General features: G+C 40.9%; 6 protein-coding genes across 10 annotated transcripts; 3 read left to right on the forward strand and 3 right to left on the reverse strand.

Moving 5' to 3' along the window:
• The first annotated feature begins 2,378 nt into the window (after positions 1–2,378).
• On the forward strand, positions 2,379–4,711 carry il17c (interleukin 17c). The gene is made up of 3 exons (XM_054620803.1): positions 2,379–2,457; positions 2,544–2,773; positions 4,443–4,711. The coding sequence occupies exons 1-3, from the start codon at positions 2,443–2,445 to the stop codon at positions 4,690–4,692; spliced, it is 495 nt and encodes a 164-aa protein (XP_054476778.1). The 5' UTR covers positions 2,379–2,442; the 3' UTR covers positions 4,693–4,711.
• A 2,426-nt stretch (positions 4,712–7,137) lies between these two features.
• On the reverse strand, positions 7,138–17,767 carry LOC129108794 (U3 small nucleolar RNA-associated protein 4 homolog). 2 transcript variants are annotated; one of them, XM_054620712.1, is made up of 17 exons: positions 17,687–17,767; positions 17,330–17,493; positions 16,489–16,677; positions 16,277–16,361; positions 15,776–15,865; positions 15,388–15,599; positions 15,110–15,281; positions 13,935–14,026; positions 13,189–13,285; positions 13,002–13,066; positions 11,065–11,181; positions 10,637–10,793; positions 9,376–9,482; positions 9,194–9,289; positions 8,847–9,032; positions 8,635–8,745; positions 7,138–7,403 (listed from the first exon to the last, which is right to left on the reverse strand). In XM_054620712.1, exons 2-17 carry the CDS (start codon positions 17,486–17,488, stop codon positions 7,287–7,289), a joined length of 2,052 nt encoding a protein of 683 aa, XP_054476687.1. In that variant the 5' UTR covers positions 17,489–17,493; positions 17,687–17,767; the 3' UTR covers positions 7,138–7,286. The 2 variants fall into 2 exon arrangements, with proteins under 2 accessions (XP_054476687.1, XP_054476686.1); XM_054620711.1 differs by having other exon boundaries at positions 17,675–17,759.
• Positions 17,768–17,840: 73 nt separating this feature from the next.
• chtf8 (CTF8, chromosome transmission fidelity factor 8 homolog (S. cerevisiae)) lies at positions 17,841–21,432 on the forward strand. The gene is made up of 3 exons (XM_054620713.1): positions 17,841–17,962; positions 19,182–19,305; positions 20,774–21,432. The coding sequence occupies exons 1-3, from the start codon at positions 17,841–17,843 to the stop codon at positions 21,053–21,055; spliced, it is 528 nt and encodes a 175-aa protein (XP_054476688.1). The 3' UTR covers positions 21,056–21,432.
• A 7,879-nt stretch (positions 21,433–29,311) lies between these two features.
• On the reverse strand, positions 29,312–34,428 carry has3 (hyaluronan synthase 3). The gene is made up of 4 exons (XM_054620739.1): positions 34,335–34,428; positions 33,633–34,183; positions 30,421–30,522; positions 29,312–30,241 (listed from the first exon to the last, which is right to left on the reverse strand). Exons 1-4 carry the CDS (start codon positions 34,426–34,428, stop codon positions 29,312–29,314), a joined length of 1,677 nt encoding a protein of 558 aa, XP_054476714.1.
• A 20,722-nt stretch (positions 34,429–55,150) lies between these two features.
• tango6 (transport and golgi organization 6 homolog (Drosophila)) lies at positions 55,151–86,787 on the reverse strand. 4 transcript variants are annotated; one of them, XM_054620620.1, is made up of 19 exons: positions 86,598–86,787; positions 83,641–83,753; positions 83,101–83,490; positions 82,853–82,975; positions 82,123–82,282; positions 81,935–82,041; positions 81,029–81,191; positions 80,254–80,321; positions 79,548–79,660; positions 75,964–76,140; positions 75,596–75,722; positions 75,069–75,272; positions 73,152–73,295; positions 68,907–69,443; positions 67,150–67,207; positions 66,843–67,001; positions 63,343–63,494; positions 58,191–58,304; positions 55,151–55,522 (listed from the first exon to the last, which is right to left on the reverse strand). In XM_054620620.1, exons 1-19 carry the CDS (start codon positions 86,656–86,658, stop codon positions 55,346–55,348), a joined length of 3,147 nt encoding a protein of 1,048 aa, XP_054476595.1. In that variant the 5' UTR covers positions 86,659–86,787; the 3' UTR covers positions 55,151–55,345. The 4 variants fall into 4 exon arrangements, with proteins under 4 accessions (XP_054476595.1, XP_054476594.1, XP_054476593.1 ...); XM_054620619.1 differs by having other exon boundaries at positions 83,101–83,493; XM_054620618.1 differs by having other exon boundaries at positions 83,101–83,750.
• Positions 86,788–92,379: 5,592 nt separating this feature from the next.
• Positions 92,380–113,808, forward strand: LOC129108788 (C-Jun-amino-terminal kinase-interacting protein 1-like). Its single transcript, XM_054620704.1, is given in 13 exon segments — positions 92,380–92,451; positions 99,442–99,517; positions 100,682–101,242; positions 101,766–101,819; positions 101,822–102,334; positions 103,532–103,789; positions 107,573–107,650; positions 107,729–107,893; positions 107,982–108,085; positions 109,862–109,972; positions 110,952–111,022; positions 111,154–111,252; positions 112,740–113,808. Coding segments are annotated over 13 exon segments (2,235 nt in total). The 3' UTR covers positions 112,813–113,808.
• The last annotated feature ends 1,092 nt before the right edge of the window (positions 113,809–114,900 follow it).

A 114,900-nucleotide genomic window follows, 5' to 3' on the forward strand; every position in this document is an offset into this window, starting at 1 on the left:
GTAAACGTCAGGTGGTGCAACCAGATAAAACATTAATTTAGAACAATAAATAATAATTTTAAGTGAACAAATAGTTGATAACAATGATGTTAATAACTATTGCATTGCATATATTCATTTGTATATTTGTATCATTATTTTTAGCATTTTAAATGTAAAATCTATTGGCCAATTATTAAAAATACAAAACACATCCACAAAACACATATGTGTTAGGCACTGTAGACACTCTAAGGGATACTTGCCAAAAAAAGTGAAAAATGAATGGTAGGAAATGATATATATTTTAACAAATATTCGGTTGCGCCACCTGACATTTTTTAGCCAGTGAAGTTCAAAAATACTGTTAAAAATTGAATTGAACCACTTTGAAAAGTACTTTAGCAAATGAGACTTGTTTAACAACTATGCCCCACACATGAAAATATGCACTACTTCCAATTTGAAAATGATCTTTTTAGAAGCCTTATTCGTCATTGACCCCTTAATAAAAAAATACTGATGAGTGCAATTTTAATTCCTATGTTAGTTAATATTAAATTAATGAATTAATGAATTAATTAATTAATTAATTAATTAATTAATGAATTAATTAATTAATTAATAATATTATTTGTCTGTTTTTTAAACATTGTTGCACATGTATTGCTATGCATCCAAACGGTAAATTATACTAAATCCTTTTTCATATGTTTATTGTTTCATCAAGTGGTTGTGAGAGAGAGAGGGTATTAATCCTGTGTGGTTGGAGTCATCGTCACTTGGTACTGAGACTGTGGAGGCATATCATTTTATCACAGCAGAATTTATACAAAGACAATCACAGAGGCTTTTTCTCGTGTCTCAGTGACGTTGAGATAAAACCACAATGGTTTGCTAATAATAGCTGTCACCTTATCTCCTTCAAAGGAGACTTGGCAGTGTTACTGGGCCAGCCATACAAACTTCTCCTGGAAATTCTCTTGGCACAGGAACCAAGGGAGATAACAACAAAAAAACTGAAAAAAACAAATCCTGCTATTTTTGGATCTCATAGGTCCATTGGATTTATAATCCTGTATTCAAACATGTTATACTACCTCATCACAACTGCTGGAGGGGTTTTCTCTGCATGGGATTTTGTGTCAATGGCTCATTTTCTCCTAAGTAAAAACTGTATTGTATTTCTCAATGTTCTGAAATAAATAAACAAACAATTTAATTAAGTGTTTATTTTCATTTCTTAGTGTTCTGAAATAAATTAATAAAGTTTAGATTGTTTATTTATGAATATTCTGTGTAAATGAATAAATCTTTAGGTTCTCTGAAACAAACAATAGATCAGTTTTAAATGATTTCATCTATTGTTAAGTTCTTAAGTTTAAGAGCGTTCTGAGAGTTTTGAATAAATAAATGAATACATTTATGTGTTCTTAAACAAGTATATGCAAAGAAATACATTCAGTTTAATGTGCATTTTTTCTTAAATAATACATTTATGTTTCAATTACTTTTTCTTATAAATATATCCTGAAATAAACGGGTAAATAGATGAATAAAGAAATGAATAAAATAATACCGAAATAATTATATTAACCTACTCACACAGGTGTATTGAACGCTATATGATACATACAAGTGTTATAAAGTCTATCAATGTGACCTATGCTATCATACACATACACGTAGTGGCAGCTGTGCGCAGTGGTAGAGCAGGGTCGTCCTTCAATCAAAGGACCGGCGGTTCGATCCTCTAGTTAGATGGTCCTGATGGACAGGTGGCATCTTGCATGGTAGCTCCAGTCATCAGTGTATGAATGGGTGAATGATGATACAACAACCGTGCGCAAAATAAAGGCACATGTACATAAATAAATAAGGTAATAAAGTATTAAAAATAATTTCCTTACTCAGCAATGTTTGTAAATGCATTATGTATAGATCATTTATCTATACAGCACAATATCATACAATACGTAGGCACTTACACAGGGCGCTCTTAAATTAGAGTGCGAGCCTTCTTCATCTTCAGTTACAGTCTCCGGTTTCAGCACACTGTTATTGTTTGGCAGCATATCCCCAGTGTGATGTCAGACTCTCTGCACTCAAGTGTTTGTGCTTGTGCTTGTGTGAGGTGTGTTTGTGCTTGTGTTTGTGCTTGTGCGTGTGTGTGAGGTGTGTTTGTGCTTGTGCGTGTGTGAGGTGTGTTTGTGCGTGCTTGTGGAGAAATTCCTTAATCCATCTCTATGACAGCAGCACGCGAGTAGCTCTCACATCGACCTACTGCGCTACTTTCACTTAGGAAAGAGGAAGTCCAGGAAATAAAAAGCGTTTCCATTTCCTCATGCTGCCGGTGTTTCCCAGGTGCACTCAATAAATAGCGGTGAGGATGGCTGCAGGTCAAAGCAAAGCAAAGCAGATCAGCTCGTTAACAGCCAGCCATAAGACAGAGAGACAGAGAGGATGGACATGAAGCAGGTGAGTGAGACACAGACACCCGGGACAGCTGCTGCTACTGGCCGCTCTCTACCAGCTGTCTGTCTGACCCTCTGCCCCCTCCACAGATTCTCATCCTTGGACTTTGTCTCGTGCCCGTGTGGACGTGCAACATGAACCGGTGCTTCAATGAGAGCGAGCTGATCGGGGCGGTGAACAGGACGCTGAAGAGATGCTACCCGCAGCCCGAGGAGCCCCAACACGCGGGGAAGCACGACTCAGACCCCTCCTGCCCCGTGGCGTTTTTCCCGCAGTATGGCGGCATCCACGAGAGGTCTCTGTCCCCCTGGAGATACGTGTGAGTACCATCCCGACGCGGGACCCGCATATGTATTTCATTTAGAACGTTTTTACAAACAGCACATGGGTGAGATCAGCGCGTTTAAGGGCTGAACCTCCCGATGGAGACAAAGAAAGGATGGAGACCATTTGAGGGAAATGTGTCTCAATACAGAGACTATGATCCTGAAAACAGGCCTACTTTGTGATTGATTTGCTGCTCTGATGAGCTCCCAGTTAGACTGAAACTCTCAATGAGCTCATAAGATAGAAATTCCTACTGTGAATATATATCAGGATGAGTCACAGTTCAAGATTGGCTCGGGGAAGTTGTGAGAGCGAGATCCTAAAGTTTTTAAAGATACCAAAAACATGTCAGGTTAAAATATGGAGAAAACCTCTAAATGTGATGAATAGGTGCAGCCATTAAACTCAGACATTCCAAATAGGAAGTCTGCGAAAAAAGATAAGTAACTCTTAAGGGGGAATTACAATAACAATATATTTGTGCATCCCTTTGACCTCCAGAGAAGGGAAAGTCCCCCTCTATAGGCTATCCAATAGCGCAACTTTGCTGACACATGTTCCTTATGAATGACGTGAATGTACAATCTGTAATCCGTTGCACCGGTGATTGGAGATTTTTATGTTTTCCCCTGTACTTATGAGTTTCCACAGCTTTCTAAGTCCCCCTCCTAGCTTTGTCTCTCATCTTTAGGAGATCACTGAGCAGTCGAAGATTTTTCTTCTTCAACTTTCTGATCAATGGCCGGTTTAATCTGTTTGGGGTCCTGTATGTAGTCTGTCCCCTCCAAGTCTCATCAAGGGCAGAGCACACAGCACAGGGAAGTTTTTTTATATTCCTTGCAACCTAGAAACCAACCAATATGCCAAAGTGTTACCTGACCCCGGGTCTGCTGGTCTGTTACTCTGTGGTCATTTCATTAAACAACTTTATTGATGAATATGAACCCAAACTAAAATAATAAAGTATTAAGAAGTAGATTTTAACACTGGGATTCTGTACAGGACTGCAGTGGTGGGAAGTCCGCCTGCTACTTGCATCTAAACTGGGTGTTTCCATTTTATGCTACTTTAAACACCTACTCCACTACATTTCATAAAATATCATATTGTACATTTACATTTCTGCACTACAATACATTAGTTTTTCAACAGTTAGAGTAAAATGTTGAATAAAACATCTGATTAGTTTATAAAATACAATACAGTGTTAAATATGAATCCAGTGACTGGTTGGGGCCCCTGGTCACATTTTCATTTGCCCAAAGGACAAAGTGAAAACAGTGACTGGGAAACAACTCTGGGGCCCCTAATGGTCGGGGTCCTGGGGCAATTGGTACCTCAGCCGTGATGTGGTTCAATCTGGACTGAGGCCATGAAAAGGAGATGTGCCCCCCAAATGACAGCCTTAGTCACTTGCTATAATCTGAATATTTCCATAAATTATTTGGATTTAATGTGCAGGTTTATGTATTTTGCAATATTCAAATTGCAGTTGTGAAAACTGCAACAAATTACATTTATATTTATTATATATTTTGGTGTGGAAAAATAAATATTTTAACATTGAAATCAGTTGCATTTTTAGGAAAGCATTACTTATTGGATGTCACTCCTCGCTGTCTTTTGATAAGCTGCTCACTGAGTCATCTCGTTCCTTCCAGACTTGTAACAATGGAGGATCACTTTCCTTCCACCTATGCTAAGGCTGAGTGCCTGTGTTCAGGTTGCATCCTGATTCAGGCCAACAAATCCCCAGTGGAGAGCCACGACTACAACTCGTACGCCGTAATGCAGAACAGGGTGTTTCTCAAGAGGGAGCTCTGCAATGACAAGACAAAATACCGTCTGACGCCGGTGACTGTGAAAGTAGCAGTGGGCTGCACCTGCCTCAGAGCCAAGACCTCCAACTAGAAGACCAGACCAGCTGTCACAGGGGCACACTACAGTTCACGTTGTGTTTGTTTTAAAATGCACTAAGTCCTCTGGAAGCGCTCAGATAGGGACGTCAGGTCTGAAGGTGTGATTAGCGAGCAGACAGCGGTCAGCGGAGGGAACTTTGGTCAGCATGCTCTCTGATGGAAGTTTGACCAAGACAAGACACCCCTGGGATAACTTATATGAGGCTTCAAAAGTCAAATCACATCAGCCTTTTTTATAGGCCTATTTATTGTCATAATTGATGACATCATAATTTATACATTTATAATGTTTTTTGTAGTATGTGTTAACAGCTAATGTAAACTGGGTATTGACTATGTACTTCCTTTCATATTGATGGCCTTGTCATCGGAGAAAATAACTATTGTATAGTTTTGTAAAATAATAATTTAATCACTTATACTATTTGAATAATTATCTATTTATTAGGTCTGTTTTGCATGTGACATGTTTGAGCATTTATGCTCATGAGTGGATGAAGAAAACTTTGTATTTATTTATGATGAATATCTTCTAGGTTTTTGTCCCAGTGGGACATAAAAAGTCTGATGAAGACGAAATGTTCCGCTTCTTTGAAGCAAAATAAAGGAAAAAGGATTTTAAAGAAAACCAAATTCTTCTCTTCTCTATTTCCAATGCTGATATGCTGATGCGAGGCTGGATTACCAACCGGATAAAGGTCCAAAAGTCCCAGATGTCAGTGGGTTTCGGTAATTTCCGATTAGGGAAGAATGACTTTCCCTGGGGGGTGACACAAGAGTCGGGTATTTCAACAAATTTATTCAGGCTTTGTAGTTGTAGTTTTTAACTGTATTGGGTGTGGTCTAAAAAGATAGAAAAACTAAGAATTTTAGTGAAGTTGTAGTTTATTTGAAACTACTGAAGAAGGAAACTACAAAAATGACATGGGTAAAATAATACATTCCAAGACTTTTTTCTATTGTGATCCTTGATGAACAGTAAAGCTAAAGCATAAAATATTACAGCAATTATAGAAGTACCATTTGCCTCAAAAGCTTTATTAAAAACCTGAAACATAAAACAAATAGCACGTTGTGGTGCAGTTCTGTAGTGGCTGTAGATGTGGCTAAATATTGATTTGTTGTCTTGTTCAATATTCCATTCAGTTACTAATCTGCCTTTTTCCCAGTAGACATGACTACATAAGAAAAGTACAACAATATAAAGTGTGATGGCTGAAATGTTTCAGGGTGTTGGTATTGTTCATTATGGCTCACTGTCACACTAACATGGCTTACAGGGACACGTGACGAGTCAGAATTAAACAGATCGGCAGGTAGCCAAGGATTATTGCTGTATAATGTTTCTAGCACCAGGCTCTTCCTCAGACTTCTGAAAAATATAGAGCATTGCGGTCCTAAATACCCATAATGCATATCCAAACATGTGACATACCACACCTACAAATAGTCAATCATAAAATATAAGTAAGGAAATACATAGTATAACAAATACTTGCACCAATAGTATATCCAGGCTGCATATATAAAAATTTAAGAAATGTATTGTTCATAAAGATGATAATGCTATATAAAGGAACATGCCAGTTAAAATGTATCCTCCCTTAACAGTGTTCTTCATAAAGGACTCCAGCTGAAAAGCTGTCACACTAAATGTCTAAATATACGTGATAGGGAAAGGATTAAGTATTTACACAGGTATATCAATCTAAGATACATATGTACAAAAATATACAATATATATAACAGAGGTTTAATAAAAAAGCAATAACAATATAAACAAAGCAGAGATATGACATAACAGTAATAAACAAAACAAAAACATACTTAACTAGCATCACAGGTTATAGCAGATTTGAATCAAAATGAAGAAGTGAGTTTTGAGTGCAGTTTTTAAAGTGGCGAGTGACGGGGAATGTCTGAGGTGCTGGGGGATGTGAAGGGCTTTGAATGTAATGAGGAGAATCCCTATGTGATGTTGTCTCTGGTGCGGGAGTAGGCATGGATGAGTGTTTCGGCGACTGAGGAGGAGAGGGAGGGGCTTAGACGGGTGATGTTTTTGGGATGAAAGATATATCAAATATTGATTTCTGAACTCTTCCTAAGTTAAAACATTAGTATTGTGTTGTTTAAAAATGAATATGAACTTGTGTTTTCTTTGCATTATTCGAGATCTGAAAACACTGCATCTTTTTTATTATTTTGACCAGGTGTCATTTTCTGCAAATAAATGCTCTAAATAACAATATTTTTATTTGAAATTTGGGAGAAATGTTGTCAGTAGTAATTCATTTTACTCAAACACATACCAATAAATAGTAAAACCAGAGAAACTGATCATTTTGATGTGGTCTCTTAATTTTTTCCAGAGCTGTATATATCTATATATATATGTATGAAGAAATAAATAAATCAACAAATCCAAACTGTACAACAATAACTGTAAATTGTTCTATTTATTACTTTATCAAAGTATTTTTTACAAAGTGGTGACACATGAACACTTTCATTGAAAATGATTTTAGATGTGGGCGTTGCAGTGAGTAACGATCCATGAACATCTGGGCTGAGACACCTTTTCTTCCTTTATGTAGCAAACTTCTTCTGCCGGACAGGTGCAGGCAGCTGAGACATGATGTCCAGCAGGGGGCGCTCCACTACAACCAGAGAATGGTCTTCCAGTAAGCTCACACACATGAGGTGCTGCAGGACAGATCATTAGGAGAACAAAACACATCAGATAAATATTGATTATTTGAAAGCAGACCTTACCGAGTGTCGTTAACACTGGCCTAATGATGGTAGTTTAAAGGTTATGGTTTTAGGTTGAAGGCAAATGTCTTCACAGCGATATAAAGTAGATATTAGAGAGGGAATTATGACCTGTTCTTTCTAGCACTGGCTCTAAACAGCTTATAGTACATATTTAAAACTACTAACGCCATAAAAAAAACATAAAAAGAAAAGCAGCAAAAAAGAAAACAATAATTTATTTCCTATTCATTTGAATTATGTGTTTTTATGCAAACAGCTATAGATGACATGAAGTATAAAGAAAACATTTGGAGTTTTTGACTGTCAACACTGACTGTGCAGTTGAAATTATTCTTCAGGATGGCGATGATTGGACATTTGTTTTTTTATATATATATAGTTTTTTTAATACACAGGTGTCGGATAGGTACTATGATAACATGTACAGGTATCGGAATCTGGATGGAATAAAATGGCAATGCAACATCTCTACCAAAAAAAAATTTTTAGATCACAGAAAAATCTACACAAAAACGTAATAAATGAATGGTGTGGTGCAGATGAATTTTCTTGTGATATGTTATTCCTCGATTCTCGCATGATCTTGTTTTTTGCGAGGATCTAGCTTCACCTCTATGAAAGCTACTTCGATCATTTATTTTACAAAATTGGTGCCCACAAGCAATATTGGAAAAAGAAATTGAGGCTCAAATGCTATACAGATTGAACTATTAACATTATCTCTTGTCAGCTCCTCTGTGCTCTGTGTAAACAGCCTGCAGTTCGTTCGCAGTTTCACAACGTTTTTGTGACGCAACGGTTTGTCTCAGCCAAGTCAATCATGCCTATCCCTATTGACGGGAGCTGAATCTAATGTTTTTTTTACTAGATGTGGTCATTGCAGATGGATTAACATTGACATTTGAAATGAGACATGTAGAACAAAATGATTTTGTTTGTAGACATGATGTGTTTAAGGTCTGCCAGAAAGTTGAAAATCTGACAATAAATTCTGTTTTCACCACTTCTTGCTATGACAAACGGAGACATTTTTTAAAGGGTTTCAGAGGGTTAAACACGCTCCCACCAACACAGTCCTTTGAGCAGCATCTGTCAGAATCCCTGCTCAGAATTGTGCAGCAGTTAAAGTAGAGCTCCACTGTGCTCTGGGTAACCGTACCTGGAAATTCTTGCATATCTTGAAGGCGTGGCTGTGTCTGATCCTCTCTGGCTCAGGAAGACTCCTCAGTTTCATCTGATTGTAGAGCAAGTTCTTTGCTTCAGGTAGGGGCTGTATGTGGAGACACAACAACAGGCTCATAAAGCAACAGTCATCACTACTTGTGTATGGACGTGGCAGACAGGTGTCAGTTCAAACAAGCGCTCACATACCAGACTCTGGTCGATGATACAGAACATGAACATGTCGTGCAGAATTATGTGAGCTGGATTTTTAGGATTGAAAGCGACGTGGGTGATGGGGGTGTCCCTCTCCAGCCACAGAGCGTGCAGTCCTTGTTTCTGCAGCTTCCGACTCCACTCTGTGTACTCCTTCTGCACCAGAGAGTACTCAAATATCTGCAACACACACACACACACACACAGCAGGACACAGGCATTGTAAGGAGACCTGAAGCTATCTCAATATTAGCTTTAAGAAACTTTTCTGTGTGGTCCTCTTATAATGTGGTGAGCAGAGCACATGGTTTATAAGATAACGGAGTCTGAAGCAGTGTTACCTGCTGGTCAGCATGCACCACAACAAGGTTGCTGGTTGTTGGGTGGACGGCTATGGCAGTGGGACACGAGCCATACACTGGAACCGTACAATGATGCTGCAAACATAAAGGGACATTGGTAGTTTACCGTTGTTGCTTTAGCAAAAATGTTTATATTTTACCTAGATAGAGTTAAAACTCACCTTTAGCTTGTCAATGTTGTAGACATGGATCTCGCAGTCCGTGTTTGCTGTAGCGAGCCATTTGCCATCCTCACTGGGGAACAGCAGGTGGACCGGCTGTCTGGAGCCTGGAGGTCACACACACACACACACACACACACACACACACACACACACACACACACACACACACACACACAACACTTTAGAAAACAGAAAGCTGCAGGGTGCTAGGTTAAGTGGTGTGATTGTGTGTGGTGCAACTTTTCACTTTGCGTCAACGATTATAGTGTAGTATACGGCACTACGTTTTCAAAAAGTTTGTTTTATTTAACTTGACATCTGGGGCAACATTTAACATCTCGTAAAAATGCAACAAACACATTTATCTTGAATAGTGGATATGTGTATGAATGTAGATGACAACACTGAATGGCCTTTAAGAAACCTTAAAGTATTCATGTTTGACTTTGTCCGACTAGATTCTACGGGGATGTTATTGTAAATGAAGCACACTAATTAAGGTACAGTGATTGCATTAAAAGAACATTTTATTTCTTCCATTATGATTTTAAGAGCAACTTACCAGCCCGTTCTAGCTTTAACACGCTCTCTTCACCAATTCATAACTACAATTACAGAATGACTATTGTATGTCTCCGACAACCAGTCATGTTAGTTTACATCCATGTATCTCCAAAGGCTCATCACTTCATCATTTTATCCTATTAGACATTTGTATGAAATTGTTTTAATAAGCTTATGAAGTCAGTGGGTGGGCAATATGACCTAAATTGATACAGTATTTTTGTTTGGAGATGAGAAAGGAAGAGCAGGTGCTGTCCACTGTACCAGGATAGGGTTAGCATTATACTGTTCAACACTAACAACATGTCACCTGGTTCAATTCAAACTGTTTTTACATTTAGACATATTTATGTTCTTTGGTTTATACAGTGGAACCTATAGGCTTACTTTACACACAAAAACATTGCATAATTATTGTGTAATAAAAGTATGTTTGTATACATTATTGAAAACATACCTTTTTCTTACGTATATGTACAGTTAAAGACATACTTCTATAATTCAAATCCAAAATAATGCAAACACAAAGATGAAATAAAGAAGGTGTTAATAATTTTAGTAAATCATTTTGAATAGACTGTGGCAGGAATAAATTCTGGTACATGACTGTAAAGTGACCCTCGTTTTTACAATCATTGTCACTTTTTTGACTCTGTCGAATATGATTAACATTAGTGATTGGATTCAGACTCACTTGACTTGGGTTTCAGCGTATGAAGGTATTTGCACTCTGGCTGGTTGAGGGCAACGACGATGACTGAAGAATTGCTGGAGGAAGCGAAGAGTTTGGAGGAGTCAGTGGAGAAGCAGAGCTGGTGGGCCGAGCGAAGGTCCTTAGGTAGTTTGGACACCTAGAGGGAGGAAGAGGAGGGAGACGAGAAGAGTGAGCTTCATCGTGGTCATGTACACAGTCTATTACAGTGTAACACGGAAATCCTCAAACACAAATACAATGTCTCTACATTTAGCTCAAGCTCTAAACAGACTTGGAGTGAGCCAGTTAGTGAGGTTTAGTGTGGGTTTACTTAACATCCCATATACAGATCACTACGTTGATGTGTGAACAAGGACTGATCCAGACAGTAGTATACAGAGCAGCACAGTCAGTGTTGAGGAGCCCACCTTGGCGATGCTGATGTTGTTGTTCTGTAATCTGTAAAGACGGAAACTGGAGACAGTAGAGTATGCCAGCCAGCCTCCACATGGAGACAAAGCACTGCAGCAGATGTGATCCTCCCCCTGCAGAAATCAGCACACAGTCAGCTTTCCGTTTCAATATCCTCAAAACTCAAAGATGAAATAAAACAGGCACAGAACAACCAAAGGCAGTGAGGTCAACTGACATGGATGGACCTCCTGGGGTGGTCTATGTCCACTTTTAAAGACTAGAAAAGAGGTTTGTTGTTGTTGTGGGGAAATGATGGAAAAAAAGCTCATCACACAAAGTCAATAGTGTGAGAAAGTAGATTGATTGTCTCGTCTGTAGCCCTACATTTTGGTCAGATTCATACAGGAAAAGTTTGCATCAATTAGCTTTCACAAATTCATTTTACTTGTTTTCATTATCAAGTTGTAGCATCTGGAGCAAACGTTTTGGATATTAGTGCATACCAAATACACAATGTTGACTAAAAGCATAAATTACCACAAACTTATCAATAATGGCCTCTAAAGCCCCTTGAGTATGTAGGCATGGCTTTTTTATGACAACATACTGTGGTGTTGCTGGAATGACTCACATTAATTGAGTTAAAGTGCTTCCATTAAAAGAAAAAAGAAAAAATCCCAAAGGTAGTATGGTTAAGATATGGTTAAAGCTGAGTGATAAGAGAAAGATGAAAAAAAAAGCCTAAGCTGTAAAGGTTAAAGAAAGATTAGGTGAATGAAAATAAAAAAACTACATGGTTATAGTTTGTTTAAAGCGGGCAGCACAACAAGTGGACAACACAATATTGACACGTTGTCGCCTTGACAAATGAGTTGACAAGTATTTGCCCATTTACACAGCTCACACAGTAATATTAGCAATTGTGTGCTAAAGAGAATATTACAATAATCACCGTTTTGGTCTACACCAACTTCAAAGAAAAGTATCTGTCCCTCTAGCTGCTCAATGCTCCACTATGCTCACCACTACGTACTTCATTACATAATAGACAGTACAGAGATGACAGGAAATGAAGATGGTAACAGCGTGCTACAGCTAGTCGCTAACTTTACTATGGGTTTAGTCAAGATTTTTCTCAGAAAATGTGGTTTATGCAAGCAGTGTTTGCAGACTGGAAAACCAAAACAGCTACTGTAACTGGCATAATTATGTAGCTATATATAGATATACAGCTGTACTGTATATCTATATTAGCCAGCCGGCTCATAAAAAAACAGCTATTTGTTTACATGGATGTTTTAGCCAGTATCAGGTGCTATCCATGTACTATTAGCTACTGTGCTAACTGTAAAGTGATAGTGTGCTTATGCTGCGATTGTGGCATGGCTGTTTAGCCAAATCTCACATTATGAAAGCAGTATGGCACTGCGGATGGCAGCCACTGCGGAACACTCTATGGTGCCTACTTCTTTCTGTTTATTTTGTCATTTTTCAGCTCCCTTTCCGATTACATTCACCAGGGAGAGTGTTTTGCAGAGACTAGTTGTAGGAGCAGCAGCTCTCAACTAGATTTTCAGGATAAGCAGACGGGGGGAGTGCACCAGAGTACTGGGCTGTATAACTGCACTCCCCTCTATACATCTGGAATATGTATGCTCTCTGGCCAACATGATTGATGAACTGATGATTCTCAACAAAGCAGCAGTATAAAAACAGAGTCAATTTCGATTTGTCCACATACTTAGCAAATAAAGCTGATCATGTATCAATTAATAAATAAAAAGATTTGTCTGTATCGAAACATGCAAAAGCCCCTCATAATATAAAAAAAAAAAAAAAAAAAAGCGATGTGAGATTGTTTCACCTGTCTAACACAGACGGTTTCAGAGGAAGTTAAGCTTCCACTGAGCCATACAGATGTCATGTTTTTGAATGGAATACAAAGACACACCTTCCTCTTCAGCTGGATCAGTTTCTCTGGTTTTCTCTTCACAGGAAGGCTGTCGCCAGGCTTTCCTGTTATCAAACACAATAAAATACATTTCATACACTTTAACAACTGTTCAAAGCTGTTGTGCCTTTTCATTAGATCTCCTTTAGTTTGTTTGCCACTTCTCGCATTCTAATGTTTTACTCACCATGCTCGTCGCTCTCCCCTAGTCTCCACAGCTCTAAATGATCTGGGAACTGGAAGAGCAGCAGTCCTGCTTTCTTTGCGCAACAAACCAGGCTTCTCTACATGGGAGACAGAGATAAGCATGTCACCATGGGAACAGTCATGATATACATTTTTTTATATATTTTCCCCTTCCTTTCAATCTGCACTCAATACTCCATAATGACAAAGCCAACATAGGATTCATTTTTTTACAAATACATTATAAAAATAATATCCCAGTGACATAAGTGTTCAGAGCACCTTTGGCAGTGATTACAACCTTGAGTCTTCTTGGTACAGCTAGGTATTGTTTAAGAAAATACAGAGCCAGTATAAATACCTGTACAAATACCAGTACCCTGGAAGTGATACAGACATCAATAGAGTACTTCATAAGATACCCATCCTATGAAAAGAAGCTGTGTGTCCTGCCGGAGAGTTATGGACACACCACTGCAAAGCTCTCACACAGCAGTTACTGCTGATAGCGTGTCCGCAATTGTTTGCACGGCCAGAGTGACGTCACACCCGGCCCTTCACGGAGGTCTCTGCATACATGCACTTTTGGATCTTTTCATTCATTCAATATGCACTGGCTATTTTCAACTATCTTCTTCTACTTTATCCACATGTACCCCCTTGTTTAAATGTCAATATTGAATTGATCAAAAAAAAAAAAAAAAAAATCTGAGAGGTGAATTTTTTTGCTACTAAATATGTACTCACATGTGGGAAAGCCATTTTGCGCATCGCTGACTCCTGGGTGTTCTTTTCCACCTTGTCCAACAGGGGACGCACTACCAGCTGGGTGTCCATACCTGACAGGATTACAATCATCAACATCTTCTTGTCATATGATATGTTCACATTTAAAATGTAATAAAACATTTTTTGGAATGTATGTCATTGTGCAGTAAATGTTTCTGTGTTTAGGACATAACTAAAAACAAACATGGTGTCTGATTTAATACCAATAATAAGGATATGCACATATCTGATTAGTTATGTGTTGTACATGACATCAGAGGGCATTATTGTGTCTCATTGATGGCTTTGGCTATGCTTTAGCATTAAAATAATGTTGGATAAAAGATGAATGCCATCAATAACTGTTTTAGAGTCTGAATAGTTTAAACCAGAGTAATGCCAGGTTCAGACTACACAATATCAGCTGACCAAAAAAAGGGCATTATTTATGGGTATCAAGGAGGACAACGGCAGACGCAACATCTGGGACGCCTCACTGCTATGGACGTCACTGTTTGTTTAAGTTCTTGTTCCCAGAAGCCATACTCTAGCACCTACTTTCTGATGACATCACACGGGTTGTGATGGACTGCAAGCTTTGATTGGTCTGGGACCAACGTGTGGTCTGTAAACTCTCTTGGCCGAGTCAAGATAAGAATTCATTGCTATTATTACCTAATCTGACGCAGTGACCATAATAGAAGACAAAATTATTGTGTAGTCGAAACCAGAGCTGAGAGTGTGCAGCCATGCTCGGTGAGACGGATCTAAATACAAAAGACTCAGGCTAGTATAGCAATATGTTCACAATGACAATGCATATGTGTTCATGGTGGTAGCATTCTAATGTTGGCTAACTGGCTGAGACTGATGGGAATATAATTTCTTCCCTCAAAATACCTTTCCATTTTGAATTTTTTTTCCAGTGCATAAAAGCATAAGTGAAACTAGATCATTAATGAATGACAAAGGTGCTTGCATATGGGCTCTACATCTTTTGGATAGCAGTTTTTCTTCGGGGCTTCTGTAACGCATCAAGCCTCTGTGGCAGGTGACCCCACACCTATGAGAGACAGTGTATGTGTGTATATGCATGTATGTATGCATCTAAACATAAATATAAATCATAGACCAACAGCAGTTTTTACACTGACCTCCAGACACCACAGCAGTTTCGGTATGGGCGAGAGCCCTCACATCATGCGAGTGGTTTTTAAAGGTCCTGGTTCGAACCCAATCCTTATCCTGCTGGTCCACAGTAGCGGAGATGAACTGAAACTGGACGACGGTGCCCTCTGACGTCCCGGCTACCAGACTGCTCTCATCCTTTTAAAACATAAGAAGGTTTAACATCACTGTTTCTCTGAGGATGTGCACCTTATCCTGCCCTCAGATAAGAAGTTGTGCCCTAATTTTTGGTGACAAACTTTACCTGTGAAACAGACAGAGACAGAACATCCCACTTGGTGACCAGGTGACTTCTGACCAGCGTTCCTGTGAGTCCATCCCAGACCTGGATCTTTCCTGCAGAGTCACCGCTAACAATGGTGTGGTCAGACAGGAAGGCAATGCTCCAAACCACCACCTCTCTGCTCTTGGATGCTCCAACACCTCTCTCCACCAGCAGCCTGTGTGTGGCGTGGCCTGTAGTCCACAAAAGCAAACAAAATTAATAAAAATTCACAATCTTATCACTGGGGGATATTTTAGGAATACATGGAGTTTAGAGTTAACATTTACAAATATCATCTTCTAATGTTCCATTTTTAACTGATGGTGGGCTCTGTGCTATTGTTCAGGATCGGGTTGTATCGACTTACCCGTCTCAGCATCAAAGATTCTGATCATGTCCATCATGCCGGCAGCAATCAGTGTACCAGAGGGATGCCAGGAGAGAGATATAATGCGACCTTGAAGATCACATAAAACATAATTAAACTGTGAATGTCACTAAGGGGGCTTTCACACCTGTAATTGATTGAAAAAATATAACACACTGTTGCATTATAGTTCTGGTCTGTTTTCATTTCTCCTTGGAGGAAAACAAAAATGAATTATCATCGCTACACAAAGGTAAAACCACACCAGTGGTCCATACTGGCTGTCATACACTGAGCATGAACAAATCTGTTTTCTTGTTTCTAGATAAAAAAAAATGGGCTTTCCACATTTTGGACACTGGTCACATACAGGAGCTAAAATAATAAGAGTAATTATCTGGACATAGGCGTGTATTTATAAAGGTATGAATGAAGATGTATCAATGAACACAACTGCCAGCTGATAATAAGAAATACTTCTGAATCAGCTCGTTGTCTTACCTTTTTGCCTGTCAAGGTTTCTTTGAAACTGAATCCTCTCCTCAAGTATTTCAAACATCTTCACCGTCCCATCCTCACAACCGACCTGACAAGGAAAACATCCATTCAATGAATTATCAAAAGCTGAAGGCTCGTCACCTAGATTCCAAACATTAGCCTGGGCGGAATAATTTGAGCATCAGGCGTGGACTATCCACAAGTTCTTCACTGACCGCTAAGAGTGTTCCCTGGCCGTTGCCGCTGATGGCCCAGATCGGTCCTCCGTAGGCCTCCACCGTGTACCTGGGCCTGAGGTTCTCCAGATCATACTCAGTGATCTCTCCATTCAAACCAGCACTGAACAGACGTCGGCCCACCCAGCACAGAGCCTCGGCAGCCCTGCCGTCCTGTCCTGGGATGACCTGAAACATAATAAAAAAAATAAAAATAAAAACAAAACAGGTCTGGAGGTTATCCTCTACACAGATTTGCTTTCTAGCCTCACACCCAGCTCTTGAAGGGAGGCAGTGATGTGCAAAACTCCATTGACCAATTAAGCAGTCTGGTGGTTTGTTTTGAACTTCTACAAAGCGCATGGAAAGGAGAATGAGTCTTGAGATTTGAGCACTGAGGAGCACTCTCTGCTCTACTGGTAGAGCAGGGTCGTCTGCTATCAGAGGACCAGTGTTTCGATCCCAGCTTCTGTACTCTTTGCATGGTAGCCAGTGAATGGGTGAATGACGACATGTAGTGTCTGATGACACTCCCGGCCATCAGTCTATGAATGCTAGTGAATGGTATGTCATTCAACATACATGACATACTACAGTGGTTAATCAATTTATGTTTGAATGTTAACTATTCTTTAAAACTTGCCTTACAAAAAGCTGTCATCAACCCACACAATGTAGACACCGAGCACATGGAGCTTCTTTCATTCAGTCTGCTTCAAAGTGCTGTTTGGTTGTTAATACAGATGGCCGAATGAAGCCGATGACTTTAGATTTTTTTTTTTCATACACACGTGGATCATGTGGGAAGGCTGTGTGGGGTATTTCTGAGTAGTTCCCTTACCTTTTCCTGGAAGTAGTTGTCAGCGAAGTTGAAGATCTCCAGAGCTCCGTCGGCCCGGGCCAGAGCGAGCCGCTCAGTGCGGCTGTTAAACGCCATGGCTCGGATAGCGGTGGGCATGTAGTCGAAGAACCGAACCCGGTGCACCTTGAACTCACCCATTTTAACTAGTAAGAAAAACACAAACAGGAGGCGGATTGAAGCTGGGCAGGCGACGGCAAAGCACGAGCTTAAAACCCGCTGTCCGTTAGCTAAATGTAAAACCTCACAGGTCAGACACACCGAGAGACAACTATCGGTTCTTTTGACTCCTACAGTATTTACAGCCCTCATAAAATAAAAGCTTACCCGATGTTTTACCTCCACGGTCACTAAGCTGTCTTTGCTTTTAACTCCACGCTGGAAAACATCAGCGGCCACGTTGAGAACCTTTGAACCGGTAACGAATCACCCAAACAGGAAACACGTCATCTCACTGCGCGGGAAATACTGCCGGAGTATAAACACAGCCTGCATGGTTAGAGATATCAGAACTGCTGTTTTGGGATCCGTTAGTGTTCTTGTACTATTTCATCTTGTTAATGTTACACGACAGTCTTCGCTATCTGTCAGGACGATGGTTCAGATAGTCATAAGGTAATGTATTTGTATTTCTGCCGATTTATAGGCGACTTCAAGTTTATAATGTCTGGAGGACGTCCGCAGTAGTTTTGTAAGTAGTTTTGTAAGGGTACAGTGAATAAGATAATCCTAAATATATCACAAGGGGTCATGTTTGTCCAGCAACATCTCTGTCCCCATGAATTACTTCCTCATAATTTCTTTCAAATGTGTTGAATATCTATAACAAATGGCTTAAAATATAAATGTAAAGGTATTATTAATCACATTAACACAGAACAATGACATGAATAGTACTTAAAAAATGTATGTATGTATGTACAGTACCAGTCAAAAGTTTGGACACACCTTCTCATTGAATGGTTTTTCTTTATTTTTTTTTTATTTTTTTCTACATTGTAGATTAATATTGAAGACATCCAAACTATGAAGGAACACATATGGAATTATGTGGTAAACAAACAAATGCTTAACAAACCAGAATATGTATTCTTCAAAGTAGTTGAATGAGAAGGTGTGTCCAAAACTTTTGACTGGTACTGTATGTATATAGAAGTAGACTGTGTCTCCAATTCCATTGAGACCATTTTCAGAAAGTGACATCATTTTTTGAAAAGAAACTTAAAGGAATAAAATAGGATTGGCACAAACTTTTACTCATGTCTTTTTCATGTTTCATGATCTCCATCTATTTGTCACACTGTAAATTATAAAGAAAGTTGGTTAATAATTTAAAAACATTTTATACAGTTATAAAAGTTATACTTATGTGTAGAAGGTGAGCTATCTACATCTGGGTCACTCACTGAGCTTCAAATTTCCCACCTTGTTAGGCCTATAGACCAATATAACCCAGGCCACTGTTAAGGATTATTATTTGAGTGCCTGAGGTTGGCAATATGTTTTCTTGACTGTTAAACATGTCACTATTGTTATATAATATTCTTATATAATGCATAACAAGAATGACCCATAGACAAAACACTGAACTGAAAAGTAGCTAATGGGCGTACTGTACTGTCTAGTGTCAGCAACATTGTCAGAATACTATTTGGTAGCTCATGTATGAGGGCAGTTTCCTGTGACACTCTTCGTTTAGGGCTCAGGTGGTAAGGAACCAGCTGTCAGACCCCTCTCCTACAGTTCAGACATTGTATTACTATGGAGTTTTAAAATTAAGTCTTTCCAGGTATCCTCAGTTGATGTTAGTGTGCATCACTCTCTGCTCTTGCAGGGGCAGTGTGGATGGCAGCAGTCCTCCAGAATGGCTGCTGGTAGAGCTGCAGGGAGAAATGGTTTCCAGGCACAACTCTGGTCTGGCAGGAAATATAATGGGAGACCTGCTCTACACCAAAGAGGTAAACTAAAGACTGAAACGCACACTGTCGCTCTTCAAATACAAACTGAGTTTTAGAAACACTCATTGGCCCCGAACAAAACTAGCTAATCTGGAGTCGACAGTAAGGGTAACCTAACCAGCCTTTTGAGAAATTGGCAACCAATTCTTTGCTTATGATTGCCACCAGTGGCAACCACTTTTTAACATGTAAAAATATGCAAAGCAATATGGGCACCCCAAAATTGTTAGTTACACTAAGATGAGATCATGATATCATATTACTGTATATCCATGTCAATTAATTAACACTATCATAGAAGAGAAAGAACATCAGTAAATCCTAACATTAGAGAAGCTGGAAGCATAGAATTGTTGGCATTTTGCTAGAAAATGACTTACGATAATAAACAATGCAATTAATTGAGTTTTTCTTTCGTTTTTAGTAATTTAGTATTGAATCACAAACAGCTAAATAAAACCGTGCTAACAGTGTGAAGCTGGGAGGATATATATATATATATATAAAAGTAACTTCTTATCCTGTTAATTTGGAAACTACAAAGTATTGAGATGTTTTTTCTGGACCTGTACGTTGGTCCATTTCTCCTCTACTCTCCCTGCTGTTGCTCGTGTTACACAGTCGACCATGTGCTCCAATGAATCTCCCCATCTTTTTATATTTTCTGTATATGGCACTTCATGTTGTGTAATTTAGTTGTAACTGGAACAGAAAACAATTACTCAATTGATTTTTCAAACAAAAATGCCTAACACTTTGGTTCCAGTTACAGAGTTGTGACAATTTACTGCAGTTCTCTTTCTAACGTGATGGCAAAATGGAAATATTTAGGTCTTGGACTAATGATCGGACAAAACAAGCTATTTGAAAACATCACCTTAGCCTCTAGAACACTTTTTTATGGATTTTTTTTTTTACTGTTTTCTACCACTTCATTAATCATACTTATGGACAATGAAAATAATCATTGGTTTTAGCCCTACTTGTGGCGGCCTTTCTTTGATTGCGAACTCTTGTCCTCAAGGCTCAAATGTATGTATGTATGTATGTATGTATGTATGTATGTATGTATGTATGTATGTATGTATGTATGTATGTATGTATGTATGTATGTATGTATGTATGTATGTGTATTTGTTACTGCACAGGTAAGTGCCATGAGGCATTTGTTGTGCAATTGGTCAATACAAAACCTCTTCTTGATCATAACTGCCAAACTTCTTTTAAAGAATAGTTTTCATTTGATATCATTGATATGAATGAGAGTTCAAACCCTTGCTTTGCAGCCATTAAAATTCCATGACCCTTCGTATCAAGACACCTTTGTAGGATAAATATCCTTCTAGTGTTACTTTAGCTCTAAATGCTGCAGAAGTTTTAAAAAGTCCTGAATGACTTCATGTCTCAGCCCATGCTTTCCCTGTCGGTCCTCATCTCACTTGGCTGTGTGTCTTTCTCCCTCCACCAGGGGACACCGGTGCTTATTGTAGGACATCATATTCTCTATGGCAAGCAGCTGAAACTGGAGAAACCCCTCGCTGTCCTCACCAAGCATTCCAGCCATTTGCAGGATAGCCAGGGCAGCCATGGCAACAACAATAGCAGCGAGGATGTCACACAGGTCCCTATGGAAACGAACCAGCGAGGACCCGCCTCCACCTCTTACACCGTGTCTGCCCTCATCAAACGGAAGCTGATCTTTAAGACACGCCCCAAACCCATCATCACTAACGTACCCAAGAAGGTGTAACGTGACCGCGTTTCTTCATCGGGTCAGACGGACTGATCCATCTCACCTGCTGGACTTTACCGGAAGTGTATTCAGCTAGTGTAATCTCTGATATGATGCAGTGTGAGACTTTGTCGTGCAGTTTGTTTATACAGCACCTTGTCTTGATGACTACTGCCAAACTTTAGCCTGAACATATTCTCACAGAGACTTTAATGAGGCTATGAATGAATGTTGTAATGTTTTCCTGACATCTGTAGAAAACGTTTAAAGCCCCATGAGGGACTAAATGCTGTTTTCAGAGGATCTTGCAAACTAACGATGACATTGTGGATGACATTGTGACTGAATAGTTTTCTGCAAAAACAAAAGAAAAAATTAAAGAATATTTAAGATCAGCAGCTTCAATCAAAAAGTATCCAAACAAGGGCCACACACATGCAACATTTCCACCAGATAGCAACGTTATCATTTTATTGTGACTGATTCAGACATCTCCGCTGCGATGCATATATATAACCACTGGTCATTGTTTCCACATAAACTCTTTGCAAATATCTGCAATGTAACTGTGACCAAGAGATGTATTTTAACTACTGGTACCATTTACTATTTCCCAGAAGGCATGGGTCATAATTGAAGGTATTTCATTTTCAGTTAGAAATAATCAAGTGGTGGCAGGTAGTAGACAAGTGCATCCCAAGTAAGGGAAATATTAACACATAATACACTGAATGTTCAGCAGTATTTAGAGCTTTAGCGTATTCCACAATTCACCGTGTTTTACTGTGCTGCGTTGGTGGCAATGATCCTATAAGCTGGAGCAAGGACCAACAATAAGTAGACATGATGTTTAAGTTTCACATACTGGATTCAGCATGAATGCATTGAGAGACAAATCTATGCAACTGGTGTTAGACTTCAAATGAATCATAGGCTGAAGTTTATAGGAAAGGTAGCAGGTGCTGTTTGGAGTCAGGAAACAAGTATCAAAAGGTTTGACAAATCAATTCAACGTTGGTCCATATTTTCTGGAGTTGTAGCAGCAATATTGTCTCAGATTGAATCCTCAGCTGCAGCTTATGTAACCTAATCTTCTATTGCAAAACATGATATTGACAGTTCACTATAATCTTAAGATTAAGTCAAGAAATCTTACCCCAGTAAGACTTGAATGCTAGATCTCCACATTTGTACAGTATTTCAGTGTTGCACTTAATAAAGTTGGGGGACAAAACCAAACAAATGAACTAAGCTAAAAAAACATTGGATTCCTCACTTCCCTTGATGAAATGGAGCTTGTGTATTTTCAAACTCCACAGCTCCAGTTTGTAACGCAGGAGAATATGAATTTTTAATCTTCAAGCCCAAGCTTGAAGGATATTCCATTAACCCTGATGACATCACAAGGCGTTATTTACTCAACAATTTAGCAATAGATAGAAAAGTGCAAAAAAGTGACATGGATGGATCCATGTTCACCCTCGGAAAGTAAAGACTATTGAACTGGTTCGGTCAACCACCAAGTGAGTTCCTCCTACAAACAGACTACAGGGATCTGCTCACAACAGTTTCCTTTGCTTTGTATGCTGCAGCGTGGTGAATAGATGAACAAATAGTAAAAGTAAGCTGAAGTGTGGACCACCCATCCACTGACTCTTACGGAGAATTGGACCAATACTGACTATCTTCTAATATCTGACTATTAATAGGATCCTATAATAATCTCAGTGCGGTCCATCACAATCTTCATTCACACTGAATGAATGTCAACTTTTTGCAATAAAGAATTGAATTGAAATGGAATAGTTGCTACTTGCTATTTCAGAGTCAGGCCCAAAACATCAGGACACAGCTTTGGCCATATGGTCACAATGTAAACAGTGAAGCAGGGCTTAGAGTAGCACAGCACACATTAATTACATTAAGAATTAAAATTGGTAGTGTAGGTATGTGTGTGTGTGTTTGTTTGAAGAAGGCAGTTCATAAAGTGAAATGCTATCCTGTTAGTACGTGGTGACTGAAGGGACAAATTTATTCAGCTTTTGAATGCTTTTTAAAGTTATACCAAGAACCATGATGTCCAAGCTCAGTCATTTCAATCAGTGACTGATATTACTCACATAACTTTAGTTTAACAGCTCTTCATCTGTATTCACTCTCCATACTGGTTTAGAATTAAATAATCGTAGCTTTCTATAAAGAAGACCTCATTCAGATCAAATAAGACCACGTTCATGAATGTGGGCATTATATGTGTTGATAACTTAGTGATACATAGTGATATATGTTCTTATATGTTATTATATGGTGATATGTGGTGATTCATGGTGATATTTGGTGATTCGTGATACGTGGTGATTCGTAGTGATACGTGGTGATTCGTAGTGATATGTGTTGATTATGGGTGGTGATTTGTAGATATGCAGGGATTTGTGGTGATTTGTAGTGATATGTGGGGATTCGTGTTGATTTGTGGGGTTTGGTAGTGATATACGATGATTCGTGGTGATAAGTGGTGATTCGTAGTGATAAGTGGATGATACGTGGTGATTCGTAGATATATGTGGTGATTCGTGGTTATACATGGTGATTCATATTGATACGTGGTGATTTGTGGTGATTCGTAGTGATACGCAGGGATTTGTGATGATACGTGGTGATTTATGCTGATACGTGGTGATTTGTGGAGGATACTTAGTGATACGTGGACGATGCGTGGGGATTTGTGGTAATAAATGGTTCTATTGGCAAATAAGACTCAAGTCCATTTAGAAGTCTCTGGAAGTGCACTTCATTACATACAGTCATATGATATATATGACTATAGGTATGCCATTATTCTGTAGATTTTTGGCAATTTTTTTAAGGTCTGGCAAATAACACCCTCAGAGTGGCAGCATTACAGTAATGCTTTGCTTACAAGAAAAAGTACAACAAACAGAAGCAGGTAACATGACATCAAGCTATATTTGAAAAAATAAGTTACTGTGGTCCTTTATTGCATCTTCTCTATTTTTCAACACCAACATTTCAATCTCATCCAGGCGTAAAAATACATTTTCTGGCGTCTTCACTCAGGTTTTTTAACAGTAAATGAACATCAAAACAGATGAATGGAAATGAAGACTTTATCCTGAGGATGGCACTAAATGAACAAAAAAAAATCATCAGGAGACCATGAATATTTACCGATATCTACAGCAAGTTTCATGAAAATCCAGCCACTAGTTTTCAATATGTAGTACCTTGTGATGGACCAACAGTGGAAACTTTGGCTGGATGGCGGAGCTCAATAAACTTACAGGAGCTCTGCATGTGTAATCATCCTCTGGGGACCAATATTCTCACAGCAAACCTCATAAAAAGCCAGTCAGTAGTTTCTGAGATTGTTTTATGTAGAACTAAAAGTAAGAGACTCACAATGATGTTAACAGAGTTAAAGTTGTTGGGTTAACTTGTGCGTGTGGTGGCCAGGTGGTTGAGACACATACCATATCATTGATGGATGTCTTTCTCCCTGTTAAAGTTTTTTTTTTAGGGGAGTTTTTCCTGTGCCGATGTGAGGGTTCCGGTACAGAGGATGTCGCATGTGTACAGATTGTAAAGCCCTCTGAGACAAATTTGTAATTTGTGATTTTGGGCTATACAAAATAAACTGAATTGAATTTAATTGAAAATTGAATTTCCTATGCTCTCCCTGCATTTCATGTAGGTGAAAGTACTATTTTGCGCTTGAAAAGTGTTGTCCTACTGTAATTTTTCTTTAGATTTATACAAACTGAATTTATTCCCTAGAAGTTGCCCTCCACTGCATCCTTGTGTATAAAAAAAAACTGCATTACATGTCTGCTAAAATCAACTATTTATTGTCCAGTATCCATTTTCTGAGAGTCTCACTGTTACATCAAACACATGGCAAAGGAATTTATGTACTCACTTCAGGCTGAGGCTGATCTTTCTAACTTCTCAGCATCAGAGGCCGATTCAAAGCCAAATGAACTGCTCAAATTTGAGCAACTGCTGGTACATCCCAATTATGGTTTTACATCCAATGACACAAGAGAAATTATAACAAAAGGCGATTGATTATTGAGTATCTTGTCTTAGTATCAATGTTGCAACACTGATACTCTAATCTGAATAGTTTCTGAGAAATATATTTCTCCACCTTTAAAGTGAGCACACAATACAGTGAACCAAATAGCATGGGGAAATGTCAATGCATTCATTTAAATCACGCGGCATTCTCAATTTGGTATAAATGGGAGGACTGTGTCCAAAATAGGAAGCATTTTTAATGGCTTTGGAAAATTCCAGTATCTTGTAATGCCCAGAGATGGAAGCAGCAAAGGTCAAGAAACAAGACCTCTTGCATAGCTGGTTGACCGTCAAAAAAGAAAAATCAAGCTTAAACACAAAATCATGTCCATGTCTTTGAACATTAAAGTTTATACGTATACAGCCCACCCAAAATAAATCAAATTAACATAATTTAAATGGCACAAAGAGGAAATGTCAAAGCAAAAAGACATCTGTCTGTGCACAGATATGCTGAGGGTGCTTACATCTAACAAATGGACCAGTTGTTAAGTTTTAAAACAAACGTCTGAAACTAAATTTGTCTGATTTAAAAATATAAAAGAAAAAAAAACAGTGTGAAAGCAACGCTCTCACGTCAGTCACTTCAGAAGAAATTTCTTTGGTGTTCAGTCTTTACACTGTTGATGGAATGAAAAAAAAAGGCTTCATCTAGTGTAAAAGGACAGATAGGTCCAAAGTTAAGAGAGTAGTGTCCTGTAGTAAAACTAAACTGTTACATAATTTGGCACCTTTACAGTGTATAAAAGTGACCTCATACAAAATCTCTAAATCACTGAATGAAACTACGACCAACTGCTGGCTTAAACTGAGAATTGGACCACAATGTACATCATTAATATACAAGTTTGATACTGGACCAAAACAACAAACACCAAAACAAAAAAAACATGTTCAGAAACATCAGATTGTCTGCTCTTGAAAATTATAGCTGCTCCACAAAATACAGCTGCAGATGATTGTGCTGTTCATGGCTGATGAACATGTACAGTACACGAGGGCTGGTCTCAGAGCTGACCAATAACCACAAACTGTCTCATTCGCTGCCCTGAAAACATACACACCATTACATCTATCTGCATGTAGTGTGTGTGGCCCATATGCACAATGAAATTGTTTTAAGTCACTGTAATCATTCCGCACTGGCTGTGTAGCAATACCTTTCTAACGTGAATGGGGGGATTTAGCATCCCTTAACTACTGCTCACAAAGTGGAAACACAAAGAGGGATCTAATAGTGGAAACGAGCCTGAATCTGCTGAAGCCTCTTTTTCGTTGTTGGGCAGGAATCAGCAGAAATAATGGCGGTCTTGGGGCGTCAGAGACCTCTTGATTGACACTTGAGAATGCCTACAAGCTTCAAAAGCAAAATTGTGGGGGTCACTGGAAAAATGTATTATTTGCAATTTTCTTTAAAAAAGCATCTGATAGTAGAGCAGGCGGGAGTTCCTTAAATATACTAGCTAGCCAACTAGACAGCTCAAGAGATGGACTAGTCCTCCTCTTTGGAGCTCCCATCTGCTCTCCCCACGGCGAAGCAATCTGTAGGGGTCTGCTGATGGTCCCATTGGTTAGTGTTCACTTTCTCATTTAACGCTCATAGTCCGGTAGAGTGAGTGACTGTACATGTGTATTTTTTACAGCCTTTATGAAAAAGGTTTTCTAACAGAAAAGGGGTCTATAGCCTAGTTGATTGCCTTGGCTTGTATGAAATCTTGTAGCTTGCATATTTATTCTCTAAGATTTCAGCATTAAACTGGACTAGGTAAGGGGGGACCCCCAAACTGCCATCAGATATTTTGTACACTGGCAGGAACGCTTTACTTAGTAACCATAGACTGTATAAAATATGGACGTAGTAGGTAGCTGCTTGTCAGTAACGTGTTTCAGTAACAAGTAGCATAAGGGATTACAATTTGAAATTCTTTGACATTTGAGAGTCAGCTTGTTTTTTATCTGTTTGTTGGAGTGTTAATATGAGTTTGGATTTCTGTGTGATCTGTGCAAGTGGCAACCTCAGGTGCTGAGAAATGAAGCAAACCAAGATCTGCAGTTCCTCAAGTGGACACTATAAACTGGTTTCAAAAAGTGAGTCAATCCCATAGACTTCCATGTTAAAATGCCCAAATTTGCAGCAGAAATAAACATGTTTACAGCCTGGTTTTTCATTTGCAGTGCCCTCTTAGCTTGCTCTCAGCAGGTAGGTTCACAGAACACATAAAGTTGGAGGGTTTGAGAACCGCACTGTTGAGGTTGGGAAGTTGTCTAACTTTCTTTAACATAAGATGAAAGGTTGGGTATTAAGGATTTGGAGGTGTTAATTGGCATGTTTGACGATGCTGGGTCAAGTAACTAAAGTAATTTAATATTTAAAAAGATAATACTTCACAGCCACGGAATGATTACAGCAACCAACAACTCTTTGAAATACGCCTATATGGCATGTAAGTATTGTACCAAGATAGACTTGTAGAAATCTTAACCTATGCTTTATGGTGTTTTGAGACAGAACACAAACCACATTTTCACGTAAATTTCCCTACTTAAAACTTTAAAAACAGTCAATGTTTATTATTCACAGATAAAGAGATGGTTTGGGTGTTTTGAAATGAGGTTGTATGAGGTACTTATCCATAGTCAATGTATCAGGCCATCTTACTGTAGATGGCTGTTGGCTCACCCCCAGCTTGGAGAAACGGACAGGAGTACGGACTTGAGAGCAATAATATACTGCTGTGGACAGGGGCAGCAGAAAAATGCATTTTAGCCACCTAAAGGAAAGGCCAACCATAAAAAAACTCTATATCTGTTCAAGTGTGTTATGTATTGAGAACATTTTACCACTTTATTTTGCCATCAGACAGCCCTGTCTGACGGGAAACTGAACTGAGAGTTAAACTTACCTATGCTCCCTTCAAAGCCACAGGCCTCCATTGACAAAAACAGTATAGATAAGTTTCACCTTCAGTTTATTTCCATGTTGGTAAAAATTCTACTTATAGCCTACACTTAAACTGATGTTTATTTTTTTGGAGTTACTTCTTTAAGCTGGCTGAAGTCTGTTATGCTGCTGCCCCCGTCCACAGCAGTACATTACTTACTGCTCCCGTGGTGGTACTCCTGTCTGCTTTTCCAAACTAGGAGCATGCCAACCGCCGTCCACTGTAGATAATATACTGACTATGGATTAGTACCTCATACAACCCCACATTAAAACATCTGAGCTATCCCTTTAATGTACAATCTCTACAAAAGTTAGCTGTAGCTGGCTTGGAACTCTTCATGCACAAACATTGAGTGTGTGGGGTGGCTGAGTGTGTGTTTGTGTCTTTCTTTTTTCTCCTTGGTACTTTCTCGTCTTGGTACTTTTATATAGCGCGGAGTTAAACACAAATTATTACTCTCAAGTTGAAACATTTTTAACTGTCTTATATTCAATTAGCTCCGCCTAGAGCAAATTTGCATCTTCCATGCCCAGTCAGTTCTTTTAACTGACTCTGGGAATTGCACCATTTCTAAAATTTGCTTTGCGTTCTGTCTGAACACATTTAAGACACACTCTTATGTCAAAATGCATCCAAGGGTTCCTTTTTCTTTTCTGATACAGAGGTGCTTTGACTTGAGAGAATTACCTTGCTTTTTCATCTACTTTTATTATAGAAGTTCAGGTCTGTCGCATTTGACCCCATCTCATCTTTATCAAAATGAGGGACACAAAAAACTGACCAACCAAAAAGTAAGAGCTATGTCTCTTAGTCTCATTTTGTCCCTTTTCCTACTTTATATTCATTAAAAGCACTGCACTGCACCCATTTGTCAGGGTTTACAGCTAACCTGTAACCATACACTACCTAATGTTCCTTTGAGCATGTAATTTCTAAGTGTGTGAACACCAGATCAGGTTGTTTGGTTTGGTTTTTCATTGTGAAGCACCGTTGAGCATGATTAGATGGGAGAGCTCTGTGGATCCACTCATCACTTAGTCTCCCCAAACTGGATTAGATTCCTGTTGCTCAGATTGCAGATTCACACATTTTAGCACCAATGATGAAGATGTGAGTGTGTCCGTGATTCACAGCTCATCACCTTAGCAGTTCACAGGTTCAGAGACATTGCTAGAGTCACATTGCAATTCAACTCAGTGTGAATGTCCTACCAGTCTCCCTGGTAGCAGGTTTATGCCTCCGCATATGGCAGGTGATACTGCTCTTCTCTCTTGTTACACCGTTTAGCTACGATTGCCAGGTAGAGCACCAGCAGAATGACCCAGTAGCAGGCGTACAGTATTGTCCCTGCTATCAACAAGGCTTTCTCTGTCTCACTAAATGGCTCCTGTGTTTCACAGTAGATTGTATACGCCACGCCCCCAAGCAGCACCATAGCCCACACTGTGACAGGGACAGCCCCAATGAAGTTTACCACAATCTTCCTGCGGCCTGAAGTGCCCCATCCAGCCTTGTTGATGGTGAGCAGGGCAAATATTTTGGCAGGGAGCAAGCTGGACATGTAGAGCAAAGAGTACAGTGACATGAAGATCATCACCAGGCTGCCACGCAGGAAACAGGCGTAGGTGGCCTTCACCATCCCAACCAGTTGGACCGTTAATAAGAAGAGCAGGATGTTCCATAACCTTCCACGGTAGAAGAGATGTATGACGGTGGCAACCAAGAAGAAAGGGAAGAAGCCGGTGACTACAGACTCATAGGTCATCCAGAGGCTGTGCTTGTGGAACCATAGGGCATTATACAGCCACTCACGGAAATAAGACTTGCTCCATCGAGTCTGCTGGTTGAGCCAACGGAGATACTGGGTCGGTGTCTCAGTTTGGCACTGTGATCGCGCTGTGAATTTTGTCTTGTAGCCGAAGCTGAGCACCCGATTGGTGAGGTGGCGATCATCACCGAAGCTGCACTTGGAGCCTAGGAAGGTCTGGTGGTACCATGGCTCCAGGAAGCGCTGGAGCAAAGAGTTCCTATACATCCCCAGCGGGCCGCTGATACACTGGACGCACCCAAAGTAGGACTGGCAGGCCCGCTCGATGTTGAAGGCCATCCAGTAGCGCACGCTGCTGAGGAAGGAGATCCAGGAGTCGTACTTGTTAAGGATCTGGAGGACAGGAAAGTGCAGAGAAGATAAAGTCAACAAAGGAAGAAAAGGAAAATGTACTTTTATGACATGTAGTAGTGAGCCTTCAATCACTTGCCTCAGTGGCCCAAGAGTTTTTAAGTTGACTTTCTAACTAATTATCTATAGTCTTGGGTCTTCATTATTGCATTGTATTTTACCTGCACGTCTCCACCGACCCCTCCCACCATTGGATCTTCCTCAAGGATCTTCAGCATTTCTATGGTACATGCTGGGTCTAGAACTGTGTCCGAGTCACACACCTGAAAAAGGACACAACAAGCACAGACGTTACAATGTTGCTGAGGGTCACAGACTCAAAAGTATACATCCATTGGTCAAGTTAAGGCTGCAGCTGTTGCAGAACACTGAGTGAAATCCATTGGAGAAATGAGAAGCTGCTGACAGATCCCAGCTCGTTCATTCTAACTACACTGTACTGGGTCAGCTGTGGACATGACCTTCGACCACAGCAAGGGCAGAGAAGGCATGCAACAGCTGGCTATGAAAAATGTGTTTGTTGTTCAACATAGATCAATTGGTATAGATTGGAAAAGTAAATAAGTCAAAGGAGCAATACACGAGATTCAGAGCACTAGTATAGCAACTATTTGCTATGCAAAGATCCACCCTTTATCTGTAACCGCTTATCCGGTCAAAGTAGCCAAAGCAGGGCCTAGCTGGTCACGCATCTTTAAGTGCATGTGTGTGCACGTGAGGATGCCCCACTTGCTAGCCCACGGCGTTTCTCTTCACTGCTCTCATATAGAGGTTACAGCTCATAAGGCTAGCACTACCAACTGGTCTTCGCAGAACTGTGCGTCCACCCTTCCAGTTGCCCCTCAGGTAAACACTGTTAGCTCTCTCAGCAGGTTTGTTGTAGTTTGTAATGTTGGCACTGCTAGCACTGTCAGGCGTTGCCATGTTGAGAGCCGTTGAGAGGGAATCGAAAGGCTCCCAGTCTTGTTTCTTGAACCACCAAGTCCAATGTTGATTTTCAGTTGACTTGGGTGGCTATTGTGTGTTCAATGGGTTTTAGGTGAGACACAAAAGGTTAAAATGTAGTCCTGAGATTTTCATTGCCTGTTTGTTTTAAATTAAGGATTATAATTAGCCTTAAATGTGGTTCTCAATATAATATCCATAGCAATATAGAAGCAAACTACTATTTGCAATTTAAAAATATATTGGTTACCTGAGCAGAGAATGAAGTCACTCTTCCTTTGCATGTGTTGTAATCTGAGCTTCTATTTGCTTTGTTTACATAACCAGGCTAGCTGCGAATGCATGTTAGTGCATAGTTAGTTGCATGTCTATTGCCCTTGTTTGCACTATTCATGCTGCTTACGTAGCCAATATGAGAGTCATGTAGAGGCAATCCCTGTGCTTATGACTTTCTGTGGAGACTCAACACATATTCAAGGTAAGGGACCCATAAATGCACAATTACCCTGTGGTACTTTATAGTTCAGTTTAAGCACTAGTCTAACTAGTCTAGTCTAAGTCTCTAGAATGGTGCTGGTATTTCTACTAAATTAAAAGTCAGACTTAAATACTGTTAGCATGCAAACAATGTTCAGTTTTATCTATTTCTTTCAGATTAATGTTGACATCTGTATGAGCCAGCACAGAAGCCGGAAAGATATCCGAAGCACCAGCAATGCAGCTAACTTAAATCATATCTGTTTGGAGTGTGCAGATGAATATAAATTGTCCTCCATTGATGGCTTTGTAATGTGATTATTGTTGGCCGATGCTACACACACTCAGCCATCCCTCTGTTCACTGTTGAATTGGTTGTCAATTTTGGGCCTGCTGCCAAAATCAGTGTCTAACTTAATATAAGAAAACTTTCTGGAGGCTAAAAATACTCTAAGGTCAATGCAGTAGCTACACAGCGCAATTGAAAAGGATAGACTCATTTTACAGCAGTTACAAACTACACAGCAACATAACATAAACACCAGTGACATTACAAGATGACAAGCTTTTATTCGGAATCCACGATGGGCCAATATATTGACCATGTTGGTTTAATCTGTTCAAAACATTGTGCAGAGAAATGTGTTGATTTCTTCTTTCTGCACTCATTACAGGTCTTGCGGTTGGATAAAGTTTAAGAGCGGGTGTTCTGTCATTCTTTCAGGTATTCTTATTATTTTGTCACCATTTTGGAATCATGAAGCCTTTGAATATAAAAAACAACACATTAAATGGGATGAGAAATGTAGACGGCAGCTTCCCATTCAATAACTGTTGCCAATGCGGCATCTATGTGTATTATATTTATGGTTTTCCCAGCAGAAGACGGAGGGTCCATCATCTAACAGTAGCTTATTTTAACCATGAATTACATTTATAGGCAATTGTATAGAATATATAGTGTTCAAATGTATGTGGTCTAATCAGGGGGTGAAGAGTTAATCTGTCTATTAGAAAAGCTAGTTTACTACTTTGAAATTACACTCAATTTCACCATGAACCCGGATGCCCCAGTTCTCAACTATCACTAAAACACGGCATTAATTTGTGCATCGGTGTGGAGCCAGCTCCATGCGCAAATGCAAGCGTAAACTTGAACACACATTTGTGAATACCCACAATGACATACAAATTGTTGCACACATTTGTAAATCTTATTTTTCATTTGTAGATCATGTATTATACATTTGTGACCATTTTGAGATCAATTTCAATCCATACTCTCTGCCTCGGATAAACTCTCGTCTATGAAACATCACACTAGGAATGACATGAATACCAATACTGTGGTACCAGGTTGATGTAAAAATTCTGAAACCCTACTGGCTCAGGACCTGTCGTCCAGGAAATGATAGAATATGTGTTTGGGACACAGTAAACTCACTATGGACGCATCTAGACGATGCACCCTATTTTTTCTCAGCTCCATTGTCAACAACAAAGGACAAGAGCTAGCTAACAGTAATGGTCATCTATATTGCTTTGTATTGCATTCAAACTCCATTCAGTTAAAATGAGTATTAGGCAAAGTAGAATTCTAAAGTTGCCATGATGTGTTTTAATGTAATCTATATGCAAAAAATTTGAATACATACATTTGTTTAAATTCAAATAGAAGTGAGTGTATTTTGAAGCAAAAGCAATTAACTGTTTTACTCTAGTTTTTTGGTTTCAAATTTTTTGAAAAATGAAATATCACTGGTATTATTTCTACTTCACACCTCCACTTTGTAACACAGTCTTTCCGTTAAAAATAGGAAGTCTCAAGCCAGAGCTGAGTAAACCTGGTTATCGTCAGTGTTATTTTCTCAGACTTTACAAATTAAAATTATTTGTTATTATGTGGTCCCAATCAAACATGCATACTATTTTCTGTGTCTGTGGACCTTACCTGCACATAATCCACACTGTCCCCCAGTGCTTTAAAGGCAGTGTACATCACCTCTCTTTTCCCTCCCCACTCCTGCATGATACAGGAGTAGCGGCACCCTTTGACCAGCCGAGCCACTCGTGCTGCCTCCTCCATGTGCACCGTGCTCCCCCCTCCACCTCCGACTCCTCCCCGTCCACTCCCATCACTGTGGTAGTTTCCCTTCCACACCATACTGCCAGCCTGGTCAACCCCGCCCATCACCTCCTGGAAAATGTCAATCATGTAGCGGTCCTCGGGCCGGTTCCCATCCACCACCAGCACCACCTTTAGGCCAGGGAAGGAGATTCGGCGGACACTGCGCAGGCACTTCCTCAGGTAGTCTGGGTCCTCCTGGTAGGCGGCAATGCAGAGAGCCACGGAGCGTCGGAGGTGCTGTGGCCGGGAGGGGCTCCTCATCCGCCGATGCTCCAGGAAGGCGAAAAGGCTCTGGAGGAAGAGATGGAGGGAAAGGAAGGCACCATAGAGGCCAAAGGAGAGGTGGTGCTGCTCAGTGTGGATGAACTGGTAGCCTTTATAAGTAAGAAACACAGTGGAGACGAAGTTAAAAAAACAGACCAAAAAAAACCATCACTTGTTATCATCATCATCAGGACCATCACTTGTTTTGATTCTCATGAACATGTTTATCTATGTGTATATCATTGAAATGCACAAGTTAACCTGTCACATAGGCCAGCAGGATGGTGAAGAGGACCACCGCAGCAAAAAGGGTGGTGACCACAATGTTCAGCGCATTCCTGCAGCGGGAGGGCATCTGGAGGTGGAGGAGATTGTGGGGTAGTGGGGACCCCAACAGATGTCAAGGTGAGGATCAGAAAGTAACACATGTTCATGAAAAGGTTGAGGGATTTGTGGAGTGAAGATGAAGAAGTAGGAGAGCAGAAATGAGAAGGCGGGCATATTTTATGTATAGAAAGGATGAAAGTGTACGGAGAGGGAGAAGACATGGTAGGCAGGGAAAGAAAAAAATAAAACTGCAAGTGGGTAAATTGTGTTTGAATTAGCTTTCACAAGAAGAATTTATAGCAATGTCATTTAGTATTGCACATTTGAACATTTGCTACATAAATGCATGTATGGACACACACACAAGGAGCTTGAGCATGTTATTCAGTACCTGAAAGGGTGACTATCAACACAAGTCTGAGTACAACTCAGGTAAGACAGAGAATGGGGCCTCTGGACTCCAGAGACCATGTAACCCCTCATTAGTTGACCTATGTTCCATTTCCTGTTTTTTCTGTAAAACCTTTAATCGGCCCCCATCAGCTACAAGACACCAGCATCAGCCATTGACATCATGATGACATGACAATTTTGAAATGTATGTGGGTGTGTGTGGTCTAAAGTGGGTATTAATAGAGAATTAAACATACTAACTGAAAGAATCTCTCATCCAGTAATTTGTACAAGGCTAATCATTGAACTTAAAAAGGCTCTCTAGCCACAGCTGATATTAGCATGCGTAAACACCCAATTAACAAACAGGCAATGGAGACGAGAGTAACACAACACAAATTATATCTTTCACATCAACATAACCCCATTACAGTCTACTGAACAGTACACTTACTTATTACCAATTTACACACACAACAGGTAAGGTTCACTTGGTTAAAGTCCTTCCACAGTGACGGACTGAGGAGAGTGTCTGCCACATGGCATGAGGATTGCCGGCAGTTCAATCAGCTTGGCTACTGGACGTGTATAAATCCTACTGTCCACCTGTACTACACCTGATCGGACACAGCAATCTGTACTGTGAATGGTTCTGACCACCTGTCCTATGGACCACAGGGCTCTGGGGAGTCTCTGACCACTACCACTGCACCCTCTTCCAAGTCTCTGCAGTCCCACTGCCACTTCTGCCTTGTCTGCAGTGAGGGTAAATAGTGACTGAGGAAGAAGGTCCAGATTTGATTGGCCAAGACCTGACTCACAGCCAGATAGCCAACTATTACATAGAGTGCAGCCATGACAGTTTTAATCTCTGCTTGCAATGTAGCGAATTGTGTTGCTTAAATTGGAAGTGCATGCTCTTCATTGTGTTGTACATATTCTGGTATTCCTCGCTGAGTTCTGATGCTCCTCCACATAAGATAAGGCAATAACTCAAAGGGAGTCCCTCTACAAGCTAGAAATCTCCTCAATGCCATGAGAGACAACTTAGAGTCAAGGTTCTGAAGGATGTCCAGGTGAACCAACCTTGTGGTAAGGCATTTAAATATGATGCCTCACCTCTTCTCTGTGCCTAGTTTGACAAAGAATGGTCCATTCTGGTGGAGTAGAAGGCTTGTCTTATTAGGCGGGGCCGTTCTAAGGGAAGGTCAGTCATTTTTGGAATGGTTGGGGTGGCTCTCCACTTTTGACATTCAGGACAGGAGTTCAAGTCCACGTAGGATCCCGCGCTCACGCCATAACTCTGCAAACACCCTCTCAGCTCCATGGTGGAGTAGCTTGGCATCATACTGGCGGATGATCAGCTGGGTTATGGGGTGTTTCGGGTCCAGTACTATCAGTTGGATCTCTCCTTCCTCTTAGGCACTCGTACAGCACAACCACCCTCTAACATGGATCAGTCCTATGTAGACATTAACTTCTGGAGACAGCGTGACGTGTCGACTGGTGGACAACAGTTTTCCGCTCGTTCCGCTAGTTTCTTCAGATCATCTGGGAAGCTGTCCAGTTGTAGGATCCAACTAAGTACAGTTGTCGAATCAGTCCACAGTACAGTCTCTTAGATGTCTAGGGCGGCTCCCTCTTCATCAGAATAGAGAGTTGTGCTCCAGTCACGGCTGCACTGAGTTCCAGGCATGGCTTCGACAGTTGTCTTTTTGGCGCTACTCTGGATCTAGCAAAGATTTAAACCAAGCTGGACTCTGTCGGAAGAATCTTGAACCACAGATAGGCAGGAGCCAATGGCTTCTTTGGACGCATCACAAAAAATATGGAGCGCTACAGAGGCAGACTCGAGATTGGCATCCGGTGGGTAATAGCTGCAGGGTAGTCTGACGAAATAATGGTATCCAAGCTTACCCTACCAAGTTTCACAGGCCTTTAACAAATCTGCTGGTAAATTGGGGTCATCCCATCCATGGTCTTTTGCCCAGAGCCTCTGCACTAGCACCTTGGCTCAGGTTGTGAATGGCAAGACATATGCCAAAGGATTGTATTGAGTAACTAATATCTTGTAGATATTGCACATAGTTCTTACCTGAGGGGCTGGTAGCCGTGGCGTGTAGTACAGGCTGTCAGATACGAAATGCCAACTCTGTTAAAGGGTCATCTCTCTTATGCCTCATCCTTGCTCTGCGACACACAGTGCTCCCTACTACCGGACCTGGCTTCAGTGGGAAGGTGGCTTATCACATTGCTGGCCCAATTTCAAATCCTCCTGTGTCCAATGAAGCTCCTAGATTATCTAGGAGAGCTCTTGCTTCCTCTGGGCTTGGAAGGCTTTGTAGACAATTGTCTGCATAGAAACACCTCTGGTCACTGTGTTGGATGTCCTTATCTGGAGAGTTTTGTAGGATAACATGCCTCTGGAAGGCGAACGTTACACAGCAGGGGAAGCATGTTGTCCCAAATGGAAGCACCTCCCACTGGTACACATCCGGAGGCTGGTCAGTCGTTGGGTCCCACCACAGGAATCTCAGCAGGGGCTTATCCTTCAGTCAAACCTGGTGGAACATCGCTTTGATGTAACCTCATCACTCCATTGACCAGTACACTTTTAACAATCTATGCACACAACAGGTAAGGTTCACTTGGTCAAAGTCCTTTCACAGTGACTGATTGAGGTGAGAGCCTGCCTGGGCTGGAGTTGCATTGATGATTAATTGGCTTGTTAACTAGCCCACTACTACTACTACTACTACTAAAATTACTACTACTGCTGCTGTAATCACTACTACTGCTACTACTAAGACTACTGCTATTGCTGCTGTAATCACAACTACTACTACTACTACTAAAAATACTACTACTGTAGCTGCTGCTGTAACTATTTCTACTTCTACTACTACTACTATTATTATAATAGTTGCTGCTGTTAATATATCTACTTCTACTATACTATACTACTTCTGGTGTATTTATGACAACTATTACTAATACTACTATAGCTTCTGCTATTACTATTTCGACATCCACTACTACTGCTACTACAGCTGCTGTAATTACTAATATTATGACCAAAACTACTACTACCACTACTGTAGCTGCTGCTGTAACTATTTCTACTTCAACTACTTCTATTACTACTAAGGTTGCTGCAATTACTACTACTACAACTACTGTAGCTGCTGCTGTTATATTTCTACTTCTACTCCTACTACTACTAAGGCTGCTGTAATTACTACTACTACTACTTATAATACTAGTATTACTACAATAGCTGCTGCTGTTACTATCTCTACTTCTACTACTACTACTTCAGCTGTAATTACTACTACTACTAAAACTACTAAAACTACTACTACTACTGATGCTGTAAATACAACTGCTACAACTAAAACTACTACTACTGCTGCTATAAATACTACTACTATTCGAACTACTATAACTTATATAGCTGCTGCTACTATTCATACTTTTGCTGCTACTACTGCTGCTCCTGTAATTACTAATTCTAAGACTACTTCCATTGCTGAAATTAGTACTACTACTAAAACTACTACTACTAATATGGTTGCTGCTATAAGCACTACTAGGTGCTTATAAGTACATTATGACTCTAACAACAATAGGGCACTTTAACATATAATATAAGTATGTTTAACTACTATTCTAATGTACAGAGATGGAGCTACAGATGTTTTGTAAAGCTATTGCCTGTGGTTTTGACATTTGGTCTGCTCAATTGGGATTAAAGTTGAAATTGTCCAATCATAGACTATAAGATACTTGCTGAGTTTGAAAGTTATGACATGACCTATAGATTTTTGTATTATATTCATATTTTGATATTTGGGAATGACTTGCAATAACGAGTTTCAATGACTTTAGTTTTGATATCGTTTTCTGTTCATGACATCTACCCTGGGACAGTGCATAATCGATCATCTTATAAAACTGAGTTGGTTTGTTAGACTTTTGATTTTTGGTTGAGCTGTATTTACCGTAACATCTCATTAAAAAAAAAGAACAGTATACATCACTCCGTGTAACAACAGTGTCAATCCACATAAACCAGAAGTCTCCTTTAAGTAAAATGTTTTACCCCAAGTAAGCCTGCTTTACATCATACACAGTAACATATAGTTTATAGGCCTACAAAATGAACCTATTCCAACGCCCCCCCCAAAAAATAACGCCAGTATTGGTAAATAAAAGCCAATTAATAAAGAGCAATACGTATCCCATTACATCTCCCCCAAAGCTCCAGCTCTGTTGCTTATAAATGAAACTCAAACTTATTCCCTAACTTCACATCTCGTTCCCTTCTACCAATCAGTACGTAGTGTACTGGTACTCAACAAATTAACCCTTGAAATTGGGAAGAATAACACGTTAGGTACTGTATTCTAAAGTGTTACCAACTACTATTATTCCTGCTGCTATGGTAGCCTACTGCCAATACTACTTCTACAAGTAGTACTATTGCTAGCATCACTACCACTACAGTTGCAACTAAAGGGAAAGGAATGCTATTACTGCTATGAATACCACTACTAGAACCATTACTACTACTACTACTGTAACTATATCTATATAAGCACATATACTGCACAGAAAAAAACCTTGTCAATGAGTATCTGGCTCAGATTTGGTGGAAATTCAAGCACTTTAAGTGAAAGACCTTACAGTTGAACACCATCTGCCCATCTGTTCTACCCTCCTTCTTCTCCCTCCCTCCTTCCTATCCCCTCACCCCTCCTCCCATTAGCCCCTCTGGCACTCTTCTTCCCTCTCTCTGGGTTAATAGTTCTAATTAAAGGCCAGCCGGGGTTTGGCCAGTGCTTTGGGAAAAGTCGAAACAGGGGAACAATTCTGTCTTTTCATTCATGAAATTACCTCCAGCCCCCCCCACCCACGCCCAACCCACCTGGCCAGGCCGACGCAGGAGAGACAGACAGATATTTATATTACATTCAGCTCTGTGGGACACACTGGCACAGACAGATTTATCCACCTCTCTGAGTTGATGGATAGATTTACATCCTGGCACTGGAGAAACAGGAGACCCCCCTTTCTGACAGAAAGGGGGGTTCTAGAAATAGAGGTTTTGGAAAACATTATTTTCCTTCTCAAGGATTGTTTTCATGTGTCATCACTTTCATTTACTGGTTCTTTCTACTGACAGCCCTATCGCTCTAAAATCTCAATTCTCTCATTTCTGTTTTGTCTTCCTTATCCTGGCACTCTTGACGGATTATTCTGGCGGAAATGGTATTGTAGTTCATTCCATTTTTGCAGTCTTATTCTGGATAACAGTTTTAGTCAAAATGTTGAAAAATCCGACCCATTAGGCTCAATATAATCTGTGGATCAGTAGTAGAGCAGGGTCGTCCTTCAATCAGAGGATCGGTGGTTCAATCCCGGCTCTGCTAGACGTTGTCGATCTCAATGTCGAATTGCCCCCGCAGTCTGTGCTGGCTGGGTATGATTGGGTATGAGTGCTTAGTTAGACTCCTGATGGGCAGGTGGCACCTTGTATGGTAGCGCCTGTCATCAGTGTATGAATGGGTGTGAATGATGACATGTAGTGTTAAAGCACTTTGAGTGGTTGCTATACAAGTCCATTATACAAGGTTCATTTATTGTCATTGGACAACAGGGTTCCGCAATGAATTGCAGTCCCATTTTTCATAAAAAGAAAAACACAAACAAAAAAACTATATGGTTAAAGATGAATTAAGAAATCTCACAGTCTGAGGAAAGAAGCTGCAGGAGGGATATATGTTTTCTGTAGCTATTGCTTCAATGGAACCTCTTGTCAACAACATCACTGGTGTTCTGTAGATGGGTACCAATGAGGCCCTCTTGTCCTTGGCCGTACACATCCAATGTCAGTTTGTAGTGTTTCCATTCAGGATGCTATCTATTGCTCCTCTGTCAAAGTTAACAAGAACTTGGCACAGGAATTTTGCCTTACTTAAGTTTTCTTAAGAAATACAGCCGTTTACTACCTTTCTTCACCAGAATGGAGATTTGTGAGGACCATGTCAGGTTGTTTGTGATGATGATTCCCAGGAACTTCAAGCTGATTGTTCAAAGTCAACAATCAGCTCCTTGGTTTTACTGACTTTGAGCAGTAGTTTGTTCTCTGAGTGCCACTCTGAAGGTTGTTGATTTCCTCTCTATATGAAGTCTCATTGTTGTTTGTAATCCGATCGATGACGGTAGTGTCATCTGCAACCTTCACAACAGAGTTCTCTTCATGTTTGGGGTAGCAGTCGTGGATGCACAGCATGAACAGGAGGGGGCTGAGCACACAGCTCCGGTGTTCAACACTAGAGTGGAGGAGGTGGTGGGGTCTGTTTGTGAGGAAGTCTAATAACCAGTTGAAGAGCGAGGTACTCAAGCCAAATGTGCCAAGTTTACCAATCAGTTTCATAGGGGGAACATTCTGAGGCAGGTGTTGTTATTATAACTGGCATCCTCTGTAGATCTGTTGGCTCCGTATGCAAACTGGTGTGGGTGCAGTCTGACTGGGATGTTGTTTTTGATAGCTCAACACCCTGGTAATTTCGGACCTAAAATAACTTGACTTTGGTGTGGCAAAGACGCCATGATTACTGACGCGCTCATCTGAACGCTGTCATTGCTTCTCTGAGTGTTAGTATGTGACGTGGTGAAGTGGATGATCTCGTAGTTACTAGAACATTTTTACTCAACACGGTGGTTCTTTGATCATGTCAACATAGGTTTGAGGAAACTGGACAGGCAACCGAATCCATGCAAAGGATGATTCAGGAAAATAGATAGTTTTACTGGTGGACCCTTGTAGTTCACAGCCATTCATCTCAGACACCATCTGAACAATAGCTCCTGTGTGGTCACACTATGTTAATTAGTGGCAAGTGATGCCCGCTTGTTAGTTTCACTTTTACCCCAAAATGTCAAATTATTTTTCAATTTTAGTGTATATAAATAAATATAGTATTCTAAAACTTTCTGCTTACATTGTTGAACTGTTTGAGAAACATGTCTATAATTGGAATCCAAACGGTGCAAACTCAAATCAAAAGACGATATAAAGATGTATATAATTTGAGTAGATTATTTTTAATAGACTTTGACATGAGAGACATGTAAGGAGTCCCAGAGAAAGGGACAGAGAGTGAATACAGAGGGTGAGAGAGAACAGTAGTGTGAATGTGCTTTTTACTCATTTAACACTTTAATGAAACATTGTCACCATTTATTTTCACATGTTCTTTGATAAATTTAGCCTCTTCTGTATTTTCAGATGTATCAATTGATTGCATTAATTAACATTTAACCCAAATGTCATGTATTACTGATCACTTAGGCTACTGCTAACTGATTGTTATCAATATTTAGGTCTCCAAACATCTCAAAATGCATGTTTTATTTTTCCTTTCACAGTGTGACTAAAAGTAGTAACATCAAGCTACAAGTTACTACTTTAAAATACCCTAATACTCACCTTAAGAAATCAATCCCTATGGTCACAAGTCTGAAGTAAATGTGGAAAAAAATGACATATCTGACTTGCAGAATTCGTAGTTGGTCAAACCTGAAGCTGTGGCTTTAGAGTTGATGCACATTCTAAAGCCTGTTTACATGTCGTTGAAATGTACATCCAGATCGCGATTAGGATCAATGTTTTCTAGAAAAGCTGTCCAGGGCCACAGAGTCATCAGTTCACAAATTATACTCGGAGCAGATAATAACAAATGTTCAAATTAAGAACATTAAATGCAGGTTCTCAAAAGCTAATCCACATTCCAATTATAAATCATATTTAACAAATCAGTGGTGATACTCCCAGTTGTATTCCAGGAATGGCAGTGCCACGTGTTTTTTTTTCTGCATCCATGCCCTCTGAATGAATGGCCTTTGAGTCCAGGTGGGGAGGTGTTACTGATTTTGGCTTTGGGACAGGGACTTTTACCCAGCGGAGGGAGAAGGATGCAGAGGGGGGGAGGCTTTGTTTGAAGGAGAAAGTAGGATGACCAATCCTGAAGCTGGCTACACATAGCAGAGACACATAGCTATGACTTCGCTGTATGAAAAATGTACAGAGGGAAATTAGACCATCCATTGCTGACATGGAGAATGGTGTCCCAGGACCTGGAGTTGAACATCCAGCCAAAAAGCAGGAGAAAGATGGAGGGAAGTTAGAAGATGAAGGAGACTGAGAGGAAGTATTGGGAGGTAACATAGAGTCAATACGTCCTTATTGCCACAACTTTACAATAAAGGGTCAAATATGGCAAAGGTGAGGTCAAGAAGTTCGACCTGCTCTGGAGGCAGAAATAATCTACTTTTGTGTCGTGGTACTTTAATCTGTTATATTGGTCTCAGTCTCAAAGAAAAACACAGAGTTGATATGCCAGCACGCCGCCGGCAGCTGTGGTCGGAGGCATTATGTTTGTGAATTGTTTGTCATGAATTGATGATTGTTGTGTCATTCTCATAAAAGGAGGAACTGATTGGACTGTTTTTGGTGTTCAAAGGACACCTTGACTAAAACATGTTTTTGGCCATAACTCAATAATGCATATGCTAATTATGTGAATTTCACGCAAAAGTCTAATAGAATAAAATGACAGTGATGATGGTTTCCTCAAAAGATGAGAAAGCGATCCATCTCTTTAGCTGCTAAATATTCGTCTGCTGTTTACTGCAGTGTACAGAGGCTTTATCAGAGCTTTTTAGCTGAAAATGATGAGAACAGAGACAGTCAAAACCCAGATGTATTAGCATTTTGCTACATTCAAAATATGTGTATTAGAGTGGAAATACATATTCTGTGCGATTGGTATCTTGGAATCTTCTCACATATTCTTCTATGCACTTGTCCTTATAATGATGTCCAAACTTAACCTTTAATTCAGAAAAGTTAATAGTCTCTCTACAGAAGTTTACCCAGGCAGAGGATGGAACTGGAGGTCAGATGGCAAGACATTTGAGAAAATGCGGTTGGTGAGCGCCCAGAAAGGAAACTAATGTGTCTAAATTACATTTAGTGTCACCTGGACATTTAGTAAATGTCCAGGTGAACAGACTGGGGAGAGGACAGGCTCTATATATGTCTATTTTCAACGCATGAAAAAAATTCAATATGCGATGAAGTAAACCGATTAACCTGCCAGCTGCCTAGCCTTGACATTATCAACGAGATGAGTCAAGGTGAAAGCTGGGCTGCAAACAAAACAGATTTTCAACACAAACTTAGGTAACTTTTCATCTCACTGTTTAATATGAGGAGAGTGTTAGGTTGTGAAACACAAAATACAAAATTTTTTAGGGATTTCAGGGTAATTTGCCACTAGAGGGCTCTCTAGTTGCCTCCACATTTCTCGAGGGAGTGCAAAACAACATCCTCTTTACATGCCTTATTAGATAATGTATAAAGTGATTTAGCTTGGTAAAAATGTATAAAGTGCTCACAGCTGAAGAGATGTGTGTACGGTGTTTGGAAGATGTCACAAGATCACCATTCAAAACAAACATACAAAAAAAGTAATGCCAGAATTGTGTTCTGTTTGATGCCAAGTAATTTTATACTACCTTCAATTGAAATGGGCCCGATGTAGCCTCTTGCCATCCATTCATATCTTGTGATGAATAGCTCATATTATCAATCTTTCAACATATGATAAGGAGCTAACTACCTCTGAAACCTAACATAAATCTAAATATTCATCCTAATCAAGTCCTAATGATGTTGATGTCAATATCATTCAGTTGTCTTTTATCCAGAGCAGAACTACTGGCCATGAAATTAGCTTTATTATTCATATTCATCAAAAAAGATACATTTATTGGAAAGATGACAGTCAAGATGCAGACAGGAAATAAAGACATGTGAATTAAATGGGGAGGTTGCGTTTATGTACCATACACTGTAACCATTTGGCTTGTAGCCATTTGGCTCTAGATTCTTCTTAGCTGATAACTGTAGCAACGCTGCGTTAAACTGCCGTGATACCATCTTCAATGTGACGCTGGCTACCAAACGAAGGAACATCGGCACTTTGTTGTAGTTTATGGTATAGTTTTGCGGTCCTCCATTTAAAAAAAAATCTGGGTTAAGGGGGTAACAAAAAATGTGGTCACTATTGATCAGGCTTAGCTATTTAAAAAGCAATGGTTTGTGCAGTATGTCAGTATGCTAGTGACCATTCTCTCTGACTAATCTGACTGCTGTGTTTTAACTCGTCCTCCCTCTGGTATCAGCTTGGAACCACGACCAAGTCGGTACCAAAAAAGTACCAGGTACTATCCACAACTTCTGCTAATGGAGATGCAAAAAGAACTGCTCTAATGTGTAACAACCTGAACTGAACTGGACTGCTTGGTGGAAACAAGGCTTATGTCTGTCTACTGAAGGATTTTTAATTCAAAAATGTTTTTATTGACAGCTGCTACTGGATATAAGGTTAATGAGAGCAGCGAAGAACCAAATTGTAAAAATGATGGACCATAAAACGAAAAAACACTGAGAACGGCACGTCTCCTAGCAGGCTGGTCTCATTCAGCATTCGTAGCATTTCAATTACCTACAAAAAATAATGCGGCGTAATTTGTAGACGAAATGTTTTCCTATGTTTTCCTATGTTATCCGCTTGCGGCTGTGGCACATGAGGTAGAGCGCTTGTCCCGTAACCACAAGGTTGGTGGTTCAAACCCCTCTACCAGCAACATGCCGAGGTGTCCTTGAGCAAGACACCTAACCCCAAGTTGCTCCCCGGGCGCTTCATTGCAGCCCACTGCTCCTCTGGGATGGGTTAAATGCAGAGAAATAATTTCCCCATTGTGGGACTAATAAAGGCTTAATTATTATTAATCTTGAGCAAGGACCTATAAAGAGCTCTTAATCGCACAACAGGCAGGCAGGAAAGGAGGTGTATGGTCCAACAAACGTTTAGTACGATATTTCAGACCACAGAACGTTCCACATGTGAAACAAGAAGTCAATGTTGAGGTAACTTGCGTACTTCTAAACCGCACGTCCGTAGCTATTATAACCCCAAAAATTGTCTTTTTCTAAACCTAACTAAGTAGTTTTTCTACCTAAACTGAACAGTCTTTTTTTGGGTTAAACCTAACTTAGTTGTTTTTTTGCCAAAATCTTACTAAATAGTTTTTGTTGCCTAAACATAACTTAGTACTTTTTTTGCCTAACTGAGTTTCCTGTGAAGAGTAAAGTTTATTTTGAAAAGACTGTATGCATGTAACGAGCAGAAATTGTTGCAGGCTTTCGTAGGAAAACGTACGAAAAAGGAGAAATACCTCTTCGTAGGATATCATACGAACCGTTGTATGAGGATACGTTGCTCCTGGTAGCAAACATTGTGTTAACTTGTACTTTTGAATGTAATGAAATCTGTGGCATACTAAAACACAGTGCAGCAGGAGAATAAGTAGAACAAAGTGATTGACCTGACTAAACAAAGTCAGTTCCACAGCTATCTTAACTTTGCTAACATAAGCTAAGTTACTGCCACAAGCTGGTCATACCAGACCAAGTGAGGTTGTAAATCCCTGAGTGTGTTCAAATGAGCAAGGGCGTGTTTTGGTGGTTTTGAATTTAACTATACATTTGTAAGAGGAAGAATTTGTTATTTCTTCCCACAAAATTGACATGGTCCTGCTTTAAGCTTATGATAGCCATCAACCTGTCCTCCTTTCTGACAGAAGCATAGTGTGCGGAGACAGTTTATCTACTTCAACTGAGGTCTCATAAGTAGCCTATCAAATACTAGCAGGCTTTGTGTAAAAGGCAACCAGACCAGTCAGTTCCAGCAACGCACCGATGCCGTGGAAAATCAAACAGGCCAGCGTTTTTCTTTGGAGAAGGCAGAAGCCTTCAAACAGCCGCTCAGAGGCGTTCCTGTCAACTGTTTCCTAACGGTCACCGTCTGCCTCCAGAAAGGGGAAAAAGCAGCGCATGTTCATGCAAGGAGGCGGCACTAACACAAACACACAGTGATAATGTACACACAAAGGCAGGCAATACAGACACACACCTATTCTTCACACCTACTGAGTCATTTTACAACTTCCCCCAGCAGGTAAAGCAGAAATGAGCAGCAGTTCTCAAATTAATTTAGTCCTGTCCAAGTAATTAGTTCACACACACACACACACACACACACACACACACACACACACACACACACACACACACACACACACACACACACACACACACAGTCACACACACAGTCAAGCAGGGAAAAATATTTTCTCAACCTCACATTGCAAACACATTCACCACACAAGCCGGAACACACTTAAGTCTTTGTACTGTGTTTTATGACTAATGTTGCTAATTTCTAAAACTTCCATTCAGTTTATGTCCCTCTTGGGATCATGTTTGATCTCACTTGAGGACTTTCATTTATTTTCTTTTTCAAAACCTTAACAACTACCTGCCAAACCTGAAGCTTATCCTAGCAAATCTGATCAGATTTAATCCTTAACCCAAGTTTAAATGCATAAATAGCCAGTCCTTGTATCAGCAGTTTACATCATAAAGTAAAAAATTCTTAGTGCAACATATTTTTAAAACCCTTACCTTCCTGATCCAGTGGACCCTCTGTCTTTGTCTCCCCCTTAGGACTCTCACCAGATCTCCGTCCGCCGGGTCCGTCCGTTGAGCCGGGACGTCCAGCCCTCTCCTCTCCTCAGCACAGCGCTCTCCTTGTTCTGTACCCCTCCTTCCACTAGCTCACACTACATCTTTATTCCAGCCCGCTCGCTTAATTCAGGAGATCCCACATCCAAAAATACAGCAGGCAGCTTAAACCACCACCCTCCACCACTTCTCTGAGCCAGCCTCCCCGCTGCCTGCTCCTCCTCCTCCTCCTCTTCCCCTACCACCTCCTCCCTCTATCTCCCAGGACTGTCCCAGGGCATGAAGCCCCCCAGCTGAGATGTGATCAGAGGTGCTCAGCCAGCAGCTGATGCTGGTGTAGTCTTACGTCTGTGGCACACGTTGGGGGCAGTAGCTAGTCTGGTCCCTGCCTCCAGTGTTCTCCATCCCCGCTCATGATTTCCGTCATTAGCATGGGGCCAAAGTGATGGTGAAGATCATACGCCGGGAGCTCGATCTTGGCCCCATCCTCAAGTCTGATTTCCTCTTTGCGCCCTGCAACGAATCATCCCCAGGTTTCCTCACCTCCCCCCCTTCTTCCTCTGTCTCGTGCTGCAGTATTAACTCGTCTCTGCGTCCCCTGTTTGCAGCAGAGCCTAAATCCTTCTCCTACTCTCCTCCTCTGTCACACTGTCCCGACTGGCTGGCAGACCAACGCTGCTGAGCTTCTCCTCCAAAGCTCCCCTCTCTGTCTCCCAAACCCCCCCCCCCTCTCCCCTTCCCTCCCTGGACACCCCAGCTAGCTCCCTATATATCTCTGCAATGCAGCCATTAGCCTCCAACAAGCCTGGAGACTGTTTGACCGGAGCCCCCTCTCCTCTCCACCTCTCTGCCTGACTCAAAGCATCCTTTATGGGCTTATTTATTTACCCTCCCTCCCTCTCCTCTCCTGCTTTGAGGCTGAGTTGCTGACGTCCTGCAGGTTCCACGGCTGGGCTGGCAGCCTCACACACACTGCACTACACCACTGAGAAACAGTAGACAACACATTTCATTTACATTAGGTCATAGAATGCATATTACTTAAAACAGGCTGAAGTGCTTCCACTAAACCAGCCCATGAGTAAAGCCTCTCTCACACATTCACCTTTCTGGCTCCCTGTAGCACATGGTGAGAAACAGTAATTACTGTATTAGACTTCTCATGGTTTAACAGGCTTTCTATCAGTGGGAAAACATTGGGTAAAACTGTAGGTGACCATGTTACAGGCTTTGAAACAGACTTCCAGAGTTAACTGAACAAAAGTTTGTTTTTCAACCAGCCAGGGTACAAATATTGGTCCCTGATGATTTAATATTACGCTCTCATAAAGATGGGAGACTCACATGAGTTGTATTAAAATGATAAAAATCAATGTGGCAGAGGCACTAATCTGTAGTCACTAGTATGGGCAAATAACCAAAAATGCTCAATCCTACCAATGCAACCTGTCAGCATCATTTGTCAAGAAGGATTTATGCTTCTGTGAAGATACATCTATACGTTTTTGCAAACCTACCTTTTCCTTAACATTGAGGGAAGCTGTAGGGCTGGGTTTCTATACCTTTTCGGGAATAAGCAGAAATAAACTAGTACCAAGTAGTATCGACACTTCTCCAGTCAAATGATATCTGCAATTGATTCTTTATGTGCCCAGATCTAGAAAAAATCACGCTTTAACGTGGTGTGTTAGTGGTCCACTACTGCAGCAGCTAAAAAGACATCTAGCCAAGCCTGCCTGCACACGGCACTGAACACACATAAAACTGAGCGGGCGGATAGCAACTGTGCTAACAGCGCGAACAGTGGCAGCAGTGCTTACATAGCTCACAGTTTTAAACTGGGGGGCAGGGGTGACACTGCAGGTGACGTGGTAAAAGGTTTTAAGAGTAAATCAGTTTACCACAATTTAATCTTAGTTTATACTTGCCGCAAATTTCCCCGCTGCGGGACTAATAAAGGATTATCTTATCTTATCTAATTAAGCGTGTACGCCAGAAAATGATGTAATCACGGCCTATGAGTTGTGCTCAAAGGTTCCGCAAGTGGTCACGGCGCTTGGTAGTGCTCTTTGGATTTTTTGGAACTCGCCGCCCATCTGCATTGTGAGTGCGATCAGAACTTTTCATATGTGACTGTCACAAAGGCAAAATAGTAGTCCATGAATATCACGGTTTACAGGCAGATACAATTCCTCCTAGGCATTGTAGAGGCCTGTGTATGGCGTTTGGTCATAGCAGTTATTGTCTCTTTGGTTCTTCATAGTATAACTTGTTTGTCAGTAACATGGGCTTCTGTAGAGTCTAACATTATAAGGCCGCACTTGAAGATAAACACATATTAAAATCTCACACTGAATGATCATTGATGCCATTTGTTATTTATTCTGCCGAAAAGTCAGCCGCGAAACGAATCCCTTGCATGAATTAACTATGAAAAACACACTATGAAACACTGTTCAATTAAATGAATACATTCTTATTTTCTCTGGTATTTTGGTCCATATGCAATGATGATTGCTAGGTATTATGTATGTTGATATTGTCCAGTGTCAAAACTCAAATTTATCTTGTGACATGACGACACAATGATGTGTGTGTGCGTTTCATTACTGGTGACTAGCATGCATCAGGGCTCTATTGGTATTGGTATCACTTTAAGGGTTCAGGTATCAGTCCTGGCAATGTCATTTTTAAACAATACCCAGCACCAGTCAGTCAAACATGACACTGCTTCATCCGTGACACATTATTCCCCTAATCGTACATTTATAAAAGAAACATACAGGCAGATGTGACAGGAATAACACCTGCGTACGTTTGTTTATGTGCAACCTGAAAGCATAATTTTAGTTTGAGACTTTTCCAAACAGTAATCCCAACCTCTTTCAAACTACTGGTGCTTTAATAGTTTGAAAATCCCAAACTAAATTCCATTGCCCTCCATTCTATTGGCAGAAATCTGTGATGGATATCTGAAAATATTGGCAAATAAAACTTAAAACAAAAATCTTTTTCTTGTCATTAAATTAGGTTAACCATTTAAGTAAAGTGTTTCTGATTTGCATACAGTAGTCAATATCAAAGAAGATACTGAGGATGTAATAGTGACTTTTGAGTCCAAGATTGAAAAAGGTTTGTGCATAGGATGATGCTTGTTACAACATTACCCAAGTGGCTTGCAGCTGAAATCCAAAGGTACACATTTGATCCTGTTTTCATTTCAACAAAAATGTATTGTAATACGATTTTGGTCTCTTCTACCTCCAATATAATGCGTTTCGCTAGACAGTGCTGCCATGATAGGGCCTCCAGGTGTTTAGAAGTCTAAATGCTGAGTGGATTAAAATCCCTGATCCATTTGAATTTCATTAAGCATTTCTAAATTCTTTGTCAATTGCAGAAAACGAGGATAGATGGTAAAAACTTGTCCGGCTTAGAGAACAGTGCTATATCCTATTAAAAGACAATGTCTGCAAATATTTAGGGACAATAAAACAGCGAGAAAGATTGTTGTGTTACTTGAGACGAAAAAACTATCTTCAGACTGCAGAGTTGGTGTATAGTTCTCTATGAATTCATCACTACATTTCACATAATCACTAGTCTTGATTCACTCAAGAGTTAAGACGCATTTAACAAAAACAAACAGAGAAATGTTGGGTAAGGTTTACTAATAACACTACACCAAAATCAGTGGGATTAAGCTTTTAGTTGTGCTTTTCATCCCCCTTCAAAGAATTACAACTACACAGCTGGAGTGTTTGGGATTGGCCACATCCATCTAGTAAAAGGGACTGTGTGTCTAATTGGGGCACAGCTTTAAATTTGAAGTTTTACAGTATGTTACAAGTTTTCAAACAATAGTCAAGTGCCTGTATGGAAATGGAAACATGTTTAGCTAGAAAAAAGCAAAAAGGGCTTCAGGGTGGAAGGAAAGCTAATATGTGTAATGGTACAGGTAATAGTAATAGTAATGTGACTAGTAATAATAATGGTGGTAGCAGTCGGTGTCAGCAGGGCCACAGCAGGATGCACGACCACAGTCCAGGTACAGCCACGATTTATAGAAGCCTGCGAAGCAAGAAAGCACAAAGACTCCAGGGTAGAAGCAAAGTCAATAAGTGTAATAGTACAGGGAATAATAATAGTAATGTGACTAATAATGATAGTGGTAGTAGCAGTGGATGTCAGCAGGGCCTCAGCAGGTGGCACGATGACCCCGATTCCTGGGAACCTGCGAGGCGAGAAAGCACAAGGACTCCGGGGAAGAAGCAAAATCAGTAATGTGCATAAATAGGAGATTAATACATAAAGAAGGAGTGAGAGGAGAGAGGAGCTCAGTGTATCCTAGGTAGTCCCCCGGCTGTCTAGGCATATAGCAGCATATCTAGGGGCTGGACCAAGGCAAACCTGAGCCAGCCCTAACTATAAGCGCTATCAAAAAGGAAGGCCTGCTCTTAAAAGTGTTGAGTGTGTCTGCCCCCCTGACTGAAACTGGAACCTGGTTCCACAGAGAGGAGCCTGATAACTGAAGGCTCTGGCTCCCATCCTACTTTTATATACTCTAGGAACCACAAGTAACCCTGCATTGATGGAGCGCAGCTCTATAGTTGGGTAATATGGAACTATAAGTTCCTTAAGATAAGACGGTGCCTGGCCAGTTAGAGCTTTGTAGGTAAGTAGAAGAATTTTATATTTCTATTCTTGATTTAACAGGGAGCCAGTGCAGAGAAGCTAGTACTGGAGTAATATGATCTATTTCCTTAGTTTTTGTTAGAACACGTGCTGCAGCATTCTGGATCAACTGTAGAGATTTAAGAGACTTATTAGAGCAGCCTGATCACAGTAATCTAGTCTAGAGGTAACAAATGCATGAACTAGTTTTTCTGCATCGCTTTGAGACAGGATTTGCCTGATTTCCGCAATGTTACGTAAATGAAAAAAGGCTGTCCTTGAGATCTGTTTTATATAAGAGTTAAAAGACCGATCCTGATCAAAGATAAGAATCAAGTCACCCCCATTGTTTCTCGATCATGCAGACTCGTACACATTAAGCATTTTAACCAGTTTCTTTAGAGGTGGCTGTCTTTAATTAAATGGAAACAACTTAAACACATTGTATTGTTAGTGTTAAAAGTCATAACCTCCAGAGTTAACACAAGTTGTGGCTGTGCTGTGGAGAGTCCTAAATCTGCCACCATGATAAAGAAGCTTGTGTTTCTACACCACACGTCACACAGTGACACCTTGACTCCGAGTTGGGGGAAACATCCATGAGTCGCAAACAAAGCGATGCTCCTTGTGTTTGCCGGCTGTATGTTCACACAGACAGGGTGACAGAGAAAGGTCATGCCTCATAGTTGTTAGCCTATAGCCCAAAGGGAGAAACAAAAGAAGGAATGTCTCATTCCGCTCCGTCAGCCTGACTCTGTTCAAACTCTCCTGGACCCCTATTTGACTGTGTTGACATAGAGTAGTCCAGTCTCTACTTATGGTTAGTGTTAAAATGTGCCAAATTAGAAATAATTTCAGCTACTGCTTGCCACCATCGAACTATACAAGTAAAATGGGAGGAGCCTCCGTCTGTCTGTATGCATTTGTCTTTCAGGTTTCTCTCCAACCGTTCATCGGATTGATTTCATACTGCTGTGGTGTCTTGCTGAGGACACAAGGAAGAGATACGGGACATTATTTATTAGTAATGTCTTATGTACATGCTGTGTGGTGTATTGAGAGGGACCCCTATTATCTGTAACACCACTGAACGGCGTGCTCCCTGTCTCTCGCTGCAATGTTAACAGTTAGATTGACGAACAGCATGCTGGGTAAAGCTCTTTTTTTTATGTTTGTGTGAGCTTTTGCACCCAAATAACACATATACTCAAGCATTGCTAGGGGTTCAGCTATTTAATGGCTGGTGTATTGCTCATGACCCAACGGGAGTCAACGCAGTGTTGAGTGTGAAGTGGTCTGTATGAACGCTTCTTGAGAAAGCTGCAAGCAGCAAAACCAAAGGCCAAGCAATCGGCCCGTACTGAACAGGCCCGTTTGAATGGGCACTGCACCAGAGTTTTAAAAGTTATAAAGATGCAAATACGGCTTTGTACGAGTCTGAGTTTGTGTAGAAAACCAAAGTAATGATACCAGCTGCAGGTGTTCCTTCAACCCAAGACTCTTGTTCTGTACTTGTCTCAAGGAGGTAAAAAGACAATTCTGCATTAACATGCAACTCTTGCAGTAATTTTAAATAGTAACAGATTTGCATCTACCATTGATTGAAGATCAACTCTTTGATACTTACAATTGTTTTACCATATCATAATGTTATGTGTAATGAAGTTCTCTCCACACCCCTACAGAAATCAAAAAAATCAAATGCTGACTGTCATCTGTGGCTGTCCCAGGACAGTAAAATGTCAGTCCAATCATTCAAATTGGCTCGATTGAAATAATTGGAGGGACTACCTGCTTGCCGACGGTCTGCCTGACTCTTCCCAAAGCTGCTAGCTTGACAGCTGAGTACTAACAATTGTTGTTTACCTACATATTGATCATTTTGGGGGAGTGGCTTCGGGGGGAGGCCTTAAGGGACGGCTTACTTAGCCACTTTCTCGCTAGACTTAACAACTTTTGGAGCCTGTACTGCTAGCTTCTTTCAATGGAAAAGAGTTGGCATCACTGGGCTGGGTTATTAGGTTGGATCATTACTCTTGCTGGTGGCTCCAAAGTCATTAACCACAGCTTTAAATGTGGGGATAGACACATTTTTGTGTGTTGTTTTTTTTATTTATTTCAAGGCACGAGTATTTCATCATGACAACTTATACAGTTCAGTGGTTGTTATTTATTTCATTTAGCACTTCCATCTCAGTAACTGTCACATCCCGTTGGCCACCTCCTCCCGGTCATGAAGTGCTTTGCTTTAAAAAGTCATTTGACTTCATAAAACCATTCCATCTTTATATACAGTATGTATGTCATATATTAGCCCTGCCAAGCTGTACTGACAATGTGTTCTTTTGAATGAAACCTGCCTAGAGCACATACAAACAGCTAGCAAGAATTATCTCACAAACACACACCTCCTCATGAACAGGTGGTATTCATTGAGTTGACATGAGTGATGTACAACAAGCTCTTCCAGTGAAGAGACTGTGCTAACTCTGACTTCAGACACTTGCACACCTCAGTAAAAAAGAAGTGTTTAGGATACAAAAATGTTCTTGCATGAGGCCCGATGGGTGTTAATGTAATATTGAGTGTTTAGAGTTAAAGTGGCCCTCCAGTGATTTCATTGTGCACTAGCAACAGACTTAAAAAAGGTATCCTGCCCCTTTTAGTCAAGCTCCAAAAATGCTGGATCCTACATTTCCCATAATGCTCAAATAAGGTTGTTCTCGACAAAGCTTCTCTAGAGGTACAGAAGACATCATACCAAAAGTGTGCCATAACATAAGATAACCATTACACGCTGCTTCACTGGTTTGACATACACTGTCTGTCTGTGGGCAGTGTGAGTGGTCTAATGAATTTATATTTGCTTTTCTAACATTAGATAGTAACACAGCTAACAGACACATTTAGCCTTACTCAAATTAGTGGTAGTATCGGTATAAACAGTTACCTATTTTGTATACTTTGTTTATAAATAATTCAAATTCAGAATATGTTTTTTAAAAACTTTATTTTGTAAGTGGACTGTTGGTGGTACCATAGAACATAATGGTATATGGTTATGTTTATTTTCTTGGCCTGTAGCTCTGAAACGTCCAGATCTACCATAAAATCAACATCCCATGGAGGCAGAACTAGTGCTGCCTATAAGCAGAGCATATACAAATAAAGTCCCCTATAAGTCCAAACTGTGAAGGGGTTATGAGATAAAAATGTAGCTCTATGGCAGGACAACAATCTTCTTCTCCAGCTTCTGCTGAGGGAAGATGAACCTCCTCATTACATCATCGATCTCCTCCAGAGCCAGCTGGGCATGGAGCACGGCAACATCATCCGGGTCTGAGCGCACCACCCACTTTAGAGCTCGGTACAGGTCCGACAAAACATCACTGAGAACCTGAAGAAGTGGTGGGACAAAGAGGGAGGATACATTGTTGAACATTGTTGACTGGTCTGTAGACTGGAATGGATAATTGCAATGGACAGTTTTTTTTTTTTTGGGGGGGGGGGGGGTTTAGGAAAAAGAACAATGAGCCTATCTACCTGTTTTATGGACCAGTCAGACAACAAAAAGAGAGTTGTATCGGACCAACAGTAAGGTACTCTGTCTGCCTGAGGTCTAACATTTGAGCCCCGGTCTGCCCCCCTTTATTTTTTTTCTCATTTCACTCTATCATTAGCCACGTACAGCTGGTGCTTCCCCTCCAGCTGCTCCAGTAATGACAGGACCTGGCCTGGGAACAGCAGCTGGACAGCTGACTGTAGTAATGGCAGTGGCTCAGGAGCCACATCACACTAGAGGCTGCAGCCAGCAGCTCACACAGAGGAGTGTTTCCACTGGGCTAGCTAGAGGAAGAATGAACTGATTTCAGTTCTCTACGCTACTGGTAGGTTTTTTTGGGACTGGGTCTAAAGATGAGACTGTATTCATTAGGTTTTGTTCCTGTTATTCTTATCATTCATCTATTAAAATCACTGATGATTTAGCCTGTTCTGCTATGAATACATAAACTGGCAGAGTTACAGCCATGTTGTACCCTCAAACCTTCACAGGGATTAGTGAAATCAGTTAATCCAGTCAGAGATCTTGCCTCGCTGCTTCCATTTTAGGAGGCTAAAGAACTGTGATGTGATCAGCCAGGACCCTGTGCTGGACTATCTAAGAACAACACTTCAGCAGAGACGGCAACAGTAACCACACACTGAAGCAGGAATGTGAAGCAGTGAGAAAGAGAGTCAAACATGGTGTTTGGAGCGAGCCTCCATCCTGTGCTCGTGAGAAGCTACGTTTGCTCTATTACCCCAGTGATGACCAAAGGGAAACTGGGACTAGATTACAGGACCAGTCAGGCTCTCAATAACACGCCACATTACTGAGCCGGCTTAAAGCCCAAGATGATCAGGACAAACTAGAGTCCTTCTGCCTCCAATATTCTACAGTTTATATTAAAACACTTCCAATTCATACTCTTCTTTTAGTTGTTCATACTGACTGAGGTGACATTCTTAAACAATGGCGAGAAGATCTTTACTGACCACTCTGACCTTTTGGCCCTGTGTCTTTGTTTATACAATGGCAGTGAACACACAGGAGAGTAAAGCTAACCAACATGTATCTACACACATGCTCCAATCTTTCAGTCCTATAACTCAGCAGTCCCCAACCACCTGGCCGCGGACCGGTAATAAATAATATTATTTCCATTTTATTGATTATCATAGTCTGAAAGATGTTTTATTTTGAAAAATGACCGGATTCTCTCGCAATTACATCCGCCTGTGCCTCTTGACACATGTCAAGATGCTTGTCTCAGTCACGTGATACGTTACCTCAAATTAAGCCCACAAGCTAGCGAAAATGAGGGATTTTCTGCAAGTGACAGCAATCAAAACAAAATTACGGAGTAGACTGGACATAAGGAACACACTTCGGGTGTCATTGTCTCCCATTACCCCCAGATAGGACCGTCTCGTTGCAGAGAAACAAGCTAAGGGCTCCCCCTGATTCAGCGTTATGGTGAATTGTATTTTTTATGCACTTTATATTTGTTTTCATGCCGGTCGTATCATTTTATTTCGTTGTGTTTATCCGCCACACATTGAAGGCCGGTCCGTGAAAATATTGTCTTAAATGAAACCGGTCCATGGCGCAAAAAAGGTTGGGGACCGCTGCTATAACTGACCAAAGGTCACAGTATGTTTAGCAGGTTTTAAAAAAAAAAGAAAAAAAAGGCAGTTCATCGGCGGAGGCCTAGAGGAGTATACTATTGATAAATACATCAGTAAAAGGCTGAATATATAGTAAGAAAAAGCAGGTGGATCTTCAGTCCTCCTAGTACAGCTGTTCCTTTTTGCCAAGTACAGGACATACATTTTATTTTGAGAGAATGTCAATAACAAAAAATAATGCAATAGTCTTCCCACTGAAAGAGAATAGAGCGGCGTGTCCAGCGGCATTATCAGCCCTACGGAACAGACTTCTGACGGACTTGTGTTGACCAAATATATGGACCCATAATCTAGTAAACTTAATTTAATAACTGTTCATTTAAAGTAAATTTGCTGTCTGTGTGGTATAGAGTTAGACCTGCAGCAGCGTTGTAACTAAGCTTGAAAAATAATATTTCTAAAAACTTCCACAACATTTGTCTGTTTGAGTTTATGGAGGAAGATTTTAGAGGAAGTTCTTAAGTATCAAGCACGACGAGTATCAAAGAGTAGTGCAATTGTATTATCTGTAACCAAGCAACCAATGTACTTCCTGTTTACACCGGCATGCGCATGCCCAGTGTATGTGAATATGTGATATTCGTTTTCAGGGGAGCAAGTCTGGACGCAGATCATTTTGAAAACGATGATGAAACGCATGTGTGGACGGAGATCGGTTTTGTTTTAAAGCGGGCTAATGTGGACATGGCCACAGGCACAATGACTTGTTCACTGTGTATATTCTATGCATGTCTGCTTGTGGAAATACAGTGTATGGTTTGATGTTAAATGGGTAGTGCACAAGAGTGTATCATGCATACTCAGTTGTGAGCGTAAATGTGTGTGTGTCTTTGTACCTGGGTGGTTTTGTCGCTAAGGCCTCGGAGCAGCAGGGTGATAACATGGATAGCAGCTCTCCTCACCTCCGCCTCCCTCTCAGTCTTTATCAGAGCAGTCAGACAGGAGCTGAGCTACACACGCACACGCACACACACACACACACACAGTTATCTATAGTGGTATCAACATGAAGACATAGGCAAAAAGCTGAAATACAGTTAGTGATCATGTCTAGGTAAGAAATACAGCACAATCTGGAGCTGTGCTGTGTTCGACGTGGCACTCTGAATCAGCTGAAAGCCTCCACCCCCTGAGCTGTGCTGTGTTCGACGTGGCACTCTGAATCAGCTGAAAGCCTCCACCCCCTGAGGTCAGAACCAAGTAAATTGGATCGATTGATGTATTGGACAAACATCCAAACCAACATGGGACACACAAACACACACAGGGTAAACAAGTGGACAGGTTCATGGATAAGCATTTGTGCTACTTATTCATGCCAGCGGTCTACAGTGAACACACACACGGCAGCATCCTTATTAGAGCGCCCGACCACTGTAGCAGACAGAATGCCCGTGTGTGAACGTGAGCAGAGTTTCTGTCAACTCAGACCCTGATTCAAGTGAGTAGGCGTGTATGTGAGTTTGTGCACACATACACGCACGTTCACAAACGCACACTAATTGTCTTTTGGTAACAAACATATTACTTCCCCAGACAGAGTTTGATTAGATTAGATGCAATTTCATGAAAAGGGTCCATGTTAGAAAAAATGATTCCTTGTAGCAACAAAAAAGCTGAAGTCTCTTTAGCCTGACTTACTCATTTCTTCTTACCCTAAAACCTGCACCACACATCACCTGCTTCTTTGTGACTCTTGACCTCAGAATGACTTCACTCTGACTTCTTGGACAATCAGCTGGATTGTATAGAACTGCTATTGCATTTTACTTTTCGTTGAGTTTATGCATTTCAACAAGAAGGGATGCATTCTGACTCAGTTGTGTTGTCTTTTAACTTCCTGTCTACACCGGAAGTGCTGATGTATCGTGTATGTAGGTGCAGATCAACTACTTGTGATCAACCTGCGCCTGCATTAAATCAAACATTGGACCCGGTTTAAAATATAATGTACAGAGTGAAGAGCTGCAAGAATAGAGCCCTGGGGACCCAACAAAAGAAAGGAGCACAAGAGGAGGAGGCATCTCCCAGCAGGACAGATAAGAGATGAACCAATCCAGAGTCACATCACTGATGTGGACACAGCTTTTCAAACAGCTGGTTAGGTCAAAGACTGAGCTGAAGTTAAGGAGAATGATAATGGCGTACAGGCCTGCATCTACCACAGGCAGTGAGTCATTGGAGACATGACCAGAGCAAAATCCATATTACATTTTTTTCAAAAATATGACTGTTTTTCATAAAAGAAACAAATTCTGTGAGGGCAAAGATTTGTAAAAAAAGAAAAAAGGAAACTTAGACATGGGTCAAGCGAATTTCCTCTGTTATGTTGAAAAACGTAATGAAGTTCTACACATTTCTCTGGGAGGATTCACTGGCTGACTTAAATCTTTATTTCGCTATATAACAAAAGCAAAGAATATTTTGATCAGCCTCTTGAATACATCGACACATGACGCTTTTTTGAGATCGGATAGCTATATAACCGGCCCAAGATGCAAAAAGTGACTAAATGTAAATTGGCTGTTACTCATTTGGTCACTGGGTAATTTTACAAATTGTGTTGATTTGTATTTGTTCCTAACATGTATCCCATCTTTCAGTGATTTTGTTTATTGGTACTAGGTATTATACAAGAAAACCCCAATGAATCGGACGATGCAAGGTAGTGGCACCTCGCCCGGAATAGGGAAACCGGGGCACCCTCCTGGAGCCAGATCCGGTAGGGGAGCTCGCCGGCGAGCGTCTGGTGGCCGGGCCTTGGCACATGGGGCCCGGCCGGGCCCAGCCCAAAAAAGCTACATCGTGCCGCCACCCTGTGGGCCCACCACCCGCAGGGATAGGCATTGGGGTCGGGTGCAATGTGAGCTGGGCTGCAGGCTGGGGCGGGAACCTGGGCGTGCTGACCCCCGGCATCACAGACTAGCTCTAGGGACATGGAATGTCACCTCTCTGGCGGGGCAGGAACTGGAGCTGGTGCGGGAGGTGGAACGCTACCAACTAGATATAGTTGGGCTCACCTCCACGCATAGCATCGGTTCTGGAACCAAACTCCTGGAGAGGGGCTGGACTTTTTCCTTTTCCGGAGTTGCCCAGGGTGAGAGGCGCCGGGCGGGTGTGGGGATACTCACTCCTGAGCTGCCGGACAGACCCGGTAAACCCAAACGTGTAGTGAGAGTGAACTGGGAACGTCTGGCTGAGGATCCTGTCCGCAAGGTCTTCAACTCCCACCTCTGGAATAATTTCTCGTGCATCCCGGGGGAGGCTGGGTACATGGAATCCGAGTGGGCCATGTTCAGATCCTCCATTGTAGAAGCTGCTGCTAGGAGTTGTGGTCGGAAGGCGATCGGTGCCTGTCGTGTCGGCAATCCAAGAACCCGCTGGTGGACACCAGCGGTGAAGGAGGCCGTCAAGCTGAAGGAGGAGGCCTTTTGGGCTCGGTTGGCTGAGGGGTCTCCTGAATCAGCAGGCAGGTACTGGTTGGCCAGAAGGGCTGCAGCTGCGGCGGTTGCTGAGGCAAAAACCCGGGTGTGGGAGGAGTTCGGCGAGGCCATGGAGAAGGACTTTCGAATGGCCTCAAGGAAGTTCTGGCAAACCGTGAGACGACTCAGAAAGGGGAAACAGGGCTTTTCTCAGGCTGTGCTCAGCAGGGGGGGAGAACTGCAGACCCGGACTGGGGATATTGTCGAGCGGTGGAAAGAACACTTTGAGGAACTCCTGAACCCGACCAACACGTCCTCTGTGGAAGAGGCAGAGTCTGAAGACTCAGGGGAAGACTCGTCCATATGCCTGGCGGAGGTCGTTGAGGTAGTTAAAAAGCTCTTCAGTGGCAAAGCGCCAGGAGTGGATGAGATTCGACCGGAGATGCTAAAGGCTCTGGACATTGTTGGGCTGTCTTGGTTGACACGTCTCTTCACTGTCGCGTTGAAGTCGGGTACAGTGCCTGTGGAGTGGCAGATCGGGGTGGTGGTTCCCATTTTCAAAAAGGGGGACCGGAGAGTGTGCTCCAATTATATGGGTATCACACTGCTCAGCCTCCCCGGGAAAGTTTACTCCAGGGTGCTGGAAAGGAGGCTCCGTCCGATTGTCGAACCTCGGATTCAGGAGGAGCAATGCGGATTCCGTCCTGGACGTGGAACAGCGGACCAACTCTTTACCCTTGCAGGTCTGTTGGAGGGTGCATGGGAGTTTGCTCATCCAGTCTACATGTGTTTTGTGGACTTGGAGAAGGCCTTCGACCGTGTCCCTCGGGGAGTCCTGTGGGGGGTACTGCGGGAATATGGGGTACCTGGTTCGTTACTATGAGCCATTCGGACCTTGTATGACCGAAGTGAGAGCTGTGTCCGGATACTCCCCGGTTTGGGGACCTCAGAATCACATCCCTGCTTTTTGCAGATGATGTGGTTCTGTTGGCTTCTTCAGAACGAGTGTGAAGCGGTCGGGATGAGAGTCAGTACCTCCAAGTCTGAGGCCATGGTTCTCTTCCGGAAAACAGTGGATTGCACCCTCTGGGTTGGGAGTGAGTCACTGCCCCAAGCGAGGGAGTTCAAGTATCTCGGGATCTTATTCACGAGTGAGGGTAAAAATGGAGCGGGAGATGGACAGGCGGTTCGGTGCAGCGTCAGCAGTGATGCGGGGCGTTGTACCGGACCGTTTTGGTGAAGAAGGAGCTGAGCCGAAAGGCAAAGCTCTCGATTTACCAGTCCATCTACGTTCCAACCCTCACCTATGGTCATGAGCTTTGGGTAGGAAAGTCATGAGCTTTGGGTAGTAAAGTCATGAGCTTTGGGTAGGAAAGGACAGAGCAGGCTGTTCTTCCTGAGGAGGCTGAGGTCCTTCAATGTGTGCAATAAACTGCTCAAGGCATTCTACCAGTCTGTGGTAGCCAGCGCCCTCTTCTTCGCTGTAGCATGCTGGGGCGATGGCATCAGGACTGGAGATGCCAACAAACTTAATAAGCTGGTGAGGAAAGCCAGCTCTGTGGTGGGTCTGGAGCTGGACAGTCTGGAGTCAGTGGGTGAGAGGAGGATGAAGGCCAAACTCGGAGCCATCCTGGACAATCCCTCTCATCCTCTCCATGAGGAACTGTGGCAGCTGGGCAGCTCTTTCAGCCATCGGCTGATTCTGCCAAAGAGCAGGACGGAGCGCTTCAGACGCTCATTTGTGCCCACTGCCATCAGACTGTATAACAACAGCGGAGACCACAGTCTGTCAACATGCTGACCAGGCGCCATATTTGACGTGTCCTGGTGTATGATTTTGATGGACAGGTGTTTTCAAGAATGTGCTGCATCCATCTTTTTACTCGGGATGTAATAAAATATGAATACACTTTACTGTTGTGATATTATGTTTTGTTATCTTGCATCGATTGTATCAGTAATGATTTTCAATAATTGTTGATATGCCAAGATTTGCGGCAGACAGTGAATCAGATTGCACAAAACTATTCTGCTATGATGTTGGATGCTTCAGGGACTGTGATAAATGCAAATCCCACTGTATGCATAATGTTGCTGTTGCATGCCTAAATGAACCAGTCAATTTGTAGTTTACATCCATAATTGTCAAAATTGTTATCACTTCAATATTTCTTCCCATTAGACATTTGTTGTCATAATTGGCATATCAATTCTTGAGTTGTGGCCAAATATGTGTTTCTCTGAGGTCATGGAGACCTTCGACCAACAAATCTAATAAGTTCGTCCTTGAGACCAGGTGGCAGTTTTTGTTACATTTTTTAAGAAATTCCCTCCAGGCAGTGCCAAGGTATTCTGTTAACGAGAATGAAGGAAAGCTCATACCATAATGCCTCCAACCACGGCATTTGCTGGCGCTGAGGCAATACATGACCAATCATATGATAACCCTTATCGTATTGCCAGATTCTTGCCAATTTACAGCCATACTTCATACCATGTACTGAAGCAAAAACCCAGTTTCTCCAAGATGATCATCGAGGTTTCATGTCAGTGTGCTCCCTCTCACCTCGTGAGCCAGCGTTCCCAGGGCATAGTCCAGTCTCTGACAGAGCTCCCCCAGGTTGGACAGACTGCTGGCCCGGACACTTTGGTCTGGGTCCTTGGTTCCTTGCAGGAAGACACCGATGAGAGGACGGCCGAGGTGGGCCGCCAGTTCCCCTGGAGAAGGAGGACAGTGGAAGAAGACCAGGCGGACAGGTTAGTTCCCCAGTTGTACATCTAAGATGCATTCCCAGTAATTAAATATGGACATTATTCAGAAGGTTAAATAAAGATAACACACTGGCTCTCTAGATGACAGCAGCCTGCATCTTTTATGGAATCTAACGCCAACGCTGTTCGGTAAGCAAATATTTGCTCAGCTAGTTTCTCTGAAAAACTTAAAATCTAGAGGTCAGACTAAAATCCGTGTCTAAAGGTGCATCCTAAAACTGATAGTAAAAAGTCAGTTTATGACGGACCTCTCAGAGCGTCGGGTTTCTCAGTAAATGTTCCTTGTTGATGGTCTTGTTTACTTATGTCTGTCATAAAGAGCCATCAGTATTACATTTAGGCTGTTGCAAATCTTATCAGCCAGAGAAAACAGCCAGCTGACTGGCTAGTAGTAGTAAGGCCCGCCTGGCCCATGTGTGTGTTCCTACGTTTGTTTGAACCAGAAACGCGAACACACACACCCTGTTCTGTTCAGCTTGTCCCAGATTACGCTTTTAGAATGCTAAGCACCTCTTCAGAATGATTCAAACCCACAACACACACAGAGCAAGACACACACAGAAACACCAGCTCAGCTATTCTCCCTTCATTTACATGTCTCAATAGACCTGATGAGAGCGAATCGCTGTGTATAAGTTATAGTGAATCAGCAGGAATATCAGCAAGCATTAGCATTAACACAAGCGCACACCGAAGCAACACTCCCACAGATGCTCCCAAATGTCCTAAACTGTGTGTGTGTATATATAATGCAGCCGCCAGTCCTAATCATCAGACACAGACCTCATACATATATACATATATATATCCCCTAATAAACTTTATGTCTCATCATTCGGTGCAGAGTTCTTCTGTTTGGGAACATTTTTCTGCCCATCATTGCACACTGTGGCCTTTCAAAGGACTCTGCAAAGGCTTCTCTACCACACTAACAGGCAAGTCCATTAAGAAAAGCTTCTTATTTACAAATGACAGACTCTCAAAAGGCAAACTGGCGACAAACACAGAGGCTCTCTGGATGTCTGCGCAGTAAAATGATGGTCTATCCAATCTCTCAGCCAAGATATAAACGCCCCGATTGTCCAAGCGAAGTGGTACGATGGCAATCTGGCAGATAAAACCAGAGCTGGGATAAAAAAAACAAACAAACAGGGTTTTCAATAAGGGAAAGGTTCTGATACACTGGGTCCCTTTCCGAGAAGAGATCTGCATGGGAAACAAGTCTGTACTGTGGCTTTTGTGGCGTGGGGGTTGTATGCTGATAGCTGTCCACTGCAGACAAATAATAATAATGTAAACAAATATGGACACGCATATGTTATCATTAGAGGTGTGAATCACTCTCATGCTGGACACAAACGCATTACTTGAAGTTTGACGAGATACATTCTTGTGTAATATGTGATTCCATTATTCTCTTGTGATCTTGTGACACTGCAGGACTCTAGCTATGGATAGTGGACTTGTTTTAAGTCACTGCATCTGCAGACAAAACAATACCACCGCTAAATTTCAACCTGCATGCACGTTTTTCAGCCCTATATTGTTTAAACAGAGCAGCTGATATTGATAACAACAGCAACAAGTTATTGAGCTGCTGAGTGCCTTCTCTCTGCTCACTCACATGGAGTGTGATCTGAGGAGAGAAGTAAGTGCAACAGTAGAGTTTGCAGTTTGGTGCAGAGTTGATGAGGCTGAACCAAAATAGTAAATGTGATGGCTGAAAGACAGTAAAAACCTCAGTAGAGCAGAGGGGAACTGCAGAGTTGATGGGGTCAGAGGTGATGGTTCTCAGTGCTTTTGTTCCTACAAAGCACACCTTTGAAATAACCTGAAGTCATTTGGATCCATTGTTAACATAAAAATATTAATTAATGAAGCGTTACTACAATGCAGACTGTAAAGAGAAGCAAAGTGGGAGTAGTAATTTCAATAATAATTTCTAAATAACAGTAATTTATAATAATGACATAACTGACACTTGCGAACACAGAATGGGAGAGTGGATGTTTTCACGCACCCATTTTTCGATTTATAACTTTTTTTAATTTAAATATAAGCTACATTTTTTTATATAAATAAAAGCTAAGACTGTAAACAGTTCAGAACTTTATTCATAACATTAACATTGAACCTTCTATTCCCCTTTGTCACATTTATTGAAAAAGATAGATGCAACATGTTTTTACCTAAACAAATATTCTGCTTAAATCCATATTTGTTGGCATTTAACCTTTCAAAAACAACATTTCCACTGCAATCAAAAACAGTTTACTCTCCTGCACCCACCTGTTCTAATAAGCTTATAGCTAATAAACTAAGATATTTATTATCATCATTAACAAATACCTTAACTTTGTTAAACTCATCAATAGTGGTTATTTGCATAAAAAATAATTTCAAATAATAAGAAATAAACGATTGTATTTTTATTGATAAAGTCTTGGCATTGCCAGTTTTAATGATGTATTATAAGCTGCTTAAAGCCAGTGTTAGGAAGTTAAAGAGGATATAATTCTCTCTCTAGTATTTGAACACACCATGATAGTTATAAATGGTCCAATACTAATTTTTACTGTGTGGAGATTGAACGCACACCATGATGTAACTAAATGGACCGACCCACGAACAGCGTGTCTCGCAAGACTCATTTTCACGGGGAAACAATGTAGGAATCAGGACCCCATAGATATTGTAGCTCCTACAATTTTTACTGTTATGAAACGTTGACTTACAGTACCAGTCAAAAGTTTGGACACCAAAACTTTGAACCTTCTCATTCAATGGTTTTTCTTTATTTTAATTTTTTTTCTACATTGTAGATTAATATTGAAGACATCCAAACTATGAAGGAACACATATGGAATTATGTGGTAAACAAACAAATGCTCAACAAACCAGAATATGTTTTATATTTTAGATTCTTCAAAGTAGTTGAATGAGAAGGTGTGTCCAAACTTTTGACTGGTGTAAATGTAGTTATGGCAAAACCATTTATACCTGACATCCCTATTTCAAACACTGGCTTAAACAGCGGCAGGCAGAGCGTATAAACATAGAAAGATAAATACCAAAATAGGCCTTATCAAACCAAAAGAAAAAATGAAAGACCTAAAGTAGGCCAATTGTAAAACGTTATTATACATATATTGTAATTATAACACCCTCTAAGCTCTCTAAAGCTATGTTATCAACACATGAATGCATGCCTTCTTAGGGGTCATGATACAGACATCAAGTCAAATAAATATTTTGTCGGACAAACATGAGTGTGAAGAAACAGACAAAGCTCACCCATAGCCCTGCTCGCCCTCATTAGGACTTCTCCCACTTTGAGGCGGGATTCCAGGGAACGCTCCTTGTTGGATGTAGGGAGGGAGGGACCATGTTGGAAGTCCTTTAGCAGCCTTTCCAGAATCCTCTCGGGGTATGAATCAGCTAATGCAGCCAGACCTTAAGACAATTCATACTCAGACCATCTGCTTTCAAGAGTTACTGACAACTTCTTCAGCTTTACAGTAAATAGTATTGGCGTGATAGGTTAGAAATAAAATGTTTTAATTATAAGCTTGCATCTGGCCAAGCTGCATCATTATATTACCTTGAATGGCTGATAGGTAGATGAATGAGTCTTCATGCTCTAGGTTTTCTAAGAAGAGCTGGAAAAGAAATACCATCAGCAGGAAAAATAAATAAATCACAACCTAGACTGGTCTATAGTTTTATACGTTTCTGTTTCACCTCACTGGAAACATTCTGCCAATCTGTATGAGAAACACCAAACATGTCACCAATATGGATCTTTCCAGGAGAACCAAAGAGGATGAATATTAGTACAGCACTGAATACATTCAATACAAAACAACCAAATATCAAAGGGAATATTTACAACCCATCCCCAGGCACTTTGAGGGGTCCTGGGGGAATGAAAAACAAGGAGTTTCTTAGCCAAGCTGGATTGAATGTGCCAGAGTCTTGATAAAGCAAGGAGGGAGGATAGAACATATGAAAGGCAACCTGTACAATGCTGGAAAACTCAAATCAACCATGACACAAAAGGAGAAAAGAAATCAATAAAGTGGGTTACTGCTATAACAGTAGGGATTTGAAGGTTATCTAAGGTGCACCCAGGAGGGGGTGGGGGCACAGCTCCTGATTACAGAGAATACTAAATTAGTTTTTATCCTTTCTTGCCCATACCACCTTAACAAGGCCCTAGAGCGCACAATGGTACCCTCTGGCTCACCAAGTGAAGAGGTTTAACCGCCTCATCTATTATACATGTTGTCTCATAATGTCCCAGGAGACACAGATAATACCACTACCTACACGCTCCTGATGCACGATGTGCATGCAACAATAGCACCATGTCTAATGGGTGGCTAAGGCAACACAGTTTCTGTTTCAACCGATGCGAGATCCAGTATGGCTACATGATGAGGCCATTGTGGAAGCATGTTGACCCATCTCAGAAATATGAAGTCGATACGTATCGCCAGAAGTCAGCAAGTGTTCAGCCAAAAAACAGTCTTGCATTAAAAAAAAAACACAAGGGATTGCATCAACACATGGGTTAGCTAGCGATAGGAGCTAAGCGACAGGGGTTAAGCTAGGCCCTAAGGCTATTCCACTATCCTTGCTGCTTCACATACTCATTAGATAATGGAATTCAGTCCTGCACAGCTGTTTCTAATGGATGCAGTGCTATCGTTAGTCTGAAGACGGCCTTAAAGTGCGCTCACATTCGCCTTCCTTTAAGCAAATTCAGCCCCCAAAAAAGGATGTGATGCCGCAGTTAGAATGTGGGTAAGTCTGAAGTGCCCATCTGCTGGAGCTAGTAAAGAAGCTTTAAATGTATCTTTTATTTCATCAGTCATTTGTTACTCAGGTGCACCATAAAGGAGGTAACCTTACAATATAATGATAGTTCCTTACAATTAACAGCAATCAAATTCATTATAAATGTATTATGTGCATTGCTACAAAATTCTCTTCCTGATACTCAGAAGATGAATAACACACCACAATGGCATTGATGTGGTACAAAAAAAAAGGCCAAACCTTGCATTGCTGGGAATCTACACAACATTGGCATATTTTAATACTTGTTTAACTTACACATTTCTTGGGATTTATTACTTATTATGAGCAGAGATGGGAAGAAAGAAATATCAAGAATATCATCTGAAAGTCATATTTGGGTAAACTACCCCATTACATTTATTTTACTTTACCATTTAAAAAAGTACATATAACTTCTCAGAAAAATGATCATTCAACTTGTAACAATATTTCAGAGCATCATAACTGACTAAATGCTAAAACAAGAATAAAAAAATACTTAACCAAGCAACCCACCATGAGGACTTTTTCCTGGGCCTGGACAACCTCCGGGTTTTCTTTCTGCACCATCTGGGTCAGGACCCTCAGGGCGAACGCTCTGGTTGGCACATCCGGGTCACAGGCCTCATGCAGCAAATCAAACAAGGGCTTGGTAGGAAGATGAAGGTTACTGGCGCCAGAGGTCCTTCCTCCACCTTTTGGACTTACTCCTGCTGCAGACATTCCAGAGGAAGCTGGATGTCTGTCATGGCTGTTGCTGGGTGAATTACTATTTGGTAGGGGTGAATGAGGACTAGTCTGTAAATTGGTAGCTTCAGTTTGCATATTCTGCTTTTTCCTCAAAGGCCCCCTGTTGTTCTTGACTGTTGTTTCAGGGTTCCTGGAGGGTGGAGCGACAGTGGTGAAGTTTTCAGGCCGGTAGGCACCATGCGTGGCAATGACAGCTCTGAGGTCGGATGCCAGCTCCTGGATGACCACCTCAGAGTGCTTCTGAGACAGCGACTCCAGTGGTGGGAGTAGTCTCGACATAGAAGAGTAGTCCTCTTTACTAAGCTGTAACATAAAAAGGGGAAAGGTTGTTTGTGAGAGAGGTTGTTTGGGAGAGATGTTTGGGAGAGATGAATGTATTCTGGCACATGCCACAATACATTCATCCACATCTGAAAAAAAGATTGTATTAAGTGCAGTGGACTTTGAGACGATCTTTGCCCCCGGCCGACCAACCAGCCAGACCTGCCAGACCAAACGCCTCCAAACTGCCCCAGGGAGGAGAGACGACATGGAATAGAGTGTAATGTTTTTAAGAGTGGGTCCCAAATCTCAAAGCATGCCAATATCAAGAGGATACAATCGCTCAATACTTGATATTTTCCAGTTTGAATGCATCCCAAGGGGACTGAAATATTTAGGAATTAGGCTGTGTTCGGATATCGAAAACATCATGTCTATTAATATGGTCTAAGACAAATAGAAATGGATCAATTATGGGGAACAATTAATATCATTAAGATGGTGGTGGCTTAAAAATGTAATTACATATAACCATCTAATTGATGATTTTTTTTGGAATGACAAAAAGCCTTGTTTCAGTATGAAAAAAACTTTGCCTCAAGAGTTAGTGGGGGATTGGCTATTCCATATATCGAATTATATAACATAGCATATGAAATTAATAAAATAGTACAGCACTGGGCAAATTATTAATCTCAACCTGCCTTTAAGTTAAGTGCTGATTGTATTATTTTTTTTATTGTCTGTGAAATCTAATTTTGTATATGTAAATGAATAACAATGTAAATCACAATGTTTGTATTTTGTGCACACACGAGGGCACACATGTCCACAAGCACACTCACTTGTGATGGCTGCAGATGCTTTTAACGTTACTCCAGTGATTGATACGGTGTCAAGAATTATGTAATTTAATTGTAAATTACACTGCATTGTTCCATCACATGTACAGAACATCTTTTTTCAAAGCTTTTCTCGAAATTAAGTTATTTAAGACATCCAATGGTGAGGCATCTAAAAATAGTTTCAGATATGTTTTTTTTAAATCTGAAATGGAATGTTTGTTGGTCCTACAATAAAAGCCAGCCAGGCAGCCAACTTCCTGTGAGCTTAACTCCCCATCACCCCTACCAGAAATGAAGGAATTAGGCTATCTATGTGTGGCAGCATGACTCAACGTGGCCTGCTTCCATTACTTAAAAACTCCCAGAAGAACACAGACCGATTTGAAACCGCAATAAGTTGGAGAAGTAGATATACAAACCCAGGAGAATGATCTAACACCTGACGGAGACACTCACGTTTCATCATAAGAGTGTCATTAGTCATCTAGTTGGCGTTGCCGAGACGGAGTTCAGGGGTGAACCAGGGAGTAGTGTGGGTGAAAGATAAAGTTCTGGTTTTGATAGGGGCAAGCTAATCAAGGCAGGAGGATAGTGTGTTATCGTAGAGGTTGACCAGGTCTGTGGGGGAGGGGCTAAGAGAGGGGAGATTTTTTCAGTGAGACAGGGATGAAGGGCAGACGGACTTCATATTATGGAGAGTGATTACACTGCATTCAGCGGCATTGTTCCATCACATGTACAGAACATTGGCCAGCATCCCGTTAATTAGGAGTCAACCCTTTGCATGCACAGTGCATTCTCCTATCACATCTGTCTATCACTGTCTGAGCCAAAGAATTACATGATTTTATGCGAGTTTTGATTATATTACTGGTGTGAAGATATTTCTATGATTCAAACAAAGTACTAAATGCAATGTTTTGATTAATCTTTTTCCATTGATTCTGTATTGTACAAGATAAAAAAATGTTCATTACTGAGTTGTCCACTTTGAACCTATAGTTTGCACACAGCCCACGCTGGTGGTTCAAAGTTCCTTTCCCCAATAGTTAACTTGCTAGGTAGCTTAATCACCACATGGCATAGTTCACATTGTATGTACCTGACAAATGAATGGATTTATTTGACAAATGAATGGATTGTGTCTGCTAATGATATGGTCAAATATTAGTTTTTATCAGAACATGAAATGGGAAATAAAGCCCAATCATATAACCCTTATTTTTCCATTTTATCCTTTTAATTTCCCAAGGAGAGTTTCCAACATAACTGTTCTTGCAATTTTGAAACCTTAGTGCAGTCAGCATAGACGGGCCACAAAAGGAAAAAAATACACTGAACACTGGGATTACTGGACGCCATAAATGGTAGCTCCCCTGAACTACTACAGTTACTGCTACATTTCTGTTATAAATTGTTGTCTTTGTTACTGGAGCATGAAGGGCATATGACAGAGAAACACTCATCAGAGAAGGAAGCTTGGCGATTGGACAACGTGCAGGAAATCATTACATCAGTGACGCTTGGTGCTCAAACATAGTCAAAGTTGACAGACTACATTTCCTTGATTTTAAATTTTCATGATAGGATGCCAGGGATGTTATCTGCCCAGATAATTCACTGATGTTTCTGTTGCTGCTGTTTCGCTACAATTTACCGGCATGCACTACTGTTTTGGTCTGGTCATGTTTTTTTTACTAAGCTACAACGGCATTTCATTGTGCAACCCTGTGTTGAAGTATGAAAACGGATGATCCTTGAATCTTTGAATATTAATTTGACGCATGGTTTGGATCCTCGTCTCGCTGCAGTGAGGTATAAGCAGTTTTGGGCAGAAGCTGTGTTACTAGTTGAGCTTCATTTCTCAGTAACTTGGTATTAAACCAATGCTGTTTTTTCTGAATCAAATAACTTTCCAGTAGCTTCTCTCTTTTATTGTCAAGTAGTGAGGCAGCATCCACACAAGCTACATATCCCTAAGTGTTCACTGGAGCTCCTGACTACACTCTGAAATAAAACTTCTAAGGATCATTAAGTGACCCCACCGCCATACACGGATGGACGGGTATGTGTAGACGACAGAAGCGCTTCCATATGACGATATACTTATCAGGTATCAGTCCTTTGACTATGCCTACGATGTCTCTGCTGCAGTGAATACAGACACACAAGCTTGTGTTTCCTCGATGGAAGAGGGTGAGGAAGGAGAGGAATTGATCCATAGGGAGTGAACTTACAGCCACAATTTTCTATTATATTAGTATGTATATATTTATATTAAATGTTTACTGTGTACAGTACACCTTCAGTGTGGTGAAGCTTCATTAAATATAGAGAAGCGGGTGGCTCACTACAGCTTTTCCAACAATTGAGTGTAAGTAAACCGAGTACAGCCTGACTGTTGACCAGTCAGAGTGAATTTCACTTTGAATTACCTCAAAAACATATCCATAAGTCTTACAAGGTTCACATATAGAAATGTTTTGTAAAAAGTGAACATCAGCTTTAAAACAGTTCTCCATTTTCTATAATGCATAGTATATACAGTACATACAGTGGGTACGGAAAGTATTCAGACCCCTTTAAATTTTTCATCCTTTGTTTCATTGCAGCCATTTGCTAAAATCGAAAAAGTTCATTTTTTTTTCTCATTAATGTACACTCAGCAACCCATCTTGACAGAAAAAAACAGAAATGTAGAACTTTTTGCAAATTTATAAAAAAAAAAACTGAAATATCACATGGTCATAAGTATTCAGACCCTTTGCTGTGACACTCATATTTAACTCACAAAGAGTGAAAAATTTAAAGGGGTCTGAATACTTTCCGTACCCACTGTATATCAGAGGGTAGATGTAGTTCAAGAAGTGACATGTTGATGTGTGGGGTTTTCAGCTGTGAGTACCTCAGGTCCAGACAGCAGAGTAGCCACAACGCCCATCCCCATGCGCAGCGTCTCGCTCTCCACTGGGTTCCCAAGATTTGGACCAGGGGCCTGATCCAGACCCACACAGGCCCTCTGAATCAGGGACATCAAGAAGTCCACCACCTGGAGAAAAGACAAACAGAATCATGGACACACAAAATAGACAGATTTAATGGGCCTCAAAAATGTTCAATATTAAAGTTAAACCTTAAGGTGGAGATGTAAAAAGGACTAATAATCAAATATAGTCCCTAAAAATACAGTGGAATTGTATCGGAAGTATCAACATGGTTTTTTCAAAGCTTTTCTCGAAATTAAGTTATTTAAGACATCCAATGGTGAGGCATCTAAAAATAGTTTATCAGATTTGTTTTTTAAATCTGAAATGGAATGTTTGTTGGTCCTACAATAAAAGCCAGCCAGGCAGCCAACTTCCTGTGAGCTTAACTCCCCATCACCCCTACCAGAAATGAAGGAATTAGGCTATTTATGTGTGGCAGCATGACTCAACGTGGCCTGCTTCCATTACTTAAAAACTCCCAGAAGAACACAGACCGATTTGAAACCGCAATAAGTTGGAGAAGTAGATATACAAACCCAGGAGAATGATCTAACACCTGACGGAGACACTCACGTTTCATCATAAGAGTGTCATTAGTCATCTAGTTGGCGTTGCCGAGACGGAGTTCAGGGGTGAACCAGGGAGTAGTGTGGGTGAAAGATAAAGTTCTGGTTTTGATAGGGGCAAGCTAATCAAGGCAGGAGGATAGTGTGTTATCGTAGAGGTTGACCAGGTCTGTGGGGGAGGGGCTAAGAGAGGGGTTGAGGGTGGAGATTTTTTCAGTGAGACAGGCTGACAGGGATGAAGGGCAGACTGACTTCATATTATGGAGAGTGATGGAGCGCGTAGGTTTGGGTCCTGGAACATGTCAACATACACCTATTCATGCACACATTCATACACTGATGACTGATACAAGGTGCCACAGCATATATATCTAGGTCCTAGGTCTAGGGGTGTGGGAAAAAAAATGATTCTTTGATGCATCGCGATTCTCACTTGAACGGTTATGACTCAATGCAGGAAACTCAATAATCGGAAATTTTAAGCTCAATTCTCAACATTATGATGGCCTGTAACAATTTTGGGACACTGGGCTGTCCATTCCTTACGGCTGCCCCTAAATGCAACAGAGGTAATACATGTGCATCTTGTTTACATTCTAAACTAGGCTAAATACTAGCGGAGGTTTGGTGAGAGAGCTGAATGCTCATTGCCCATAACAGGAGGATTTGTTGTTTGTGTTTATGATTATTTGTGAATAAGGGCAGCTTGTTATGTCCCATGTCTTTGAACATGCTAAAGTCTGTGTTTTTACTACAAGGATTTAATTTCTATTCCAGTTGGTTCTCTTTGCATGCTGGGAAATGCAACCATCCAGTTCACACATCTCTTTTATTTGTTACTTATATTGAAAGATATTGGAAGTAAATGTATCTGTTTTTAACTTATGAATCATTACAAATATGAAGTGTTTGAAAAATACCAGATTGTGACAGTGAGAAAAAAATAAATAATTGAATCCAAAAATGTTGATGCATCAAAATTTATCGATAATTGTTTTATAATTGAATCGCATTCCTCTGAATTGGAATCGAATCGTTAAGTGCCTAGAGATTCACACTCCAACTAGGTATTGCTTTTAGCTGTGGCTCTCAGAGTAGGTTGGTATTAAAGGAGTAAATGGTTAGTTGTAACCCAATTGGGATGATCTGAGTTGCAGATCCCCAAAACTCAACGACTTTGTGATTTGAACCCAACTACAGCTAGTTACAGTTAATGCAAAAACACAATTTAGCATTTCTGTTCCTCCTTCTGCATATCTCTCCACTGACCTGTGAGGTTTTTCTCAGCAGCACAGTATGCTGCAGACAATCAACCATCAAAGCCAACACCTGGAGCAAAGCGAGTCTCTGGCCTCGCCTCGTAGATGGAGCCAGCAGCCTCTGCTCCACCTCCACAAGTGTCATAGCTGACAGGTCCAACTCCGGTTCCTCTTCATTGTCTTCATCTGCTGTATCTGCCCAGCTGGCCATCTCCTGCATGAGAAATAAGTAAAATGAGTAGGTAAAATGATGGACTGTTGACTGAGGTTTCCTTCAACACCAAGTGAAAAAACAAATACCTGAAGCACTGTACAATAGAATACAATCTACACATGCTAAGACCTCAAAATGGCCACAGATGTGAACGGACTTCCCTTCCACAGTCTTAGGAAAACTAAATACAATGGGATATATATCACACCGGATTAAATCATGTTTTATAGGTGTGTGTGTGTGTGTGTGTGTGTGTGTGTGTGTGTGTGTGTGTGTGTGTGTGTGTGTGTGTGTGTGTGTGTGTGTGTGTGTGCGCGCCTTACCTGCAGCAGGTCAAGGAAGAAGTCTCCAGGCAGGTCACAGTCTTTGAGTTCAGCCAACAGTTGCATCAGACAGTCCAGCCTCCACTGCTCTCCGGACAGCTTCTCATACAGAGCATCGTCCTCCTCACTGGGAGACAACAAGAGAGAGGTGGGGGCTGACACCGAGAAATGAAGAGAGGCAGGTGATACGAACAGTCATCATTTCTTTGAAGGTGGAGTGTGATAAATGGTCTCTTTTTCCTTTTGCTGATTGGTCCAAAACATCTTGAAAAGAACCGTCCCATTCTGCATCATGTTTTTTTGTCCTGCTTGTCCTATCTTAGGGTTGAGGACAACATGTCCACCATGTGTTTCTGTGCGTCATTCACCTGCATCTCGCCCTGGAGCTGAGTCTGGCTCCTCCGTCACTGCCCGGGGTGAAGTGGAAATCTGCTGCCACCTCGTTCTTCTGTACCTGTAGAGCTGAAAGCTGCCTCAGTGCTGACAGGGCTGCAGACGTCTCAGCGTGGCTCAGGTACCACAGCAAGATCTCCTGACAGGGGGCGCTGTGGAGCACATCCACAGAGTAGTACTTTAGAGCAGATTCACTACGATTCATGTGTACTTTACATTTCTGTGGACTATTTTCCACATAACACATTTAAATGACTTTCTGGCAGGCAGCCTTTTGGCTAGAGGCTAAAAAGACCTACGCAATGTAGGTCACCAATCATGGTGTTTTTGTACGTTTTTTTTTTGCATTATCATGACATGAGATAATGAAGTTTCAAGCCAGGACTGATTTGTCTCCGACATGGAGAGACTTTAAAAGATAAGAACGGCTCTATTTTTCTTTAATTGGCAACAAACCCAAAACAACATTGTGTTAGTTTTTCTCTCAATACTTTAAATACCCTGCCTTGTCTGTGGAACTCGCAAGCCAATTGATTCTCATTGAAAACTAAGGGCACTTTCACACCCGTCTCATTAGGTCTGCACTTTCAGACTTTACATTTTACCCAAGACAAAAACAGGTGTGAAAACTCCCTGAAACACGTTCCTGACCAAAAAGCCGAACCCTGGTCCGACAAAAAGAGGTGCTCTTGTTCTGGATCAAACATTTATTCAATTTATACAATGAATGTTTATTGGACATCTGATCCAACGACTTTAAAGGGACCCTATTATGCGTTTCCACTTTTCCCCCTCTTCTTAAGTGTGTTTTTTTTAAAAAAAATATATATATATATTTTTATTTTTTTTTGTACATGTAAAAGGTCCGTAGAGTATAAAACCTGAAGTCCAAGCCTGAAAAGGAGTTACCCTCCCCCTCAGAATCACTGCTCCTGAGCCGCCTGAAACGACTCCATTGAATTCTCTCCTTCACTTCTTTATGTAACTTTATGACCTCATGAAGTTACGGAAATAATTTGCATAAACCTCCGCTAGTTTGGCCCACGCTCAAACAAAGCTACAGAGAGACGGCGCTGGAGCTCCGGAGGAAGAGTTTGTTTAGCTGCCCTCATGCTCTGAGAAAGGAAATGTTCTTTGTTTGAACCCCCAAAGGAAGAGGACTTGAAGAATAAGTGGCTAAACTTCATTTTTTAATGCATTTTACCGAGGACAACTTTCAAAACTGGACACAGTTCACGGCTGGATTTTCGAAACGCTTACTGCTGAAAGATGATGGCGGTTCAGGATCACAACCTGTAAGTAGATTTATTATTTGTGGACGATTAATGTTTAACGCAATAAAGGTAGCTAACATTACTAGCTGGGGTTCAAATGTTAACACAGTGCTCAGCTATAGCCTCGGCTAACGTTGGCAGCTAACGTTATTGTGTTCTAATGGTTCTGCTAATCAGCTTTAGCTCCACTGCTAACACTGTGTAGAATATGAGGACTTAATATGTCCATCGTGAATAGTGTTCAAGTGAGGAGGTAGGTTTGTGATTACAAGCTGTAATGTTTCTGCCACTATCCACTTTGGTTTGACTAACTTTGTAGCTATTTTCGTGACTGTTACCCCACTGTTTCTGCTCTGAGCCACTGGGCTCCTTTCATTAAACTGCCAACAATAGGTCAACTAGACACATCCCAGCATAAGATGAACAATGTAAATTTTACTCATAGCTAAACAGCCGGGGCGTATTTGTGTCATAAAATAATTTTGTGAGTCTTTGTGCTTACATACATATTTGTTGTCTGCTGATGTTTGACATGACTGTTTAGCTTGATAGATGTTGACTGTTTTCATCTGATGCAAATTAGTTTGAATGAATAAGTTTGTCTCTGTCTTTTAGAGTACATCACAGAGGGACCCGGTACCGAGAACAGACCATCCACAAACAGTCTCAGAGGGCACACAGACTTCTCAAAGGATGGTATCTGTTGGCACTCAGCTGTCGGGGGGGTACTCTAAGGGATACTCACCTGAGAAGCTAAGGTATGTTATACATTTAATGTGCATAATGTGTTTCATTTTTAGATATAGTACTTGCTAACATTGTAGACTTGTGAAATACTCTTATGGGGACTATGGGGAATACAGAGCACTACAGTTTCAAGAAAACTCCAAAATTTCATATTTCGGGCTGACATTCTTGTAAACCTTTGACTTTGCATTCTTTTATTGTAGGTTTATTGTAGGTTGTGACTTTTCACTGTGAGGACCAATCGCCTATCGCAACAGAGCAGGCTAGCTGACCAATCAGGGCAGACTTTGATTTCCGGAGGAGCAAGCGCTACAACGGAGCGTTTCAGAGAAAGGGTGAGAAGAGGTGCTGCAGGACAGCAAGGATGAGGAAAAACAAGGCGGATTATGAGCATTAACGCATGTAAACATGTTGTAACTGTAACTCGAGATAAAAATATGCACCTGAAAAAGAGCATAATAGGCCCTGTTTAAAGTCACACTTTTCAATTATTTTCTGAGATAATAAAAAACATAGTATAATAGAGAATGGAAGCGCCGCAGCTCTGTGTATTTGATGACAAGACGTTATTGTGTCCTGTACAGTTCTTAAGTGTGTTTGCATTAATTGCAATTTGAAACAAAACTATCTGGATTCAATGATACACATTGTAAAAAAACAACGCAAGTCTTGGTTCAGACCTTGGTTCAGACTTCCTGGTGCGAAAATGGCTTTCATTTCTATCTTGATATTTTATTTTTAATAAAGATCAGTTGTTTTCTTAAATAACTGGCCACTGTAGTTTTGTGGCTCATTGATGTGTTTTTAATAGCTTTTGTAGTCATAATTAAAGAATCAGTTGACTGCACTAAGACATTCACTGTGATGAATTACATAACTTATAAAAATAAAATAAGAACTGTTATGCTGCTCATTCTGTACACATGACATCTATTGCATTCTGTCCATCCTGGGAGAAGGATCCCTCCTCTGTCGTTCTCCCATAGGTTTCTTCCTTTTTTCTCCCTGTTAAAGGGTTTTTTAGGGGAGTTTTTCCTGTGCCGATGTGAGGGAAGGACAGAGGATGTCGCATGTGCACAGATTGTAAAGCCCTCTGAGGCAAATTTGTAATTTGTGATTCTGGGCTATACAAAATAAACTGAATTGAATAACTCAACAACCCCTCTCTGTAGTACAAAAAGAATGTACAGATTCTAAATGTAGAGTAAATAGTTTCTCTTCCAGCTGGAAAGGCATGTGTGCGTTTGACTGACTTCAGCTGGCAGGATGAGTCAAAACAGTTGCGCTGTAGCCTACATGCCACGGGTGGACAGCGTGTTGTTAGAGGTATTGAACAGTAAGCACAGCAGCAACATCTAACTGGACCCAAGTGACATTTGAAGGTATGTTAACTAGGATGGGTTGAATGCAGAGGCTAAATGTCACTGTGTTCTGTGCTATGAACAATGTGTGACGATAAAAGCAGATCTACATTTACTTGAAATGGGTTAAACCACGGTACAGAGTAACCAGCTAATATAAAACAGAGAAAACATTACCGTAGGTGGGAGACATTCTGCTTGGTGAAACAGAAGAGTGTGAAGATGACAGGAAGAACTTGTTCTAGAGCTTCTAGAAGAGAAGCAGACGGACTGTTTCCAACCACCCAGATCTGACGGCAGCAAGAGACACGATAGCAAAGACAATGTGAGAGAGGCATAATAAGGATTACATGCAGCTGTTACTACATACACTATAATAAATAAGGCCATCTACATCCATAAGAGCATCATTATTCAGCAGATTTGTGATTTTCTGTCTGATTTAACTTAATCAACAAATTATGAACAACCTGCTGTATTCTTGCAGAATCCAGTAAATATCATTGAGCCACAGTTTTACTAATCATTATGACACCATGCAGAGCCCTTCAGGACAGAGGATGTCGTATGTGTACAGATTGTAAAGCCCTCTTAGGCAAATTTGGGCTATAAAAAATAAATTAAATTGTATTGAATTGAAGCGCATGGATTGGATTCTTGCATATTTTAGCAAACATCACTCAATGTCACTATGGAACTAATTATATTGTATTATTTTTTATGAATATTGTCAAGGAAATGACAATATTGAAATGGACATTGTGGGTACACTCTCTTTGCATATGGTCTCTTTGACTACCCAAAGTCAATGACACCTTACCAATGAGCTGTGATCATTACACTGAATTTGAATCATGCCTTTGTAGTGTTTAGTGGTCCTCACCTTGTACACGTCATTCACACATTGTGTCAGCTCCCATTCCTCCACAGCAGCTTGGAAATGACCGTCGTCTGGAAAACACACATACGCACCAGTGTTCAGCCCCGTTGGTGTCTGACTTATCATCCAACTTGACCCCAAAGTCCAGTTAATTTGATTGGAGTGAACACGGTGTACAGCACAAGGGATTGGATTGCATCAGGTGTGAAAACCAGCTGTTCCAAAACAAGAAACGGGACCGCTATCTGGAATATGTTTTCATGACTAAGCTTCTGTCTCATTTAGGCATGGCCACAAAAAGGATCTCTCTGGTCTAACGAATAAATGAAATGCTTGCTTGAAGTTTGTACAGACAAAAACATCCAAGCACAACTGCATAATACACACTAGATGTGGTGCTCAAGACTAATTTCTGTGCTTCATCAACATCTCCACCCTCCGATAAAGAGAACATGACACTTTGCAGGAAATGTGTGTGAATCTTGTTGTGAAAGGAGTTTAAAATGCATGCAATGTTGAGGGGATAGTCCTGAAGCCTAAAACATAAGCATAGCCGTAGCCAGCTATGAGGTCACAGAGGTGCTGATCTTGATAATGATTTCCTAAAGTCATATCTGTGGTGGAGTATTAATAACTAATATTATTAACCAAACACTGGAAGATGAAGGGCAACTGTAATCTCTGGAACCAAACGCAACTCCTTTCTGTTTTTACTAATACTAGCTCGACTTTGAATGTGACATCCAACACACATGCATATGATTGCCATGTTACTGACTGGAAGCGGTGGTGCAGCGGTGGAGAGGTTGAAGTAGAGGAGTGAGCAAGTACTGCTGGGCAAAGCTGGGCTTCTCCTGCACCATGAAGAGCACTGCCCTGGTGGCCACACGTTGATGCTGCTGGGCTGTCAGCTGGTCCTTAAAGTGCAGGAGGTCAAGGATCTAAACAACAACAAATACAACTTAAATGAGCTAACTCTTATGAAGTCCAAACACGCACTCATCGGGGTCTACAGAAGTACAACAGGTAAAGAGGAACCAGAAAGTGTGTCTGTAAACAGTGATGGATATCTACAATAGACAACTGTCTTTGTTCATCAGGTATTCTGTGCTCGCCCGCATGAAAGCGGCCGTTTGGCATCATTTGACCCTTATAGTGCACTAAATTAACCGATATCATCATAACCGCTTTATGTGATTGTCTGTCTGCTACCACAGTCTATTATGTATAGGTCACGATGTATTTCATTTTGTCACAAAATTTCACCAATAAAGGAAGGGAAAAAGGGAAGAAAGCAGGATGATATTTTGTGCCCAAGAGGAAGTTTTGTTGAAAACATTTCCTGATAGAAAGATAGAAGTATTCTTTTTCCATAATTCACATTGTTTTGACAAAATGATGATCTTGAGAAGACTTGTCCATGTCAGCGATTGGTCACATCCAGTAGACACCTCCCCTTTTATGTGAACTTGGCATAGCCCGATTGAGGAACCCTGGGTAGTTTTATTTAGTTGATAACCACCGCTGTGTGACTGCTTAGTTGTTAGTGTTAGTTAAGCCTGACAGCATAAAGATACCCTGTGTGATTGGAACTCTCTGGCTTCTGCTTTCTTCAGGGCATGTTGACATACCGAGTTAAGTGTGCATTCCAGAGTGTGTATGTGTGTGCAAGCGTTGAACTGACCTGGTGACACACTTGTCTGTAGTAGGTGTCCGCTGAGGCAGACTGTTGAGGGCAGGTCACCAGGATCTTGGCCACACAGTCACATTTCCTCCAGTCTGACTCGCCCCCTAGAGGACAGACACAGGGTCACTTAGATTTGGATTCATCAAGTAGAAGTTCCTCTTATCATTAACTCCCCACCCACTCACCTGTTCCTCCCTCCAAGATGGCTCTGACTACAGCCTGGACGCCGTTAGGCTGCATCAGGCGCTCAGACAGCAGTTGACCACAAAGACGCTTTAGCCAGGTGGGAGCTGATCCCAGAGCTGCCCTGCTGCTGGAAGCACCGGAGCTTCCCACTGCACCAGACTAGAAGGAGGGACCGTACTTAACAAATCAAAGCCTCTCAGACCTGTGAGCCTCACAAACACCTAAACTGGGAAATCTGAAAATAAAAATGTCCCTTTTATTCTGGTTCATGTAAATTAGGAAACATGTTTGTTTAATGTGATAAACAAACACGAAGGCTTACCAAAATCAAATAATAAAAACTCAATATGAGATGAACCTTGAGTTTCTGAAGACTATTAGTGCTATTTAGCAATGCAAATGTTCAATACACACTTATGCCAAAGTTGACCAGCTCCATCTCTTAGCCAAAGCCCCCCATGATCAATCCCGGACTGTGCGTAAAATGTTCGAAAGGTTACTTTTGTTTGTTTGCAAGAAAACTCCATGGGGCAACTTAAATAACAGATCACCAGAAAAAAATCCAATGAAATTAAATGTCACATCTTATAGTGGTTTGATGAAATGATTTAAAAACTCAAAACTGCTGTACCCTTTTGAAATTCAACTTTTTTTGCTCACAATATAATCATTTAAAATATTCATCAATCAACCTCACCCCCCACACACACCAAACATAGACATGCACACCTGTTTGGGTCCACCTTGGAGGATCAGCAGCTCCTTGATAATCATTGGCTGGTAGACCTTTCCTAGGAGGCTTTTGAGGGCTTCCTTGCAAGTTTGACGTTCCTCAGCACTGAGCTCCTGCACCTAAAAAGTTTTCAAGAAAGACAAAAAAATAAAATAAAAAAAAAGAAACAAAAATAGTTGCCTTTTATTTGTCTCAATAAAACCTTGTCATAAAACCTTGTCATATCCTGACACGTTACCCTCACCTCCTCTGTGCCGCGTCCCTCTGTGCCGCGTGGCTGGTAGCCAAGCTGGCACAATGCCGCCAACACATCCCCCAGATGCCGTGTGAACACCAATGTGGCGAGAGATGACAGCTCTGCCAACTGCAATAGAACGTTCGTGGTGGTCAAAAGGCAGCGTCCAGCTCCTTGCACTGCCCCGCCGCAAACAAGTTTGTCCACCATGGCTCCAAACGATGACCTGCGACACAATGACACACCCACTCCAGCGGCCAAGTATGGGCAGAGCCCCAGAGAAACCACAAACTGAAGTGCCGCTCCGAGGGTCTGCTGCTGGGAGACACTGAGGACATCAGGAGGTAGAGGTGGCGCCATCTCAGGGGTGCGTTGTCTAGCTGCAGACAGCGTGGGGATCTGCTGGAAAAGTTCCAGTTCAGCTGACAGGTGTCGCACTAAGGTTAGGAGCAGTAGGAGACACTCCTGGACAAAACCCCATGTGGTGTCTTCTGTGTCGCTGGCAAACCAGTCTGCTGCCGCCATCACCTCCTCCCTCAGCCTCCTCACCTCCTCAAAGCTGGTCTCACTCTGAAGCCGCTCACTGAGAAGGGCTCTGTTGGCCCGTAGCACTGCCAGGAGAGCCTCTTGGTGTGACAAATGAGCATCACGCACAGATGCTTCTAGAGACAACACAGAGCATTGCGGGTTGTGTGTGACTAATTCTGTACAAGATTGTTGATTGTATGTTGACGGTTTTCCAGTGTCACACTGTATGTTCAGTGTAACTGTCACCTAACAACATCGCACGCACCATCAGCGAAAATGTTACAGACAAATTGCAGTAACAAATAATTAACATTAGTGATGCAACGGATCATAAAACTGACAGTTCGAATCACACATCGGATCGGTTCAAAAGACAAAAAGGGAGCAAATATAACTTTTAGATCCCTGATCCCTTTTCTTTGCCGCCAATACTAATTGCCGATCCATATTGGCAGAAACAGATCCCCTTGTTGTTGATTACAGCAGCTGGTCTACAAGAAACCAGACTTTGTTTTTGTCGCCGTCCCAAAAATAATTTCCACTGCTCTGAAGTCAGTAAACCATAGAAAATCTAAATGTTATCATTTCATTTGTCTTAGTAATGTATAGTGTTGTTATTTTTCATAAAAGCTCAAAATTCAAATGATAAGGAAATGAAAGGTTGTATTTTTATGTATTAAAACAAATCTTGTCATAGCTGCTTAGAGCTAGTGTACTCGGCTCATAGTTCCTCTCTAATATCGATTTATGTTGTTGTGAATACATCTCCTTAAAACAACTGGATTTATTAAATCTTCTAACCAACACTACATACTTTACGAGATTCAATTTGAACACATCAGGAAAACGTTATAAATGTCCTTTGCTCAATACTCAGTCACCTAACAGAGCCTGAACGCATCATAATGTAACTGAACTTATGTTGTCCAACGTAACTGAACTTATGTTGTCCTGTCAATTTAAAAACGGTTGGTTTTATACAATGCAACCTTATCAGAGATCAGCTTAGAAAAGCATAAATGACGTCCTGGAGATACGAGTGTCATTAGACACTCGTGGTCAATTCAGCCGACACTGAAATTTTAGGGCACCTAGCGTTATATACTAACACTTATAGTAAACACATTCAAACGGCCCAGATCGGGGGCAGCGATGGACTTTGTGAAGTTAGCGGAGGGATCGACGTGAGACAAGTTTAGGTTTTCAAAATAAGATGTCAACAAAGCCTATGTACAAATGTATGTAAATAAGATTAATTGAGTTATAGTCACATTAAGAATGAAACCAGTTACCTGCATCTCGTGACTTACAGGGAAATGCAACTAAAGTGTGTTTGAAATGTCTTTATTCTTTGAATCAAAAGGGGGGTCTGTAAAGATAACTGAATGGATACAATCTGACAGTTTTACTGTACAAGTTAAGAGATATTTCAAAGTAAAAGACCTACATTTGTACCGAGAAATATCAAATAACTGATTATTTGAGGTGCTATAAAAAGTATTTTCTCAATAATTCCAGACAATAGCTGTGTCCCAACCGCGAAGGCTGCAGCCTTGTTGCGGCCGCTGTGATGCAATCGGTCTACAAATACACCCTCCGAAGGATGCAGCCGCTGGATTGGGACACAGCTAATGACTATTGCAGATGTGTTCAAGTCATCCCTGACTACGTCCTTCGTGAAAAGCAAACATTTTTTACTGTACCTGTAAAGAGATTTTTCAAAGTAAATGTCCTATATTTGTATCCAAAACAAGTAATTTCTGAGTATTTGAAGTGCAATAAAAAGTATTTTCTCAATAACTCCTGATGCATTTCTTTAAAGGACAGCTCTGTCTCCACCCATACTGAAAACCAACTTTTTTTTACTGTACCATTGAAGAGATTTTCCAGAGTAAAAGTCCTACATTTCTACCTTCAAAATGATCATTTAGGAATGTTATACATTTATAGACATGCTATAAAAATACTTTTCTCAATAATTCCAAACAGTGACTAAAGCACATGTGTTCAGGAGATCTGACTACACCCTCACTTAAAATCAAACATTTTTACTGTACAAATTGAGAGACTTTTCAAAGTAAATGTCCCACTTTTGTCCAGAGAAACAGGTCAATTCTGAATATTTTTAGGTGCTATAAAAAGTTTTTTCTCAATAATTCCAGACAATGACTGATATTTTTCATTTCCGGACATCTTTGACTCCACCCATACTGGAGTGGAGTCAAAGTCCTGAACACAAATGCATCAGTCATTTTCTGGTATAATTGAGACAACTCTCGTTAAAGCGCATGACATATTCAGTTATTAGATATTTCTCGGTACGCATGTAGGACTTTTACTTTGAAACATCTCTTAATTGGTACAGCAGAAATGTTTGATTTTTACTTGGAGCGGATTCAGAGGTTTCCTGAACACATATCAGTTATTGTCCGGAATTATTGAGGAAAATATTTCTATAGCACCTTAAAAATGAAAGAAATTACCTATTTGAAAGGTACAAATGTAGGAGTTATTACTTTGTTAAATATAAAATACAATTGGTACAGTAAAAATGTTGATCAGTCACGAGATGCAGGTAACTGGTTTCATTCTTAATGCGACTATAATTCAATTAATCTTATTTCTACATATTTTTTTTTACATACGCTTTGTTGACATCTCATTTTGAAAACCGGACGTTGTCTTACGTTGGCCTTTCCGCCAACTTCACAAAGTCCATCGCTCGCTCCCGACCTGGACAGTTTGAATGCGTTTACCATGAGTGTTTGTATATAGGTGCACTAAAATGTCAGTGTCGGTTGACTTGACGGAGATACGAGTGTCTAATGACTACGTTATACTTTCATTACCATGCTATACTTGGGCCTATCATTATGTATCTCATAAGTGGTTGGTTAAACGTAATAGTTTACGTTACAGTTAACGTTACTGTTACCTTCGTTACCTTCTCGGGCTGTCATACTAAGTTATTCACTTACCCCCAAGAGGTTTCGTCAGAATATTTATCGCTGAGAGGATTTCTGGAGTAACCCGAGTCATCCCGCTATCACAGGTACAACTGACGTTACAGGAACATACAAGTCTGTGTATGGCTTACAGCACTCTTGCCATCGATATAATACGCGGCTATCGGCTGCTACAAACCATGGACATGTGATAACAACATTTCGAAATGGCGCTGAAGTTATACGTCATCACGCATCGTCCCATACATTTGAGGTCAGGCGTGCGCCCCAATTGGACTCCCTGGAAGTCTGCAGAAAGTCCGCCTGAGGCCCCTAGTAGACTGGATGAATTATGGAAATTGGCATAACAAGTGGATGGTAACAGTATTATTGCTATAATGTAAGCCCAATGTTTAAAATAATACGTTTCTTTTTCTTACTGCTGTGTAAAATGGCTGCCGTGATATTTTGTTGATAATAAAAAAAATCTATATTAAATCCTAAAGTTACATTTATGGCAGGCTTTTACAGTTCTGCTTTTAATAAAGTTATAGTGAAATATTGTTATTTTTCTAAATTTCATTTTAAGTCACACTTGACTTTACAGTCAAATCCCTAATAAAATATATTTGTGCAGAGTTGCATAAACCAGTTTTACTGTTTTTTCCCCCCAGGTACTAGGGAAATAATTTAGGGATTCATGTTTATACAAGAGAGCTGCACAGTACAAATGTAGCCATAATCTTCCAGAAATTCATACAAAGAAACACATATGGAGGAACATTCTGTCATACAGGCACCATGCTAAATAAAATAAATTTACAAATCCACCTTAGAACAGGGATTCTCAACTTTGAGTAACTTAAAACCTACTGGAGCCTTAAATTACTCAATAAATTGGGCTGTAATTTTCACTTTCGTCTTCTGTAATGACCAAAATAAATATTCTGCTTCATCACTGACTGCCATTATGAATCTAAAATATTTACTAATCAGCATTCAACATTATAATCTGGTATGGAGTAAAATTGGTTTTTACCAGAGAGGACTTTAGAAGACACCTTTGGTTGGAGCTTTAGCAGGACCACTTTGCTTGGAAGTTATGCAGATGCATCTGGGTACTGGCATGCCCTGGGAAGGCTCTCCTGGGTAGTAGAGGGTTTGGCCAAATACTGCTTTTCCTTGCTCGTAGCTTGAACCAGAGCTAAAAGAGTAGACTGGCTCCAGATCAGACATGTCACTGAAGACTGGCTCAGGTATTTTGTCAATGGCATTGTAGCCATCAGCCATCCAGAGCTCAGGCTGTCACCTACATCAGCACTACCCAAGCTAGCATCTGGAGCACTGCTGTCATACCCTTCATCAACAACCCCATATGCACTGAACTCAGGACTGTTGTAGGGTCTATCTCTAAAACTAGTCTAACTACTGTCAAACACATTACCTGCAGCCGTGTTGGTGCTGGCGCAGGCTTAAAACTCACCTCTTCAAGAAGCACTACCCTGAGCCTTCCTCGTAGCACTTATTGCATTCGTATTAGTTGTTGCACTTACTGTATTCGTATCAGTTCGCTGCACTTATTGAATTCGTATTCGTTTACTGCACTTATCCTATTCGTAGTAGTTTGTAGCACTTATTATATTCGTATTAGTTTGTTGCACTTATTGTCTTCGTAGTAATTTGCCTCTGCACTATACTTTTGCTCTGGTTTATGCTTTAAGATGCTTGTTTAAGAAAGGAGATGCACTTATGACTTCTGGTGACTAGTAGTTCTCTTGAATACCTATGTTGAATACACTTCCTGTAAGTCGCTTTGGATAAAAGCGTCTGCTAAATGACTGTAATGTAATGTAATGTAATGCTGCTGCTGTAAACATCTGGAAAGCTGCTGTAACTGCCAGGTCTAGCACTGGAAATGCCATCTTGAGGAGCATGAAGTCCAGTAGCTTTGTTTGAGCTTGGGTAGGGTCGACTTGGTAGAGGGGAGCTGCTTCCAGGGTCCGAACTCACACCCAGTCCACTGAACCAATTCTCAGAAGAAATTGGCTGCCGCACAAAGCTTGCATCAGCACTGTTTGCACCATATTCTGGGGCAAGACAAAGCATTTACTTTAGTAATGCGTTTTCATGTCAGGCTATTCAGCAGTTTAGAGGAAATCAAAGCCTTCCAATAGTCATTCCATTATCCAGTGTAGTCTTACCTTTCCCCATAGGGAAACATGTAATGCTCCCAATTAGCAGACAGGAAATCCATAACACCCTACAAAGAACAGACATGATTTTATTCATAAGTTTTATTTATCCATTTAATATTTTACAATAATTTACTTGCCTCATTCTAGCACAACTAAGTGGATAAATTGAAGACCGGAGTTAAGGATTTGCAACCGCCCCAAGACTGCACCCTCAATGGATGAGAATAAAGTTTAAATTTAAAGATTGAAGTTACACCAATAATGAGAGAAAACATTATAGCCCATAATAAAACCCATCTCATACCTGCTAACAGCTGTGCAGATTTCAACAGAAGCCTCTACGTAGTGTTACCCTATAAGCGCTCCATTTAAATGTTTCTAGATGCTGTGGGATCTGATTACAAACACTGGACTAAAGTTGGCATCTATCTCTGCTAGAGGGTGAAAAGGAATGTTACAAAATTGGTGCTTTAATACGCATTGAACAAAATATATATTTTGAGAAAAGGTGCCTGTTTACACGGTGGTGGTCTCTGCTCTTCTGCCTGGCTCTTCACCCTCTGTATTACTCTGTGTTTTTTGCTTGTTTTAAATTATAAGGCTGCCAATACTCTTTATTAGTCTTCCATCCATCCATCTTCCGTAACCGCTTATCCAGTTAAGGGTCGCGGGGTGCTGGAGCCGATCCCAGCTGTCAATGGGCGAAGGCAGGGTACACCCTGGACAGGTCGCCAGTCTGTCACAGGGCAGACATATATAGACAGACAACCGCTCACATCCACACCTATGGGCAATTTTCAGAGTCATCAATTAACCTAACCTGCATGTCTTTTGACTGTGGGAGGAAGCCGGAGAACCCGGAGAGAACCCACGCTGACACGGGGAGAACATGCAAACTCCACACAGACGGTTGTCTAGCCCGGGAATTGAACCCGGGACCCTCTTGCTGTGAGGCGACAGTGCTAACCACTACACCACCGACACACCACCGTGCACCGTGCAGGATTTGTTATTGTCAACAAATCCTGTGATAAGACCGGTACCAACAATGAATTGATCCTACTGACAGGTACTGTCAGTGCAGCCAAAGCTCCATTAAAAACATATCAATGAGCCGAACTGTTGCACTGGGTGACATGTTCCTTCATGACTGTGAACACACATACTGTATTTCATTTTGACTCAATGCTACATACACAGTCTTACTGCAGGATATATACTCACTTAAGCACTAAATCTGCAGCTAAACATAATCCCCCAGAGATGCACTCATTCTTCCTGAAACCTTTGCTAAAGAACAGTGATTTCTAAGCCTTTTTATGAAATATGAAATCATATAATAACTTGGTTGCAGGCTAATTTCTTAGATCACTGGTTGAAGTTTGCTGACTGACTGACTGGTATGTTAGCTGATATAAGTCAATGGTGGACTAACTGAATGACTGGTTCTTGGTTGGCTGGTTGGTGGGCTGAAAGAGTGATCTTTTTTTTTTAAGCTGGCTGAATGGCTAATTGGCTTGCTGGCTGGTTAGTTGGCTGACATAATGACTGACTGGTTTGTTGGTTCACTTGGTGAACAATGTTACATTACATTACATTACAGTCATTTAGCAGACGCTTTTATCCAAAGCGACTTACAGGAAGTGTATTCAACATAGGTATTCAAGAGAACTACTAGTCACCAGAAGTCATAAGTGCATCTCCTTTCTTAAACAAGCATCTTAAAGCATAAACCAGAGCAAAAGTATAGTGCAGAAGCAAATTACTACGAAAACAATAATTGCAACAGACTAATACGAATACAATAAGTGCTACAAACTACTACGAATAGGATAAGTGCAGTAAACGAATACGAATACAATAAGTGCAGCGAACTGATACGAATACAATAAGTGCAACAACTAATACGAATGCAATAAGTGCTACGAGGAAGGCTCAGGGTAGTACTTCTTGAAGAGGTGAGTTTTCAGCCTGCGCCGAAAGATGGGTAGCGACTCTGCTGTCCTGACGTCAGTGGGGAGTTCATTCCACCACTGTGGGGCCAGGACAGAAAAAAGCTGTGACCGGGTGGATCGGCCGCAGGGACCTCTGAGCGACGGGGCAACCAATCGCCCCGAGGCAGCAGAGCGAAGTGGTCGGGCGGGGGTGTAGGGCTTGACCAAGGCCTGGGGATAGGAAGGAGCTGTTCCTTTCACTGCCCTGTAGGCTAGCACCAGAGTCTTAAACTGGATGCGAGCTCTTACAGGGAGCCAGTGTAGAGAACGGAGAAGGGAAGTTGTGTGGGAGAACTTCGGGCGATTGAACAATGTCAAAGTTTAATTGGCTGACTGGCTGGTGTGCTTAACGGCTGGTAGACTGACTGACTGTAACGTTTGCTGATATAACTGGTTGACGGACTGCCTAACCTTCTAGTTCGACAAGTGACCTTTTGACTGACTGTTTGCTTGATATTCTTGCTGACTGGATAGCTGAATCGCTGAATGACAGAATCATTCTTAAGGTTCTACAGTATATGGCGACTGTTAAGTACTGGTTGACTTGTTTATTGAAATATGTGATTGTTTTATTTGCTGAATTACTGGTTTGCTAGCTGTTTTTTTTGTCTTAGTGGTTTGTTGTTCCATTGAGTAAAATATTTAAATGTTAATTGGCTGACTCACTGGTTTGTTAAATTGCTGGTAGACTAACAGACTCACTGATTGGCTGAAATGTTAACCCTAGTTCTTGGTCCACTGGTGATCTTTTGCCTGAGTAGTTTGCAGGCTGGCTGACTGACCGATGGGGTTTGTTGACTGACTGAAATACTGACTTGTTTGGTCATTCAGTTAGCTGCTGGCCGAATGATGAAACGACTGGTTTATTAACTGGCTGGTGGACTGAAAGAGTGATTGACTGACTGGTGGCTTCCTGAATGACTGTGGCTACATGGTTAAATGACTGGTTTGCTGCCTGCTATTGAATGACTGCTTTTCTGGTTGGCTTGTCTGTCTCCATTGTCTCTCCATGGGATGACCGTAACTGTATAATCTTATTGGACTGGGTTACACAAACGCACACGCGCACACACACTCACTGTGTTTATTAGCCTTTACTCACAGAAAACACCACAGGCAGATGAGCTGATGATGTCATGCCTTGCTCTGATTGGTGGGCCCTGACTGCCTCCTCCCCTTCTCTCTCCCTCTCTGCATCTGTCTCTCTCTCCACCCTGCCTTCCTCTCTGTCGCTCCTCGCTCATCCCATCACTATTCAACACCAACCACATCCCTTGCTCTCTCTCTTCCTTCCTCCCTCCATTTCTCTACCTCTCCTCTCCGTTCTACTCTGTTCCTGCCGGAAGATGATGGTGGTGATGATGATGATGTGACACTGTGGCCAGCCAATGATCAGGCAAGGAGGGAGTGTTTTCAGAGACTGAGCTTGGATCTGATCAATGCTGAGGAGAACGCAGGAACGAGGAAGAAGGGGAAGAGAGGGAGGTAGAGGTGGGTGGGGGAGGCCTTGTCCAAGGTGAGGAGTGCCACCGCTGGTTTAATAAAAGAGGGGAAGAGGAGGAGGAGGAAGAGGAGGAGGGAGGTTGGAAGCTGTTGCCTGTCAGAGGGGGATCAACCTGCGCTGTCATGGACAAATATCGACCCAAGAGACCAACCACCCTGGCTCTGTTCCCACAGCTGCCACAAGCTGGCACCCAGGTAGGGATGCTGGGAGGATGCCTTGTTTTTAAAAGGAGCTTGGCAGAATGGTGACAGTGTGAATGAGTGTGTACGAACATGGGTTATCTTATGTAAAGAAAGAGGCAATAATTGGGTTACTGTGTGTGTGTGTGTGTGTGTGTTGTGTGCATTGTGCGTGCATTTCCTGGGAGGATCCTGTCTTCAGAATGAGACAGTTTGTGTATGCTGTTGGGCGTGTGTCTGTCTGTCTGTGTGTGTGTGTGTGTGTGTGTGTGTGTGTGTGTGTGCTGGCAGTGGCATAAAATGGTTCATCTGAAGCTGTACGTTGCTGTGCCTCATTAATTAGGTTCCTGTTTTGTGTTTTGGTGGCAATATTCTCAGCAAATACCCATTCAATATTTAGAACAATAATATTCATGGTCAATCTATACCATGTAGTTTTACAGCAGACCCACAGGAGGTGAGCAGCTAGGGGTTTAGTGACTTGCTCAAGGACACTTTGACAGAACATAGTGGCTGTTGTTGGAACTGACCCTGATTGCGCTGCTAAAACAAGAGAATCCAATCTGCTCTGCCATCTTGTGAAATACTGTATATACAAGAATATCTAAGACGGTTCAGCTGTAGCAGTGTCTTCTAGTAAGAGAACAGAAGAAGAGGATCATACAAAGCCAAGTCAAAAAAAGAATATTGCTATAAAAACAGGCCCTGACTAGATGATAGTGAAGCGGATAAAGCAATGGCTCCTCAGGCAGTGTGCAGTAATGAGTGGTCTCTTGAGGGAGCCAGCAGTAGTGACTAGCACTCACTCAGCAGTAGTGTGCTTGCATATCCCTTTAATTTAGTTGCATCCTGTTTACTGTGTCAGTACAGATCAGAGCCATTTCAACCTAACCTGGGTTTCCTTTTAACATCAACGTCCAAATCACTCAATATCTAAAGAAGGTTCCTTATTTCCATTGGAACATTAAAGTAAATCACTGTTGTTGTGACTGCTTTTGTCTATCAAGGCCCAAATAACAATGCAATAGAAAAACATTACAGGTGGTTAGATTTGGCCAGATATACTTTAACCTACAAGATGGTAGCCTAGTGTTTGGTCTGGGATCCAGTATAAAATCCCTTATCAAATCTAGCTATGATTAGCTTTCATTTACATGTAATGAAGTTGTAAAAAACTAAAACATCTGTAATCACCTTTTGTTGGCTGAGAGGACAAGAAACATATCTGTGTTCACTTCCAGTTGCACCTGAAAATGAAGTGAACACCAGAGGATACAGCATGAAATGTTCGGACACATTGAGATAAAAGGTGTATTCTTCTGACTCTCCCAGCCACTAAGTAACAAAGTATCATTTTAGCTGCTACAGAAATTATGCAATTAGCTATTGCTGGTACAATCTGCCAATGGTGATGTTTGTCATTTTCTCTAGTGAGAGCAATGCAGTGAGGAATTATTTTCCTCAGACCCTAGAAAATGGAGGAAACCAGATCTAATTTGGAGCCTTGCTATCGGGACCCAACCCTGGAAGGTTTTGCTGTATGGCATCTAACTGTTGAAATTGCAAGTCAATTTAACATTATCAAAAAATGTAGTTAACTTCACAGACTTTGCAAGAAGAAGAGGAAACAGGAGCTTGTTAAAGCTCCAATGCTAGGTTAGTTCATTTGAATTACACTGAAAGAAATTACTTGTTTTGAAAAGTTAGCTCGACAGTTTACGCATTTCTGTTAGCAGACAGGCTAACATTTTGTTAGCTTTTTGTTACCTTGTTACCTTTATCAAGAACCACAATTCTGAGGTAACCCCTGAACTAGCTGCTGTCTATGATCCACAGCAGCACTCACTATTCAAATTTGAACAAAGATAGGGTTTTGGGTTATTTGATTAATTTGCATTTGCATTTCAACTTTTTAACTATAAAACATCTGCACAGTTTGGCTCCATCTTTCCTTATAATTTTACAGCGGTGTCTGAACTAGCTGTGGGTACTTGGCTTGCCTCTTCTGCATTGGTGACATTCACACACAAAGTTAATAGTCTAGCCAAAAACAAAAAAAATGCAAATAAACAATTCAATAGGAAATCCGCAGCCAAACACATTGACTTCAATATATTTTTGTTTTCATAAGTTAGTATAGCATATGACAGAGTGTTAAATGAAGCATCGGGATTGGATAATGTGCAACATCTTCTGACAAACCAGCCAGACCAGCCTACCAAACGCGACCAAAAGCAGAGTCAACAAATCAGAAGGAGAGCCCAGATGGAAGCCATCCGAACCCAGTTAGGGCCTTGGGCTATTCCTTCTTGCTCTATTTAATTGTATATAAATCTAAAAAAGGTATCAACTTGACCTAGGCTGGGAGAGAGGGGCTAAGACACGCCCAGTCACGTCTTTTATCAACTTATTGTCCATAACCAGAGCAGCATTACACAAGCAATATTTATTTTTCCTGTGGACTTGGAATTAAGCCATCGTAACATGCTAGCATGCTGACGATTGCTACAATTGTGGTAAGGTAATATTGCTGCCGGAATGTACTAGAAATTAGTTAAACATTTGCACTTCTGGTTCCCTCATCTTAAAGTCTATGGGTTTTTTAATTTATTTTTGTTAGATGCCTGAAAATAAGGTATGTGGTCATGACAAGCTTAAGATATTTTAATGGTTTTTTTTCTACAATATAACATACATCAGTAAATACCCCTCTTGTGAAAGCTGCCTCCATATACTTCACCTGCCTTTAGATCGCCTTTAGATTCAAGGATTCAAGAATAATTTATTTAGAGGATTGCAACAAAATACAGTTGTAACTCAATAATGAAGACAAGATGGCACCGGCAACCACAGCTGGGATTCAGCATAATAAACATATGCACCATATTGTCCCTGATAAACTCATGTGTCCATCAACTTTGACTATGTTCGAGCATCGAGCATCATTGATTAACACAGAATCCCCCTCCTTTCGTCAAACTGGAGCCCTGCACTATGTCCTGCGGTACACCGTCCAAGTCCAACTTCATCTGGGATGCCACAATGGACCCAGATGTGGTCCATGGGTCAGCCTAAAATCTCTTTTCATCTGATTTTTCTACAACCCAACATTAGCCATGAGCAGACTGGGTAGTGAAATGAAGCTCTAGCTTAAGTTCAGTGAGGAAGACAATACTCTCGTATGCTTAGTCTTGTAGTTTATTTCTCATACATCTGCCATTCTCTACTCACACATGCTCACTGATGATTTCCTCACTGTCAATGTTCGGGGGTGTTAATCATCATATCAGCTTTTAAGATCAGCTGGTCTCCACAATCCAATAGCACAGCGACACAATTACATCGTTAGCCTCTCATCTTGCTGCTCTCTCTTTTAAATATGATTGTGTCTCTACCTTCAGTTAGTTCATGCTGCTGCTACACGCCCCTCCACCTCCCCATCAACGCCCAATCTACGCAGAATCACCAGCTTCATCAACTCATCATTCTATCAGCCTCATCAGCCTGTAGAGTTTAAGAGCCAAAGACTCTTTCAGGACTTGATCATCACATATCATCTGTTAATAATAAACAATTATCTTTTCCTCATCTGACTTGTCTCTCCTGATTGAAATAGCCTTAGATCCTAGCTAGGCTAGCTTAACTTCCATCATGGCTCTCCCCCCTTTCCTCCTGGGGTGATGGACTTTGCTTTTGGTAGTTTGGTCCAGCTGGTCTGGCTGGGTGGTCAGAAGATGCTGTGGGCGGTGATTGACTCAAAGTTGGCTGCACTTTATTCAATCCCCACGCTTCCTTCTCCCATGTTGATGAGTATATCATATGTGCTCCAGTAGTGAACACAAAAAGAGAAAAATTTAAACAAAAATGTAGTGAAGTTCATGGGAGCTACAGTTCGCTGCATCTACATCCATCAAGTACTTTGCACTAAAATGTAAAGATTTGGACCTGAATCCATTCAGTTACTCTTTTACGCCGTTGGAGATATCCATGTCACGTTATTTGTAATGTGGATTCCCAGGAACATAAAACTCCACCTCAGTTCCATTGATATAGACAGAGGTGTGGTCCTCGCCTCCTTTTTCCTAAGACCAACGATCAGCTCCTTGGTTTTTTGTTCATGTTGTTCATGATCACCAAATCTGCAAGGAGATGTGTGGCTGCCAGATTCAAATTGCCTTGGGTCTTTTTGTGAGGAAGTCTAATAACCAGTTGCAGAGTGTGGTACTCAGACCCAGAGTGGTAAAAGGTATCACCATTATGCTGCTTCAAAGGGTTTCTCAGTTTACCACATGACAGATTGGCTTGACTTTGATAGATCTTGCATACCTAGGTCCTCATTTAGCTTAAGTACTAAGGCATCCTGAATGAATCTGTGCTTTTTTGATAGTATGTACGATATTTGCATTGTTTTTTTACTTACATTTTGTGATACATCTTCAGAGAAACTAAAGCCCAGGACCAATGCAGGGATAAACACCCTGATACAGTAGGCGCAGTAAGAGTAATGCAGGAAAGATTCCACATAAAGGGCTTTTCTCAGATTGTGTTAAAGATAAGAAGAGATTAAAAATACCACAACTCGAAACAGTAAAAGTTGCAGAACCTAAATACTTTAATCATTCATCCATTCCTTCAAACTATTAGCTACCTATTTCAACTGTTAACCCATTACTATAAGCTATTTCAATTCCTTATCTTTACATTTTAGGTAAAGCTATTTCAATTGTTTATCCATTACTTTTAGTGGTACATTTCAACAGTTGATCCATTACAATATGTAGTCTATTTCAACCATGTATTCATTAGCTTTGTGATCTGTTGCAGTGGTTTATTCTCTACTTTTAATAATCTATTTAATACACAAGTAGCTCTGGTTGGACATCACTGCTTTAGTGCCTTATATCACAGGTATCACAACAACAGAGATAAAGCAGACACAGCCTGGCCCACCCAGGGGTAATTTAATTTAGTAATTAGCCCCGGGTTAAGCTAAACCCGTCTGCCCTTTATCTCCCTTCAACCCTGCATCCTGAACCAACCACCCACTTTGTGAAAAATGGTCACGTCAGTATACATGCTCACAGAATAAATGTCAACATCATGGTGGTGTTAAAGCGAAAGTCACGGAATGATCAAAATCTGTTGGATACGTCTGTTAACTGTGATTGTCTGTGCAAAATTGTGAGCAAATCCATCATGTAGATAGAGATTTCACTGAATAAATGACGTTTTTTATCAGCTTTGGGCACTAGAGGAAAAATCAGGGGATCTCCAAAATCAATAGAGTGGATTCAATATACCTTGCATGGCAATGTACACAAATGTCCTCTTGGGACAATTTTATGACAATTCAGCCCGTAGTAGCCCCCTGACATATGTCTGGATCAAAGTTGTGTTCCGACTGACCGACCAACAGGTTGGCAACACTATCGCCACGCCTTTGCATAGCTTAAAAAAAAAAATCAGCCAGACATTAGACTTAAACATGACAGAAAACTTACAGCTCAGGATACAGCAGAATATGTATTGATTTACCAATTGTATCTGTGTCTCTTTATGTATATTTATTCCTCTAAGTCTTTGTGTCTCGATTCCTCCACTTTCTCTCCACCCTAAAACTCTCTCTTATCTACTATACTTCCCTTTTTTAAGAGTGTCCTATTATCAGGTCTCATTATCGTCTCTGTTTAATTTAATTCAGTTGTCATTTATACTGCTTTAATGACCCGACATAATGATTCCCCAAAGTACAAAAGTAGGGGGAAAATGATCTCCAATCACTAAACAACAGTAGATAAGAACAGAATACCCAGCCCCAGTGTGAGTGTTCATATCCCTAACTGTGTGACGACAACCCCACACATTCACAGTTAAATTTGCACACATGTTCAAACTATATGGAGGAAAGTGGGAACTACACTGTCAAGTAGTTAACAACACTCTGCATGTTTAACATGTGTATGAGGCTTACTTTAGATCTACGCATATAATACAATCAGGGATGCCCCTCAATGTAATGCAAACTCCAACAGTGCTTTATAAATTAAACATAATAATTGTTGTCTTATCAGATGCAAAATCAGCCAATTCAATTTATGAATTCAGTGTATACCTTGTTGAAAGTGGAAGACAACTCAACGAATGTATTTGGGACTTTTGGGATGAAAACATGTTCTTATTGCCCAGAAAGGGTTTGCTTTACAATTATAGTTGATCTTTTTCCTTTAAAGTCTCTCAACTGCATTCTAACAGTGTCACAGCTGTTTCTGGGCAACAGAAAATGATAAATGGCGATGAGACTGTTGATATTAAAACTGGCTTCGTCAGATTTCTGTCTGCACTTTGAAATCCCCACATACATAAGAGGATGTCATCATAGAGAGGGCTGTGCTTAACAGAGTCTCTCTCTCTCTCTCTGTGTGTAACCATAGTAACTGAATGGGGTGTGCAAGAGTGAAATATGATGCATGATGGGATGTCAGTAAGTGAGTCAGCGTTCCATGACGTCGAGGTTGATTCATTGCATTCTTCCTGGTCAGTGCTCCTTCCTGTTCCTGGCAAAAAAGGGAGGGATATTTAGGGATCGATGGATAGATAGACAGACAGACAGACAGACAGAAAGACAGACAGAGAGATTAATAGAGGCAGCAAATAAATTTTACGGGAACAGAAACATAAGAAAAATAATACCCTCTTTGTCAACAGCCATAGTAAAACACTAATGTATAGTATATAATGTAATGTTTCATTTATGTAAGAAGTCTTGATTATTCTGGTGGAATCTTAGTTACCCAGCAGATCCGTGCTCCTCCATGTATATCACTTTTTATATCTATAATCCTCTCAGCTAGACTACAGTAAACAGAGAAGATTTATGGATTAACACCTCAGGCTAAACTGTGAACAAGACCTCCTCTGTCTGTGTGTGTGTGTGTGTTTGTGTGTGATAACCCAATCACGTGTTGGATTTTGCTCTAACGCTGCTGTTTCACTACATCTATCCAGGACTCCATCAACAACAACTCTTTAGGCAAGAAGGACAGCTGGAAGGACTCCTGTTCCTCCTCCCCACATATTACAGGTAATGACACTGAAAAACAAACAACCAAAAAAAAGTTGAAATAACAATGTCAAGATGGATTCCAATTGTATCTCCCTGCTTCAAATAGTTAAACTCTTGCAGAATTAGATATTTTCACAGATCTGACATCTTTAAACATCCAACAAAATAGTTACTGTAATCTATTTTCATCAAATTCATTAAAAGCCAAAGAAAGGTACAGCTCTTACAATAGAAGGAAGATTGGCCAAGTGGAAATGGCTGAAGCCACAGATGTGATACAGAGGCAGAGTACTAGTTTTGAATAATCTGGTGGCTCCTGCTCTGTGGCACAGCCTGGCCTGCTTAGAACCACCTAAAGACCAACACAACGGTTGTAGGCCATTTTAGTAGAAGAGGGAGGGCAGTGTCCAGAATGTCCAGAGCTATCTCACAGGTCCAACATGTGGTTTGGAGAGATGTAAGAAACTGTATTTTAAGGAAGGCAGCTGGTCTGGGAGAAGACACTGCATAATTCTAATGATTTTAATATTTCAAAACTGTGTGGACTACCTCCTTTTTATCAGGCACCTTTTAAGATGTGGAACTTTTTTAAATGGAAGAACTGGACCCTACTTGTTCACTTCACTGGCCTCTAGAAGAACCTGTGGTTAACAGAACATGGATGGATATCCAGGACAATTCGACAGCAGGTATCAGCAGCATGCTATGCTCCTCTGGGATTATCACCCTGAGGAAAGTAGTCCATGTAGCTGGTCCTGGACTGACGAGGCACCGCTATGGCCTCACTTCTTGGACTGACTCCTTTGATCAGAGCTGGTATATCCTCAGCAGGTGGGCTGAGAGACTGACGGAGGAGGAGGTTAAGACGCTGCAGGGGTAAGGCAGAGGAGAGGAAACTCATGATGCAACTGATCCTGGCCCCTTACTATGTGCAATTTAAGTAAGCTTGTGGACCTTTACACCGCGAAAGGATGTGATTCTATCTATCTATCTATCTATCTATCTATCTATCTATCTATCTATCTATCTATCTAGAAATATTTGAATCTTTTTCCTCAGTTCCTGTAATTCTTAATTATCCAGTATAAACTGCCTACTGTATGCTACTTTGATAATCCCTCTGTTTACATCTGATTGCCTAACATATAATCTGTAACTTTATTTTTCCTGTGTGTGTCTAAGGGGATCTAACACCACCGGATATCCAGCCAAAAGCAGAGGACAAAGTTCAGCACAGCAAGCGGCGCCCAGCACCAAAACCACCCACAGCTAAAGGAGTGAACAGCAGAGCTAACTCTCAGGTTGCTGCCACCACTGTTGACACGCGAGCTCGACTGCGAGAAAGACAGGCATCAGGCGCAACACACATACAGTCCTCCAGCACACCAAGGAGTCAAAGGAGAGGAGGAAGAGGAGCCCCAGCAATGAGAGAGAGGGGCCTGGGGGACATCAGAGGAAAGGATGGAGTGACAGCAGGGAAGGAAGATAAAAGAGGAGGAAGACTGTGTGAGCAGTCCAGGGGGAAGGAGAAAGAGAGAAATGGACATCAGAGGCCAAGAGAAACAACTGGACTGAAAAGCCAGGGGGGTGATGGGAAAGGAAAAGTAGGTGCTAAGGGGGTTAACAAAGGAATGGTAATGAAGCCAGATAACATACTGGCCAACCAGGAAGTTTATCTGACAGCCATGGTGGTCCCACGAACGCCTGTAGCACCAAGAACCGAGGACAAGACCCAAGACCAAGGTAATGAAAACACCTCTAACTTTTAAACTAAGTGATCAATATATATTTATTGTTCAATTAGATTTAGATTTTTATATATATTATATATATATATATATATATATATATATATATATAATAAACATAATTTGGGTATGAACACAAAGAGACAGGCAGGACCTAATACTAGTAGGCCTACCCACATTGACCTGAAAAAAAGTCTGTGACTACTGGCCATTATTGGTTCTTGAACCTAAGGGGGGAAAATAAAGAGCCTGAGTAGTGCTGTGAAATGTCTGGCTTCATTTTGCTAAAAAGTTAGCTCTTTTCAATATCCATATCATGCCACAACATCACTTTTGAAGGGAAGGTACATCTAATCCATCTCATCATATCTGTTAAGAAGTTTAAGAAATGTCACATATGTGAAGTGGGGGATAAATAATTTTGTCCACATTTGATTCCCAGCCTGTTTGCAAGCAGTTCGCAAGTTACTCCTTATATCTAACCACTATGTTATATCTCACATATTGTGTGTTTTAAGGCCAAAACCATGACAGGACACAAGACATTCCCCCTATCCTCTCCCGGTCCAGCAGCGAGGGGGATCGAACAGAATGTCCCTCAGCTCAGATACAGAGGGCCCCCCACCAGGGCCTCTGCAACCTTCTCTATCACACCGAATCGACCCTGACATCAGCGAAGAAGAGGGGGAGGGAGATCCAACTCCCTGCATGAACGCCCAGATTGGTCCAACCCCTTGCCTTACAGATGATGAAAAAACAGAGATGGACTGTACCAAGTCACAGGTGGAAGCAAGGGGAGGAAAAGGTGACTATAACACTGATGTGGTCACTCAGGGAGATGGTGCGGCTGCTCAGATTGTACCAAAGAGTGAAGCTATGGCACTGTTAAACTATGACTCCATTAAATACACTCTGGTGGTTGATGAACATGCTCAATTAGAGCTGGTCAGCCTCAAGGACTGCTTGCACAGTTACAATGAGCACAATGATGACAGTGATGCAGAGACGGTGTATCAGTCAGCCAATGAGGAGGAAGACCCAGAGTATGAGGAGGAAAGGAAGAGGAGAGAGGAAGCAAAGAAGCAAGGTAACAACAAAGATTTTTTTTACATGGCAGAGTTCTCTTCTGTCCCAAACAGTTCATTAAAGTTCATGAAATTAAAGATTTTAATCCTTTGGGAGCATGAATGTTCTCAGTGAAGTCCATAGTAATCTGCCTGTTAGGTTAAAGACATCTTGTGCACAAACTAAGTTTACAATTCATCGTGATGGTGATTAACTGACAGAAAATAAAAGTCTATGAGTCATTCTATGAGCCACTTGACTCAAGACATTACCGACTGATAGACAAATACTGACCCATCCACCTCTCTTCCCACACTGTGTTCACTATTTTGCTCGTTATACAATGCAAGTTGCTCTTCCCTTAATTCTACGGGTGGGTGTGTCTCCTACAAATGCTAAATGAGCGTTGGGGTCTCAAGCCAGGGAGTACTGACCAAGTTGTGTTATTTGACGCCTTGGGAGGGAGAACGGGAAGCGGTAGCAATTAAATAATTAAAAAAATAATAATTTGTGACAAATTAGAGATTTCTTTAGTAAGGATCCATGTAATGTACAGCGAGGGGGTCATTATTTCGAAATTAACCCCATCAGAGCTATCCAAGTCATGCTCACCCTGTCGGGTTTCTTTTCATAATAATGACCCTCTCGCTGTACATTATCCCTTTTATAATATCAATGATTATTATGGTTGAGTTAGAGGAATGGTCCTTGGTTTACCCAAACATTAGGAATGGTCTTGTAGGGGTCGTGAATATCCACAAAAGAAAAACATGCCCCCTTCTAACACCAATTTCCCCTTCATTTCAGTCTGTTAATCTAATGAAAGGATAATATGTATTTGCATGCAAGATATGCATCTGTAACACAACTAGTGTGGGTGCACTCACACTGCAAAGTTCAGGATTTCTAAACAATTCCCTGTTTTCAAGGAATATGCTGTAGCATAGGAAATGCTAATAGAATAAGCTTTATTGGCCAAGTTTGTTTGGACAGACAAGTAGGTGAAAAAAAGCTAGCAAGCAAACCTAGTGCATTCGGTCCATTTGTCCAGTAAGACACAATGATTTACTTTAAGAGTAGAGGGCCCAATGCTAAGCCTTGTGGAGCACCACATGCATACGTATAGTGTAGGTTTGAAATCAAACCTACACTATATGTATGCATGGTTCCTTGGTTCTTGCTTCTTGAAATTTAACTTTTCCTTCTTTTTGGCTCCAAGACAGAAGGAAAGAGGAGGAAAAGAGAAGAAAGGAGGAGGAGGAGACGAAGAGGAGGAGGGAAGAGGATGTGAAGAGGAGGAGGGAGGAAGAGGTGAAAAGAAGGAGGGAAGTTGTGGCAAAGATCTGCAAGCAGTCCAAGATAACGTCAACCACAACCTCAGAGGAGGAAGGGTCTAATGGAGGAAGGCCAGGAGCTTCCAGAAGTAAGAAGTTCCTCAACCTGTTTTCCAACAACAGCAGTCATTACAGCAACACAGGTTTGTATAGTCTCTAAATATTTTGTTTAAATCCAAAATAATTTTGAAATTAATAATCAGGCTCCTGTGAGTTAAGGCGCTAAAAACCTTACTACGTTTTTTAGATTGTCTGCATCACAGTTCTCTTTTCTGCACTTTTTTATTGTACAGAGAGGTACAAGTTTATTAGGTACTATGTATATTCACTGATGAAATACATGATATAGTCTTGATTGGGTTCATATAAGGGTTGGAAGTCCACTTTATTAATCACATCAATGCATACTTTTGCTGATTGAGTATGTTGAAGCTTCCGTTGTCACTGTCAAAAAAACTGACTTTAGAGAGTCAGTGTGAGGCTTTCTGAGCTAACATCAGGTGTAGCCTGATAATCAGATTGAACTGTCCATTTGTTTCACTTCTAGCCATCAAGTTTTTTGTAATTTGTATGTTGCTGTTTTTCACAAATTCATATCATAATTTATCAGATTACATGTATTGGTCACTTACACAATCAAATTAAATTAACTTATTTTGTCCAAGAAAGCGATAAAAAAATGTTAAAGAAATAGATAATGAAATATTCCAAATAAATTAAATATTTTAAATATGAATAAACCAGTCCATATCAGCATCATTGTAGGAAGTCAACGCTAAGAAAATGTCAACCGCGTTGCCATGTTAATGCCGCCTGAGTTTCAGTAGTCAGACGAGTCACACAAATCATTTTAGTTTTTACGATACTACATTCTACCTAGGATATAAAGGCTTGAATGACATCTCAAACTTTTATATTCTCCCAGTGGGACTACTGCAACCCCCTGCATACTGGAAATAGTCAGTAGTTCCTGTCCTGCCTGAAACTGGTTCAGAATGCTGCATCAAGGCTCCTCTCAGGTTCCCGGCAGAGGGACCACATCACCCCTATTCTGGCCTCTCCCCACTGGCTGCCAGTATGGTTCAGAATTTATTAATCATTCTCCTGTTAGTCTATAATTCCACTTAATTGGCTGGCCGTCTCTTATATTACAAACCTCCTAACCCCTTATTCTCCCTTCAGGTCCCTAAAGTAGGCTGACTTGGGGCTACCAGCTCTCCCGCAATTTAATCTTAAACCCACGGGGGACCGCTCCTCTGCTGTTTCAGTCCTTAGACTGTGAAACCCCTTCCATTTAGGCTACATCCACACTAGTACATTTTAAATCAAAAAACTATCTCAGTCTACACTAGCATTCAGCACCAGTTTAAAAAATAATATCATACTTCATGAGTTCATAGTAACACGCCTAAAAATGCAAGTCACGTGACCAATCACGCACACTGGGCATGTGCGTGCCGGTGTACACATTGAGCCAATTATCAACTCTACGGTTGATTGCTTAGTTACAGAAAATACAACGTACTGGTGTACTTCCTGTAATATAGGGTCTTGTTTGATACTTAAAATGTTCGTCTTTATTTACGACACAAGCTATCACACTAACACATTTTGTGGAAAAAACAAGACTGCCTAAAGGTCTTGCCCCGTCTCTTTCTCAAGTACTCTCTCAAATCAAAGATTTTTGGCCAATACACGTCTCTCACTCGTTTTGCCGTGGTTTTTGTTGTTGTCTGTTCTCACACTCGTAGCTCTGCAGGGTGGCTGAAAGTCCCGTACTTGAGAGCAGCATTGATGCATTTGTTCGTTTACAGTTTCTTTGTGAACTAGGCATAAGCATGAATAATAGGAAATTCATTGCCCTCCTAAAAGCCACAAACCGTGCCTTCAAACGTCCGCTCCCATAGGCTGATAACGCTGCTGGACACGCTTCTCGCAAAGCACTTGAATAATAGCTTGCCTCCTGCACATGTAGGCAGTATTAGTATTGTAAAATGCAGAATTTAACTGCACAACAGCTGCTAGTATAGAAATCAAGGTCAGCAACGTCTGTAATTCGTTATCCATGTTGAATAAACCGCTAGTTGCTTGGTAATCAAGGATGATGTTAGTTTTCCTCCAGGCGGCGTGACAAATCAGGTAAGGTAATGTTGTGATCGCTAAAGACCCAATAAAGTAGCGAACGTGGGTCTCTGCATCATTGTTTTCAAAGGTCTTCGTTTCTGCCCGTGCAGACTCAAAGCAGCGTTTTCAAATGTCTCCATTTAGGGCATGTCCACACTATATCGTTTTTATTTTAAAAAGTATATATTTTGCTTCATTTGCACCGAGCGTCCACACTATTACTATTTCGGGCACCGAAAACGGAGGAGTTTAAAAACGCTCCCAAGGACAGATAAGTTTGAAAACGCTGCGTTTTCCTGATAGTGTGGATGGCGGAAAACGAAGCAGTTCAAAAACGATGATGTAGGCACCTGCATTCGCTATTTGATTGGGTTTAAGGAGTTACGACGTGTCCTTTCCTGATTCGTCACCCACTTACCACGTGACCCTTTTCCGGAAGAGCAGCCTTGATTACCGATCGACTACCAGGTTAATTCATCATGGATATCAGATTACAGGCGTTGCTGACCTAGCTGTTAGTTGTCTTTGCTAGCAGCTTTTGCGCAGTTCAATTCTGCATTTTATAATTCTACTACTGCGGACATGCAGAGGAATCAGCTGTTATTGGAGCGATTAGCGAGCGGCGTGTCCGCGGCATTATCAGCCCTACGGAACGGACTTCTGGGGTCACGGTTTTAAGGCTTTGAGGAGGGCGCTGGACGCAAAACGGAGGACTTTACTTTTCTAATTAATGCTTATTTTCTTCTCCACAACTATTGTGAACTTTACAAATATCCAACGAACGAAACCGAGGAAACGAGTGAGAGACTTGCGTTGACCAAATGTATGAACCCATAATCTAGTAAACTTCGTTTAATAACTGTTCATTTTAAAGTAAATTTGCTGTCTGTGTGGGAGAGATAGAGTTAGACCTGCAGTGTTGTAACTAAGCTTGAAAAATAAAACTTCTAAAAACTTGTCTGTTTGAGTTTATGGAGGAAGATTTCAGAGGAAGTTCTTAAGTATCAAGCACGACCGTTTTTTATTTATTTATTAAAGAGTAGTTTAATCATATTATCTGTAACCAAGCAACCAATGTACTTCCTGTTTACACCGGCACGCGCATGCCCAGTGTACGTGAATAGTCATGTGAAATTCGTTTTCAGGAGAGCAACTCCGGACGCAAATCTTTTCGAAAACGATGCTGAAACGCATGTGTGGACGGAGATCGTTTTTGTTTTAAAATCCCGTTTTCATTTCATTTGGATACTAAAAAACACCGGACTGGAGTGGATGCTTTGTGTAAGCATAGCAAGAAATATACGTTTTAAAACGAAGAATGTGATAGTGGGGATGACCATGATCATGCAATAGATGTCATGTGTACAGAATGAACAACATAACAGAGTTACAACCCATTCAATGTATATGACATAAATGATTCATATAGTAAGAGTAGTAAGCAGAGTATAGAAGGAAAAAATTAAGACTACTTATAAAAGCAGCAATGAATATAGTAGAATTAAAGTAATGATATAGGGAATAGTAAATGTAATGTGACTAATAATAATAATCGAAGTAGCAGTGGGTGTCAGCCGGGTCATGGCAGGAGGCACGACAACGGTCCAGGTACCACAACGATTCATGGAAACCTGCGAAACCTGCTAGTGCCTATGTGTTGTTTATTTCTGCCTTTGAGCTGTGTGCATTGATGGTTATGTAAGTATTTATTTTACTTGTGATTTTAGTCTACCTGTTCTGTTTTTTTTCATTAAAGGATCATATGATATGATTGAGTATAACATCAATGCTGTATCATTCAGGTGCTGGGTCATTTGGTGTGTTCTCCTGTGTTTTGGATGGAGTGGAGAGACAACAGAGCCACAGAGCTGTCTACAGGTCAAACATATTAACATACACAAACTAATTGTTACATGTCCAAATAAACCCATAAGACTGATATTCATACATTTTGTAGGTTTGTCCCCGTCATGCAGACGAACTGTACCTAGAAACAGATGATCCGGTGTTAATCTTGAACCAGTCTGAGGACCTGTGGTGTCAGGGTTACAACATGAGGACTGGAGCTACTGGCATCTTCCCTGCCTTCTATGCTGTCAGCGTGGCTAAAGATATTAACCAAGGTACATTGTAAAAAAACTAATGAAAAATGAAAATACCGCTATCAACAACATCTCATAATTAAAGTTCCTTTTGTCTTGTTCCTCGCAGTCCAGAAAGATGGCTGGATAGAACAGTTCCTGGTGCAATTCCTGGGTTCAGTTCAGGTCCCAATCCACAAAGGCAACGACATGCTTTGTGCTGCGATGCAGAAGGTACATACAGAACCTAACCATACAATCTGATTATCAGTGTTAGAGTGGTCAACTCTGGTGCTCATTTTCCAGGTTGAGCATGTAGCGAGTGGGCATCTGAAACGTGGCTGCTGAAACAGGTCAACCTTCCCCACAAAGTTGAGCCATTTTCCAAGTAAATGTCGCTTGGTTAAAAAAAATATTTTGTAAAGTAAATGGTAAATCCTGACAGGACATACTGTTTTCATTCACCATTTGTAGCTATACCTACGAAAAGAAACCAAATAAATGTATATCTATTACATGTAAATCACAAAAAAGGACGTGTAAAAGAGTGGCAAACATGTTACGTAGTTATTGTAATACAAACATGGGGTTATGTGGGACGCTGTACCTGTTGCAGCTGTAATCACTGTGTTTCCTTCATTAGGTCCAAATCCTTATTAAGAACATTACAGCACACTTAATGCTCCAGGCTTAGTGTGTAAAGACAAACGTTCTTTCCTTCCACCTTTATGTTTTACATTATACTTTTACTTTGCAGCAGGTTACCTCACTTTGTGAGAAAAAGATATTAAAATAATTGTATTGGTTTCTTTTGGGGAAATTAGCTCAATGTTATACCACAAGTACGAGTTCTGAATAATGACTTGGGGAATAATGAATCTCTTGCTAAATTGCTAAACTTTCAAAACACAATAACTAAGAACTGCAAGTGTATGGTATCAGCATTAGGGTTGTAAACATGCATAATGAGTTACTAGAAAGAAATGGCTAGCAGTAGATTCTATTTTCGAAGTTATTCTGCTGGGTGGTCTCTGCAAAATACATTTGGAAGATAACAAACATGCAACCAGGTTTTTGTTTTTTTAAACAACACCATGTGGTCCAATAATCCACTTCTATTATGTAAAATGTGCCAAAAAGGAGTGAAGCAAGTGACAACATAATACTGGGCCACTTTCACAGAGACAGACTTTGACTATAACTTAAATCAAGCTAATAGTTAGACTTCACATGGATGTCTAAATGTGTTAGTTGCATAAAGCTGTCTAATTGTTGACTTTCTTAAGAAGAACCAATTTTCCAAAGTTAAATTACAGAGTTAAATTAAGACTTGTTTTGAACCAATATTTTAGTTGATCGAGTAACTGCATAAACATGCTCACCTTCCTTCACACCAGCAGAGAATGTTCTGCTAATGTCTTCTGTTAGTATTCAAAAGTTACGACGACGTTTTTCTGGGAATATTCAGCAAAGAGTGGAACAGTAAAAACTTCCAGTGGCTGTGGAGCTCACGGCTGAGATTTGGCTCAGTACTTCTGCTAACTAGTTCATGATCAGGATAGTTTATTTGGCCAAGAGAAATACCAGTGGCAAATCGTCACTTATGTATATTTCCATATATTCATATTTATTATTATCCCTTTATTTAGTACCTAACTGATGATCTGACATGTATAACCACTTCACTTGATCAGCTGTGCGGAGGTCACAACTATATTTCTGACACTTTTCAGGTGAACAACACATTAAATGTCTTTCAGGATAAAGTGTCTGAAAATGCACAGCTCTCCCCATATTTGAGTCTTAACCCTTATGGGCCAGCTTTTTACTCTGCCTTTGAGCATGACAGTCACAAGCATTATCATCATGGTCAGACGACAATTACCCTAAGATCGGCCTAACACTATAGACCCAGCTAAAATATGTTTGTTGTAACCAGACTGTGCTGCTGACAGTCAAAACTCCCCGGGTATGTTTATTGACTGATTTACTGATTATTTGTGTTAACAGGTGGCGTGCAACAGGCGGTTAGCAGGGCAGCGTCCTTCAGCATGTGTGCTGGAGGTTAGTGTAAAGGGTGTGAAGATCAGTGTCCAAGACCAGTGTCACTCTGCACATAGGGTACGTGCACGACCTTCCTTCCTTCTTAAGTGTCATACCTTTTTAAATCCAGTCAGCTGTTGCAGGTTATTATGATGTTGGCATTTGGCTCGTTCCAGATGAGCCAGTCCTGCGCGGTATCGATCAGCGGCGATCACCGCACAATGAATGCTGATTAGATTAGATTTGTTTCCGACTTGATCCCGACTTGCTCTGATGTCATGCATACGTGGTCAACGAGAACCTCATGATATCGAGGCGGCCGCAGTTTTTCGATCCACAAACTTCATGACCCAGGGCATGATGGGAAACGCCTGGCTGTCGCCAAATCAAAGAGCTGACTGGCTCTTAGTTTGACAACAAGCACCACGTTTTGAGAAAATCCCATTTGTAGTTGTAATTCTTAACATTCGACTGTTGTATGTTAGTCTCATGTTGTGCAAGAAAGGTTTAATCTAAAAACATATCTTGTGTGGTTGATAATAATAAAGTTTATTTTAATAACACATTTCAAAACAAGTAGCAAAATGTTTCACAGGAATATATAAAAATAACTAGGATAGCATTCAATGCAGATACACATATTTCCACATAAATATATTTTTACAAACACATATGAATAAGTCCAAACGTGATCTGGAAACTACATTTAGCCTACAGATCGGGTCTTACAGGAAGTAACTGTTTCTGTGACTTCCTGTGTTTTCATTGAAGGCAGCTGAAAACTGTCCGACTTGACCTCAGTTTTTTTCCAACGCTCCCCTGCTGCTGCCGCCTGATCACGTCCACTTTCCAGGCGAGGCGCAGTTCATCTCAAACGACCCTAAGAAGTTACTTTGCTGTAGTTAGGTGTAGCGCCCTATAGTGGCAATCAGCTGTAACTACAAGCTATTTAAAAAAGGTAATCGTGATGTCTACTTTGGATAAACATTGCAGATAGAACATTTTGGACTTAAAACATTCAAAAGTTTACGTCTCACTCTGTGTGTCCGTCTATCAGGGGGACCAGTGTTTCCACTTCTTCCAGTTGAAGAACATCTCATTCTGTGGCTGTCATCCAAAACACAGCAAGTGAGTCGATCCACGAAGGATAACTTGATGTAATCAATTCCTGCTCTTGCATGAGCAGGTTTCCCTTAAATATTTGTTAATCCACCTCTGGACTGTACATTTCCTGAGTCATGCTGATCATTCCACTGCAGATATTTTGGTATCGTCACCAAACACCCTGACCAACAGCGCTTTGCCTGTCATGTGATGATGTCAGAGACAACGTTACATCCTCTGGCCGAGTCTGTAGGGTAAGACCTATTGTATTGTATGCTGTATTCTTTTTTATTCTGTAGTCTACATAGTGTCTGACTTTTACGACTGGATAATCATATAGGCCCAGGGCCAGTGGTGGAAAGTACTCCTAGAGGTACATTAAGTACTTGACCTTCATTGGAGTATCTCTAGTTTTTGCTACTTTATACTTCCACTCCATAACCCAGGTTAGTACTGTACTGGCTCCACCATACTTCATGCACTCCCCTAGGTGATATTTATTTTAAAGGCAACAGCTACTAGTTACTTCACTTATTAAGATTTTATATAAAAAACATGTGATCAGCTTATTAACAGGGAAGCATATAAATTAAACACATTGACAGTATAAAAAGTAGTTTAATCAATCTTGACCAGGTGCAGCATTAAAATGCTGCCCACATCTCAATGCATCAGTAACAATGAGCAGATTGATATAATGGTTTTAACAACGTTAAACTCTGCAAAATAAGTACTTTTATTTTTTATTTTTTGTTTTGCTACTAAAATATCAGACGCAAGTATATAAAGAAATATTTTTACTTTGGACTATTGTGAGAAAACGTTTTACTTGTTATGCAACAGTTGGTTCCTGCTGGGAGAAAACAACCGACACCACGCTGCTGAAGATGGTTTGCAAAGACTACGTTAAGGTTGAGGCAACAAAACCACAACCAATAAAACCACCTGCTGCAGTAAAAGGAGAGGTTCTCTGAAAAAGGCTCGGAAACATTACTGGTTTAGTCCAAAGGGACCACCAAAATCAACACAAAATCAAAATTCCTTGCATTTACCTCAAAGTGGCTGTCAGGAACTTTGTATCTGGTTATGAAAGAATCTGAATTTAATACTGAAAACTCTATATGACACCATAGGTAAACAAGACCATCAACAAAACGATTGGCTATTTATTTGTAATGCTTGTCCTCGGTCCCACCAGTTCCAAATAAAATCAAATGAAATCATGCAGCTTCATCAGAAACTCCTTCAGCTCAGACTACAGCAGGGCAGGGCCTTTAGCAGCAACCACCTAGCAGCAGACCTACCCAGATCCGGCTTTGCTTCAGGGTAAGGGTACTGGTACCCACTGGGAGCAAACACAGACACTATGCCGAATCAGACTGCTGCAGTAAAATGAGAGGTTTTATAAAACGACCCAGTGCACAGTGGAAACACTACCACTTTCATTCACAGGGACTGACTAAATCAACACAAAATGAACGTTCCTTGTTGTAACTTTAAGTGAACGATCCACATACTTTTGAGGACAAAAAAAAAGATATTCATTATGGATAGAACTATATCTATAATTATATTATTTATGTTAATAATATCTAAGATGTCAGTCAGGCCAGCTGTTCAGATTTCTTGCTCTGTACCCAGTCAGAAAGCGTTAGATGATACAACGCAACAGATGTATGCTATCATCTGTTCTGTCTTTACGTCTTATTCTCTCTGTATTCTCTTCTCTGGTGTCCCACAGGAGGGCGTTCCGGCAGTATTACAAGGAGCACATTGGCTACTCCTGTCCCACCGAAGACATCTTCATTGAGTAACAGCTCCCCCCATCCACATTATGTATTGAATACTCACTATGTGCATGTAAGCTTGGACTTACACAGCAAACTGGACCACTCATTTGTCTTTTTCAGAGTACTTGCATGGTGGATTTCTGTACTTACCTGCATCCAGTGATAAAGCAAGCTTTTCCTTACGTTAGCCATGCCACAATATAAATACCTCTCTGGATGGATTGGATCACATGAGATGTTCCATACACTGAGAACAAATGTAACATCAGCCCTACCTAAATTTAAATACAAATATGTGATATTGATATATTTTTTGGTTTATGTCACTACATGTAGATGTTTGATGTAAAACCAGAGTTAATTTAATGACAGAATATTTATGTCATCAATTTGTGAACCTGCAAGCATTGGTGAAATGTATAATAATTCCTCAGAGACTGTTTTTGTGATGGATTTACCATTTCATTCATGTATCGAAAAACAAGAGTTAGCAGCCATGTTAGCACCTCACAAGGTTGTGTTTAGGCACAGCTGTGATTTAATCTACTGTAAATGCTCAGTTCAACATGTTCACAATGACAAAGTTTATCATGTCAGCATCTAACATCTGTTAAACACAAAGTTCAACTGCTTTTCTCTATCATGTAATGGATAGTGAATGTGTTTGTGGTATTGGACTGTTGATCAGACAAGGTAAACATTTTGAAAAGAGATCTCCTCAGGCTCACCTTGAGATCACCTAGAGCTCTGGGAACTTATATGGACCTTAATCATAATTTGACATTTCATAAACTAAAAACACACTTACATACAAAAATATCTAAATCTTTGATCTGTTGTCAAACTGATGTCTTGGTATGATGAATGCACTTGAGTGAAAAGGGTCTATATCTGCAGCTTGAGTTCTAGTTTGTGTAATGACAAACATCGTCATAGCCCATTCTTCCTTCTAGTGACTGGTTTGTACTCATAATGACGGACACATGTGGTTAAACATTAAGCACTCAAAACTTTAATTCAAGTCTCTAAACTTGGGAATTTATGTAAAAGTAAGAACATTATGTTTACTTAAAGGAAAATGTAGTTAGTCACATTTTAAAATTTAGTTATGTATTAATTTAGCTTAAATAAAAAGAAGCAAAACCTAGCAAGTTGTGTAAGGTTTGTATGTAATAAATCTGTTTTTTTGCTGTCTTTATAATTAGATGGGAGTGCAATGGAGAAGAGCATCTCACTTAGTTAACATTCATCCTCTTGACCAAATTAAATTTCTAATGTTGAGTATGCATAGATCAGCCATGTTAGTGATTATGAGCATTGTGTTCACTTGGGTGAACAAACTAGAATTCTAGTCACAGATAATTTGACGTGAATTGCACCTTCAACCCAGTGTCAAATGATGTTAAACCGGTTTCAGGTGTTTAGGAGAAGCCTTTCAATTGAAAGATGTCGCTGCATAAACTGACCTGGAATCAAACCCAGGTCAAATTGCCTGGAAGGCACAAAAACACACTTGAGAATCTAAGAAACAAAGCAAACAGCAGTTTATGAAAACAGGGTAAATGTTCTGTCTTTAAATTAGCTTCATACTACACTTTGAAGGAACATGCAAAATAACTAATGAGGTTAGACTAATGTTTTCAAAAATAAAAATGTATTATTCAGTATCTTATAACCACCTGACTTGACAATCTACTGTTGAAGACCTTTTTAATATGCTATTTGCTGCTTGATGTTCCTTTTCTTCCAAATGTGGTTTCAACTACAAACCCTGCAGAGTTCTCTGGTTGAGCAATGAAATGTCCTTTTAGTCTTTGTAATAACAAGGCCCAAATGACGCTGTGCAATTTACTATATGTGCAAAAGAACCGACTGGTGAGAAAGTGGATCACTGTGTAGTCATATCTGTCCACATTGCTTTCAGCTTCAGACTTCTTTTGCATTGCCTGCTCACATTTTTTTTTAGACATATACTTTGTTTCCTGTTTTTTTAAACTTGGATATATTTAAAAGGAAATACTAAACTTGCCTTTTTGACGATTTGTTTTCACAAACCCATAATCTGATTTGATTATCTAAGCAAGGGGAGTTTATTTATCTATCAACCTTTTT

The sequence above is a fragment of the Anoplopoma fimbria genome, chromosome 19, assembly GCF_027596085.1.
Source record: "Anoplopoma fimbria isolate UVic2021 breed Golden Eagle Sablefish chromosome 19, Afim_UVic_2022, whole genome shotgun sequence".
Classification (NCBI taxonomy): Eukaryota; Metazoa; Chordata; class Actinopteri; order Perciformes; family Anoplopomatidae; genus Anoplopoma; species Anoplopoma fimbria.

What these genes read in the sequence shown, in the direction of transcription:
- chtf8 (XM_054620713.1), top strand. Translation starts at nt 17,841, where the DNA reads ATGGTTAGAGATATCAGAACTGCTGTTTTGGGATCCGTTAGTGTTCTT. An exon ending in ATGGTTCAGATAGTCATAAG is followed by an intron (nt 17,963 to 19,181) that starts GTAATGTATTTG and finishes CTGCTCTTGCAG; the next exon opens with GGGCAGTGTGGATGGCAGCA. An exon ending in ACCTGCTCTACACCAAAGAG is followed by an intron (nt 19,306 to 20,773) that starts GTAAACTAAAGA and finishes TCCCTCCACCAG; the next exon opens with GGGACACCGGTGCTTATTGT.
- il17c (XM_054620803.1), top strand. An exon ending in CTGTCCCCCTGGAGATACGT is followed by an intron (nt 2,774 to 4,442) that starts GTGAGTACCATC and finishes CGTTCCTTCCAG; the next exon opens with ACTTGTAACAATGGAGGATC.
- tango6 (XM_054620617.1), bottom strand. Translation starts at nt 86,658, where the DNA reads ATGACTCGGGTTACTCCAGAAATCCTCTCAGCGATAAATATTCTGACG. An exon ending in TCCAAGGTGGACCCAAACAG is followed by an intron (nt 82,283 to 82,852) that starts GTGTGCATGTCT and finishes CCCTCCTTCTAG; the next exon opens with TCTGGTGCAGTGGGAAGCTC. An exon ending in TGGGAACGCTGGCTCACGAG is followed by an intron (nt 58,305 to 63,342) that starts GTGAGAGGGAGC and finishes GTGCGTGTGTAG; the next exon opens with CTCAGCTCCTGTCTGACTGC.
- LOC129108794 (XM_054620712.1), bottom strand. Translation starts at nt 17,488, where the DNA reads ATGGGTGAGTTCAAGGTGCACCGGGTTCGGTTCTTCGACTACATGCCC. An exon ending in ACAACTACTTCCAGGAAAAG is followed by an intron (nt 16,678 to 17,329) that starts GTAAGGGAACTA and finishes ATTATGTTTCAG; the next exon opens with GTCATCCCAGGACAGGACGG. An exon ending in GTATCATCGACCAGAGTCTG is followed by an intron (nt 8,746 to 8,846) that starts GTATGTGAGCGC and finishes CTCCACATACAG; the next exon opens with CCCCTACCTGAAGCAAAGAA.
- has3 (XM_054620739.1), bottom strand. Translation starts at nt 34,428, where the DNA reads ATGCCCTCCCGCTGCAGGAATGCGCTGAACATTGTGGTCACCACCCTT. An exon ending in ACAGTGTGGATTATGTGCAG is followed by an intron (nt 30,523 to 33,632) that starts GTAAGGTCCACA and finishes GTCCTTTTTCAG; the next exon opens with GTGTGTGACTCGGACACAGT. An exon ending in GGGTCGGTGGAGACGTGCAG is followed by an intron (nt 30,242 to 30,420) that starts GTAAAATACAAT and finishes CCTGTCCTCCAG; the next exon opens with ATCCTTAACAAGTACGACTC.